The 142582-nt window shown below is 47.0% G+C and overlaps 2 protein-coding genes across 3 annotated transcripts; both read left to right on the top strand.

The window, feature by feature from the left end:
• The first annotated feature begins 28666 nt into the window (after window positions 1–28666).
• On the top strand, window positions 28667–89664 carry LOC111148021 (hexokinase 2). The gene is made up of 18 exons (XM_022504365.1): window positions 28667–30319; window positions 48617–48779; window positions 64422–64570; window positions 69087–69206; window positions 70081–70176; window positions 71042–71141; window positions 71459–71642; window positions 73989–74144; window positions 75486–75719; window positions 76830–77134; window positions 78696–78844; window positions 79104–79223; window positions 82706–82801; window positions 83249–83348; window positions 83431–83614; window positions 83917–84072; window positions 85275–85508; window positions 87398–89664. Exons 1-18 carry the CDS (start codon window positions 30257–30259, stop codon window positions 87540–87542), a joined length of 2754 nt encoding a protein of 917 aa, XP_022360073.1. The 5' UTR covers window positions 28667–30256; the 3' UTR covers window positions 87543–89664.
• A 33029-nt stretch (window positions 89665–122693) lies between these two features.
• On the top strand, window positions 122694–132837 carry LOC111148085 (DNA polymerase epsilon 4, accessory subunit). Of its 2 annotated transcripts, none has more exons than XM_022504481.1 (4): window positions 122694–122966; window positions 123487–123571; window positions 124240–124281; window positions 132515–132837. In XM_022504481.1, exons 1-4 carry the CDS (start codon window positions 122760–122762, stop codon window positions 132526–132528), a joined length of 348 nt encoding a protein of 115 aa, XP_022360189.1. In that variant the 5' UTR covers window positions 122694–122759; the 3' UTR covers window positions 132529–132837. The 2 variants fall into 2 exon arrangements, with proteins under 2 accessions (XP_022360189.1, XP_022360188.1); XM_022504480.1 differs by lacking the exon at window positions 132515–132837 and adding an exon at window positions 126695–126732.
• The last annotated feature ends 9745 nt before the right edge of the window (window positions 132838–142582 follow it).

Genomic DNA, 142582 nt, shown 5'->3' on the forward strand with positions numbered 1-142582 from the left:
TGTTGGAACACACTCTCCAGTGATTCTGATGCTGCCTATGTCTAAGGGCTTCTTAAACTGCAATGAGCTGTAGAGAGATGAGGAACCATCCTTTGACCTCCTGATTCTTAACTGATGCTTGCTGATAGCAAAATACAGAAAACTCAGTCCGGGAAGTGAATGAGCTGCCGAGCAAAAATTACTATATTATTTATTCCTTTATTTAACAGATGGTTATTGGGTCAGGCATTGTTTTAGCGCGGTGGAAGTAACTGTGAACAAAAGAGACAAGAATTTTTGCTACCATTCTTGATAGAGCTACCATTCTTGCGGGGGGCGAGGGGGGCAATCTTAGTAATTAAGATGAGATATAAACTATGTAGTATTTAAAAGGTGAAACGTGCGAAGGAGAAATGGAGAGCAGGGGTGGGAAATGGACAATGTAAGGGTGGGAGGGGGGAGGCAGCGAGAGCATTTGCCGGTTCAGATCAAGTGGCCAGAGAAGGCCGAAGCACAAGGGAGCAGTGGAATAAAGTGCAGCAAGTGAGCAAGGAGCCCTGTGCACACCTGGCGGAAGGTCATTTCCGGCAGCAGGTACCGAGCGTGCGCACAAGAGCTACCAGCCGGGTGACGGTCGGCAGGGAGGAGGCTGCGGGAAGCGGGCAGGGACATCTTACAAGTAGAACAAAGAGAAGAGCTGATGAGGTTGTGATCACCGTCAGATCACCTGGGCCAAATGGCCTTAGTAGTGCTCAGGGTTTGCTGATAATCATTTATCTTGGCTCTACCTACCTTTGCCACCATTTTTTCCCCCTGTGACTCCAAAGTCTCTTCCCTGTCCCAAGCTCCTCTCTTCTCCTTGGGCTGAAAATATTAATGAAAGTTGTTTAAACCTATTGCACACTTCCTCAGTGCCACACCCTTACTATCATCCACATCTTACAGATAAAGAAACAGGTTTCTTGTCCCAGATCACCCAGTGAGTGGGGGAGATGGCTTCTGGGCCTCCAGCTCCAGGGTCCCCCAGGGTTGGATGGCGCCCACACTTCCCCACTACCCTTCACCATCTGGTCTTCTGTGACCACCTGTCAGGGTGAGCAGGAAAATGGTGGGAAGGAGAGGAGGACTGGCAACAGGGCACAGAGGTGACAAGGAGAGAATGCCTTGAAGGTGAGTATTTTGAGCTCCCTGCATTTTCTGTCCCAAGGTATTTGGCAGGGGGCAGTTGGGACAGAGTGGGGGAGGGTACACGTCCACTAGAGAAAAAGCTGCTAGAAATGGCAGACAGTTGACTGTTATTGTCAAGTGACCACTTCAGGAAATGGTCAACCATGTTGTGGTCACAACTGTGAGGCCATGTCACCATGTGGGAACAGTAGATTCTGGAGCCAGAAAATCAGAATTTCAGTCTTAACTTGTGTTTTTTAAACCTTGAGCAGGGGATGCCTGGATGGTTCAGTTGGTTAAGGAGCTACCTTCAGCTCAGGTTATGTTCCCGGAGTCCTGACTCGAGCCCCGCCTTGGGCTCTTTGCTCGGCAGGGAGTCTGCTTCTCCCTCCGCCTCTGACCCTCTGCTTGTCTTCCCCGTCCCTGACAAATAAATAAATAAATAAATAAATAATAGATAAAATGTCACACAAGAACAAGATATTATTGCAAAAGTTGGCCAACCTTCATTAGAAGGTCAGTTGTGACATGAGAGAATGTTGCGTGCCACTTTTACTGAGGCAATGGTGCGGCTGCTTTATCCTTGAGCACTTACAAGTGGGTATTTGAGAGATTTATTTGCAAAGTTTGCTCCAGAGTAACTTGCTGGCAACTCAATTTTTCCTACCAGGCATACCCAAACATCCGTGGCAGCTATCTCTGGAGAGCAGAATTAGAGTCGATTCTTACTTTATTTTTATATGGTTCTGCATTAAAAAAAAAAAAAAAGGCACGGACATTTGAGTGAGGAGGGTTTGGGTAACCACAAGAGGCCAGGTGTGGTTGGAAGGTGGGGTGTGTGGGGAGGTCGCAGATGGGGCAGGGGAGATTCTGTTTGTGGAGTCATTTTTTCAAAGGCTTTATAATGCTCTGTCCCAGCTTGAAGCAGTCCATCTCAATGTGTGCTCCCAGACCAGCAGCACTGGCCTCACTTGGAAACTTTCTAGAAATGCGAATTCTGGGGCGCCTGGTTGGTTCAGTCAGTTAAGCATTTGCGTTGGGCTCAGATCATGATCTCAGGGTCCTGGGATCAAGCCCTGCATCGGGCTCCCTTCTCAGTAGGGAGTCTGCTTCTCCCTCTCCCTCTCCCTCTGCCCCTTCCCGCTGCTGTGTTTGGGCTCTCTCGCTCTCTCTCTCTCTCTGACAATTAAACAAAGTCTTAAAAAAAAAGAAATGTGAATTCTCAGGCTCCATCTCAGACATATTGCATCAAACTCTGGGGATAGAGCCCAGCTCTGTTTTAATAAAGCACCAGGTGATTTTGAACATGGTGCATGTTGAAGCCTGAAAACCTCTGATGTAAAGTATTCCCAAGTTGGGACAAGGGTCTCTGCCCCCAGTGAGCTAGCAAAAAAGAGCCAGTTGCCTCCATTATCTATTAGCCTCTTGTGCGGGTCCCCTGGTTTGGCTCTCTCAGCTGTAGAGATGTCCTTTTCCTTTCCCTAACAGCAGCGAGGCGAGGACTTGCCTCTGAATGACTAGTTGGGGTTTTACTTACTGACAGAGAAGTGTCTGGGAGTGACAGACTTCCCTGTGCTTTCTCAAATGAGTTGCTTCTCTCTTTGAGTTAAAAAGATCCAGAAGTAACCCAAAAGAGGTCCTCAGAAGACGCTGGGTCCTCTAGTCCTGAGGTGTTACAATGTGTTCCCTGATGGTTCTCTAGACCATGTGGCTACTCCCTGCTTGTTCCCATTATCCGAGGACAGAGCCTCCCACCTGGCCTCCCACAGAACAAGGAGGTCAGGGGGACACTGAGTTGCTGTGAATCCCTCAGGGACAGCCCAAAACTTCCGACTCTCAGATGCCTCACCTAGAAGCCATCTCTGCTTCATCTCTACCTACTCTGCTCCCCAACTACCTGGTATTATAACCATCTCTGTATGTCTTGTCTTCCTTAGAGTCTAATGTGCTTAGCAAATAGCAAAGAACTCAGTTAATAATAGTTACTATTATTGCTGCTGCTGTTGTTATTTTGTATTAAATAGGAGAAGAGGGGAAGGGTACCCCAGGTAGAGAGAACAGTGGGGTCGGTGACATAATTTTGGGGTCCTGGAGCAAAGTGAGACTGTGAGGTGTGGCTGGGGAGCTGGGAAATCAGTCCCCCTTCCTGTTGGGCCACTGCCCCAACCCATATGTGATGGTGACCCCCAGGACATTGCAGTCTCTACACAGGGACATGTTCGGATCCTGCATCAAAGGTGGGGGAGAGGCCCCCACTGAGTTACCTGCCAAAACACATCACCAGGGCACAGCTAGCCCAGGGGGCAGGGATGGCTGTGACCATGGCCGGCAGGGCTTATACCCAAACCTGACCCTCCCCACTCATACCCCTGGGCTGCAGCTCGGGCTGGAGGGCAATGGAGGACTGACTCAGTTGTCACCCAGGCAGAGGGTAGCAGATGTCACAGAGTGGGAAGGGAGATATTGGGCTGTAGGGGCAGGGAGCAGGTGGCCAAAAGGTGGGACCACATATGAGCAGAGGCTCTAAGCGCCTGGCATACCTTTCATTGCCCCACTGGACTTCACTTAGAAATTCAAAGAGACAATTAAGAATTTCAAGAGAGCCCTTACAGAGCATTCTACTCCAAGCACGGAGCCCTGTGAATGTGGAGACTTGTGTGACTGCGCTGGCTGTGTGCTCATGAAGACAGTACTGTGGGGCAGAGTATGTGAAGACATGGAATGTTAGGGGAACTGCAAAGTGACACATTGTAAGAAAAAAGAAGTTTCTTTTTCAAAATTTTATTTAAATTCTAGTTAGTTAACATATAGTGTAATATTGGTTTCAGGAGTAGAATTTATATATACAGCTCTCAGTGCTCATTACAAGTGTCCTCCTTAATGCCCATCACCCATTTAGCCCACCCCCCACCTCCCTCTACCAGCCCTCAGTTTATTCTTTATCCTTAAGAGTCTCTTATGGTTTGCTTCCCTATCTCTAAGAAAGGAGTGAGAGTTCATACTGAGCTGAGGAGGAGTGAGAGGTAAGGATAGAAAGGCCGATACGAACATAATATTTAATAGGTAGGCAAAAGGAGAGCCATAAAACTTTCATTTTCAGGTTAAAATATATAGTAATATAGAATTGATACAGAAAAATCTGAAGCATAGGACTATATAAGTTTCCCAGGGTTGCTGTTACAAATGGCCACAAACTGGGTAGCCTAAAGCAATAGAAAGTTATTCTCTGTAGTTCAGGAAGCCAGAAATCCCAAATCAAGGAGTTGGCAGGTTTAGCTTTTTCTGGAGTCTCTGAGGAAGAAATAGACTGATGTGTCTCTTCTATGTTCCAGTATGTAGGGTTTGCTGAAAGGAATTTTCAAGCAAGAAAGGTGATCTGCTGAGGGACAGTGGTGTGTTGGAACGGATCATCCTGGCTCCCAGGAAAAGACTATGCCCGTCTCATCTCAGTTTCCTCTTCAGTAACCTCCTGTCAGTAGCTTGCAGTCAGCCATGGTGGGAGTACTTATACCACAGTACATCAGCAAAGGCTACAAATCTGGGCTTCTTTATTTATTTTTAGGAGAGCCAATTTACTAGCACACCAGTGGATTCTTATCTGGAAGAGGAGAGAGAAGAACGTTCTAGGCAGAAATTTCAAGAGAGGAGGCAGGTAGGTATAGAGGCATTGGAGTGTTTGGGAACGCCAGCCAGAAGGGGCTGACTGTCCCAGAAGGAGTTGACTGGGCAGTGGTAGGCACTGAGGATGGATGGACAATGGACGGCTGTGCTGGGATGGGCCTTGTGAGCTGTGCAAATTACTGGGGATTGTATTTTAGGAAGACAATAACTGGTAGCAAAATTGTTGGTGGTTGAGTGTGCATGGGACTGGTGGCAGGGAGACTGGTTAGGAGGCACCTATGAGAGGAGAGGGGACAACCATGACAGTCAAGAGAACATCACCAAGTCTCCACTTGCATGGGTCAAGGCAAGTCCAACAGCAAGATTTCCTTTTGCCTGATATCTGATTCTTTCTGGAGAGCCTGGGATGTTCATTGACTAACTCCCATGGAGCGGGTGGAGTCAGGTTATCAGAATTCTCCTAGAATTTTGTTTCTCCTTCCCAAACATTTTCCTCCACTTTTCTAAAACTCTCTGCCCTTTGAGGCAGTACCAGCCTATATTGTCAGTGTGCTTTGTGGATCTTCTTCCTAGTCCTTGAGGTCCTAGGGACCCAGGTCCCAGTGTTTTTACCCAAGTTCTGTGTCATCCTGGAAAACCTTAATCATGCGATTGATCCCCCCCTATATCTGGACTCTAAGTTCCCTGATCTTATTATTGATTTAACTGATCTACGTTAAATTTTCTATCTTAGAGAGAATATACTGTATTTTCTGGCATTCCTGGGATATTTACCAAGAAGCCAAGTTACCACTGTTCTCCACACTCTTTCCTAACATACCACTCCTCCAGTCTCCTTTGTTTTTCAGAAGCCAACTACTTAGCTATTTATTTATTTTTATTTAAAAGAATGTTTTTAACGAATCTCTACACCTAAAGTGGGGCTTGAACTTATGATCCCAAGATCAAGAGTCACATTCTCTGCTGACTGAGCCAGACAGATGCCCCAGAAACCATCTCATTTGAGGACCATGCCATCTGACTCTGCCCCTTCATCTCATCATCGACATGGGTGGTCCCAGGGTTCCACACTCAGAAGGGTCCCACACTTGGTTTAATGCTCCCCTGTTGCCATCTTGAAGGGTTTTGTTGTTGTTTGTTGTTGTTAAGTAGGCTCTACACCCAATGTGATGCTTGAATTCCCTGACTACGCTAACAAGGTGTCCGGTCTTGGAGTTCTTAATAATTTTGTCTTTGAACTTGTGTTAACAAGTGAAATCCAGTAGGACAATGGAGCAGGCTTGTGAACAGTGGGGATACGTGCAGCATGTGGGTCTGCTATTCCTTGCTGTCCCATGTGTACTGCATTCATGATGCCCCACAAGAAAGGAATCTTGGTGGACACATGATGTGTGGGAGTTCAGGGAGACCTAAAATGAATACTAGGTAAGTGTGTTATTTCTATGACTGAATAAGTGGGATTTTTATAGCCCCAGAGGCCACACTTCCTGTTTCAACCAGAACTTGCTTCAAACGCAGGAAGAAGGCACTTTAAGAAACAAAAAAATCAAGGAACCCTACCATATCCTTCTAATTGTATCATAAGCCAGCCACTTACTCTGCAAATGATGACGCAGAAGGAAAGGGAGAGACTGGGAGACCCACAGTTCCTTCCTTACTCATTGGTAAGCCTATGGTAGAGAGTGTTTGTAGACTGGTATGTACATCAAGAAGTAAAAGAAAAACAGGTGAGTGAATTTTATTCTGGTAAGAATGACACACACATGCACGTGCCAGCTATAAAATACAAACTCTGTAATTGCAGTTGTTCTGCATATGAGTCAAGGTGTTCTTGTGTTTGCATTTGAAATTGGCATTGCACGATGTATAAAGAGGAACAGTAAAATTCATGCTAATAATTTAAAATTTTAATTTTTCTCTATTGAGAACAACATTAAACAGCAAGTAAAAAACACGATGACAAGAGAAAGAAGGTGGAAGAAAGAAAAAAAGGTCTTACCAGTTCATGTTCATGGCCACACGCTTCCTTCTCCACCCTAAAAGCTTGCGTCATGCTCTGCAATTTTCACAATCACTTGGTTGATCTGCTGTCCAGAAATACATATTTTGGAAAAGGCAGTGTGTGGTCCTAAGATACAAAGTTGTACATACATGAAATACTTACAAAAACTGATGCTACTTTAGACAAGGGTGTTTATTCCAATACTTCTTACAACAGTAAAATTGGAAACAATACATGTGGAATATAATGGAATGCAATATCAACTCCTCCCCAGGCCTCCAGTCTGCTGGCTTGCCCTGCAGATTGTGGACTTGGCATCCCCCACAACTGTGTGAGCCAATTTCTTAAAATAAACTCCTCTCTCAATACATACATGTCCTATTGGTTCTTCTTCTCTGGAGTCTAATACAAGGTCCTTCCTATATTTTTCTTCCTTTGTCCATTTCTTTAACCATATCTGGACTGTGCCGTGATCAGAGCCTGCACCAGCTCTGAAAGCGTACCCTCACAAGGAACGTCAGAGGCCACTCTCTGACTCTTACACCTGTGTCTAAATCTGTTTCTGTGGTCTCATTCGGTCCTGTCATCCTCCTCTTTCTTCACCATCCACCAGCCCTCTTTTGGATGACTCCTTTGTCCTGACCCAGCTTCAGCTTCCACATTTCATTATCTCAGTCACTCTCCTCCCCCAAACTTCTACTCACTTCTCTTGGTCCTTCTGCTCCAGCTGTCCTTCCAGTTTCCAACTCTGGATCAGGCTTCCCAGCTGCTGCCTTCACTTCTATACCCACATGACTGATACATTAGTAAGCGTTCTTCCGAGAGGCAGAATTCCTTCTTCCTCTGGGGGATGTCATTATTTGTTCTCTTAAGGACCTCAATTAACTGGATGGTTATGGAACATAATCTGCTTTACTTGAAGTTTACTCTGCATTATGAAGAGTAATTTGATTTACTAAAAGTCTACTGATTTCAATGTAATTATGTCTAAAAAAGAATCTAACTGAACATCTGGAGATCATAGCCTAATCCAGTTGATGCATAAAATGAACTATCACAGTGAGGAGCTGGAAGAACTCACATTTTCATTTAGCATATATTTATTGAGCACATAGAGTGTTCTATGGTTGAGAACATAAAGATGGATAAGACCCAATCTTTTTCCCCTCAAGGAGCTCATCATCTCTTGTAGTGAGGTGAACATAGAAGCAGATATTTATAATATACAGTGATGAGTACCAGGATGGAAGGCGTACTAGAGGTAAGCAATGGGTTATCTGCTTATAGGATACAAAGTTTGACCTGGTTCTATTAAATAAATCATAAGATCATGGAACTTTGAATCCACAGAATAAATCAGCCTCATGGTTGAAGTTGTATAGGTTGACCAGGACTTGGGCTGGACAAAGAGGTGACAACGGAACTGTATCTTCAAGAATACGTAGGAATTGGGGCGCCTGGGAGGCTCAGTGGGTTAAAGCCTCTGCCTTCGGCTCAGGTCATGATCCCAGGGTCCTGGGATCGAGTCCCGCATTGGACTCTCTGCTCTGCTTCCTCCTCTCTCTCTCCCTCCTACTTGTGATCTTTGTCTGTCAAATAAATAAATAAAATCTTTAAAAAAAGAATACATAGGAATTGAGTAGGTGAGGAAGGAAGAAAAGAACAGGGCATTTCAGGTTGGATTGTAGGGTGCTAGCACGACATACAGCACAAGTCAGAGGCAATGTTGTAAATCAGGAATTTGTGTTACTCGAGTGGAAAGATGGGGAAAACCAGAAGGAAAGATCCTTGAGTTCAATGAAACAATGTGTATGCACTGGGAGTCGGCTTTGCTAGGTACTAAGCATGTATATGAGTGTTGGGGAGAGAGGATACTGGGGTGGAGTGAGGTGTTCCAGATGTCAGAGTTAACAGGTTGGGGACACACACATACACTCCTCACACACACACTGGGGTACTCCATGGGCTGGAGTGATCAGAGATGGCTTTGTCCATTGTGGTTCTATATGTCTTGTGTTTGCAGTGCTGGAGGATGGGGAACACAGGGGTGGAGTGGACAGATAGCAGAAAGAAAAGGTGCCGTCATAATGTAAACAGACATTCAAAGAAGGCTCCTAGGAATCCAGTTTCCACTGTATTAGGAAGAGACCAAACTTGCTGGTGGGGAGAGTTTGTATCAGGAAGGACACATAGCAGAACAGGGAGAGCGATGAATACAAACTTAAGCAGTTTGGACCTGATCTTGTGGGCAGTGAGGCTTGATCAAAACAGCAGTATGGTCAAAACAAAACAAAACAAAACAAAACAAAACAAAACAAAACAAAACAAGAAACAAAAATATAGGTGATACGGGTATTGGAAAAGTGGCTCAAATGAGGGCTTCTGAGGATGGGGAGAGGATAAGGGTGGGGCACTAGCAGGAAGGGCTTTGCATGATACGCTAAAGGTTTAAAGTGTTATGTTTCAGGCTAGCATTTTTTTTTTTCAAAATGTTGTAAAGCAGTCCAATAAATCAAGCAGACACAAGCAACCACCAGGTTTGCCTGGCTTGAAAGCCCCTGTGGAAGGTGATGGGGAGCTAAGGAAGCTGAAACTATGATGGCTGTGTGGGATCCAGACTGGAGTGGGAGAAGGTAGAAGCTGGGGTCAGGGTGAGAAAGAGATGTTGAGGGTGGTTTATGGAGGAAGCAGCAGAGATGAAGGGAACAAGGTGACCTTGAAGAACTTAGCAGGGAGAAGCAACAGGCCGGAGAGGGAAGAACCCAACATCAGGCAGGAGGGAGGAAGGAGAGCTTCTGGTGTGGTCGTGGGTGAGGCTCTTGGCTGCCACCAGGGAGGAAAACTTAGAAAACACCTGGTCCAGATGTGCGGTCACTGTCACAGATGGTCATTCCTGCCTGCCTGCCTTTGATCAGTGCTGGGACTTTTTTGAAGAACTTCTGGAATAAGCTTTCAGATTTAGAGTCTCAAGGAAATTGTAATACTGTGCACTCATTCATGCAGTCTGCCAATCTGCAGAAGGGAAAGAATCCCTCCACTTGGGCTGTCAAGGGAATTTTGTTTGGCAGATTAAACACTGGCCTTGAGGATGCCTGGGTGGCTCAGTGGGTTGGGCCTCTGCCTTCGGCTCAGGTAGTGGTCTCAGGGTCCTGGGATCGAGGTCCGCATCGGGCTCTCTGCTTGGCGGGGAGCCTTCTTCTTCCTCTCTCTCTCTGCCTGCCTCTCTGCCTACTTGTGATCTCTCTCTGTCAAATAAATAAATAAAAGTCTTAAAAAAATAAAATAAACACTGGCCTTGAGTTCCAGGCCAGGACTACATAGATAGATACCTGACTGTCAATAATTATGAGGGGTTTGAGATTTTACCTTACCTGCAAGCTAGTAAGCCCGCTCACGGGTGCAGGCTGAAGACATAAGATTCCTGGGTCAGAGATAAAGCACAGGCTATTACTTATAGCAATAGCAGTAACTCAGGTAACATCACTTTGGTGTTTGTTCCTTAGACCTCAATTTCCACAGGGTAATACATGAAAGGGCCAGGTAATGCTTGCACAAGGAGGGGGCTACATCAGAAGAGAGGAACCCCAAGTTTGGGGAACTTGAATCTTTTATAATGGACAGTAAGCCTACCTGAACTTTGCCCTGGAGGGAGACACTATCTTTATTATACCAAACAGTAAATAATCTTGCCAGTGCTCTGGAAGGAGACCTTATCTCTGTCTTCCAAGGCTGTTTGCTAGACCAATATCCTTGAGAAGACTGTCTCACCATCAGGTAGTCCTGTGACCACAGGATATTCAGAAATGTCAGGAAACTGTGAGATCTGTGTTCTAAAATGACAATGCTTTGAAGATGATGTCCTGGAGTGTTGACAAAACCCCTTCGGTCCCTATCCCTTTCCTCCATTGGATCCATAACACATAGGTGACTTTTCTGGTTGATCTCAAAGGTGGGAACTTCTATTACCTGGGTACTTTTTAAAATGTCTCAAAGATCTGACCATCTGTAACTGAAGTTCAACCCTAAAGGGAAGTTCAACTTGTCTGTACATGGTTAGTTTAATGACCCTTCACCACTTGGGTCTTCAAGCTACCTTGATTGCTTTGCCTCAAAGCTCCCCAGTTCCTGACTAGATTGAGATTTTGTGAAACTGGATCAGTCTTAATTTACTTAGACCCAGAGGCTGAGCCCATAATTAAGAGGTGTTTGAGGAATGTTCAGAAACTTTCCTACAGAGTTTTCTCAAGCTTGAGAGAAATAAAATGCATGTAGAACTTGGCAGATAGGAGTTGTAAAATAGAGCAAGCACATACCCCAGGGAAATAGTTTATGAGGCCATTGAAGGTCCTTGTAAACCACCAGTCTTGGCATTGCAGGATTTTTTTTCTCCGTCATCGCCTGTGGTTCTTGGTCATGCCGCTTGAAGAATGAAGAGATAGACCACACAGGGTGGTGGACAGCAACACAAGGTTTATTAACCATACCAAAGTGATAGTACAAAGCTCCCGGGGAGGGTGGGGACTTGAAGGGGCTGCCCCTGGAGTATCTATGGCTAGGGGTTTTTAATCAACTTTTTAAAAAAATTTTATTTATTTGACAGACAGATTACAAGCAGGCAGAGAGGTAGGCAGAGAGAGAGAGAGCGGAGGAAGCAGGCTCCCTGCTGAGCAGGGAGCTGGATGCGGGGCTCAATCCCAGGACCCTGGGACCATGACCTGAGCCGAAGGCAGAGGCTTTAACCCACTGAGCCACCCAGGTGCCCCTTTTAATCAACTTTTAATCTGATTAACCCTCCCTGTGCCCATCATTCTATCAGATTTTTGTTACCTGTCTGTCATATGGGAAAGGGGGAAAGGCTTCTTTCAGGGCAGGGTAAAATCCTTTTAAGGGTGGTTTTCCTCTTGGGGAGTGGGGTGGGTCTTGTCCCTGCCTGCCTGCCTTCCAATGATCCTTCCTCATGTCACTTTATAACCTCACCAGACTGAAGGTTCACACATCGGCACCTTCAGATGAGGAAGAATTGTAGCAACAGCTGTGACTCTGGCACCAGGAACTGTAGTTACTTTAAGCCAATGCTCTAAAAGGGTCTGTATCCCCAGCCCCTTCAGAGGCCAGCGGGCTCAAATAGAGGCTGTATTTGTTGCAGGGGTCCAAGCCTGCACCAGGAGTGCGACGACCCTCATTTCCATCACAGTGACTGCCTGAAATGGGGATCATCACCCATACTAAAGGAAAATGGTATAGATTGGACATGATGGAGCTCAACCCATGGGAGGTGGCCAGGAGAAAAACTTAACTCAGTGCAGGGGACCCACGTTGGCTGGGACAATAAGCCCAAACAAATCCTCTCTATTGAAGAGTACGAACGTCAGAGCCAAAGAGAGATGCTGGCGTACCCTTAGTAAGCAAAGCTCTGGTGTTTCAGTTCTCCCAGAAGCTGGCTGGGCGTCCCAGTCCAGGACCCATTGGAACCTGGGAGAAATAGTTAAGGATCCTGCACGCCCTTATACTCCCTTGTACCCTCATTGCTGTTTCCAATCCATGCTTGAAACTTTGCACTGTGACATCATTGTGTCCTAAGACAATTAAGAGGCCTTTTAATTAATGTGTGACTAGACCCAGAATCAGAGGTAGAGAATAAATGAAGGATTCCCACATGTGAATGAGCAGAGATGCTGGGAAGTGAGGCATTGTGCTCTAGCTGTCTGCACTGTTGAAGGCAGAGGTGAAGAACTGTTCTCAGCTGCTCCCGAAAAACTTTATAGGGTGTGGTCTGCAATGTTATGGGAGACCCTGAAGAACTTTCAAACACGTTAGAAGATGAGGCTTCCTTGTGCACACTCCCTCACTAGAGGATCCAAATTTTCACAAGGCTTTGAATACAACCTTACGATGCCCATATTGTGTCTCCAACCAGATCTCTGATATGAACACAAGCTCATAAAGTCTGTCTCCTTAGTTACTGTAAGCATTTCAGCTTATGGAACTCTGGATCTACTCACTAACCCATTCTTCCCCATGTTCCCCTGTCTCAATAAATGGAACTACCCATTTGCTGAAGCCAGAAACCTGGAGTCATTCACCCTACCAGCAAGTGTTCTGTCTTCCATCTCTAGAACTTTTCCGACTCCATCCCCTGGTCTCTCTCTTTCTGCAGCTGTCATGTCTTGCCAAACCACCTTCATTTCTGGCCCGGTTGACTCATTGGCCTTCAAACTGGTTACCCAGTTCTTCTCCTGCTCTTTTCCAGCCCGTGTCCCAGAGGGAAGCCTGAGTGGCTTGTGAGCATTTATACCTTGGACCATGTCACTCACCTGCTTAGTGCTCTCTAGAGTCTTCCCACTCAGCTTAGAATGAAAATCCCACTTTCCTCTCATGGTCTCCTATATTCCCCGTGAATCTGGGCTTATCTCATGCCTCCCTTCCTCTATGCTGCCCCTCCTTTGTACTTCTTGCAGTGGCCTGTCCTTGCCCAAATATTTCCTATTCTCATGTCTGTGAGCATGCCTTTCCCTCTCCTGGAAGGCTCCTTGGCCCCACTTTGCCTGGCTGACCTCCGGCATGCTGTGCACAGTGTTATCCATGGGCAATGTCCCCTAGAGCTATGTATCGAGGCAGCCCTCTTTCCTGACCACACAATCTAAACTGGGCTGCCAGCTTCTCACTCTCAGAATACATTTTCTTTTTTTGCTCATAGCACGTGTCGTAATTTGTATTACACACTTATTTGGGTTTAGCTTTTCAACTGTCTGTTTTCTCCCTAAACTGTAAGCTCCATGGAGGTGTGTCATGTAAACCACTGTGTTTCTGGGCTTGGTACAGTGATTGGTGTTGTAGGTCCAGTTGAATGAATGAATGAAAGTCTATAGGGCAAGGGAAGCAGGGTGATAGAGGGCTGGGTAAAGAGGACTGGAGCAGCAACACGGTACCAGTACCCAGAGAATTTTGAAGCTTGAGGACATGTACATTTGGTGCTGCTCTTAGAGGCCCATCTGTGAAAGCTCTAAGAACTGTGTGCTGATCGGTTTCCAAGTGGGGCTAAATATTAACCCGCTGTCATTATCCTGAATGTGAGATCAAGCCCTGCAGTGCTAGTGGAAGGCCTTATCTCCCGACTTGATCACCCACACACAGAAAATGAAGAGAGATCAGAAGTCTCTGCCTCAGTTGCATTGAACCCCTGCCTCTCCTCTAGTCCTTATGTTCCCACTCCAAACCCTGATATTCTTTGCCTTTCCAAGCCCCTGGCTTCTGCCTATGCTATTCATCTATCTCTTTATTTCTTTTGTGCTCCCTTCTCAGGCTCAGAAGGCTTCCCTTTCTTTTTGGTCAACTGTGTTCCAGAGGGGTCCCAGGCATTCTGGCCCTTGATTTGTTGCTAAATCAGCAGCTTGTGGGCTCCTGTCTCTCCCTTTGGTCTAGAGAGCCTCTGCTGCCTGCCTGTCCCCCCAAGTCAGCACCAGCTCTCCTTGATCAGTCTGTCAGGTTCACAACCTGGCACCCACTCTCTGTGTCCCTGTGCACCCTCCTCTTGGGAGGGAGGGAGGGAAGGAGGGAGGGAGGGAGAGCCGCTTCTCCTGCTCCTGGTTTGAGAAAGCAGGCATTACTTCATCACCAAATACCTAGAACACCCAAACTGCAGGATAAAAACAGACCCTCTCCAGAGAGTTTCTTTCTACTTCCTTTTTTAAGCTTCCTTTTTTTATTTGTTTGTTTATACAGTCCACAGAAATGAGAACCAAAACTCAGTGGGCACCAAGGTTTCTGCTGGAAAAACTGGTAGTGTTTGAGATATTTACTATTACTTAAATTTTATATTACATTTCATAATGGTGCCCATGCTATAAAACTCAATTCGTTCGAAAGGCAAACATGAAACATGAAGTTTCACTCCCATGCCATCTGCTCCCTCTTCCCCTCAAAGTCTCTTTCATCACCTTTCGAAGATCTTCCTTGCACTTGCAAGCAGGCCTGTGTTTTCACTCTCCTCCTCCTCTTACTCAACGTTGTTCTGTATCTTGCTCTTTTCTCTAAATGACGTGTTCTGCGTTAGTAATCCAAAAGCTTCACAACTTTTTATAGCTGTATGGTGTTCCATTACTTGGACAAATCATAATTTATGGTAATAAAATGACACATGTAATTCACACATATTCAAGTATGTTTGTGAATACATTCCTAAAAGTCAAAGGCTATGTTCGTTTTTAATATTTTTTAAAGAATTATTTATTTGACAGAGAAAGAGAGAGAGAGAGCATGCACCCCGGGGTGGGAGAGGGAGGGCAGGGCAGAGGAGGGGGAGAGAGAATCCCAAGCAGACTCCCTGCTGAATGAGGAGCTGGAGTGGGGTTCAGTCTCACAACACTGAGATCGTGACCTGAGCCGAAACCAAGAGTGGGGCGTTTAACTAACTCGGCCACCCAGGTGCCCTCATTTTTACTTTGATAGATATTGACAAATTATCCTCTGGAGAAATTTATGAGAGTGCCTATTTTCACACATCTTTGTCAGTGTGGTTTCTAAATCTTTCAATGTTGTCAAACTGTGAGCTGAAAAATACATTTTTATTGTAATTTTTATTAGTCTTTTTCATTTTATAAGTGATCTGAAGTATTTTTTAGGTTAGTTTTTTGTTGTTGTTGTTGTTTGTTATGACTGAGAGAGAGCGCAAGCAGGCAGAGTAGCAGGCAGGGGGAGAGGGAGAAGCAGGCTCCCTGCTGAGGAAGGAACCTGACACAGGGCTCAATGCTAGAATGCTGGGACCATGACCTGAGCTGAAGGCAGTTGCTTAACCAACTGAGCCACCCAGGTGCCCTGATCTCAAATATTTTTTCATATACTTAGAGCATTTATATATTTTTTTCTATGACCTCTTCATATTCCTGCCCCCCCCCTTTTTTCTTCAAATGGGACAATGGTCTTTCTCTTATTTACCTATATAGGCTACTTATGTTTTAAGGACATTTGTTTATGGTGGATTTGTCTTGAGGAATTACAAAATTTTAATGTACCTAAATTCATCTTTCTTTTGAGGTATCTGGGTTTTTGTGTGATGCTTAGAAAAGCTTTAATTGGAGATTATTTTAAAACTTCTCTAATAATTTAATTTTTAATAATTTTTTTCTAATAATTTAATTTTTTAACATATTATTCTCTGCTTCATCTGGAATTTATTTTATTATAAGCAGTAAGATAAGAATGCAAGTTAATTTGTCTTCCCAGATGGCCACCCTGATGTTCCAACGTTTACAAGTTAATCCATCTTTTCCTTGCTGATTTGAAAAACCACCTTTAGCATAAATTAAACCCTTGTATGTCTCTGGGTCTGTTTCTGGACTTTTTACTTTGCCCACTGGCTTGTCTGTCTAATCAAGTCTGGCTGCATGTTTTAAACCTTTTTACTTCTATCTTTATGTCAAAGGGGTTGCAATGATATTTTAGGGTAGTGTTAGGGGTGCTCTTGGTACCTGGCAGAGCTAACTGGGCCATATGGAGACTGAATCCTTAATCCTGGCCTAAATCACTCTTCATTCAGCCCTTTGCCAACTACAACAAAAGAGGATCTGACATTAAGGATCCATGGGTTTGGAAAGTCCGACACCACATCCTGTTCTTAGTTAAGCCTCACAACCACCTCCACGAAGCAAAGTGTCATTTTGGTCATTTAGGTCATTTTGGTTGCAAGAGACAGACTTGCCAGGGCTGGTTCAAATAATAAGGGGTGCATTGTTTTCCTGTATAAGTAAGGGGGACATAAATGTTAGCCACCTCATCAGGAAGAGCTATACAACAAGACCTCATATGGAAGGTCTCTTATGTTTTTTTTTCTTTTTAAATTGCTCGTCATTTACCTAATTTAAAAGTGTAAACATATAAAACTCATTTTACAAGGTTGAATGCAGGCATATTTAAGGACCTATACCAAACATATTAGTGTGCTGACCTATGACAAGGGCTGGGGAGGAAAGAGTATGGGTATCAGGGTTGAAGGGTTGCAAAAAGGGAAAATGAAAAGAAATAAACCACAAGTGGAGGGACATTGCATGGGCTGATGAGCGTGTGCTATGCAGTGAAGATCAGTGAACCCTTTGCATCTGGGATCCTTTAAAAAATTAAAAGTCAAAATGGAAGACTCCAGGCAGAGCTCACCATTTGGTGTGGACTCCTTGAGACAGGTCTCCCATTGTTGGGTGGGTTCCATGGGTAGTGATGACAGCTCAAAGAGGTGGTGGCCGGCTCTTTCCAAGGAAGACTGGGAAGCACAGGACAACCCCATCTCAGGGATATTTCACTCCCTGTGACTAAAAGTGAGCTCTCGAGGCACAGCCATCACCTGGAAGCTGGTTAGAAATGCAGACACTCGGGTCTCACACCAGATCTGCTTCAGCAGAGTCTGACTTTTAACCAGATCCCCAGGTGATTAGAATAAATCATTAAAATTTGAGAACCTCTGCTCTAGGACATGGTTTGGCAAGTGGAAGGTTGCTTAGTGTCCAGTGCAGCTCAACCTACGGAGCCAACTCATTGTCCCCTCATGGTGGGTCATCACAGCTTCAACGGCTAAAGGGAAACAGTTCTGAGTGGAGACAGGATTTACGATGTAACCTCAGAGAATGTGCCCAGAGCACAAACAAGGTGGAGATTGCCACACTTGGAAAAGTCAGGAAGCTACGAGGTTAGGGTGTTTGGTAGTTGTCCATAGGCTAACTGAAGCCTCCCAGGATTCTGCAGGACTTGGAGAAGAGAAGAGAACTCTGATCCAAGAGGGAAGAGGAGTGACCAGGATGTCCGTCAAATGTGAAAAGGCCTGGAGTGACCCAGCTGGAGGCCAGAAGTCCTAAAAGGAGTGGAACTTTTACTCAAGGGTAAAAGCAGCGTTGGCATCGGGACCACCAATATCACCTCCCAACCCTCGGGTCTGAGATGCGAGAGAGGAGAAGCCTCTAGAGGAGAGCCAGGGTCAGGTAAGGCCCAAAGGTGAAGGACACATTCTATAGAGAAGCCAAGGATGCAAGGGAGTTTGTTTGTTGCAAAATTGGGGCTCCAGAAGACACACTGTGTGTCTTCTGTGTGTGAAAAGAGTAGAAGATCAGACTGGAGAAATACAGGGAGGAGATGGAGGGCACAAAAGGCGGGAGGTGAGTTAGCATTTTGGGAACTGTGTCAGTCAGGATATAACAGTCTCTACTATTGCAACAGATGACCCCAAATCTAAGTGGCTTAAATGGTGGTTTCTTGCTTATACTACTGTCCATTACAGGTTGGTGTGGACCCTGCTCCATGTCCTCCTTACCTAGGGATCTAGGATGATGGAGACTGTCTCTCTATGCTTCCATGATAGCCAGAGCTCAATTTTTAAGAAATATTTTATTTATTTATTTATTTATTTATTTATTTATTTAAGAGAGGGAGAGAGAGTGTGCATAAGCAGGGGGTAGGGTAGAGAGAGAGGGAGAAGCAGGCTCCCCACTGAGTAGGGAGCCCGATGTGATGTGGGGCTCCATCCCAGGACTCTGGGATCATGACCCAAGCCAAGGCAGACACTTAACCAACTGAGTCACCCAGGAGCCCCTAAAGCTCAATTTTTTGTGTGCATTTGCTGGAGTTTTCATTAAACAAAGCAATTCATATGACCACCTCTGAATTTAAAGGGACAAGATGTGCAATCCTACCATGAACCTGAAGGAAAACAAGAAATATTTGGTGACTAGAACTAATGATTACCACAGGTAGTGACTAACTTATAGGGGTGTGAGTGAATGAACTTACCTTTAAGTTTCAGAAGAGAACTCTGGGACAGTTCTGTTGGCATGCAAGCCTGCTGCCATCCACTGGAGGGTGGCTGAGTCCTGATACACCAGGAATCTGTGCCTATTCCATGGGCATGAGTTAGTTCTCGAGATTTCCAGAAGTGTAGGAATCAGAAATCTACACAGACATATGCAGTTGTTGGGATGGCATGTTAACCTTGCTCTTTGCTCTGAAAAGTTGGTCTTTGTAATGAATGGTTTTGTTTTCAGGCCAGAGAGATATTGGGTAAATAACTGTCTCAGCAAAAAACAAAGAACAGGGATATATTGTTCTTCTGGGTATTTCAGCTGATACTTTAATCTTGACTCCCTGAACTCCTATGTCTCCTTGAGATACCAGCCAATGTTGCAAGTAGAAGCAGCCAACCTCACATTTTCCCTGATTGCTAAAATTCTACCAATAGTAAAGTCATACCTCCCTCTCTGAAAAGATTTAGAGAGCACATTTGTAATGCTCTTCGATTGACTAGTGAGCAAATGTTCTGTGGCCATCTTGAGTGCCTAGCCTTCTAGTTCTGCAGAAATATGCATATTAAATCAAGAATGTTAGGGGGTATGGAAGTGGATGAAATAGGTGAAGGAAGTCAAAAGGTACAAACTTCCAATTATAAAATAAATATCATGGGATGTAATATACAGCATGGTGAGTATAGTTAATAATATTGTATATTTGAAGGTTGCTAAGAGAGTAGATATTAAAAGTTCTCATCACAAAGGAAAAATTGTGTGGCGATGGATGTTAACTTATTGGGGTGATCATTTTTTTGATGTACACAAATATTGGATCATTATGTTGTATACCTGAAACTAATATAATGTTTTATGTCAGTTATATCTCAATAGAAAAATTTTAAAAAGAATATTAACCTCATTGGGTTCTAGAACTGTAGATCCATATAATCTATTGTGATTAGACCACTGATTTTGAAATTCTCCATTTGGATTACTCTGCAGGAAATTGGTACAGGAGCCCAACACCTATGATGTAGGGAAGATTGGTCAGTTCTTCTTTTTGTAAAAACCCTGCTCTTTTAGCCATCATATGACTAAGAGAAGGTGACCCTGTCCTCAGCTGTAGGGTGGGCCCTGATTAGTCTCAGGCAGGGTGTCTCAGTCTTGACACTATTGACGTTGAGCCCAGGGAATTCTACGTTGTCGGGGCTGTTGTGTGTAGGACAGGATGTCGAGTAGCATTTCTGCCAGTAGAACCCCAGCTACCGTTGAAACAACCCAAAGTGTCTCCAGATATTGTCAAATGTCTCCTGGGAGGAAAAGTGCACCCTTCCAAGCCATGGGTGTAAGCCAATCATGATAATCCATTCTTCTTTCTAGATAGCTGGCAGAAGAATGGGTATGTGACTATTTGGCTAATGAGATTAGGGGGGGAAGAAAAACTGCAGGAAGGTTTGAAGAAATGTTTTCTTCCTTAAAAAAAAAGAGACCTGGGGGCACCTGGATGGCTCAGTTGGTTAAGTGGCTGTCTTCTGCTCAGGTCATCAGGCCAGGGTCCTGGGATAGAGTCCCATGTGGAACCCCCACTCCCATGGGGCTCCCTGCTCAGCGGGGAGTCTGCTTCTCCCACTTTCTCTGCCCCTCCCCCGGCTCATGCGTGTGCTCTCTTCTCTCTCAAATAAATAAAATAACCCTTTAAAAAGAGAGAGGGAGAGGGAGAGAGAGAGAGACCCGGGAGGAAGCAGTTCCTTTCCCTTTCTCTGGATTTTGCAGTTTGTAGCTGAAACTCAGGCAATGTTGTATCCGTCTCACTACCAGCATGAAGATGAAGCCAACTCAGGAAGCCCAGAGCTCCTCAGAGAAGGAGGGGCAGAGCCCTGACGCTCCCAGGAAGCTCAGCCCACCATTGGGTGGCTTTTTATTTGAAACAACAAATACTTTTTTGTTGGAGCCTGAGTGTTCTGTTTCTTGCACCTGAAACCATGAAACTGGCAGAGATAGAGGCAGCGTCCTTGTCCATTCGGACCGGGACAGTTGCCTTCTTAATTAAAAGTAATACATTTCTCATCATCGAAGTGACAGGAGGTCAGGAATTTACTTGGGTTCTTGGCAAGTTGATAAGAAAACTGAGCACCTACTGTCTAGAGGGGAAGAATGAGGCAGCTAAGAAGAGAAGGACTAGATAGCCCTGACCAGGAATGGATACAAACATCAGAGAAGTTAAGTGCAAAGGGATAGGGCTTAGTGAGTGGAGGAGTCAGACTTAGATGCAAATTTACCCGGAGCACTGAGACCAAGAACCCAGAGTCATGCTACAGCCATGGTCTTTACTGTTGGCTGCACAGTGGAATCACCTTGGGAGCTTTAAAAATACCGATGCCTGGGCCCTACCCCCACACATCCTGGTATAATTGGACTGGGGTGTAACCTGGGCATCCTTTTTTTTTTCTTTTAACTTAAGATTAAAATTTTTTTTTTTTTTTTGGTGGATTCAGGTGTCCCCGTGTCCTTTTTACTCTATTGTGTTGCCTTTGCAGCAGGCTGGCTGGGTTGGAGCACCCGGGCAGGGGAGTTGGGGGGACGCTGTGCCCGCAGCCTCAGCCAAGAGGGTCGGGTTTTGGCTTCATGCAGGATAGAAATCAAACTTGAGCCAAGAGGAAGTGAGAACAGAGTTTACTGAGACACAGAGAAAGCAGATACAGACAGAGCATCCGGGATACTCAGAAAGGAAAGAAAAGCGTGTCTGGTGTTTGCTTGGAGCCTGGGTTGTTTTTTTTTGTTTGTTTGTTTGTTTGTTTTTTAAGGTTTTATTTATTTATTTGATACAAAGAGCAAGAGAGAGATCACAAGTAGGCAGAGAGAGAAGGAAGCAGGCTCCTCGCTGAGCAGAGAGCCCGATGTGGGGCTCGATCCCAGGACCCTGAGATCACGACCAGAGCCAAGGCAGAGGCTTTAACCCACTGAGCCACCCAGGTACCCTGGGTTTGGGGTTTTTATGGAGGATTGTAGTTTGGTGCAGATGCCTTCTCAGGTGTCCAGGAACATAGATGAGCATTGAGGTGTCCTCCATGTCACTTCTGCCCCGGAACCAGGGGTCTTGGTGAGTTAGTGGTGTTAGAAAATGTTCCTGACAGCCCCACCTGGTCACCCCTTAGATGTGCTGTCTTGTGCTGGAAAACTCCAAAGAAATCATTAACTCCTTAACCTGTACAAGGAGGACCCACATTACCTGTTTCATGAGGCGTGTGTATGGCGGGGGAGGGGAGGGGTGTGGGTCCTAGCAAGAACAGAATCAGGATAAGGAGCAGAAAAGCAGTTTTTCACGGGGTCCCTTTAGTTTCCTTTCCTCCCCTACCTTTACACCACTAGATTCTTCTCTTAACTTCATCCTGTTTTTTTGTGAATAGATAATACTCGTTGTACCTTGTACACGTACCTGTCTTCCTGTCACTCAGTTCCTCCACCTAGAGGATAGTTTATAACTCTGTGTGGGTATATGTTTATTTTATTTTCAGTTCCTTTTTAGTTGACAGGACTTTGTATGCATACTTTCTACATCTAACACTTTTGACTTCACTGTACCTTACAGATTGTTCTATGTTTATACTTTGAGAGCATCTTCTCCTTTTTTATATGCAGCCAAGTTATTCCATGGTATGGATATGCCTTACTCTACCTAACCAGTCCCCAAGCGATAGGATTTAAGTTGGCCCCAGCCTTGCTTTGACAATGGGTGCCCCAGGGAATCACCTCGCACAGCACATGTAGGCTTACCTGTAAGAAAAATGGGCTCTCCAGGTCAATGGGCCAGTGTACTTGGGATTTATGGAGAGTGTCATGCGGACCTTATGGAGGCTGTGTTTCTTCGTCCATAATATGCTAGGAGGGGGCGCCTGGGTGGCTGTGCTGGTTAAGCGTCTGCCATTGGCACAGGTCATGATCCCAGGGTCCCTGGGATCAAGCCCACATCGGGCTCCCCACTCAGTGGGGAGTCTGCTTCTCCCTCTCCCTCTGTGCTTGCTCCCTCTCAAGGAAATAAAATGTTTTTAAAAAAAAACAATATGCTGGGAGAAAGAGCACCCTTGTTCTTCATGGTAAGGTGTAATATCATTGATTTGTGCCAACCTGATATGTGAGAAATGGTCTATCAGTTTATCACCTATAAAATATAGGTGCATTTTCACCATTCTGAGTAACGTTAATAATTTTTTCATATATCAAATAGCCATTTATTCCCTTCCTGTGAACTCTCTGTGTTCTTTACCCAAGGGTTTTTTTATTTCCTTTTCTTATTAATTTGAAGAAGCTCTTTATATAGTAGAAAAATGAGCCTTTTATGTCTGATCTGTATTTTTGTCTAGGTTGACTTTTGATTTTACATAATGGATACTCTTTTAAGGGTCCTCTCTCTCTCTCTTTTTTAAAGATTTTATTTATTAATTAGAGAGAGAGAGTGCACACACGAGGGGAGGAGGGGCAAAGGAAGAAGCAGACTCCGTGCTGAGCCGGGACATGGGTCTCTTCTCTTAGGACATTTAGATTTTTGTCTCTCTCAGAAAAGACTTCACCGCTCTGACATTAGAAAAAGCAAATGAAGAAGCTTCTTCCTGTGGTTTCCAGAATTTAGGAGGAAAGTCTTGTTTACGTTTCCACACGAATGTTACAATCAGCCTGTTTATTTTAAAAAAATCCATTATTTTCAGTTGGATCGTATTTAAAGTTTACAAGTTTACATAAGACAAAATGAAGTTCCGTGAAGCCATGGTGCGCCTCCCTCCTTGTACCAGTCGGCATCCCGAGTTCCTTGTCCGTTTATTTAAATTCCTAGACATTTTGTCTTTTTGTTCACTATTACAACGGAAGAAAAGACGCCATTAACATCTGTTGATTATTTATATGGCATCAGGATTTGTAAAAGTTCTCTAAATGATTCCTCTTTTCTTTTTTTTATGATTTTATTTATTTATCTGTCACAGAGAGCACAAACAGGGGGAGCAGCAGAGGAGGAGGGAGAGGCAGAATCCCCACGGAGCAGGGAGCCTGATGTTGGGCTGGATCCGAGGACCCTGGGATCATGACCTGAGCTGAAGGCAGACCCTTAACCAACTGAGCCACCCAGGTGCCTTTTCTAGATGATTCTAAGAGAGTGGCTACAGCAGGGTGGGAAGTGGGCATGCAGAGAGGGCCCTGAGCTGTAATCCAGGAAAGCATATTTTGTCAAGGCCATTGTTTAGAATTGCCAGCCCATGATGATAATAAAAACCCAAACTGACGAAAGGTTTAACTATTATTTATACATTCGCTATGGCAAGGTACCCCTTGCTGTCTGCACCCAGGGCCAATGGCCTCCACGCCTCTGCACACCACTCTTCCCAAAAGCTACCAAGGGTGAGAATCAACGGCTTAGTCTTTCCTGTCCTCACCCCTCCCATTTCATTTCATCATCTCTCATGTTCTGCTTGAGCTACCTCTTACCTTTCTCACTTCTTTCACTTTTGTGACCTTTTGCCATAAACCTTGTAGAATCTTCCCCCCGCATCTTTCCCCAGGACTCTGGTCTTACTCCCCACCAATCTGTCCTCCACGTTGCTTCTACCCCAGGTGCAGATGGGATGCTCATACTTCCCTTTTTTTTTTTTTTTTAAGATTTTATTTATTTATTTGTCAGAGAGAGAGAGGGAGAGAGAGCAAGCACAGGCAGACAGAATGGCAGGCAGAGGCAGAGGGAGAAGCAGGCTCCCTGATGAGCAAGGAGCCCGATGCGGGACTCGATCCCAGGATGCTGGGATCATGACCTGAGCCGAAGGCAGCTGCTTAACCAACTGAGCCACCCAGGCGTCCCTCATACTTCCCTTTTTGCTGAACCCTCTTGCCTACCTGCCCAACCTTCCTCCTGCCATTCCCCACTGACAGTGGCTCTCTAGACCAGAGCACTGCATGTCATTTGGAACATGGCAGTCTCCCATGTCCCTGAGACTCTGCATTCACTATTTCTGACATCTGGAATTTTTAAAAATCATCGAGTTCTTACTGCATAATAAGCTTGAGATTATGAGTGACGAGTTTAGGAAACTGGTATTCGGGATCTACTCTGTATGTACTGGGTCCTGAACTAGATTCCATCTCGTGATTTCCACTTTGCAGATAAGGAAACTGGAGCTCACAGAGGCGGAAGACCACATGGTGTTCCCATGTGAGCCTCAGCGTGCCGCCATGCTTTTTAATGCTTTTGATATATTTTGGATTTTTAGGAAGCCAATTTGTCTAAGGGCCCTTTAAACTTCACGATGTAGCCTATTCAGTGACTGCTGGGTGTGGTGGATGTTTGTCAAGCTTCGGGCTCCTGTAGCCCAGTTTTCCAAGTTACGACTCCTGACTCCTGGGGTTGCTTTCCCAGCTTCCCTTGCGGCTAGGGCATGGGTACATGCCTAAGCTCCAGCAACCAGCTGGGAGATGTCAGTTTGGATGCAAACACCATAAAGGAGGTGCTATGCGGAATTCCTTCTAGCAAGGATGCTGAGAGACAGATATGCAATTGTCAAAGGTGGCTGTGGCTTGTCCTGGCTAATCTTGCGTCCAGCATCAGCAATGTGGGCGAGACACCTGAGCCCAGCAGCCAGAGCAACGGCATTTCCACTGGCAGAGTTTGATGGCGTCACTTGGCCATCGCTCTTGAGTGGCAAGCCTGTCAGCCTGATTCTCCAGCCGTCCTGAAGATCTTCAAAGAGACTAAATAGTCCTCCATTAACTCTTTTTCTGCTTAAACTAGCTTGAATGGGTTCTTTTTGCAAACCTGACAGATAAAATGAGGTTGTGTATCTTGTGGCTTCCATTTTTCTATTTTAACTACTTTCAATACCACCTCCCCCCAATATCCCAAATTCACACATTGTGATTGAAATATGAGAGATCATGGAGGTCTTTAGGGCCCAGTGTTAAAGATAACACAGTGTAAGGAGTCTTAAGTATTTACATTCAGGGAAGGCCCACCCTCCCTCTGAAAAATCTATGTAATCCCATCACTTATAACTTGCTTCAAACTTAAGAAATCCTAATTAGAGAAAGGAATATTTGGGAGACAGAGGTCTTTTGTCCTGTCTCTTCCCAGGACAGCTGCCTATAAGCTGATGGCTAGGTTTGGGTCAATCCTATGTAAGGCCAGAGCCAGCCTGTGAAAAAGCTGACATTTATATCCATCAGACCACCCTTGGCTGACTCTGGCCTATGGCTCTGTCTCTTCCTCTAAAACTCCATCACATAGAAACACACACACACACACACGTTTGACTCTCAGTGACAGACTTTTCCCTTCTGCCATAATTGTTTTATGTGTTGGTTTTGTACCTCTGATTAAACATTTAATCCCTCAGGGGGACAAGAACCACATCTTGTGTTTCTTTTATAATTTTTACAGCACTGAACAGATTGTCCTGAAGGGTAAGGGTTTGCTTAATAAATATTCACTGATTAATTTCTCTCTTGGGGCTGTGAGAGTAAATGACACGGGTGTCTCATTTTTCTTAAATGTGTGTGTGTGTGTGTAAGAGATAGAGAGATCTGAGAGTCAAGAAGTCATACACTCTAGGCATGGCATTTAGAGCTAGAAAAGTAGAAGACCCAAGACACAAGTCTCAGCCTTGTGAGTAACCTAGCTTTAGCTTGTCATGTATAAATTGGGGCTTATAACAATATCTACACTACTTCCTGGAACTGGGGCCTACAGAAGACATTATGTGTACTTAAGTCACTTTGTGATTGTTATGGGGCCCATATGAAATGGGACCAGAGAGGGGAGTGGGGAAGAGGCTCTAAAGTCATTGTACAGAAAAGGGATTATAGCCGACATGACCCATGGGGTTTGGTCCCACCCTCCTAGGGCCAACAGGACTTTTTTTTTTTTTTTAAGATTTTATTTATTTATTTGTCAGAGAGAGAGAGAAAGAGAGAGAGAAGGAGAGAATGCATATAAGCAGGGAGAGCAGGCAGAGGGAGAAGCAGGCTTCCTGCTGAGCGGGGAGCCCAGCGTGGGACTTGATCCCACAACCCTGATATCATAACTTGAGCTAAAAGATGCTTAACCTACTAAGCCTTGGGGCCAACAGGTTTTATAGCGCTGGACTTCCAAGTATTTCCAGGTAGCAGGCATCCTCCTCTTGACAGCCCACTCCTAGCCCAGGAGGTCAATTCTACCTCAGACTTTAAAACCTCTAAACCTGTAGCCTTACATCTTGTCTCACCCCCACCTTGGTTCAGGCCTTGGTCCTACCTTACAGCTTAGGCCTCTTTCTGTCTCTGGTCTCTAATCCTCCCACCCCCACCCTGGAGCGCAGCTATTGACCTAAAAAAACAAATCTGATCACATCCCTTCTCTAAGAAGCTCTGTTGGATATCTAAACCTGTATATCTATGGTGTTTATCTAAAGAGGGAAGCCCAGCTATGAGGCTGTTTTCAGTCAGGTGAGAGATGTTGGGTGTGTGAACTAGGAAAGATCTAGAGGTGGAAAAGATTAGACAAATAATATATGAAGCTATGAACTCTTTCTGTGTGTGTGTGTGTGTGTGTCATTATACAAAACACGAACAATAGTTCTTTCTTTTTTTTTTTTTAAAGATTTTTATTTATTTGTTAGAGGGAGAGAGAGAGTATAAGCAGCAGGAGCAGCAGGCAGAGGGAGAAGCAGACTCCCCACTGAGTGAGAAGCCTGATGCGGGACTTAGTCCCAGGCCTCTGGGATCAATGACCTGAGCCAAAGGCAGAGGCTTAACCAATTGAGTCACCCAGGCATCCCAAACCATGGTTATTTCTAAAATTTCTCCTACTCATTTAGATATTCAACAAATATTTATTGTGTGCCCACTGTTTGCTGGACACCATTCTAAGCACTGCATGTGTGAGGGAACAAAACAGATACAGATCTTGCCTACTCATAGCTCACAGTCTAGCAAGGAGAGAAAGAACAATAGGAAAGTGAGTAGGAAGTCAATCAGGGTCACATGAGAGTGACTAGGGGAACCACTTGAGATTAAACTGATCAGAAGAAAGTCCTCTGAAGAAGAGTTGGTATTTAAGCTGAGTCAGCGGGACACAGATCTGGAGAAGGATATTCTAGACAGAAGAAAAACAAAGAGTAAAGGCCCTTGGATGGGAAACAAGTTTGGCATTTTTGAGGACAGCATGCCCATGTGAATGCCAAGCAGGGTACTGGGGAAAGTAGTATGGGATGGGATGAATGCGAGCAAAGGCTATAGCATATCATTGTCAGGATTTTGAATTTTATTCTAGGATTAGAAACCATTAGATAGATGGCTTGGAGTGAGGGAGGGAGAGAAGGCATGAATGGAAGCAGGGGCAAGGTAGGCTGATGTGGTATTGGCTCTGGCCGAGTTGTTGGCAGCTTGTGTCCAAGCGGTCCAAGGACATGGAGAGAAGTGGTCACTTACAGGATTTATTTTATGGGTCAGATAGATGGCTTGCTGATGGACTGACTGATAATGAGGGTGAGTGGCAGGAAGGAATTAAGGATGACTTAGGGTGGGTGGTGATGTCATTGCTGAGACAACTGGGAAAGGGATAAATTAGGGAAGAAAAGTTGCGTTTGGCTTTGGATATGTTGAGTGTGAGACGCTAGTCATTCAGTGGCGATGACAAAAGGTTGCGGGAGAATTGAGTCTGGAGCTCCTAGAGAGGTCCTTGCTGTAGATTTCCATCTGTGCATTACCAGCAAGGAGTCATGAGGCTGGGAGGGATCACTCTGGGAGAGAGCATAACCAGATCCGAGGGTGGAGGACAGCCCGGGTGTACTCCCGCATTTGCAGGTCGAGAAAACAGGGTCTGAGGAGCCTAGGGACACCAGAAGGGTGGAGCTTCCCCAGTTCCCACTGAGGAAGGTGTGTCCAGACACAGGATGTGGTCAACTGTGTGTGGGCATCACCAGAAGTGGAGTAAGACAAGGGTGGAAAGGGGATAAGAACATGGGATTTGGCCACAGGTTAAGACATTATGGTGAGTGTGACAAATGCAGTTTGGGACGCAGGCCTGACTGGAGTACAAGGAAGGAGAGGCATGAATGTATAGTTGGCAAGGGTACGTAGCTTTCAAGAAGTTTTGCTGAGAGGCTGGATCATGGATGTTTTTTATTTCCGTCTGTATATTCCAGACACAAACATGTATTACATAATACTATAATAATGTATACAGTGCAGATAGCACCCGACTGTTTATGAGAGGAGAAGCTCCTCAGTAGAACACAAAGCCCTTCATCTTCCCACCCCTGTGACCTCTCCAACCCCAGGCTTGACCCTTTCCACAAGCACCAGTCCCCTGCCTGCATCAGTCTGTATTTCATTCTTGCCAGCTGCCACTCATATACCAACTCAGAGTCTGGTGCCAGGCATTAGCTGTGGCCGGACCTCCCCCTCCTTTCAGCATCTGTGAACCACCTCACCCCACATACGTCCAGGATCATTCCAGTACACACTTATCACCCAGGCCGTCTCACCCACGCGTCGGTCCTACAGCTGCGGAAAAACCTCCTTTCCTGTCCTTTACTTCCCCGGGCTCTTAGAGCGGTAGAATAGGAAAATAGGGAAAAAGAATTGGGCCTCAAAGTCAGACGGGTGTGGGGGTTCCTTCCCCCATCTGCCACATAGCTGTGGGACTCTGGGCAAGTCTCTTAACGGCCCGTGCCTCGAGTTCCTCTTCTGTAAAACGAGGTTAGTAAAACCCACACCCTATCCGTTTTGTGATGCCTGGTATAGAGCAAGCAGCAGCTACCGTGGCGCCTCAATTTTGCTTCAGCGCTGCGCCCCGCTGAGCCACGACAGGTGAGGACTAACATGTTTCAGAAATGTGACCCAGCATTGGGGGCCCCTCACATGACCCCGAGATACCAGACGGTGTCCCTGTCCCCGCACAAGGCACGTGCCGGTCGGGTGACCCGTCTTTCCAGTCGTCCCACACGCCGGGTCTGTGATCACGCGCCCCCCACCCATAGCTAAGCCTGACGCGGCGGTGGCTCATGCGCCTTTCCGCCCCAGCCTCTAGCCACGGACCACACGTTCCATCCCTGCCGCCCGGCCCCGCCCCCTGCCCCGGGCGCGCCCCTCCAGTTTCCCGGCTCGGGTGTCGGAGGGGCCGCGCCCGCGGGCCGTGCGCACGGATTGGCTGCGCCGCGGCGGCGGGCGGCCCGTGGGTACACACACCCTCCCCGTGCAGCCAATGGGCGTGCGCGCGTCACTGACGGGGAGGCCCGCGAGCCGGCAGCCCCTCAATAAGCCACATTGTTGCATGAAACTCCAGAGCAGGAGTCCCCGGCCGCTGCTAGCGCCGCCGTGTCATCAAGCGGAGAAGCTCCGTGGGCAAGAGCAGCGCGCGAGTGAGCCGTAGAGGTCCGCTCGCCCAAGTGAGATCGGACCGAGATTCTTCCCAAGTTGAACCTTTACTGATCCTGTGGCAAAGTTAGCGCCTTGGCGGTGGGGCAACCCGACACGTCGCCAGCAGTGATTTTTGGGCGCCTTCTAGCAATCAGGACTCCCCAAACCTGTTTACAGAGACCCTAGACTCTATAGCTGGGCGTGCCATCGCCTTCTTTTTGTGCCGTCCGGATTCACTGCTCCCGGCCGGGCCCCCAAGCCCAGATACAAAGCGGTCGGACCGCGCTGTCCTCCTCCCCCGCACGCGCTCCAACCTCGGTTTCCCAACTCGGCGCCGTCGGGCCGCGGCAGGATGATCGCCTCGCATCTGCTCGCCTACTTCTTCACGGAGCTCAACCATGACCAGGTGCAGAAGGTAAGAAGAGCATGCAGGGGCGGCTGGCTCGCCTTTGACAAAGTTGTGTGGTCCCCGGCCCTCACTCTGGGGTCCCGGCCGGCCGGGACTCTCCTCCTTGACCCTGCGGGGAACCACTTCCTTTCCATTCGGGGTCGAGGACGCGGAAAAAGTCAGGGCTGCCGGGAAACTCCTGGGCGCGAGGAGCCACGTCCGCTAGGCACGGGCAGGCGTGTGCGCGCGTGCGAGGCGCCTGGGCTCGCGCACCGCGCGGCTCTCTGTCTTCCTGCCACTCTGCGCGCGCTCGCGCTTTTTTTTTTTTTTTTTCCACTGGAGGGGCGGGTCTCCCGGCACGTAGTCTGAGACTGCGGGGCCCACGTGGGAGGAACCCCTCTCTTGCTGCCGGAGTTCCGGCGAGAGCACGTGGGGGAGAATCGTGGCTGGTGGGGGGAGGCTCTGCTGCCACGTGGGACTGCGCGGGGTCTCCAGTGCCAAAGGATCGCGTTCTGGGGATGTGCGGTTCCCCTCGGCGTTCCTCAGGGCCTCGCGGAGGTGCTCTTGGGGAGAGGCCGATCCGGGAAGGAGCTGGGACAGCGGCCGAGAAACTCCGCCCGCCGCGCCCCCTCCCCGGAACTGAGGCGCCCGGAACTGAGGCCCCGAGAGGGGCGTACATTTAGCCACAGACGTGCCCCGGGGCGGCCGGGCCCTGAGTACCCGGCGCCCGCCTCCAAGTAGGGGGCGAACTTTGGTTAATACTTCTGGTGCTCCTAAAAGTTACACGAAGGATCCCGCAGTCTACCCCCGCTTCCCGCTTTGCTGTCTTCTTTGAAAAGTTTTCGTTAGGCAATCGAGCTTTTTCCTGTCCGAGACTCCGACAGGTCTGCCCACCTCGCTGTCGGCAGCCCCCCGCCCCCGCCAGTGCTCTCCGGCTAGGTCATTTACATAAGAAAGAGCTCCGGGCCCCGCCGGGAGCCCAGCTCTAGGTGCCTCAGGGTATGGGGTGGGGGTGGGGCTGGGCCTGAGGCGCTATCACTCTGCCGAGCACTGGGTTTCTGAAATAGACGGGATTTCAGGGTTGGCATCTGACCCTGGACCTCAGCTAGGACTTGAGAAGACGGGAGGGGCTGAGGGAGGGTGGGGGTGTCCAGAGCTGTGAGGCAGTGGCAGCGTTGCTTAATTACATACTTGAAATTTCTGTGTCTTAGAGGGAACACATTTGGGGTAGTGTCTTGACATAATTGTTGGGTGATGCGACCTGCTCGTATTCCCCTTCTGGGAATTCTGAGAGCAAAGGAGAGGATGGTGGGTTACCTTCATGGTGTTTTTCAGAGCCGTAGCAGATGAACCCCCAAATAAAACATGGCAGTACTTAGCCTCAGACTGGAGGAGGAAGGAGAGGGCCGCTGGTTTTGAGTTCATTTACTCTGCGTATAAAGGACTGATGCTCTCTTATTCCTGGGATGTGGCTCGGCTCTGCACTTGAATTCAGTTTAAGAATGTGTCTGTGAGCCGGCAGGATCTTGGCAACTTCTTTGGGCTTCTCTGCCCAAGAAGTGAGTTAACCCTTGGGGAAGAGTCACTCCTTGGCAAATCCTAAAGTAGGAAGCTGTAGGATTATTAATCCAGGGGAGGTCTTGGTTGTGTATCACTCCAGGACATTTTAATTCCTTTACCATTTTACTCTCCCCTAATCCAGAGGAAGGAGGCTAAGACTCGGACTGTCTAGGTATGGTTGGGAGTCATCACTTTGGTCCCAGGGTGGAGAGAGCATAAGCCAGGGTATCTGGAAATGAGTTCTAATCTGTTTTGTGATTTATTAACCACAGGACCCTGAACAAGTCACTTTGCCTCTTTGGACTGTTGGTTTCTTTTTGTAAAACAGGAGTGTCAGCAGCAGCCTTGTCCACTTTAGGGAGTTCTGATGATAAAGCACCGTAATGTAGCCTTGTCTTTTTTGTACGCGGCCCTTACCTACACTGACAGCTTCATTTTAGCCTGTGAAGGTCTGGGTGGACTCTGGGTGTATTTCCTCTAAATCACCGATGGGGGCGGAATAGAGTCAGACCTTTAATTTACCTGGTGTCAGAACCTGGGACTTGGCCTCCAGGCTAAGGCGAGCAAAGGGGTTTGATTCCACCTACCATTCTGTAGCAAGTAGGAAGAGAATCAGAGAATATTTGGAAGTATCTTTTCTTCTTTTTAAGTAGACTCCACTGCATACCCAGTGTGAAACCCAATGTGGGGTTTGAACTCATGACCATGAGATGAAGACACTTAGCTGAGTGAGACATCCCAGTATCCCTGGAAGCCTCTTTCCCAGTTCCTGCTACAAGGGTGAATTAGAGAAGGATGAAGTTTGAGTTTAATTTTAGAGAGTCTTTTGAAAAGGTCTGGATTTGGACTCTTCTGAAATCCCCATTATCTTGCCTATTCTGGGTTGTAGTCTGAGGGATGGAAAACTTAGATGCACTTAGCCACAACTAGCCCCTCACTCCCCCCAACTTGTCTCCTGATGGACAAGTCCAGTGTTTTGTACCATTAGCAGGAGAGTAAGAGTTATTTGCTCACATTTGCTGATTGACACTTTGAAACTTGAGGGCAAACACATCGGCATTTACTGTGTGCCAGGCCCTGGTTTAAGTTCTTTATGTTTGTTAGCTTATATTCGCAACAGTTGCACAAAGCAGAAGCAGTTATTATCAGCATCGCTGTCTTACTGGTAGGAACAAAGGCACAGTAACTTGTCCAAGGTCACTGGCTTTTGTTGTAAGAGCTGGGAATTAAAGTCATGCTGTCAGGCTTGAGAGCCCCATGCTCTTGACCACGCTCACCTGCTTCTGGGAACAAAAGTGGACTCCATCCTGGCCCCTGTCTGCATTCACTCTGGGCTGCTGGCAGCACCATCACCCAGCATGCCCAGAAATGCAACTAGCTCTTCTCTTGCTTACATTAATGGCACCAGTACCCTCTGGCTATTCTGGCTGGGAGCTCTGGACTCATTTCATTGACTTTCCTTTCTGATCGCTACACATTTGTCAACCTGTCTCTGGCTTAATTCAGAGGCCTCCTAGGGTTTCTCTGTTTCCAGTCTCTTTCTGGAGCGAGACTAGAACATTTCAGAACCCTTTTGTAACACTGCATACTTAAGGCCCGTTGATCCCTCCATGTTCTTTACCTCATTCCCTGAGGACTTGCATCACCATTCCTTTAATGCCATATTCTTCACACAAAGCACCTTTGCCCTATCATGGCTTTTTTTTTTTTTTTTTAAATGGGAGTTCTCATGACCAATTTTTTTTTCTTGTTGTTTTTCTTTTTCAAGATTTATTTGAGAGAAATGACAGCATGAGTAGGGGGAGGGGAAGAGGCAGAGGGAGAAGCAGACTCTCCACTGAGCAGGGAACCCCACTCAGGGCTTGATCCCAGGACCCTGGGACCATGACCTGAGCCAAAGGCAGGTGCTTAACCTACTGAGCCACCCAGGTGCCCTATCATGGCATTTTTGTAGTCCCACCATACATCGGACTTGGTAGTTTTCAGTTCTGGTTCCTTCCTCGGGGCAGGGAGAGTTCTGGCTGCTCACCTTTGTAGCCACAGTTTCTGGCCACCGATGAGGTGCTCAGTGAGTGTGAAGATGAGGGAGGAATCCTTCCTGGAGACAAGCTGAGCAAGGGCTGCAGGAAGGGGAGGGGAGTGAAAGGCACATTGAGGGATTGCTAGGACAGGGCTGAAGGGGATGGGTGGATGGGGGGCCATAAAGAAAGGCCTTAGACTCTTCTTTCATAAAGGCCTGAAGCTGATCCTTGATCCTGAGGCTGATTCTGAGGAGCGAGGGAGGGAGGGAGGGGATGGGGCGACATAGGGAGGGTGAGGGAGTTTCCTCTCTTCCAGCAATCAAGGCTCTCCTCTGGGTGGAGAGATAGTGTTTTTTTTGTTGTTGTTGTTGTTATGTTTTGTTTTTTTAATTAATCAAGGTATAACAGTTAAAGAAACAGGATTTTTGCCACTTAAGAAGGAAAATCTGTTCTAATCATAAAAGTCAAATGAGGTACGCAAGCCTTCCTTTAGCCATTGGCCAAATTTTTTTTTTAACATGCATGGACTGGTGACATACTCTCACTTCGGTTATGGAATAGAGATAGCTTGCTTGGGCCCTTGTCCCTGTTGAGTGAGGGGTGGATTTCAACTCTGGACTTGGGAGGGGGCAGGGAGTATCTTGGAAGCCAAAAATTCAGCAAAGCCCCCAAGATTCAAGAAAGACAAGAGTTTTAATGTCTTATGAGAGCTTACTGTGCGTACCAGGTCCTCTGGCTAGGATGTGGGAAACTGAAACCAAGACACCTTTCAGTTGTCTGGTGAGATAAGGCAGTAAGTAGTCAAGAGACAGTGAGGAGTGGCAGACCTCAAGGGAGCCTTGCTTGGTATGCCTTGAGTACCTATGATGTACCATGAATCTTCTGGTAAGGGTTAAAGTACCAAGAGTTAGCTACTGATCACAACCTTACTAGGATTATTTTTGACCGACTTAGTGGACATGGACAGGTACAGTTTCTCATTTGTTCAATGTGTACGTAATACTTAGCATCCTAATACTGTCCCTTCCCTGCCCAGAAGCAGCTGATGGTCGTAGGAATATTTTGTAGCTTTTGTTAACCATCTTTTTTTTTTTTTTGAATCACCAAATTTCGATTTTGGAGAGTGCTAGGGAAGTACTTTTCTTTACCATTGAATTAATTAAAATTCCCTCTGAGGCTCCTCAGAGCCAACTTTTTTCTCTTTCTTTCTTTCTTTTTTTTAAAAACATCACTTTTCAAAGATGACCGTTTCCAGCACCCTGAGGAGTTTGAGGGCAGTTAGGGGCCCTTTTCCAGGGGAAATCAAAACAACACAAACCACAACCGTTTTCTCAAAACCTGGCAGTCAGACTAAGGAGATCTGATACACTAAAAGACCTCAGGAACCCCAGAAAACTGACTTCCTTTGTTCAGATATTTCTTTCAAAGACGACTCCTGATAACGGTTCCTCATTATCATTGTTGAGTTGTGAAGTCAGCAAGTTTGGTTTGTTTTCCAGCACTGTGTTGTCTGGCTTTCCCTTTCCAAAGCAGTGGGGGGGCGGGGGTGAGGGAGGGGTGGGGGTGGAGAGCAGATTAGATCCCAGAGTTCATTGCCTGCGTCTTAATATTGCAGGTCATGGGTCATAGGCCTTGCTTCCTTGCGCTGGAGGGGCTGTTGCTGCTCACTCCTAAAGCAGGTCTTCCAACCTCACCACTCTTGGCATCTTGGGCCCTGTGATCCTTTATGAGGGGCTGTCTGTAGCCCAACCCTATAATAAAGAGCCAGAATTCCCACCCTCCCTCAGTCTGTAGAGGCAAAACCTGTATTCTGTTTTGTTTTGTTTGTTTTGGTTACTACTACTTTTCAGCTGTAGTTTTCAACTGCTAGCAGTTTTGCCCTCCAGTGGGATTTGGTAATGTCTGGAGAACTTTCTGTCTGTCACCATTTGGGTGGGTGTGGATGTTAGGTTGCTGCTTCAAGTAGGTAGAGGCAAAGGAGATAGGCCGTCTTACAGTGCCCAGGACAGCCACCTTGGAGCAAAGACTTTTTTGGCCCCAAGTATCTATAGGTTGAGAAACTGCGTTAGAAGAAAGAACACAGTTCATCCCGCCCTTCAGTTTTATGGCGCATTGTTCCTGCTCACCCAGCTAGTTAATAGTAGCTGTAACTAGGACCTCTCAGCTCACAGCGTGCCAGGTCCTGGGACAGTCACGGTAGCAAGTGTTCTTTAACAAAAGATGCATTTGAGATGAAGTTGCAGACCACGGCAGTCAGCAGATGTCTGTGCCCCCTGGCCAAAGGGTGGGGTACCTGGGTTACCAGGGCAGGCAGTGAGTGGGAGGGAAGTTGGCTCAGCTGTCCCAAGGAGAATCTTCCCCTGGTTGTTGCTGGGATTGCTCTGGAGGCCAGGCCTCTGTCAGATTTCTGAACACAGCAGGCGGGGGAGCTGGCAGAATGTGGGTCCAGGAGCCACTGTCGCTGGGGACAGAGGACAGGGGCCTGTGATCCTCACTGAGGGCCAGTCCAGCGGTCACATTGGGAGAGGCTGTAGGGTGAGTGAGAGAGAGCCAGTCTCCCGGCGTTGAATCCTGGCTTATGTAACCAGCTTTGTGAACTTGGGTCAGTTAATTTAACCTTTCTAGGCCTTGGAGAGTTTTTGGATAACACCTTAATAGGGTTACTATAAGGATTAAAGAGAGTAAATATATGTGAAGCTCTTACAGCATTGCCTGACACATAGTCGTCAACTCTTTATGTATTAAATATTAGTACATGGAGAACTACATCCGTATAGTAACTACACTCCTAAATGAAAGGGGCCCTGCTTCTTTTTCCCCAAGGGCTTGTAGGACATAATGGGTTCTGGAACATTGTCTCCATCTGTCTGATGTCGCATTAGAGGAGAAGACAGGGAGGACAGAAGGATGGAAAGTTCCTGAAGCTGAGGAGTAAGGAGGCATCCTCACTGCCCTCTCTGCCTTCTGAAACTCTTTCTTTCCTAGGCTTGGGAGGGCTATCCTTGAGTTCTTTCTCTGACTTGCTTTCCTTTGGGTCCTGTGGGAAGTAGCCTCCCCACTGGAGGTGGGAGGGGTGGGTGTCTCTGGGATGCCACGATCATTGTACCAGAGGCTGAAGCATCCTCAGTGGAAGGCGTGACTGAAGACAGCAGTAGTTCTTCCCTTTTCACTGTAGAACCCTAGTCCCCCCTCCTCTTCAGTCCCTCTCCCACAGACCAAAGGCGCCCAGGGCATTGCTGAGGCCACTATGCTGCATTTGGCCAGTGAGATGCCTGCTTAGCCTTCCTCACATCTTCCCAAGTTTCTGCCTTTCCACTGGGGCAACTGCTGGGGGTGGGGGGATATCCTGGGCTGTTAGGTTCTAGGACCAGGTCATGGTAGGTTTTGGTCTCACTGACCCCTGGAGTTTGAAGGAAACCATAATTCCCACAGTTTTCGGCAGATCAGAAGAAGGGGCCCTGGCTGTCTTGGGTATCAGCAGAGAGCTCTTTGCCCTTCATACGGACTCCGGGCTGTCCAGTGTGGCCCCTCCTAACACTTCCCTTCCCCCATCCCTGTACATGCTTTGCTTTGTCCAAACCCAGTTGGGAAGCCTTGTTTCCCTGAGATGCAGCCCTCTGTTAGGGTGGCTGTACTTTTTGCGCTTTGTGGGTCTCTTAAGTAATAGCCTTACGTTCCTTACTTGGAGGGACCTTGGTTAAAACCTTGGAGTTAATGAAGAGTTAGTCAGGGCCGAGAACCTGGCCCTTGGTGCCCTCCCAGCCAGCCTCCTTGACTCTCCTCCCCTTAGCTCAGTGGTTCTGCCCCAGAGGTGTGGTCAGTCCCTGTTGTTCTTGAAAGGCCTTACTCCTAGACTCTTCCTTCTGGCGTCTCCATCCTGTCTGATAAAGGAAGGGAGCCAGATAGGCCATCAGAGTTAAACGAGGGCACACGAAGCTGCCACTTTTCCTTTTTCCCATTTGAGAGACTTCCTTCTCCTGCTTCCTGCTTCCTTCCACATTTTTCTGTCTCAACCCCTTGCCATGAAGCCTTCTAGCCATGTCTCATCAGTTCCATCCCCCATTCTGCAATTTCTCAAGCTCTTAAAATAACCAACACTACTAAGTGCTGGGCTCCGTGTATACACTCTAACTCAGGCCATCCTTCAGCAGCCCTCCCTGGTAGGTAGACATTATTAGCTATTATTCAGATGAAGACACCAAGGAATAGAAAGGGACAGTACCTTGGTCAAAGGCAAGCCTGAATTCAGTCTGACCCCAGAACCCAGGTCCTTAACCCCCACATGGGGCTGCCTGGAACAACTGGAGACAGGCCACTTGTATTTCATTTTCATGGGGCTGAGTCAGGTGTCAGTTGGGAAGGGACCTTTGGATTATCTAATTCCAGTCCTTCCATTTTATAGATGAGGAAACCAGGTGCTGTGTACTAAGTGACCAGCCCAGGTTTATATAGGGCAAGCCCCAGAGCAGGAACCCAGTTTCTTGGTCCCTATTTCCCTTTTGGCACCAACTGTACGGCATGAGCTCTTCTCATCAGTCAGGTGTGGGCTCCCTAAGAACAAAGGCAGGATTTGCTTTGTGGTCTGAACCTAGAGTAACCCTATAATTTGTCCAAACTGGGCCACTTTTTTGAGAATAAAAGGGGACACTGGTAATACTTGGGCTGCTACCTCAGCGTAAACTGGGATTGTCCTGGGCAAACTGGGATGTACGGGCTGTCCTGCTTCTGGTGGGTGGGTGGGGGGGTGATGGTGGGGTGGATGGGGCCGACTGGGAAGGTCTGGGGCTGATGTGGGGCAGAGGGCCAGATGTGCGGGGTTCGGTGTGGCGGGCGGACGCCTGGCAGCAGGCGGGAGTGGGGAGTTCAGCTGTCCCTGTGGAGCAGGAGGCTCAGGGGGTAGACTCTGGTCCCCTGGCATGGGGCTGTTCGGGGAGGCAGAGTCAGACCCTTAGGGGACCTGGGTGACCAAACAGGACAGTCCTATAGCTGGAGAGAAAACCCTGCTGCCGCCAAGGTCATGTGCAATGGGCTCAGGCCTGAAGAACAGGGTCAGGCTCTGAGCTCCTAGGCATTCTGGAAGGGCCAGCTCTCCCCTTCACCCAGGTTACTCTCCCATCCCTTCGGCACACCCATAGCCCCTTGTAAGTGACCATGACCTAGGCCTTGAGCACCTGCTCTCATTACTGAGATAGCTGCTGACACCACAGACTTGAATTGGGGAGCATGTATGTAGTTGGTGTCTTTAGTCCTCTGGGACCAGCGAGGGCAGGAGATAGAAGGTGTCAAAAGTACCTTGGCGGGACGCCTGGGTGGCTCAGTTGGTTAAGCAGCTGCCTTCGGCTCAGGTCATGATCCCGGCGTCCTGGGATCGAGTCCCGCATCGGGCTCCTTGCTCAGCAGGGAGCCTGCTTCTCCCTCTGCCTCTGCCTGCCATTCTGTCTGCCTGCACTCGCTCTCTCTCCCTCTCTCTCTGACAAATTAAAAAAAAAAAAAAATAAATAAAAATAAAAAAATAAAAAAAAGTACCTTGGCAGCTGGGAATTTGGGGAGAGGCCACTTGTGCTGGGCCCCGAAGGGCAAAGTGGGAGTTTGTTAGGCCAGAGGATAACATTGTAGGTGTGGGGTCAGCATACACACACATGCAACCTTTCTGAGACACTCCTGAGAATTGTATTGATGCCTGCATGATTTCAGTGATTATAAATCTGTATTTTATTACTGTGAAAGAAACTGCCTCTCTGTCCTTCCCCTCAGTTTGTAGTTACTTGCTGACATATTTGCCTCCTACCAGTAGACTGTGCCCCTTGCAGGCAAAGACTGGGCTCTCCTTTCCCCTGGTGCCCTCAGCCCCTGGCCCGGGCCCACTCCGTTTAGCACTCAAGTCCATTTTGGGTCAGTGAACTGTGCCGGGGTCATGTACATCTGGGACATAGGATTGCACAGCTGCCCCCCAGCTGGCCCAGAATGTCTGAGTATAAGAGGCTCCCAAGACCCACGTCCCAGATGCCCATCTCCTGGACCCCTGGCAGGCACTGCTACCTGAGGTCGGTCTGGCTGCAACTCGAGGCAGCTGAGGCAAGAACTGGAAGAACTGGAAAGACTGTGACTCACCAAGGTGCAACAGGATCCTGGGGGAGTGGCCTGTCAGCCTCCTAGGTCAGCTTCACACTTCCCCAGGCGCCCCAGGCTGGTGAGCACATGGTGCGTCAGCTCAAATCTCCCTGAGGTAGCCTGGTGGCCCCGGCGGGCTCCTTCCTCCCTGGTCCCATCTGAGGAGAGTGTTGTGGCAGATCTGTTACTTTTGGGCAGCTGCCTTTCAGAGGAAGGAGCCTTACAGAATCGAGGTTCTGCTGTGTCTTGCCCTCCTCAGTTTATCTTTTTCTTTTCTTTCTCTTTCTTTTCCTTTTTTTTTAATCAGATACATCTGGCCTTGGCTTGGCACCATGACAGGATAAACTTGCTGCTCTTTGGACCAAGCCTTGGTCCTCCCAGAAGCCTGTGAAGGCGGTATTATTAATGAGGTCACCGATGGTAGTTACCTGGCTTTCCCAGTTCGGGCACACCTGTGCCCCAGGTTCGGGCGCTCAGCTCACCCCCGGATGTAGGGGGTCGTGCCGGGGACTCGGCCTGTGGTTTGGGGAAGCTTCTCCAAGGCTTGGTGTCCTTGTCAAAGATTTGAGGTGATGCTGGCAAAGGAATAATGCAAAAATAAGAAATTCTTCTGAAAACGAAGTTGTCAGCCCATGTCATCGGATAGAGTCCCTGGAAGGCTGTGTATGGCTGCATTTATTTAGATCATAGGTCTTCCCTCTGGTTTGACCTCTTATACAGCTTCTTGGCCCCTCTGACCATGTGGAGTGGGTAGACCAGGGCCTAGTTAGGGCTTTGCCCTTTTTCCTTCCTATGTTTTAAAATGGAAGTGCAATCTACACAGGAAACTGAAAACACCAGGTAACCACCACCCAGATCCAGTAACAGAACATTAGCAGCCCAGAGGGTAATCACTATCCCACCTTCTGTCAGCAGGGGTCTGTTTCTGTGCTTCATATGAATGGACTCGTAAGAAACGTCTCCTCTTGTATCCGGCAGCTTTTGCCCAGCTTTATATTGTGAGATTCATCTGTTGTATGTGGCTGTATGTGATGGTAGGTGGTGCCTTTTTTTTTTTTTTTTTTAAGATTTTATTTATTTGTGTCTGTGTCTGTGAGAGAGAGAGAGAACCAGCTGGGGGAGCAGCAAGCAGAGGGAGAAGCAGGATTCCTGCTGAGCTGGGAGCCCAATGAGGGACTCGATCCCAGAACTCCCCGGGATCATGACCTGAGCAGAAGGTGGAGGCTCCACTGACTGAGTCACCCAGGCGCCCCTAGGTGGTGTCTTCCTAATTGCTGTGGTAGAGTATCCCTGCCCCCCACCCTCCCCTGTTTTGACGGGTCCGAGTAAAGCACACACAGACCAGTGAAAGCCCTGCAAGAGGGTGTGGTCTTTCCTAAATTTCTTAGGAGGAAGTTAGGTTGGAGCCCTGGAGCCTTTGTCTCCTGTCTGTATACATGACCTGATTATATCTTTGGGACAGGACCCGTGTGCTAGGGAAGCTGAAATTCAGAAGGTCTGCTGGGGGTCAGGAAGAAGCTAAAAGGTAGGAATTAGCTGCTGTGCATCCAGCACCTTCTGGAGAGAAGGTTCTAGGTCTCCTGTGAGAAATACACAAAGCGTGGGGAGAGAGTCCAGTAGCACTTCAGGGTGTCCTTGTGACCTTGGCCCTGATGCTTATGTGCTTGTGGCATTGCTTTCTTAGCCATTTGTTCGCCGGAATTCCATCTTCTGTTCAAGAGGATGTGTCCTGTAGGGGATGACTGATGGGCAGTTGCTTGATCCCGTATTAGTTCTTTCGTCACCTTTCTAAAAGGATTAGGTGATGGAGCTCAGCTTTCGGTAAAAGGGACTGGCAGGAGGGACAACCAACGCACTTAGACTAGGGATAGGTCACTGGAGCTGAGAGCCGAGCTCTGAGCTCCCTGACAGTCCAGGCAAAAAGGACAGCTCTCTTAGAGTCGGGGGTTTGAATTTTGTTAGTGCATAGCAGGAAGCGGTGACTCTGGGCGGTCAGACTCTCTCCTGGTGCCAAACCCTACAGGGAATTAACTGGTGGGTAAACAGCACAGTGACTTTACATAGTGAGGTGATCTTCATGCTCCTTCCTTCCCATGATCCAGTGATGAAAAACGGTCGGTTGAAATAAGACTCATCCGAGGTCATTGCAGTCTTCTGAATTCTGGTCCTGGAATTCATAATACCCTTTCAGGATCTTGGCCCACATCTTCTGAGCCCTTTAGCCCAGAACACACGGTCTCCCCTGCCTGCTGGTCTCATGGGCCACGTACACCTAACACTTCCATGGACCCCCTCGCAGTGTGTTTGCCTTTATTATCTACTGAGATCCATCTCTCCATTCAATTCAGAGACATTCATGGGGTCTACAATATGAGTTGAGTTCTGTGCTGCCTGGTAAAGTCCTAGGTGGTATGTGACACCAAAGCTGCCTCTGTCATTTGTTGTGCTGTCTTTTCTTGGCAAAAGCCTTGTGTATATTTGTATATTACACATTTGTACAGAGTTTTGGAAGATTTTCAGTCTAGTTGCCAAATCTGGCTCCTTTACAAAAGAAATACCTTGAAAAATGAAAAAAAAATGGGGCGCCTGGGTGGCTCAGTGGGTTAAAGCCTCTGCCTTCAGCTCAGGTCATGATTCCAGGGTCGTGGGATCGAGCCCCACATCGGGCTTTCTGCTCAGCAGGGAGCCTGCTTCCTCCTCTCTCTCTGCCTGCCTCTCTGCCTACTTGTAATCTCTTGTCTGTCAAATAAATAAATAAAAAAAAATCTTAAAAAAAAAAAGATTTAAAAAAAAAAGGAAGAGAACAGGAATCTCGAGTTCTTAAAAAGATTATTTCTGTGTGTGTGTGTGTGTGTGTGTGTGTGTGTATAATGCACAGTTCAATGCCATTAAGTACATTTACACTGTATACAACATCATTACTATCCATCCATTTCTAGAAGAGATTTATTTATTTATTTGAGAGCAAGAGAGAGCAAGAGCAAAGGCAAAGCACGAACGGAGGCGAGGGAGGGGCTGAGGGAGAGAGAGACTCTTAAGTAGGGTCCATGCTCAGCATGGAGCCAGATGGGGGTGCTTGATCTCAGGACCCTGAGATCATGACCTGAGCCCAAATCAGGAGTTAAGTGCTTAACCGGCTGAACCCCCAGAATTGATTTCTTTTAAAATCCCGTTCTGTACACTATAGTGCTTTGCATATAATTGGCTTTCAATGAAGGCTCTACAATGGGAGAAGCTAGGGTTGCAGCAATGGCCAAAGATTCTGGGGTTGAATGCTGCAGATCTTATAGGTGTTGAAATTTGAGGTTTCTTCTACCCTTTTCTTTGAAACCTCTTAAGGTATTCAAGGTGGGATTTGCAGTACTTTATATAACCGTCAAAATTGGAATATTGTTCTCTTCTGGATCAGAATAGCTCCATCAGGACCTGTTTCCCTCTGGGATCAGACAGGGTGGCCTTAGGATCTCAGTGGTGGCCACAGGCATTCAGTTGGGATTGGCCTGTAAGATGACATGGGTCCTTGTAGACCAGCAGGAAGACTGTCCTTTGTTTCTGACAATATAAGAAGGTGTCTGGGGGATCCAGATTGTAACCTCAACTGTGTGACCTTGGTTTAGGCTGCCTCAGGCTTCTTGTTTTTCTGAGGTCCCTTTCCGGTTACTTCCAGGTCCTCCTTTTCAGGGTCTCCCCATCCATATGTGGCCATGCTGTGTCTTTCCCACCCAAGCCACTGCACACTTTTAAGCAGATCTGTGTGAGGGTGACCTGCTCTCTCCATTCTTTGCCTAATTTCCCCTCCTTCTAGTGCTAGTCTGGGGGAAAATGTGGACACTTAAGTGTGGACATAGACTTCTCATTTCGGGTGCTATTTTATTTCATAAAGAGGATGGGGTTAATTCCTCTTTCGAACTTCTCCCACCTCTACTCAAGTCCTCTAGAGGAAACGGGCGTGTTGGGCTGACGTGTTATATGGGAAGAAAGGCCAAAATTGCCCAATGAGGAAGTTCTAATCTCAAGATTACTAAAGAGCTGTCATTTAAAACTGCTATCTGTTTCTCTTTCACACACATGCTTGCCTCCAGGCAGGCATGTGGCCTTCTATACCTCAACTGGGCCTTGCTTCCAGCCTGCCTCTGTTTCCCTAGCTTGGAAAGCCCCTCCCATTCCCTCGTTTTCCCTGATAGGATTGTGTGTTTTTTTTTTTGTTTTTTTTTTTTTTTTTTTTTTCCTGTTAGGAATTTAAAGAGAAACAGCTCAGTGTGGTCGGCTGCACACTCATCACAGAAAGAGAAGGAACAATTTGGGGAAACAGGGTTTTGTTAACCCTGGATGTGACTAGAATAGGGTTAAGAAATGTCATTGGCCCTTTGAGGGTGCCAGTTGCCAGGCGGGGGAGTCTAGGAGAAAAAGAGAAGGAGTAGATAGTGTGTTCCCCATTTATGCCAGTGACAGCTGTGTGGGGCCGTTCATCCCGTTTTACAGGGAGGAGACTGGATCTCCGTCAGAGTGACTGGTGCAGTGTTACACACCTGTCCAGATGCCACAACCAGGACTCGGACACTGGTTTTCTTGTGAAATGAGGGCTGACCTGACTGAGTCTGCTTTGATAGTTTCCAGTGACCTAAGTGTTTCCAACAAGGACAGGGTTTACTCTTTCCAATTCCCAGCCCCCCAGGATCAACACAGGATTATTTCACACTTAGCCTCCTGTCTTCACTGCTGACTTTCAAAGACTCTGGGTAGAAAAGTGGTAAAAATGACCTTAGGCCATGTTTGGCCAGAGCCCAGCCCACCATTATCACGTGATTGGCCTGGGGGCTGGGGGCTACGAGCTGCAGGAGAGGTGAAGGTGTTTGAGCGCCTAGGGCCAAAGGTTGGTCAGTTGGTCAGTCTAGAATGGATCTTTGGGCTTCTTTATGTTTCCAAAAAGGTCCTCCTGTCAGTAATGCTGGCGTGCAGGCAGGTTTGGGAACTCTTACCCAAATGGCAGAATGGAGACTAGACAGAAGTTACCAGAAAGCAGACTCATCTTAGAGGACAAATTTTCTAACAACTAGAGCTGACCAATAGTAGTAGCTAACCAACTTATGAGTACTGATTGTGTCATGCTTAGAAGTGTTTAGACCAAGGCCTGATGGGCCTTTGGGGTGAGAGAGGCAAACTACATATACTCGAATGCTCTCTGCGGTGGGACTCTTTGAACATGATGTTCCAAGGGCATTTTTAAAGGTGAGTATTTATTAGTTGTGGTTGCACTACCCTTGCCTGTATTTGATATCTCTTTTTTTTTTTTTTTTTTTTTTTTTAAAGATTTTATTTATTTATTTGACAGAGAGAGATCACAGTAGACAGAGGCAGGCAGAGAGAGAGAGAGAGGGAAGCAGGCTCCCTGCTGAGCAGAGAGCCCCATGCGGGACTCGATCCCAGGACCCTGGGATCATGACCTGAGCCGAAGGCAGTGGCTTAACCCACTGAGCCACCCAGGCGCCCGTATTTGATATCTCTTGAATGACTTTGTCCCATGACTTTGGGCCTGGTGCTCCCTCCCTCTGGCTACACCGTGGGTGAAAGTTGGCAGGGTTCTGCAGAGTGTATTCACTTCCTTCCCAGTCAGTCTAGGAAAATTGTCTTTGTACGGAGACTACTGCTTGTTTCTGGCTTCTGCTTCCTTTGGCCACCCTTCATGCAACACAGCAGTGCCCGCCAAGGCTGGGGGGGCCCCACAGTGTGTTTAAGAAAACTGTGACAGTCCGCGATTAAGCAGCCCTTCCCTAATAAACTCAGGGCGGCCACATCATCATGCTGTGAAAGAAGGGAAGTTTGGGCCAAGGTGCTCTGGTTGCATTTTTCAAAGCTGTCCCATATCCTTTCTCTTAGTCTCATGTGTTAGAGAGGAAATCAAGGCCCTGAGGTCCCTCAAGAAATCATAAGGCAGAGAGTGCCCCCCACACACACCACGAGGGCCCATGAGACAGGTGAAGGGAAGATGATGGTCCCAAGCACCCAGTCTGTGTCCTAGCTCTGTCCCTCCCCACTGAGTGGCTTGTAAAGCAGGGATATAGAAGTTTTACAAAAGGACAAGGGAGGTGAAGTCAGTAAAGTCACAGGATGGTGTCTGGCAGGTAAGAAATACTCAGTACATGTTTAGCTACTGCAACAATCATCATTATTGTTTTCATCTGTCACTGAACACTGTGCTCTGCCGTTGGCCCTTCCTGTTGACCCCAGGGGATGACTGGAATAGAACCTGGCTTTTCCGTGGGGATGGCCAGCCTGAATGCACCACGGTGCCCTTTGGCCTGAGGAGACACCGCTGTTGGCCAGCGGAAGGGGGCATTCAAGTAGCAGAGTGGACAAACCGGGCTGCCCAGTCCAGTCCCAGCTTGCCCCTTTGCAGCTCTTACTGGGCATGTTGCCTCCCCCCTCTCAGTAGAATGGAGATAACACTACTTGCCTCTCCCAGGGTTGTTGTGAGGATGTGATGAATTAATGGCTATAAGACCTTGAGAGCAGTGTCCGTGCCACATAAGGGTTTACTGTTACTACTGTTGCCCACTGTGGCTGGTGTCCACATAGCCCTGAGAGGTTGCAGCAGACGGTGGTGCGCTCAAGGCAAGTGAGCTGCGGGAGGTGCGAGGTCAGGAAACAGAAAGGATGATTGGGTTCTTCCTGATTTAGACTGATGGACTTAGGCACTCTGGTTTGCAGTAAATGCTGGCAATAGACGAGTTCTGGGAATTCCTCAGTTCTGCAAACTTGAAACCCCGCAGGACAAACCTGGTCCTTCTGTCGGCTGGGGAAGGGGGGAGACAGGAGAAGTGGCTGAAGGCCTATACCATTCTCCACGCCTGCCCTGTTCTGTTTCACCGTGTGCATGCGAGGGTCGCGTCTCAGTGTGGTATTTTAACCACGTGGTAGTCGTAGAGCAGGCTGGGCTGACACACCAGGGACTGTCGTTCGACTGGCTTGCATTTTACTCTTTTCAGCATTTTACTCCAGACTCTGATCTTTGAGCTTTGGGGATTTTAGAAGAATGATCAAAGATGAGTCCTGAGTGGGATATTTGAAAGGACCCAAGAGGGGCTGATCTCCTTATTCCACAGGGGCAGAAAGAGGCCCCAAGAGAAGGATGTACACTCGAATGCATAGGGAGTTAGGATACAGCCTGGAACAGAGGAAGATGTAAGGGGACTGTCTCTGTTGACCAAACTGGTTGGTTCTTTTCTTAAAGGATTAAGCACCTTGTGCCCTTCCTCTGGAAATCTTAGGCTGCAGGTTTGGTTTAAAAAAAAAAAAAAGAAATTTAAGAAGTCCTGACCAAAAAGGCTGGAAAATAGAATAGGCTGTACTGCTAACAAGCACATTTGTCTGGGAACTCTTAATTATAAAAAATGTGTGCATTTTTGTAAAAATTGAGCAAGGGCAGGGAGCAGGCAGGAAATTCCTTGTTTCCTACAGCAGGAACGGGCAGTGGTCTTCAGCCAGCTTGGCCCCTGGGGACCCCCGTTTCAGGGCTGGGGAGAGCAGAGTTGCTTGAAGTCACACAGTTTGCTGATGAAGCTGGGAGGACTGTGACTCTTAGCCTTGACGGGATAGCTGGGGCCTGGCCAGAGGTTCCTGATTGTCAACCCCTACCCTGCTGTGGCCAGCAGTATCACCTGTCCCTGACAGCACGTGCCTTGTGGGAGGGATTCTGTCAGACCTCTTCCTGGTAGGAAAAGGCTGGGAATATCCACGGCCAAGGCAGATGGGAGCTTCCAAGAAGGAAACTGTGTGAGAGGGAATCCTGGTGCTTCTTTGATTGGTGGTAGTAAATCTGGGGAAAGTTCATGTAAATTTATGTTGGAAAGATCAGTGAGCTAACTAGGGGAGCCGGCTCTGCCTCTGAGGAGAGGAGAGCTTGAGTTGTTATTTATGTAGAAGTTCTAGTCTGTGTCCTCACGTGCTGGGGATGCAGGGGTGAGCAGATAACACACAGTTCTTCTCACCCTCTGTGCTTATGATTTAGACGCTAAGAAATACATACAGTGAGCCCCAGGGGTGGGGGCGGAGATCATATGGGGCCTTGGAAGGATTTCAGGTTTGGTTCTAATGGGAAGCCACTGAAAGGTTTTTTTTAAGCAGAGGAATGTTTTGCGTCTGGCTGGTGGTGGAAAATGGTTAGGAGAGGGAAAGGCAGACTTGAGGATTGTATAAGTGAGGCAAGAGGAGCTCGCTGTTGGGCCCAAGGTGGGGATAATAGGATTGCCATGACTGGCCTCGAGGTGTGTGCAGAACAAGGAGGGTCAGATGAATGCCAGTTCCCAGAACATTGTCAGAGACCCTTAAACTCAGCTTTTCTGGAAAGAACTCTCCCTCTTCCCTAATGTGCCTTTCCCCTCATCTTTACCACTCTTCAGAAGTAAAGTTAAACCTATTTTTCTCATTTTATCTTTCAGTTTATTTCTTTCTTATTTTTAAAGATACCTTGTCAAATAGATTCCAATTAAGTGGTCTTTAATAATAACCTTCTGTGCATAACAGGTTTTATTCTTTTGAAGGGCTGAGTGATGTTCCATGATGCATACCACACTGAGTGAACCTCCCAATCTCTAACTCTTGTTCCCCCTCCCCCCCGCCCCGCTCTTTGCAGGTCGACCAGTACCTCTACCACATGCGTCTTTCCGATGAGAACCTACTGGAGATCTCTAAGCGGTTCCGCAAGGAGATGGAGAAAGGGCTTGGAGCCACCACCCACCCCACGGCTTCAGTGAAAATGCTGCCCACCTTTGTGAGGTCTACTCCAGATGGGACAGGTGCTGCCCCTGGGGGGATCACTTTGGGTGCTCCATCGCCTGGGGAAGATTTGGGTGGCTCTTCCTCAGGGACCGAAAGAACAATATATCAGCGAAGGTTCTTTGGTTTCATACCTCAGAAACCAGCCCTGGCTAGTTGAAGCATACAGGAAATTTAATGAAGTTGATGGGGAGAGGTAATCAGGAAGACTGGAAAGCAGGCAGCTGTGGCAGTCAGGGTAGAAGTAAGTTTTTGCCAGCCCTGCCGAGACATTGCTGCCACCCATTTTTCTCCTGTCCCTGTGCTGAGACAGGATGATCGGCTCAGTTTGGGAGCTCGCAGTCCCACTGAGATTGCACAGTCATGGTGAGGAAGATCAGGCATGTCTCAGGTGGTCACACCCAGAGGCCAGGGCAGTCATTCTACGTGGCACATTCCACAGCCTTGCTGGAGAAACAGTATGGTACAGATTGTCCTCAATGTGTTTCTGGAACTCTGTGGAAAAAAAAAAAAAGTACTTGAAGCCCATATATGCTTGGGAGAATGTGAAGAGCCACAGTGCCTCTCTGGGTATTAAAGGCTCTGAGGGTGTGCATGAGAATCTGTTACGCTTGGTTTCATCCCCTTCTCTGGATGCAGACCCTGTGTTTTGTGGAGGGCCACCCAGCAGGTGGTTTAATCAAACCGGAGTAAAGGGGGTGGTGGGCCAGAGAGCCTTGCACGCACACCTAGAACAGTGGGTCTTTCTTCAGTCAGCACAGGGGAGTAACAGTGTTCAAGGGGTGTGGGCAGAACTGTCTGGGTAACACACATCAGCGGCAGCATCTGTCGTGTGCGACGGAGTGACGGGGCTGCTGGCAGAGACAGGATGAGGCCCGAGGGATGTGCTCGAGCGGGTACTAGGATGCTGAGCCCTGCTGTCCAGAGGCGGCCGCATCCTCCGACAAGGGACAGAATGGGGCTGTGTCAGTGCCTGTTCACCAGTACATGTGAGGTACATGAGGGGGCCCAAGCGGGGAGCAGTGTGGGATAGCCACCTGCGTGGGGACGGTAGGGAAAGAGCCGGAGGGGAGGAGGTGGCAAGCACAGGCTTCTTGAGGCTAACGCACCTGAGAGCCTCCGGGGACCTGGTTTGTCTAATGAGACTTTGGCCCTTCCAACAATTTGGAAAATATTGTATGTTTGCCTTGGGACTCAGCCTGGACCCAGCGCTGCGGGGGTGGCCGGGTTCGGTATTCCTCCGAGTGTGTGTGTGTCAGCCCTGCAGTGAGTTCCTTGAGGTGAGCGGCCAGCCCCGATCCCTGGGTATCCCTCATATGCCCTCCAGATCGGCACTATTGTCTGTAACTGCCGCTCCCTCTGACTGGCGGCCACACCCGCTTCTATTGTTTTTATTTGACATTCTGATAAATTTACTGGCTCTTTAGGGCCAGGGACATTGTTTTATTTCCGGCACCACCACTAGGCAAGTACCTCAAGTGTCTACTACATTTTGACGGTCTAAGAACTTTCCTGAGCACCTATGTGTGGTAACTCACTTCCTTTTTGTAAAACCCTGTAAGAGAGGGACACATTTTATCTTTATTTTTTTAAGAGGAGGAATTTGAAGCTTGGATGGTCAGATACTTGCCTAAGGTCACACAGCTAATGAGAAGCTGAGTCAGGATTCAGACTCATATATGCCAAAGGTCGGGCATCAGGACTGCAGCCAGTCCATTATGTGTGTGCGTGCACGCGTGAGGCTGTGCGCTCAGCGCCAGTCACACGGTCCGAGCGCAGCTGAAAGTGTTTGAAATGTGGGGCCAGATGTCTGGCTTTAGCAGGTGAATACATTTGTGAATACAAATACAAAGGTATGGGACTGGCTTTGAACCTTCTCACTGCTTTCCTTGGAGACCTGGACACTTACTGGCCTGTGCCTCTTAAGAATTTGCGCTGATTACTGTGCCATGTGGTCATCAGGTCTTCTTCCGTGACCTCAGGCTGGAGTCCTGGGATCCTGTCTCTGTCCCAGGGTGGAGACGAAAGTAGCATTTAGCCTCTGTGCTCATGAGCCACCGGGACTGAGGTGGGAGCCAGAGGTTGACCCTTGCAGCATTCTGGGGCAGAAGGGTCTGGGGCAAGACTTTCTGCTGGACCTCCACAGGGAGATTTTACCTGACTTTGATGATGCACAGAGTAGCTCTTACTAATGTCGAATTAGACAGGGTAAATGGGGATGGTGTGTAAAAGGAATAACGTGTACTGGAATGCTTTAGTCCCTTAAGTGGAGCAAGTGCCCCAAGTGTAGGAACCCCAGTGCTCAGCCCTGTCGTTTCTCTCCTGCTGGGGTCCTTGGGCCAGCTCCTCACCCTGGCTCTCTGGGACTCAGCGTTTACTCCTCTGTACAATGAAGGGGTGGGTCTGGCAGTCCCAGTCTGCTGTACATGGGTACTGGAACCAGCCTGCTGTTCACTTATGCACCAAAAAATTTTGTGGTGAGGGCAAAACCCTTAATGTCCATCAGCTTGGCACTGGTTAGTTCGTGCAGAAAATGGTCCTCTGCGACCCATTATAAAGCATGAGATCGATTTACACATATTCATATTGTATAAACTCATGTATTTATATGTGCATAAGGGAATACAAAGTCCCAAGGACACACACTGAACTATTAGTTGCAGTTTTCCTGGTCTGTGAGGTTGGCAGTAGCTAGTAAAGTGGAAGGTGTGCATATATGGCAACTCAGGAATGCTGTCTCCAGCTGTATCGTAACTTGAACAGATTCCCTTATGAACCTACGAGGCATGTTTAAGAATGTTCAAAAGGAACAGTCTGGCATGGGGTGAGGGCGGTCTTTGCTCAAGTGATGCCTTTTCCACGCCTTATAACATTGTTGCTTACAATGACAGCATATTGGAAACAGTTGATGGACTCCCTGTGGAGGGATACAGTGCAGCAGTGTTACATAAATGTGTGTGTATTAATATGGATACACCTGAGAGGAAGGACTGGTACCTCCTAGTAGCTGGGTGTAACTTCAGATCCCTCTAACGATGCTGGGCATTGCTTATGGACACACACACGTTGTAAAATTATTGGGATCTCAACTGGACTATATATCCAACATGAATGATAGGAATTGCCCTTGGAAAATCAAGAAAGGAGACTGAACGTGGGGAGGGGAACATGAGGGGACATAATTTTGAATGGACAACGTCAAGGCTTTCAATTCTATATTTTGCTGAGTTTGTGGCGATAAGGATCTGACCCTTCAGTAGATAAAGCCGATCTGAAATGAAAATTCGGCTTTGTTACTGGCACCGCAGTAGAGTGCCGGGAAGAGAGACTGTGGGTCAGTCATGTATAGGGATCTCTGCCTCTCCCCAGACAGTCCGTGGTGCATCACCGGCTTCCCCGCCCAGGCCACAGCCTGGGTTCTGTTGCTGCTACTGGTGGTGATGTGTCTCTCCCATTGAAGGAGGGGAGAAGGGGAGTCTTCGCTCAAGCGATGCCTTTTCCACGATGGCCTTCCTCAGCGCATTCCTTTCCAGTGTTCCCTTTTTGAAACTGGGAAATTAAAATTCCGATCTAAATCTCTGATCTAGAGGGACCTAATCTTTAAATCGGTGGCTTTCTAGCTTTTCTGGACTGCGTGCTTAGACCAAGCAGCACCCGTGTATAACTATTTATACAGAGCTGAAACAAGTTGCAGGGACCAATGTCTATTCTTATATGTGGTGCAGTCGGATATTGCTGTCTATTCCTTTAAAAAAGCTGCTGGTCAGGGGGCTCCTGGGTGGCTCAGTCAGTTAAAGCCTCTGCCTTCGGCTCAGGTCATGATCCCGGGATCCTGGGACCAAGCCCCGCATCAGGCTCTCTGCTAGCGGGGAGCCTGCTTCCTCCTCTCTCTCTCTGCCTGTCTCTCTGCCTACTTGTGATCTCTGTCAAATAAATAAATAAAAAATCTTAAAAAAAAAAAAAAAAAAGCTGATGGTCAGGAGCCCCTGAGGTTTTTTTTTCAGCATGCAGTGTGAACGATGCTGCCTTAAAAGCTTGCCCCCCAGTTTTGTCCTAGGTGGGCGTTTGTAAAATCGGCTTCCTGTGGGGGTGAGGGGCGGGGAGGTGTTTCCAGGGCAGTATTGAGCGGGGTGAGGATCAGAATTCTATGTTAAATGGGGTTGAAGTCAAGCTGTGGGCCTTCAAGCAGTTCATGTATGCCCGGATCCTCAGTTTCCTCATTTGTACCATTAGGGGACTGGAGGACCAAGAATTAAGGGAAAAGCAGATATGTGACCTTCCCATGTGTTCTATAAATGAAGTCCTGTGCAGTCATCACTCACCTTTGCAAGAGCCATGGCCAGCACCAAGTTCACTGAGGCAGGGTGGGTAAGCCTTCTGGGTCCTTCCTTTTGGAGGGTTCATCCCCATCACCAGAGCCCCTGCATTTGGGAGCGAGGACCAGGTTCCAACTCTTGTTTCTATGGGCCCCAGCTGGCCAATGGTAATGAAAATCCTGGTGGAAAGTGTAGGAGAGACTTCAGGAAGCTTTAGGCTGGCCATTGATGATGTAGGTCTCCATTCTACTGAAGGGAAATGAACCTCCATGTAGTAGTTTGAAGTCTGTGGGAGAAAGAAGGGAACGAAAGTGGACACCAAGCCCATAGGAGCGGATTCTAAAATAGCCACACTTCATAGATTGTGTGGACCGTCTTTGTACAGAAATGTCATTGGCACAGAGAAAAATGAAATGTAGATGGGCCAAGAATATCTTACTCAGATGGCCGTTAGGGTATATAAAAAAATCCTCCCCCTTTCTCTGCCTCCCCCACCCCCCAGTTTTAAAAAGTTGAAAGAATTGTATAACGGACATCTATATACAGACTATCTAGATTCTCTCACATTGATATTTTAGCAAATTTACTTTACCGTTCTCATCCACTCTTCTGCCCATCAGTCTATCTTGTTTTATTTGGTGCACTTGCAGACTAAATTACAGAAATCAGTTTATTTCAGCCCCACAATTTCAGTGTGCACTTTACTCACTAGATGTCAATATTTGTTTTCTTTTTAATATAAAATTTACATACAGTGAGATGACAAATTGTATCATCCAATGAGCTGACAGATACGTACAGTTTTAATAACAGTGTATATATTGAATACAACCCCCTTCAAGAGAGAGGACATTACCACCAGCCTAGAAAGTTCCCTTGTGCCCCTTCCCCAGGCAATCCTGACCCTGACTGCCAGAAGCAATCACTTTTAAATTTACCATGTGTATGAGTTTTGCCTGTTGAACAGCTTTCCATGAATCTAGTCATCTGGTATTTACTCTTTATGCAAGTCTTCATCTACCTGTGATACTGTGGGCTAGGTTGTGTCTATCAGTAGTTCGTTCCCTTTGGTTGCTGATTTCATGGTATGTTTGGAAGCCTGTATGGGGTGCATATTGAGGGACACCTGGGCTCTTTCCAGTTTTCGCCCATTAGGACTAAAGCTGCCATAGCCATTTTTGCACAAGCCTCTTTGTGGACTCATGCCTTCATTTTCTTGGGTAAACAACCAGGAGTGGACTTTCTGGCTCATAAAGTTTGGTGGGCATTTTATTACAAGAAACTGCCAGACTTTTTTCCCAAGGTGATCAAACCATTCTGTTTAATATTTTATGCTCCCACCAACAGTGTTTAGACTGCCACTTGCCCCTTATCTCACCAGTATTTGTTGTCTGTACCCTTCCTCTACCTTCTCTCGTTTTTGTTTGTTTGTTTTTTTGTTTTTTCAGTGCAGAGTTGAATAAAGAAAGCATATGTTTGTATCTGCCAGGAACTCCGCCATCTCTGGGCTCTCCATAGGCAGCCCTGCCCTAAGCCATAGCTGGGTGTGTGATCGCGGCGCCAGCCCCAGTCCTGTCAGCAGGCTTACCACATGCTTCCCAGGGACCCATATGGCTTTCAGAGAACAGAACTGTTCTGTCTGCAGAGTAAAAACTTGGGAATAATTGATACCATTTAATGAGCACCCACAGTGTCTGCTAGGCGATTTACATAATCTGTTTTAGTCCCCTTGCAAACTCTCCCAAGAGAGACGTTCTAATTTAAAAATAAGACAACCAAGGCCAAAGGCGGTGGGTGACTGCCAAGGTTACACATGGCCAGTGAATGGCAGAGGTGAAGAGGTGAAGAGTTTAGGCCTTAAGCAGGGGGCGTCCTGACTCCGTGGCCATAGGATTCATAATTTACATCCACTCCTGTTGCTGAACAACAGTTTCCAGAGCGGATCGGGTTATCGTCTTTTTAAATGCATCCCAGATAGGGGTTGGCTTGGTACCATTAAAATAAGAAGCTCAAGTACAACCGAGCTGAGAATCTGCTCGTATCCCAGATGCAAGTTCCAGAAGTAAAGTGTCTTTGTGCAGTCTTTGTCGTCCTCTTGTTGCACCAAGATTGTTTAGCTATAAAGATGCCTTGTAAGGCCCATTGAGTTGAAGGCTTTGCTGTATCAATCATTTGATCCTTTCCCACTTCCCTGAATTGGGAGTTATTTTCCCAGGTGAGTATATCATCTAGCGAGACTGAACTCCTGAGAGAGCAGGGGACGATGAGATGGTGGTGATAATGACAGGCTGTAGGCTTACCAATGGCCAGCTGCCATGCTGAGCACGGACTTGGAGCAATCTCATTAATTTGGATCGTGACCCAGTGGTAGGCACTAGGAACCTCATTTTATAGAAAAACTAGATTTGTTCGATGAGGCAGCTTACCCAGAGTCACATGGTGAGCTAACGGAAGTGTTTGATTTTAAGCCCACCCACCGCGTGTCAATGCCCAGGTGATTAGCCACACCACTAGCCATGCGTTTTATTCTCTGCCCCTCGCCCCCCTCCCCTCGCTCCCTGCCGTCCGCTAGCACAATGCATGCTTTCTTCGGCCAGTAACTCAGGCCTGTCTCTTCGGTTTGGTTCCGTAGAGTCCCCGCCGAGGCTGGTCCTTTGGGGGAGCAGTATGCTGAAGCTGCCTTGTACCCCACCTTCAAAGAGTGAAAATTGTCCTTGGAGAGATAAGGCTTCCACAGTTCCAATGATGACAGAATGGTACCCAGTCATATAATGTAAGCACACAATGTAATAGAGACGAGGCTGTCGGGAAGTTGCACGGAGGCGAGTATACCCGAAAGGAACCCTTATCTTGGTTGCTCAGCATTATATCAACGGGCGTGCAGTGGGGACCAATCAGTAACCAGCACACAAACAAGTTAGTGGATTTATATGGCACCGACAGTATAAACCAAAGATTGTACCGATAAGTGGTTTCCATAGAGCAGTAGCTGGAGTTTATTAAACATTTACACGTAGAAGGCATTGTGCCAAACACCTTACATATTCATTGCATGGACTCTTGGCCAAACACACACACGCATGTTTGCACCCTTGTTTGGTGGGGAGTGGAGAGGAGGTACTGGCAAGAGAGGTCATCACTATCTCCTTTAAACAGATGATGAAACCCGACATTTCTAGTAATTTACCTGACAGTGTATAGCTAATACATCCTGAAACAAGACTTGAACTCCTGGTAGGGCTGCCTGAAAATCTGAACACACCCAGCGGATTGAAACATGTTTTAATCCTTTGAAGAGTGGTTTCGCATCTGTGGGGGGAATGTAACACTTCTGTGACGAGCATGTTTTGAGCTTAAGAAACATTTCTTCAGTATCAGAACCCCAGCATGATGCTTTCCGATGGTGTGTGTGTTGGGAGCTTTGGGGGTACATAATGTGTTAGTTGTGTTCCAGCTCCCTTCTTTCGATTAGAGCAGCTCTGTTTTTCTCTAGTTTTCCATTTTGGCATTTGGTATCCTATCGCTTAAGATGATTAGGAGACCAACGTCGTAGAAGATCGTAGAAGAGCCGATTACCCTGTTCTTTGACTGCTCTAGACACCCGCATTCACTGTGCTTTGATACCTTTAATGACATGGAGTGACTTTATTTCTGAGCTACTGAGTGGAGACCTGCTTGCTTTGCCTTCTAATGGAGTAGCTGGGATCCTAGAGCTTAAAAAGGGGCCACCAGGTGTGGTAGTAGCTGTGGTGGTTCCAGGTACATGGGAAATACGGGCCTCAAAACCTGGGCCTGCCAAACGTAGTTTTGCTGGCTTACCTGTCCAGGACCTGCAGATTGCTCTTTTGAGTCCTCTTAATTGGAGTCCATGCCATACAGTCTTAGAGCAGTCTCTTGGCTGCGTGCTAGCCTAGCAGGCACTTGAAAAGCAGAGCATAAACAAGCTCTCCAACCTAGAGCTATGGCGGGAAGATTGGAATGTTCAGTGGGGTCATCTGGGGCCCCTGGAAATGTTCCTGCTGTGGCACAGCAGGCAGGAGCTAGTCCCTTTGGGGGCATTGAATTATTAAAGGGCCATTTAGGAACTGGATGTGACGGTATGGGATGTGGGTCTTTGACCTACCTCAAAGTTCAAGGCTGCATGCATTAGGTGATAAGAGGTGATGTCCTTTATGGCTGGATCTAGCAAGGTCCTGGGGTGACCAGCCATCCTGGTATGCCTGGGGTTCTCTCAGTTTTAGCACTGGAAGCCGCATGTCAGTCTTGTGCAGACTGGGGTGACTGACCACTGTACATGGCCCCAGAACCCTGCTTGGCCCGACTATCTCACAGCATCCTTCTCACTGGTGTCCCTAGTGCTAGACCCATGGTTCGCAGGGCTACCAAAGCCCTCTCGAAAACAAAGCTGACCCTGTGCTTAAAATCCAGAGTCCTCAGCATTGGTATTTGCTACATGTGGTAGGAGCCCTACACTGCAGCCACTGAAGTGCCAGTCCCTGAACACTCCATGAACTTCCACACCCTTACCTGTGTCCCCTTTTCCCTGCCTGGCAACTTCATACCATCATTCGGGCCTGGCTAGAACTTTTGCTTGTCCCAGCAGAGCAAGTCATCCTTCTGTCACAGGCTTCCCACAGTGCATCTCACTGTTCCTTTCTCACCTTCTGGTCAGGGACTGGGTTTGCGTACAGCACCTGATAGCGGAGAAGCTTTTAGTACTGTGTTCAGTGCTCACTGTTGAAATAGCTGATTGCAGAATGGGAAGTATTTTGTTGGCAGTTCCTAGAATAGATTCTGGGTCTGACTCTTAAAATAGTGACTTTTAAAACTTTTTTTTTTTTTTTTACCTCATTCCCAACTGTAAACAAAATGAAATCTTATATGGAACCCCATATCTAAGACAATAACAGTAAGGGAAAGATACAAAGTTGGAAGTGTGGAGGTGGGAGATAAGGTTGTGCCTTAACTGGCCTTCCTTAACCCACAAAGATCAGACCTTGCCACCTGCACTGGTCCTGAGAACCCTGGGAACACTGCCTAAAAGCCTCTTGTTCAAAGAGGGGCTTCTAGAGCATGTTCTGAAAAAGGTCTGGCTCCAATGCTGGACGGACAGGGTGCTGCCCCTTCTGAACATAGTTGCCTTTGACAAAGGGCACTGCTGCTTCAAAATACAAAACCAGACGCAACCTGTTTGCAAGTCCAGCCCTGGTAGACACAGTGCTCCAAGGGCCTGATGGGAGGAACAGGTGGTGAGCTGTTTTAATTAGTGACAAGTACCTAATGATGTAAAATAGATCCTGTTGGAAAATCCAGCTGGCCCTCGCCTCTCCTTCCTCAAAAATTGTGCAGACCTTGCCAGGTGCAGGCCACTTCTGCGTTACTAACAATGCTGAAGTTATGGCCTGCTCGGGACCCATTCCTGAGGTCTCATCCATGAACGTGACGGTGACTGTCCTGTTCAGGCGGCCGGTCTGATGCATTTCTAGTCCTCCATAGCCTCCCCCCGCCCCGCACCCAGACAGGTGAGTTCCCAGGGGAAACTGAAACCCTTTTCTCTTGCTGACCTTAAGTGTTTGATAAGAGCCTCACTGAAAGTGGGCAGAATGGTAGTTCAGGGTGGGAAATGAGTCAGCGCACACACTCCGCCAGATGGACAACTTGGATCTTGACTGTTGGGCGATTGGATGGAGGGTGGCACGACCAGATGCTCCTGTTGCCAGTTCCTCTTCACTGTGGGCTGGCAGTGCTGGCTCGAGTCCTTGCTTTCTTGTGGAAGAGTGTCAGTACCCCTTCTCTTACCTGGTTTTGGGGGGGATGCTTTTAATGAGGAGGACCTTTGCCAGAGAGGGCTTGGTGGGAACAGAGGTTCCATGTGATTGTGAGAGATGGCAGAGATTTGTGGCCACCAGTAAAGACTGTATCAACAAGCTTTAGAAAGTCCTGGGCTCCTGGGCTCCTGGGCTCCTGGGGGATGGGGGGATGTCACCTCCATCCAGCGGGTGTGTGTCCACCACCACCCACTCACGTCGGAGAGCCCTTCGCCATCCAGTAGGCCTTGGGGAGGGAGGGATGGATTGCAGTTACTGATAAAGATTAGGGCGTCTTGGCTTTCCTTTTCACTACTTTATTGCTTATGGGCCTCATTCTGTGCCAGGCCCTCCTCAGCTTCCAGGAACAAGAGAGATGGGTGTGGTGCGGTGGGACAGGCACGGGCTTTGGGGTCAGATGGGCATGTGTTCATGAAACCCAGCAGTCACGTACCCCTTTGTGACCTTAAACCAAATGACTGAACTTTAAACCACAGTGTCAACTTCCTCTGCCACCCAGGCCAGCTTGGAGGCTGCTGGTGACCTCTGGGCTTTATGCTCTTGGAGTTATTCATGAAGAATTCCTTATTTGAGGATTTACAACTTTCCCATGAGGAGCCTCCTTGCTCATCAAGGAGAAAACTTTGCTGGAGAACCAGACCTGAACTTGGATCTTAGTTTCAGTTACTTGACCTGAGTCTCGGTTTTCTCATCTGGAAAATGGCTATTATGATGCCCCATAGGGCTGCTGAAGATTGATGAGATAAAGCTTATAAACAAAGTGACCATCACTTGACAAATGTTTTTCTTCTGTTAAAACCCCCTACATGTTGGGCCCTCAAAAACTAAACCTCCCCCACACCTGCCTCTGTCTTTCCATTGTTTTATCACCACAGTAATCCAGATGCCAGTGATGAAGTCTGAGCTCTGTCCCAGGGATGAGAGAGATGAAGACAGGGTGCTGGGCTTTGTTTTCCAAAAAAGTCCCATTAAAAAGTAGAAAATGGGAGCTGGTAGGGTACTTGCTTGGTATGTGAGAGGTAGCCGGACGGATGCCTGCGTTCTCTGCCTCTGAATTTTATGAAGGGAGGGGCCTGCCGCCCATCTGGGTCAATTTACCCAAAATGGTGGCTGTGCAGTGAGCAGCTGGGTGTCCCTAGTGGGGTACCTTCCCCAAGGGAGAGGCAGGGTGCGAGTGGGGGCTTAAACAACAAAAAAGAAAACAGAAGATGAATTTGGTCTTTCCAATACACTTTGAAACTTTGCTTCCTTCACTTTAACAGTGGTGGTAGCTACATTCGGGAGGAACTGGGGAGAGTTAGGAAACGTGGCAAACTCATGTAATCTTTAGAATTTGTACAGATTTAACATAAAACCCAGAAACCATAAATATTTTGACAACATAAAAATTAAGTGTTTCTCTGCATGGCAAAAATACCACAAATAAAGTGAAAAGACAGACATTGGACTGGAAAAAATAATTGTAATTATACCACCAATAAAACTATTTTCTTTAATATGCAAAGAGTTCTTTTAGGTTATTAAGAAAATAATGAATATATATATTTTTAAAGATTTTATTTATTTGTCAGAGAGTGAGAGAGCACAAGTGAAGAAGTAGGCTCCCCACTGAGCCTAAGGCAGACACTTAACCAACTGAGCCACCCAGGTGTCCCTGAGTGTATTTTTTAAAAAGGCAAAAGATGTGAATAGGAAATTTCACAGAACAAGGAATTCAAACGGCCAGTCAACAAGAGATAATTCAAAATGTATAACCTTACACAGTAGAAGGAAACCCAGTTTAAAAAATGAGATACCACATTGACCAAGGGGTCGGCCAAGATTAATTGCCACATAACATGAGACCTTGGTGAGAACAAAACTCAGACGTTGGTTTGTGTGGAAATCGTTGAGAACTTTTAGGCATGAACTTTTAGGCAGTGTCTTCAAATTAAAAGCATACATCCTAAGAACCAGCACTTCCAATCCCTTTTCTCTGAGGGTGTCTGTTAACAGCCTCTGTGTCTTTATAAAATAAATGTACCTAAGGACACCTGAGAAACATTAATAATGATTACTTTTGGGGTATGGGGAAGAGAAGGGATATTTGCTTTTCATTTTCCCCACTTTTGTATTGTTTGATCTTCTTAAGAAATCAGATGTTTGTATTTTACTACTTTTAGAAAGTTAAATTGCTTTCCAGACATGCTCAGCAGTGAAGGAGACCTTGCCTCTGGCCTGATGGTCTCATGTTATAAATCAGTTGGTACTCAGACATTTTGCTTAACAAATAAACCATCAGTGAGCAAATGCAATAGGAGATGTTTTCTTAATGTGTTGCCTCAGATAGCAGCCATCATTCAGCAGAATGATCTCTCTGGATCTTCCTGGGTCCTCATGGCCATGTCACATGGTCTGTGCACTTTCTTAAGAAACCTACCATGAAACCATAAGCACGTTTTTATAAAATGTATATATAAAACCATAAGCACGTTTTTCTGCCCCAGAGCCTTGCTCCCACCTGTCCAGTTTGATAGTCCCAGGCCCATAGATGTGATGTTCCTTCACGCCCCATCACACATTACCATGCTGTCTGCCCTGGGCTTCTGGAATGTTCTGGAAAGTTCACAGTAGATGTGGGACTTGTGCCACGGGTAGATGTAAGTGGGGATTGGAGGGGCTGAGGAGAACTACATGATCAACCAAAGGGGCAACTTCCCTGGTGGTCTAGTGGTTAGGATTCGGCGCTCTCTCTCTCTCTCAACCAAAGGGGCATAGGAAGAGTGATGACAGCAGCTGTTTACTGACGGCTTACTGTGAGCCTTCATATTCACACATAGCATGTTCTGTATTTTGTGTCAGCCTCATGACCCCTGGGAGAAGTCAGTACTATGGGCCCTGTTCTACACGGGAGGTGACGTGCTCTGAGGCCGCATAAGTAGTGAAGCGGCTGAGCTGGAATTCAGATCAAAGCCTGTCTGCCTGTTGCTGAAGGCCCAGCTCTTCACCCCGACTCTGCAGGGGCCTCTCGTGCATGGTGTGGGGCTGGGCACTAGAAGGATCTGTCCAGTGTCCGGGGTTGGGGCAGGGGGTCACTTTCGTATCTTGCTCTAGAAGTCATGGTGCTGGGTCTGCCTCAGAGATACTAGACCTGGAAGGAATCCAGCCCTAGGCTGTGGTAATTGTGATCATGTGTGTTTGTAGAACGGGGGTGCCGGGGAGGAGGGATGCCAAGAGGAATGTCTGTTCCGGCAGAGTCTGAAAAGAAAGCAAGGGATGGCATTCCTTCCTGGGAATGGAGGCTGGGCTGGCCTTGAGTCATGACCCCCGTGGCCGCCGATTCAGCGCATCGCCCGCGTCCTAGGCCCCAGAGTGCTGATGCAGGCAGTTTGTCTTTGATTTTCCTTTTCATCCCCCATGACAACCACCACATAGCTTTTCCTGCAGTCTGGCTGGGTTCCCACCACCAGGGGAGGCTCGGAACTGGAGTGCCTGGAAAAGTCACCCATGGCCACGAGAAGGGCAGAATCACCCCTGGAGGGGTTGAGGGTGCCCCGGCTGTCAAGCACAGTGGGGTTGGGAGACTCTCCAGATGCCAGGGAGGAGACAGGAAATCAGTGCCCCTGAGGGGGAAATGCTGCAGTCACGGGGGGCAGGGTGGGGGGCAGATGCCAATGGCTTTTCTTAGGTCTCTTCAGTCCCCGCTGGTGAGGGTGATGTTGCTTTTCAGCCCGAAGAGGCAGCCCTAACCAAGAGCCCAGAGGACTCCAGTGTGGGCACTGGGCCATGTGTGGATGCCTGGATGGAATGTTTCTAGAACCTACAGAGTATGCCCTAAGTTCTTGGGACTGTGTTGGGAGGTTGGGGCACATTCTCTAGCTTTTTGCCTCACAACAACCACTTGAGTCATGATGCCCCCACTTCAGAGGTGAGGTGGCTGAGCCTCGGGAACTTGCCATGGCCAGAATGTGGCTGGATAGCTGACAAGGTAAGGTAGGCTCCAGACCCAGGCTGTGCGTGTTGCCCCTGCCAGACAAGCGTGTGTGTAGAGGCAAGTCCCACGGAATGTTGGTTGAATGACATCCCTCTCCCCCAGGCTGCCCCTTCGGACTGTAGAGGCTGTGGGTAGTGCCCTCAGGGAGCTGGTTGGGAGTATTTTTTTCTCAGGGCCAAGCAGTTCCTGCTCTTCCCAGGGCCTGGGTGCAGAATGGACCCCTGTTGGCTCATTCCGGTCAGAGCACGCCGCTGCCCCACCAGCCCATGCTGCTTCACTTCAGTGGCCGGTCACCCGGTGGGAAATGAGCTAAGTGTTGGCAAACATGCCTGTAAGTGAATTCCCCAGAGAGTAACACTGTATCCTTCAAGAAGGTGTGCATCAGGGCTGTGGAAGAGGGTGGAGCCACTGCTGGCAGAGGGAGGCTGCCGAGATGGTGTGCCCACTCCCCGAGCTGTCGCTGGCCCCTGCGTCTCTTCAGCATTTCTATTCTGTGCCATAGAGTGGAGCACGTCCCTGCAGCCAGCCATATTATTGTCTAGAATCTGGACGTTTCCTGTCTGCACTGCTTGTTTCCTGGGGAGAAGGGACTGTGTCTTCCTGCTGGACACCTGAAGATCCTGACCCACTTGCGTTTGTGGAATCTCCCTGTATCCCCTATACCCCAGCTCTGGGGCCTGACTGAGTGGAACAGCTGAGTGGCCTGACTCTTGCATACATTTGGGTCAGCATTCTCTCACATTCTAATAAGCCTGGGATCTTTTGTGGGGGGGCACCTGGTTGGCTGGTTTGCTAGGCCTCCTAAGTTACAGCTCTTTGGACCCCATTCACTTTATCACATGACCCTCTTATCCTGCCACAGGACGTTGCGATCACTGTATGCAGACATTAAAAGTAAATTTTGGGAGTACCCGGGTGGCTCAGTTGTTAAGCGTCTGTCTTTGGCTCAGGTCATGATCCCGGGATCCTGGATCGAGCTCCGCATCAGGCTCCCCACTCTGCAGCCTGGTTCTCCCTCTACTACTCCCTTTGCTTGTGTTCTCTCTTCTCGCTGTGTCTCTCTCTGTCAAACAAATAAATAAAATCTTCCCCCCCCCAAAAAAAGTAAATTTTGTATGGGGACCCCGATTTGGCTGAAAGCCCAGAGGCCCACAGGCCTGTAACAGTGTGTTGGGTGTCCTGGGAGCATGAAGAACAAAGCTGAGGTGTGACCTCCTGGGATAGGGCCTGGTGGGCCTCTTGAGCTTGATGGGGACTTGGCTGAAAGCCCCCGAAATAGTAGTTTTGTGAGAGGCTGGGCACTCCATACTTAGGTGTAAGACTGTGTCATTGTTGTGTGAATTCTACAAGTAATATAAAAGTGCTTAGCATGAAGAAAAAGGATCAGACCATACCTAAATGTCTGTGATAAAAAGTTAAGACCCACTGGCTACCTATCGCTGGGAGGTGATCGGTGTTTATGGAGGGACTCGTGGGCTTTTAGTCTTGGGCTCTGTGAGGATCTTATCTTTCCTGAACTCACAGCAGTCCCTTATCTTTCTGCAGAACACGGAGAGTTCCTGGCTCTGGACCTCGGAGGGACAAACTTCCGTGTGCTTCGGGTAAGAGTAACAGACAATGGGCTCCAGAAGGTCGAGATGGAGAACCAGATCTATGCCATCCCCGAGGACCTCATGCGAGGCAGCGGCACCCAGGTAGGACCCTACCCCCAGAGTGGTTGCTTGGGCTCTGGGCCCCACAGGTGCAGACGCTCCTCTTCCTCTGGTCTGGAGGGAGGAGACCCTGTCTGAGGCCCAGATTCTCTGTCCTCTCTCTGCCTGGTGATTCCTTTCTGTGCCTGGAGGTAGAGTGAGGCACCTGCATCTGGAGAGGTGCACACGGACCAGAGAGCGGAGAGCAGGTGTGTGAGACCCTGGAGTCTGGATGGGCCATAGTGGGTGGTGTTTTGATTTGCCATGACTTTGGAGGTCTGCTTGCACGGGCTGGTAATTGATGAAAGCCTGCTGTCGGGAGGCCCGACACACCCTACTGGACACTTGTGGTTGTTAGCGGTGCCATCGAGTGGCGAGGCAGGACACACAGAGTCGGGTCTGCCCCTGTGGTCATTCTGTAGCCCTCTTGGTCTCACACTTGTTACCATCGCATCACAGGGCGATGGTATCTTTATCTTTATGGTTATCTGCTCTCTCTTCTTGCCTGTCTACAATAAAAGAGGTTTTGCACACAGGGATGGAAGCCTCTTGAGAAAACATCAAAATCTGGCTTTGGGGTATCTGCCCCAGCTGGTACCGGGGTGGGCACCGCATGCTTCCACATTGCTCCGAATCATGTTTAGTCATCCCCGTGTCTCTGTGGCTTCTAGAGCATCTAAACAGTGAAAGGAGTGGATAAGAGAAGAAATGTGAAACCCACATACTGAGAATCCTCTCAGTAATAGCCAGGAGAAAAAGGAGAAAGGATGGAATTGGACTGTGATAATCTCCAAACATGTATTGAGCTCCTCCTGTGCGTGGGGCAGTGACCCTTGCTGGGAATCAAAGTCCCCCGGCCTTTCCCCTCCTGGGCTTACAGCACGGTTGGACAGTAGGGGACACAGCCCACCCTGCGCAGAAAATAATACATGCATTGGAGTGGATGAGGGACCGTCAGGAGCTGACCCGTGATGACCTGTTGTGTGACAGGCTGAGCAAAGGCTATGTGTGCATTTCTTCTTTTTATCCCCCCCCACCCCGCCCTGGGCCCTATGAGGCTGAGTGCCTCTGTTATCGCACTTCATAGATGTCGAATTAGGTTTTGAAACCCTGAGTGAATGACTTGGCCTTAGATCATAGGGGTGGGAAGGGCAGAGTCGCAACACAAAGCTATATTGAGGTGTTTTCCCAATTCTCTGGGGCTCCGTCCTGTTGGTAGGCTGTGTGATATATGTGGTCCACGTGAGTGGTACTTCCTGGAATTAGGCAGTATGGGGGTCCTGGATCCCCCCCTGCTGATTTTCTTTCCAGCATGTACTCAATGGAAGAGTGAATAGAGAACATGAAATCCAGTAAGATGCCCTCCCAGGGTGGTCACCTTTTAGGCCTTAGGGTGTAGAAGGAGCAGAGCCTTCTTATTCCCGGACTACTGTTCTTCCCACTCTACTGGACCCCCACTTCAGAAGGGAATTTCAGACGATAAAGAGAATTTGTTGAGGTAGAAACTGCTGTTGACTCTCTATTTGTCCCAGGGGACAGCTCTGAGGGGAAACCTGCTTTCCTTGTTTTCATGCTGGGGCTCTATGGGGTTGGTCACCTAGCTCCAGTATCCACAAACAATGCTTTAGTACAAATTAAAAAAAAAAAAAAAAAAAAAAAAAAGACCGACTTGGAGGAAACTAAAGCTATTGTGATGGTTTAAAAATTTTGAATAAATGGAAAAATGCTATATAAAAATGAAACATAAAACTAGAAGAAAATATGGGTGTTTATTTCACTCTAAAGAAGTGAAAGCATACTCTGCTTAAAAGCAGAAAACAGTCAAAAAACTGGAAGAAATTCATAGTGGCCATTTTATTTTATTTTTTTAAAGATTTTATTTGTTAGAGAGAGCATGAGCGGGGTGTTGGGGCAGAGGGAGAGGGAGAAGCAGACTCTGTGCTGAGCAGGGAGCCTGATGCGGGGCTCGATCCCAGGACCCGGAGATCATGACCTGAGCCAAAGGCAGATGCTCTACCAACAGCTTCTCAGGTGCCCCTATGGTGGTGGTTTTAAAGGCGGAATTACTGGTGTTTTTTCCCCCCATATATTCCTTTTCTTTTGGATCATAGGTATCAATCTTTTAATTGGTGGAAAACAAATGGATTTTAAACATAACATTTAGTTAAGACCAAGACCAAATCACCAAGCCCTAAACTTGCAGAGATTTCTGAAGATCTGTGAACTTGGGCAGTGTGGGTCCCTGGATAAAATCTGTCTTCTAGCAAACGAACTTCCGCTTGAGAGCAGTGAATTTCAAATGGTAATAGCAGCCACTTTGGATATTTAAAGTGTATCTTGTGGGAAAGGGAGTGAGCATTCTCAGACCAATAAGGAAAAGGAAACCTTTTAAACCTCATGAAATGGTGCCCTTTGAGCCGTTTTATGGCAGGAAGGTGTTAGCTCTTTGTCCTTGTATCTTATCTTTAGATCATCAGCTAGTACAGGAGCAGATAGTCTTCCAGTTAAGGGAGCAGATGGTCACTCTTCCCTGCTTTTAAAGAGCTGTAGATTCTTCTAACTGAGCACTGTCCCGGAGAACTTTTCACAGTGTATCTTATCCTTGCAACAAATATGTTAGCCACTAGCTAGACAGTGGTGGCATTGAGCCCTTGAATTATGGCTGGTGTGACTGAGGAAGTGACTCTTACGTTTTTAAGATTCTGAGTGATTAAGATCACCACAGGTGGCTAGTGGCTACTGTATAAGTTGGTGGTACTTCACTGCCTCTCCTCGTTGGCAGCACAGCTGGAAAGGGAGCAGTGCATCGGGGCTGGAGGAGGGAAACCATTTTGCCTTTCCCCCTTCTTAAGCTCCTCCTCCCTTCATCTCTGATGATTGGCCTCCTCTCTTTGTAGAGCTTCTGCAACTTCCTATTTGTACTATTTCTTCCTATTTTTACTATTTTACACTATTTTTACTAAAGATCATTTTGACATGACTATCAGGAATGAAGTGCTGGGAATTGGGTTGTACTGTAAATTTTGTCTCTGGTCTGCTTCCCAACAGATGGACAGAACTTGCTGAGTATCTGTCTAGAAACCTTATGTACATATTAAAATACTTGGCTTCTGCTCAGGGAAGTTGGCCCTTACGCATTGGTGATCCTGTTGGAGAGAAGAGCCTTTTCATTGCCCCAGTCTTTGCTCTTGAGAATGTTTCGGTTCAGAGATGGAGAGTTTCAGCATCTTCTGAGGTTAATTTTGCACGTGACCAGACAGGGATATGACCAGTGCAGGAAGTTGTTAGAGCTGGCCCCCTTCTAGATGGGGGTGGCCTTGTCTTCCTGGATTGCTCCCAGGAAGCATATCTCAGACATCTGGGGAGCCAGTGGGCCTCTCAGTCTACTCTGCCACCCCCAACCTCTCAGTTCCTTTGTAAATGCAAATACTTTCATAGTGCAGTGGCTCTCAAAGCACTGCTTCAGGATCACCCAGAGGGCCCCACCCCTACAGCTTCTGATTCAGCCGGTTTGGGTTTGGCCCTAGAATTTACATTTGTAACATGATGGTGGTGATGTTTGTTATCCCCTGGGAACCCCTGGTTTAGTGGAATCTTCTTGCTTCTGGGAGAGGAAAAGGTATGTTCTCATCCACCTCCCACCCCCTCCTTGGCTTTTAGATTTTGCCAACTGGTCAACCTGGCGCTTGGCATCTACTTGGTCTCTTTGGCCTCTGCTTACTTTTGTACCAGAATGCCCTTTGCCTCACCCTGTAAGCATCTGGAGGGGGGTCATTGCCTCTCTTTGAGAATGCTGAGTAGGCAAGAAGGAAGCCATGGGACTGGAGGCCTTGGGACTGATTGAAAGGCTGGATAATTGTAAATACAGCTTTTTCTTAGGAGCTGTGGGTCCTGCTTGGCATGGTCACAGTTGTAAGGCTGCCCATCCACAAAACGCTATTTATTCTTAGTGCTCTTCAGGGACTCACTTGGTGTTTCATTTTGAAGTTAGAAAACAAAAGATAACTTCTTTGAAATGTTCATGGGAAATTACTTTTCCAGCATGGAGGGAAAATATAAAAGTTGTTTATGAGTTCATTCATAGAACTCCAACAGGGCTGCTGGACTCCTTCTTGGCAGTGAGATGGGCTGCCCACAGTCAGCAGTGCACTCATGTCAAGGGGGGTTCTGTTCTAGGGTATGTGACGACTTCTGATCAGCTTTACCTATGATTTCCCCTGCCTCTCTCAGAGTTACTTTGACAGTGGTTTGGATAAACGGTTTGAGTGGAAGACAGTATTTAATAAGCACTAACTAGTGTTAAGCTCTTCTATGCATTGACTCATTGAATCCTTTGGTAACTCTGAGGGCAGGTGCAGTTATCCACCCCCGTTTTACAGATGAGCAAATTAAGACTTTAGAGGGGTAAATATCTTGTACACATTCAACTAATTCCTTTCTGAGCTTAAAGTCTAGGTATGCTCTTAATCTCCATGCTGTTCTCCCTTCTCACTCATCTTGCTGTGTCGTGTGCTCTTAGCTGTTTGACCACATTGCGGAATGCCTGGCTAACTTCATGGATAAGCTACAAATCAAAGACAAGAAGCTCCCCTTGGGTTTTACTTTCTCATTCCCCTGCGTCCAAACGAAACTAGATGAGGTAAGATTGAGTTCTTCAGACGCTTCTGTTGCTTCATTGTCTGGGCTGGGAGGTCTGGGATGAACTTTGAGCCAGCTGCTTCTGTGGTTTTTAGAGGTGACTCTGATGGTTGCATGGACAAGGTCTGAGTATTGAGAGTTGAGAGTTGTGTCTTGTGGGTGAGTGTGTGCAGGTGTGGGGGGCGTGGTGAAGAAGTATTGGGGAGGGTCTTTATCACCCGTCCTCAAAGGACAATATGTATGCTATCCTTATCCCTTGTAGGGGACAGTGAATGGGAAAGTAGGAACTCCTTTGTTGGAGAATATCATGATACAGCTCCTTGGAAGAACGATGACTGGGGAGTTAATGATGAGAGTCTCTTATTTTGGCATTTCTAAAGACTGTTCTTCTCCTCACTTCTTGGGGGCAGTAGATCATGAAGGAATCATTCATTTAATCTTTCTGGTGCTTCGATGGGGCCCCAATTTCTCTTTCCTAGGCTAGTCAGGAGGCAGTATGAATTTTTTTTTTTTAAATTAAGAAAAAAAAAAAAGATTTTATTTATTTATTTATTTATTTATTTTATTTGTCAGAGAAAGAGAGAGCACAAGCAGGCAGAGTAGCAGGCAGAGGCAGAGAGAGGGGGAAGCAGGCTCCCCGCTGAGCAAGGAGCCCAATGTGGGACTCGATCCCAGCACCCTGGGATCATGACCTGAACTGAAGGCAGCAGCTTAACCAAGTGAGCCATCCAGGCATCCCGCAATATGAATATTTTTAAGCACGGTTGTAGTTTAGCTGAGCTCCGTGACTGAGGTCTCCACTACTAACGGTTGTTTGAGTTGTATGGTCAGAGTTTCGTGAGGAATCAGTGTTCATTCCTTGGTCCTTTTTTCAGAGTTTCCTGGTCTCCTGGACCAAGGGGTTCAAGTCCAGTGGTGTGGAAGGCAAAGATGTGGTTACTCTGATCCGGAAGGCCATCCAGAGGAGAGGGGTGAGTAGGGGAGGGCAGGGATGGGGAGACAGGAGCATGGAGTCTGGAGGCTCTTTATATTCTTTTGGGTCTACTCTGAAATCTTTCCCAGTCTGTCCTCAAATGAACATGAAAACTTTTCTGTAGTTGTTAAGGAGAGATTTTCTTTTCCTTCCTTGCTAGGTTTACCCAATAATAATAAATTTTTCCCATTTTTACTGAGATATAGTTGACATATGGCTAAATTTAAGGCATGCCTCATAATGACTTGGCATCTATACACTGTGAAATGATTGCCACACTGCTAATCTTAACATGTAAGGAGATGCCTCTAGGGTCTTTAGATTATCATGATGGATAATAACCACTTGCCTTTTGCCTTTGGGGTCTTCAGATTAGCGTGGTGGATAAATCATCTTAGCCTTGGTACAAGCAAAAAACCCTTTAGTTTTAAACCTGAAGAAGACATGATTATCTTTTTCAAGTAAGAATGTTGGCATAATGTCAGCATCAGGATGGAATGAGGCAGAGATCATGGTCTGGTCATAGGGAAGGAGGGAGAGAAAGAAAAGAAGAAGAAGAGAAAGAGGGAGAAGGGGACAGGAGTGGCAAGAGGGACTCTTGTGAATGCAGTGATGTCTATAAACTTGACCGCAGGGCCGGTGGCCTCCGTGGAGAGGACAGGCAGGGTGGGGAGTGAGTCGCTGCTGTCAGACTGGGATCTGGACCCGATTCCCAGCTCTAACCTCCTTTGGCACCAAGTAGGGTTAGGAAGGGGTAGCCCTGAGGCACCTGAGCTGTGTGTCTTGCTGCTCTTTCTCTCCATCTTCACAACTGTGACCTTTCTGTGATGGTGGAGACCAGAGCCCTTCTTGCATCCCTGCAGGACTTTGATATTGACATCGTGGCCGTGGTGAACGATACAGTTGGGACCATGATGACCTGTGGTTACGATGACCAGAATTGCGAGATTGGGCTCATTGTAGGTAAGTGAGCACACTGGGTGTGGGGGCTGGTGCTGCCTGACGGATGGGGATGTGGGCTGGAGAGGGAGGAGGGCTCCATGGACTGCATGATTCTTTGTACTTCATGTTAGAAGATGATGGTACAGTCACTGTGGAGGGCTGAGCCAGAACCTGTGGGTGGGGTGCTTATGGATGGGATCATGTTGGGGTGCCCCAGGAGCCTGCAGTGAGGAATCCCAGCCTCTTGAGGCAGGCTCAGGATGCTGGAGTAAGAGGGAGATGGGGGCTGGGGAGAGGCCAGTGCAGGTGGGTGCTTAGCAGTCCCTTGTCTCGGCCAGGCACGGGCAGCAATGCCTGCTACATGGAAGAGATGCGCCACATTGACATGGTGGAGGGCGACGAGGGGCGGATGTGTATCAACATGGAATGGGGGGCCTTTGGGGACGACGGCGCACTTGATGACTTCCGCACTGAGTTTGATCAGGAGATCGACATGGGCTCCCTGAACCCCGGGAAGCAACTGTGAGCAGCAACCCCTGTGTGCGGTGGGCTCGTGGGGGTGGGCTTAGGAACCGAGCAGGGAGCTGACCAGGGCGGGGGCGGGTGTGGCTATCACTATTGCTTTATAGTTTTATGTCCCTGAAAGTTTGCCAAGGCACCCCCTGGTTATGGGAGTGGCGTTCCTCACATGTGTTGTCACTATAAATTGCTGAGAGGGCTCTAAAATCCAGTAAACAAGTGGGCAAACCAGATTATAGATAATAATTTGGTTCTGTCCTTCAGAGCCATCATTTTAGAAGGTCATTTCCTGAATGTTGGCCCTGCTCTCTCCTCCACCCTCAATGTGTAAGCTGTCTCTAGAAATAGTTTGTGAGGGACAGAAGAGAAGTCATCTTGGGATGGCCCAGCTTAGGGTCCCGGAAAGCTGTCTCCCTAGCTGCTGCCCCTACCCCTGCACAGGACTAGGCTGTGACACTTGGCCTCCTCCACATGGGCTGAGGCTCTGACCCTATAAGAGCTGCCTGTGAGCTGAGCTGGACCCAGCTGTAGGCAGACCCAAGGCCTCTGGAAAAGCTGGTTTAGGAGCCTCCTTGGCTGCTTCCCTGGACCTGTGGCCCAGCCAGGGTTCCTGGGCGGACTGGACCAGGAGGATCTCCAATGTTTTGCACCCTGAATGTTATACTCTCTAGCCTGGCTAGACTTGACTTTAGGTACTTTTGATGGTTACAAAACATTATTTCGCTGTCATTATTACACACCAACGTTGGCCCAATGTCCCTATCAAAGATCTTGAAACAGGGATTGCTGTAAGCTCCGAATTACAAAATGTTTTGAGCAATTCAGGCCCCTTCTGGTCTTCTCATTGCTATGACTATTGCAGGAAAGCTTCTGGCATTGATCTCTGCTCGGAGAGGAAAACCCAACTCTGTAAGCCAGCTCAGCAATGGGCTGTCTTTTTCTTTACAGGGAGAGAGTCCTTGCTTCTTCCAGGCATGGTTTATTTAAGTCAACAGCTTCTCCCACATGCCGAAGCACAAGTCCCCTTACTTGTAACTTTCAGAGAACACACTGGCTGTGTCCGCCATGGCTGGTGAAAATTTATGGGCTGAAAAGTCATTCACTCAATGTCTGCCTCCAAGAAGGAGGCACACCCAAGCCGTTCAGAGGGGCTGTATGCCCTTCGAAGTGTCTGCAGACAGAATTGCCAGCCCAGCCTTGGCAACACACCGCTGGCTCAGCCTGAGGCAGATCAAGGGCTGGGAGGACATAGGCCGTGACGTGTCAGCCGTGGTAGCCCTGGAGTCACTGTTGGGTTCCAGGAGAAACTTTTACCCCCCCTTCTTGCTGTATTTCTAGATAAATATTTTCCTAAATGGTGACTGAAACAAAGTTTTGGTTAAGAAACTGGAATAGAAGCTATTATAATCACCTGCACTTCCAAGCCACACGGGACCCGTCCCCTGGCTGTTTTGGAGAAGGTGGAGAGGAGAGGCAGACACACGAGTTGCTTACTGGGTAAAGCCCAGTGGCCCCCCGCACCACCTGTCTGTGCTGGTGCTTGGACATTTTACATGCACCCTCTGCTCAGGCAAGTTGGCCAGCTCTATCCTGAGCTCCAGTCCTGCCATACCTGGCCTTAGGTCTTAAGCGAGTCTCTTCCGGAGGGCCTGGCTTCCTCTCTCGTAGATTGTACCAGCCGACGCCATAATCCCTTCACCCCATCCCCCCAGGTTTCTTTGCTGAAGCCCAGCCTAGGAGGCCCTAGGGAAGCCTCCTCCCTAGGCCCCATATCCTTAGGTACCAAGAAAGCGCCCTCTTGGCCACAAAGAATGGTGAAGATTCGGTTTCTTGGATCACACCCTTTGAGCCAGAAAGACTGGCTTCTAAAGAAAACAGCATCACCTAGTGTTGAAAAAATAAATTAAGTTAACTGATAGCTCTCAGCTTGGGGACAGCCTTTCTAGAACATGCCTTTCTCTTGTCACCTGCCTGCTCAGAAACTGCCAATGTGTCCCACTCCCAGATTCCCAGCACCATCTGATGTTCAGAGCTTCTTCTCGTATGTCCCAGGCTGCCCTTCTAATCTTGCCCATCACCCCACCCCTGGGTTTTGTACCTGCTTTTCTAGAAAGCCACAAATGACCTTGCAAAGGGAGGCCAGTGTGAGATGTTGCTGGGCCCATGCTGTTAATTGGACCATATTGGCCCTTTTCTATTGTATATAAATATTGAGGCTCCCAGCAATGCCACCCAAGTTAGCACTGCACTGTGCCCCAGCTTCCCTTGCATGCCTGTTGCCTCCATGGGGAAGTTGGGAGTTCACTGACAGCAAGGACTATTCTTATTGTTTGGTCTGTATCCCTGCAGATTTGAGAAGATGATCAGTGGGATGTACATGGGGGAACTGGTGAGGCTTATCCTGGTGAAGATGGCCAAGGAAGAGCTGCTTTTCGGGGGGAAGCTCAGCCCAGGGCTTCTTGCCACTGGTCAGTTTGAGACCAAAGACGTTTCAGATATTGAAGGGTAAGCTTCTGGGTCCCTCTCTGTTCGCTGGGTCTCTGGAAGGGTGGATGGGCCCTTGGGGAATGAGGAACAAGAACTGGCCCTTGACCCTTCAGATTTGGATAGCAAGAGGGTCTTGCGCAACGTGGGTAGTGGCAGGCCTCTGGCTTGACTTAAACTTTTCAGATAGTCTCTGCCCTTCTCCGCTACCCAAGTGGCTCCTGGTGCTGCATGGGTGGGGCTTGGCTTGATGCCAGAGGCTCCCAGTGGGCCCCTTGATGACTCACACATCTACTTTCTTGCCCTTCTGAAGCTCTGACATTTCTTTCTCTGTTGGTGATTCTCCAAAAGGGCTCTGTCCTGATCCCTCCTTCTCTAACAGAAGAATAGGTCTTTGGATGGCCCTGAGATCTACCCATTTAGTTCCAGTAGGTAGAGCAGAGGCCTGCATTTCACAGAGTGGCATGGGTGGGAGTAAGGATAGCCTTGAATCCTGTTTCTCAGTTAATAGTATCCAAAGAGTTGGGCCTGGTTTCCTGTTCTTGAGAGTTCCACTCGTCACTTGAGGAGGCCTCCTTGTTTCAGGGACCAGATGGTGGAGAGGAGGGGACTTCGGTGCTAAAGAGAGCAGTGAAACTGTTCCGGCGACCTCAAGTGGAAACTCTTGAGGGAATTGTTCCTGCTTATTAAACCCCGATGGAATGGAACAGTGCATACTTGTGAGGCATTTAGCTCCCCTGAGAAGACTGCAGAGTTCACAGCAGCAGACACTAGCACAGTCTGTAGCATAGGTTAAAGCAGTGCCTGCTCTGTGGGGAGAGGCGGTGAGCTGACTGCTTCATAGTGAGAGAATGGGGTGGGATCCCCAGTGGCATGGCTAGTAGCAGGGACAGTGTTTGCTCTATCCCTAGATGACCAAACATAGCTTGTTCTCCATGTCTTTATCTCTATTTCTTCCTCTCTCTTTCTTTCTCTCTCTCTCTCAACACACACACACATAACACACACAGAGCTTGGTGTGTGAAGCCATAAGAACAGCGCCTAGTCCTTACATTGTCCTTACATAGTATATAACATAAAAAATACTGCTTTTCCCATTGGGAAAAAGAAGCTCCTGAGCACTGTGTGTGTGTGTGTCTGTGTGTGTCTGTGTGTCTTGGAGAAGAGCCTCCTGTTGGTTCTGTTGTGTTTTCCCCTTGTTCTGCCTCCCCATTGATGGGCAGAGCCACGGACAGGATGTCTGTCCTCGCTGGGCGGTGGTGTTTGCTGGAGCTGAGCGGTTTCCTTGTCGGCTCATAGACCCCCTCCCTCTGGCCCCAGTGGGTTGGACTTGTGCCCATGCACTGTCCTTTTCTTTCCCAGGGAGAAGGATGGCACCCGGAAGGCCCGTGAGGTGCTGGTGCGGCTGGGCCTAGACCCGACACAGGAGGACTGTGTGGCCACTCACCGGATCTGCCAGATCGTGTCCACGCGCTCGGCCAGCCTGTGTGCTGCGACCCTGGCGGCCGTGCTGCGGCGCATCAAGGAGAACAAGGGCGAGGAGCGGCTGCGCTCCACCATTGGGGTGGATGGCTCCGTCTACAAGAAGCACCCACAGTGAGTCAGCATGCCTGGGCCCCAGAGCACACCGGGACCCCAACAGGCCTGCGAGAGACCCTAGTGACTCCATGGCCAGCTCCATTTGGCCTTTTGGGGCCATGGAGATGGGCCATGGCACTGAGGGGCTTTGCAGAATAAGCTCCCAGCTGGGCGTGTGGGGTTGCGAGGGTAGTTTCCTGCGCAGGGGTGATTTCTGAGGGCTCCCGATGACTGGCGCTCTAGCCAGGGCTCTCCTGGCCATGGGGCTCTGTCTGCCACCTTCTTGCTGAGGAGTTCAGGTTTCTCTTACTTGTTTCCTTGATTCTTCATGTTTCTGGGTGGTCAGTTCAGGTGCTGTGTTCTTTGCCAGAGCGCACCCTGGCTAAGCCTCTCTGGCTGACCTGGGTATTGATCTGATCTCTCTTTTGTGCCCACTTATTATCTCTTTTTCGCCGGATATGAGCACCAGTTCATGTGCCTGCATTATCTGAATCGGTTGATGCCAAAGGTCTCACCTGGGGCTCTTGTCAAGAGGCAGATTCTGATTCAGGAGGGTCCAGCCTGGGACCCTGTATCTGGGCCTGTAGGGGGTGCTGCTGCCCACAGACCACACTGGGAATGTGAGGCCCCGGAGACCGTGGCTCAGCACAGCCACGACCTGAGAATTTCTTGCTGGACACACCTGTTATCTTGAGCTGTTTAGACACCTTGGGGATTGTCAGCAGAAACTGCCCAAAGAGACCAAAGTCTCTTTTCTCCTTTTTCTGTTTTGGGGTTCTCCCAGGCAGCATCTAATGAAAGGAGCACTGGAGCACAAATTGTAGCTGGTCTCGGAATCCCCTGATTTCGGAGGCTGATGTGTTGGGTGGAGGGGCCGTGGTCTGTGGGATGGTAGGTCTTCATGTGACTGTGTGCACCGGGCTGTTCCCCTTCCCTCAGCCGCAGTGGCCCCACATGGCTGTCTGAGCTTGAGCGGTGTTGAGTGCGAACTTGGGCAAGTGGGGAGAGGATATTCAGGGCCACGTCTGCTTCTGCGGGAGCCTCCTGGCCTTGGGGCTGAGGTGGTGAGCCCTTTGTACCCTTGACCCTCACGGTGGACTTTCCCCCTCCCCCATCTCCTCCCCTCAGCTTTGCCAAGCGTCTTCACAAGGCAGTGCGGCGCCTGGTGCCAGACTGCGATGTCCGCTTCCTGCGTTCAGAGGATGGCAGTGGCAAGGGGGCAGCCATGGTGACGGCAGTGGCCTACCGGCTGGCTGACCAGCACCGAGCCCGCCAGAAAACGCTGGAGGCTCTGAAGCTGAGCCGTGAGCAGCTGCTGGAGGTCAAGAGGAGGATGAACGTGGAAATGGAGCGTGGTCTGAGCAAGGAGACGCATGCCCTTGCTCCCGTCAAGATGCTGCCCACGTACGTGTGTGCCACACCTGACGGTACAGGTAGGTTATGGGGCTGCCACCCAGCCCACTGCGGTGGCCTTCATCCTGGTTGGTGTTGATGCCCTGGGAGGGCTCCCTTCGCTGTAGCACTGGGTATTGGGACCAGAATATGTTTCTTTAGCTGCAGTACTAGAAGATTCTAGTGTTCGAGAACTTCAGCCCAGGCATTCCTCTGCTACAAATTGAAAAATAATTAATAATGATAAACACTTACTGAATGCCTACAGTGGGTCAGACGCTTCTGTAAGCATTTTACACATATGTAATTTATTTCATCTTTAACTGTTAGCAGATTCGCAATTAATTTTTGTTAACAAACTAATACGTTTGTCATAAAACTGAGGTACAGAGAAATGAAGAAACCTGTCCACGTTCCCATGGCTGGAAAACAGCAGAGCTGGGATTTGAACCCAGGAATTTTGGTTCCAGGGCCGGTTGGCCCATGAGCTCAATCGGGTCCACTGCCAGTTTTTGTTTTTTTTTTTAAATAAAGTTTGACCAATATACAGCCGTGCTGGTTTGTTCACATACTGTTAGGGCTGCTCTGCGCTACTGTGACAACGTGTGGTTACAGCAGGGACTGTGTCTCATGAGACTTAAAAGGTTTACGGCCCAACACTTCACAGGAAAATATTGCTCACCCATGGTCTGGGTCTGCACATTAAGAAATGGTGGTCTTTTCCCAGTGCAGCGAGAGCTAACATTGAGCAGGCCAGTGTCACACAGCTGGTGCAGGTGACAGGCAGAGACCAGGCCACCGTGCCTGCTCTACTCTCTCCTGACCCCGTGGGCTTGAGGGAGTGACTCAGCCTAGCTCAGTCAGGTCTCCCTCCTTCATTCGAGGGAAAGGCAGTGCCTCCTCCTCAGGGCTGCCTCAGGGTTGCCAGAGGAGTGTGCGTGAGGCACGCAGCTCGTTAACTATGATTGCCCAACAGAGGAGGGTTTTCTTGTATGAAAAGATTTCCCTTCTATTTCCTTTGAAGAGTTGACCTCTGCTGTTTCTTCTCTATTCTAGAAGCTAAGAGAAGGTGGCCTTTGATTTAGCATGAATGACACATTTAGATTTTTATTTTCAAGGTTATTAGAGAGAGAGAGAGAGAGAGCATGTGCATGAGAGAGAACACAGGCAGGGAGGAGGGGCTGAGAGAGAGGGAGAAGCAGACTCCGCTGAGCAGGGAGCTCAATGCGGGGCTTGATCTCAGGACCCTGGGATTATGACCTGAGCCGAAGGCAGACACTTAACCAACTGAGCCACCCAGGCGCCCCTAGATATTTTTGAGTGTACTGTATCACAGATCACAATCTCCAGTGTCCTGTGGAGCTCACTGTGACTTCTGGGGCCACCTGACCTCATCTGAGGACCACTACGGAGGCAGCAGGATCTCATCCCAGGGATCTTATTTTCTTTCCTGTTTGTACCGCACAGTCCATCTCCCCTGAGGGGCTTGAGGCTGACAGGAGATGTCTGTGTTAGGGGAAAGGGCTTTAGACCATCACTCTCTGTGGTGCTGACATGCTGACGCTCCAGCCCTTCACCCTCCTGGGTTTGTTTATTTTTCAGAGAAAGGTGACTTCCTGGCCTTGGACCTTGGGGGCACCAATTTTCGGGTCCTGCTTGTGCGCGTGAGGAATGGAAAGCGGCGTGGCGTGGAAATGCACAACAAGATCTACTCTATCCCGCAGGAGGTCATGCACGGCACAGGGGATGAGGTGAGACCAGGCGTGTGGCACCTCTGGGAGGGGACCCCAGTGGATACCCATTCTCGCCCGGGAGGACGGTGCTTCCTTTCAGCCATGGTCCCAGGGAAGGCCAGGAGGCCTGGGGCTCTGGCCTGGTCTCCCCCCCGGGTTTGTGCCTGAGCGTGCGTTTGTCCCCATTGGAGCCCCCGGGCTCGTGGCCAGGCCCTATGGGGGTGGCCGGCCTACCCTGGCTGGGGCCCCTCCCTCACTGCCTCACTTCTCCCTGCAGCTCTTCGACCACATTGTCCAGTGCATTGCCGACTTCCTAGAGTACATGGGCATGAAGGGCGTGTCCTTGCCTCTGGGTTTCACCTTCTCCTTCCCCTGCCAGCAGAACAGCCTGGATGAGGTAACAGAGTCTCCCGGGGCGCCAGCCTCTGGGCTTTATTGACCCTACCCCAGCCTGGGTTTGGAACTGGGGAGAAGGTTGAGTTGAGAGGAGGCAAAGAAGGGCATGAGTAAGCAGTCATGACAACCGGCCTCATGATGGGCTTGGAGATTACTTAGGGCACAATCTTCGGGGAAATGAGGATGGTGCTTACGGAAATACGAAGGACAAATGTTTTTACAGCATTTGACACCAGGCATGGCACTAGGCTTCCTATGCGTGTCACCTCATTTAACCCTCACGGCAACCATATAAGGTAGGTAGGTGTTTGCATGCCCATCTTGCAGGAAGGAAAACAGTCTACAGAGATGCCAGGTGTCTTGCCCCAGATCAGAAGGTTTGGGAGTGGCCAAGCCAGGATTTCGGTGCTGGTTCCTGATCCCTGAGCCCGTGTTCTCAGGGAAGCTCACCAGCTCCTGCAGGATATTTTCATTCGCCTCCTGGCATTCAGATGCCCCGGTGCTTCTCTTGTCGTAGCTTTGCTTTTCATTCCTTTTCTGCCAGCCTTGCGTGAGTGAAGCCAGCAGGCTGAGAGCTGTACGCTCCGCTGTTCTGGCCACAGTGTGTTGAGAACAGAGGAGAGCTGAGTACTGTGCTTGGGCTTGTTCTGGGCTGACAGCATATGAGATGTTAGGATACTGTTGTCTAAGCAGTTGTTCCCCGTCTTGATTGGTCCTCTAGAACAGGAGCATGCACACGTGTTTACACATGGACAGAGTGGCCAGGGTCCACAAGGCCTGGTCCCTGCTTTAGGGGCTGAGGCACGAACTGTGCTGATGGCAAGTAAGCAAGGGCGGGAAGGCATGAGCTGCCGGTGGGAATGGGGCAGCGATGGGGAGCCAGAGCTCCGAGGATACGCAGTGTGACGTTAACCTGAGCACATACCCGGTGAGCATGAAGGAGACTTGGATCGTCTTCCAAGTCCAAAGAAGGAGTGGATGGGGAAGAAGGGCAGGTAGGCCTGGCCATGTGCAGGAGAGCATGGAGGTGGGAAATGTTCCAGGTACAGGGAGCTCGGTCCGGCGGGGAAGAAAGGCCAGCATTTGGTGTAGGGTTCCAGAATAGGGCCTCCTCCATGTTGCTCAGCTGAGTTTTGTAAGTGCTTCCTCCTCTTCCCCTCAGCTGAATTCATCATGTGCCCCAGTCTGCTGAAGGCTTTGGGGGTATCCGGCAATGAAAAACCTTGCCTAATGCAGTATTTCCCAACACCTGTGTCATCGTGTGTCCGCTGTCCCTAGGGCAGTGTTGGTTTTCACTTTTTTGTTCTTTACTGGTTTTATTGAGCTGGTAACATGCACGCGGTAGAAGTTTAAGGAGTCCAGCACCACAAAAAGTTTAGTTAGCATCTGCCATCCCCTACAGAGACAAAACAAGAAAAAAAAATTAAAAAGTGGGCCTTTTTTTTTTTTCTTATAAGAACTTTAAGGATCTTCTCTTTCACAATTTTCAAATATATTATACAGGAATGTCTCCGTTTGCCTCAGTTTACCAAAGGGAACATAGAGATACATACTTACGTGATACTTAGTGAAACATTGCTTATTATAATGAAAACATTAGGAACAAACCTAGTTGTTCGACACTTGGGAAATAGTTAACAAATTCCGAGCCATCCACTGTCTCGTATCAATAACTAGTTTTGTTTTGTTTTGTTTTGTTTTTTTTAAAGAAATTTCAATGATGGGGGCGCCTGGGTGGCTCAGTGGGTTAAGCCTCTGCCTTTGGCTCAGGTCATGATCTCAGGGTCCTGGGATTGAGTCCCGCATTGGGCTCTCTGCTCAGCAGGGAGCCTGCTTCCTCCTCTCTCTCCCTGCCTCTCTGCCTACTTGTGATCTCTCTGCCAAATAGATAAATAAAATCTTAAAAAAAAAAAAAAAAGAAATTTCAATGATGGGGGAGAAAAACTGATGGTAAGACACAAATTTTTTAAGAAAAAGGTAGTCTCTACAATATGAAAACCCACAAAAACCGCAATTCATAAAACTTTTCCTACTGAAATTTTAAAAAATAAACATGCCTTCCTTTTCATGCTAATATGTATATATCTTGAAGTATTTATCAGGTGACCCAAGAACACCTTCACTGTTTTACCTGAATGATAAGATTCATTATATCAGATTTCATTCCATATGTTCTAAGTTTCTGTAGGGAGCATGTATATCATTTAACATTATAAAAATTAAGAGCAGATAAAGTGGGAGCTGGGTTCTCTCTGTCATTCCATCGGTCTGTAAGCTGGGTTCTGCTCTGCTAAGATACCCTGTTGAGTGGGAAATCAGCAGGTGCCACGGCCCAGAGACCTCAAGCTGCCTCAACCACCTGGTGGCCTGGGTCGTGTCTCCCCGCGGCAGAGGCCTCTGCGTGTTTTACAGTAAAGGACCACCTGACATAATGTCATTTAATCATTCTGTAAACTTGGAAGTGCCAAATACAAAATTTCATTAGGGACACGGAGCTAATCTGTGGGCAAGACAGTCAGGTGGAGATGAGCACACCGTTACTAGGGTGTAGGTATGCAAAGCCGGAAATGGCTGGGATGTTAGCTTGTTTTCCTAAAAGTCCTGGGATCTGGGCACAGTGTGACACAGCCAGGCTGACTTGTGGTTCCAAACTCGCCTGGGCTGTAAAATGCCAAGGTGGTGGTGAGGCCAGGCAAGGCCTGGCCCAGATGTGGGTGGATAGTGAGCATCCAGCGTGTTTATGGATTCTGGCCTTGCAGGAAGGGCCCCAGGAGCCCTGAGTGCCTGTTTCCTGATGGGCTGCAGCAGTAGAGAGGGACCAGGGGACAATACACAAATCTGTTCTCCTACATGTAAAACCACCGCGTATCCATCTGTTCCCCAGAGGTCCCTGCGACACAGCGTTCGGCCATATTAAAGATGAGTGGCTTACAGTGGTCTGTGAGGAGAGGAGAGCACGTCCGTCCCTGGGGTGGTGTGAAGCCTGGCTGTCACTCAGCTAGGGTCATTCATGCCCAGGGAGTTTGACAATTAAGAGACATACTCTGACTTTTGATGTAAATATAGGACAATGACAGAGCAAACTGCTTTTCCAGTGAAAGAAACGGGTACAGAGCTTGGCTCCATGGCTGGGGCAGTTGTGTGGTGCTTGGGGTCCCATGGAATTGGGGTGCCTGAGCCTTACCCTTGGCTTCGGGCCTCGGGCAGCTTACCCCTGGCTTCGGGCCTCGGGCAGCTTACCCCAGAGCTGTAGTTGCCTAGAAAAGGGGCCTTATGATGACATTTCACCACTTTGCTGTGAGGAGTAAATGATGGAATGTGTGCCTGGCAGGTGCGCCGTTGCATGTGGTCACTGAAGGGGGGACCATATTACTTGGTGGTGAGGTTGGGAACCGGGGACATAGCCAGGCTGCAGGGAAGGCACACATATCCTCTGATATCCTCCTCTATGGTCCTGTGTGATTTTCTTTTTTTTTTTTTTAGAGCATCCTCCTCAAGTGGACTAAAGGCTTCAAGGCATCGGGCTGCGAGGGTGAGGATGTGGTCACGCTGCTGAAGGAGGCCATCCACCGGCGAGAGGTGGGACAGGCGCGGGATGAGGCCCAGAATGACCTTGTTTAGAAAGTGGGGAGACTCTGGGAGCAGGCGTGTGGGTTAGGGGGAGAATGAACGTGATCCTCCAGTGATGATTGAGTGTCCCCTGTGTGTCAGGCCTTGCTCTTGGCACTGGGGACTCAGGAATGACCACAACAAACTCTTGAGCTATAAACAAACCCATGAGCTAATGTCAGGTGCTGTCGCACCGGGACAAGAAAGGAAGTCGGGTGAGGACAGGGTGAGTGGTCTGGAGAAGGGCACTCTTAATAGCACAAGCAGGGAACCTCCCTGAGGAGGTGACACTTGAGCCCCTAGGGGCATGAATGAAAAGAGAGAATGAGCCATGCTATATAAAGTACACTTTATATACACACAAATTTCCCTTGCAAGTGTCTGAAGGAAAATGTTGGGGTTCATTTGTCCCCTCAGGAGTTTGACCTGGACGTGGTTGCTGTGGTGAATGACACGGTTGGGACGATGATGACCTGTGGCTATGAAGACCCTCACTGCGAAGTCGGCCTCATCGTAGGTAAGGACCTGGCTCGGGACCCACAGGCTCGAGTGGAAGGAGGATGGTGCCGGGTGAGAGGCTGACATGTTGTGATTGGCAGGCACGGGCAGCAACGCCTGCTACATGGAGGAGATGCGGAACGTGGAGCTGGTGGAGGGGGAAGAGGGCCGCATGTGTGTCAACATGGAGTGGGGGGCCTTCGGGGACAACGGATGCCTTGACGACTTCCGCACGGAATTTGATGTGGCCGTGGATGAGCTCTCCCTCAACCCCGGCAGACAGAGGTGGGTGCCCCAGTGCGTGTGGGTCCTGGTACATGTCTGTGAGGGGCTGGGAGTAAGCACTGGAAGGTAATGAGCCCAGAAGATGGGAATGATCCCAGGGAACCCCACGGGCCTCAGGCAGGCACTGTTGTCAGAGTTGCCAAAGGCCATGGGTCAGTGTGTGCAGACAGCAGCTGTCCTGCCCAAGCGAATCAAGTAGCACATCCTTTCCCGACCAAGGGATTCAGCATGCCCTCTCCTTGCTAATGCCCAGGGCGTCTCCCTCTCCTCTGTTACCTCTGTGAACGTTACCGGCATTGCAGGTTCGAGAAAATGATCAGTGGCATGTACCTGGGTGAGATCGTCCGAAACATCCTCATCGATTTCACCAAGCGTGGGCTCCTCTTCCGTGGCCGCATCTCAGAACGACTCAAGACAAGAGGGATCTTTGAGACCAAGTTCCTGTCCCAGATTGAGAGGTGAGAATTAGGGCCCAGGGTTGGGTGGGACCTCTGTCCTCCCTTTAATGGGACAGCAAGCTGAAGGGTTTCCAGACCCCAAGTAAGACCAGGCTATGGCTTCTATTACAGGTCAGTTTGGTTGCAGAGACAGTCATACTGTACTGTTTATTGAGTAACTTATGGATAGTTGGCATTTTAAGCATGAAAAATCCTGCTGAGTTGCCAGGTGTCCTTGCAAAGTAATATTGTTGGGTTTTAGGCCAACTCTCAAAGGTGGGAAGATAACCTGTGCACAGGCAATAAGTTGGGAACGCACAGAGGATGTGGCCTGTTAAAGCATTCGTGCCTGGCAGGAGGACGCTTCTGACCGCGGCTGCGGTGATGGGAGAAGCAGGGTCGAGTGAGGGCTGGCATGCCAGGCGGTCAGAAATCAGGCCGTGCAGTGGCTTGTTAGAGCACAGCCTCTCTCCTCGTGGCCAGTTATGGCGGCAAGGTCCACTGCAAATTAGAACAGGGCCTTTCGGAGCCCTTCACGAATGACTGCTGTGCATCACTCTCTGGTGCGTGGGAAAGCAGGAGGCAGGCGAGCGGCCAGGTTGGGGGCCATAGCGCTTCTGCACCAGTGAAGAGAAGGCATATGTTCACGTCTGTGTGTCCATTTGTGTGCAGGAGGCCGATTCCTAAGACCATTCCCTTGATAGAATAACAAGTATATTCTTCTTACAATTCATGTCTTGTTTCATGAAGAGTGTGCGCGAGTCACCATCAGACCCCCCCTAGGAGGGGGAGTAGAGCTGGAGTGAGGATCTGTGCTGGGAGGTAGGGGGTGCCTGTCCTCTTGACCCAGGAACAACGTGGAGGAAATGGGTAGGAAAGAGCTTTGCAGCTGAAAATGCCAACTGCCGGCATCCACACTGCCTTTATTCTTGCCAAACAAGTGGAACACTAGACGGTGACTTTCACTAGACTGTTCTCTTGAGTACCAGCTGTAATGAGCAGTGCCGCGCCTCATGTGGGCCAGGTGGAAATAGGAGCTGTGCCTTGGCATTGCTGTCACACCCAGGGGGGGTTCCCAGGGGATCCAGTGGGATGAGCATTGGTTTCTGGACCGAGTTCAAAAACAGGAGGCACCTGGTGGGGGCCGCTGCCAGGCCAGACCCCTGGCGTGTGGGCTGCCAGCCGCTCGTGTATGTGACTGACCGCTCGCTGTCCCCCCGCAGTGACTGCCTGGCGCTGCTGCAGGTCCGTGCCATCCTGCGTCACCTGGGGCTCGAGAGCACCTGTGACGACAGCATCATCGTCAAGGAGGTGTGCATTGTGGTGGCGCGGCGGGCAGCCCAGCTCTGTGGTGCAGGCATGGCCGCCGTGGTGGACAAGATACGAGAAAACCGGGGGCTGGACACCCTCAAAGTGACCGTGGGCGTGGACGGGACCCTGTACAAGCTGCATCCCCAGTGAGTACCTGACCTCCGCTCTCCCGTCCATCTCTCTCTCTGTCCAGCTCTCTCCTTACCCCCGCCCCCGCCATTTTACAGCAAACCGCCTAGTGTTCCAAGTGAGTGTTCATAGCATAGACGCTTGAGTTTAAAGGTTAATAACCAGAAGTAGGCCTGTGTTTGACCATCCAGCTTGTAGGACTCGGTATCACACCGCTGACCCCTGCCGGGGGAAGGTCCTCTGGTAACTCGGTCCCTAGCTGCCTTTCCCTGTGTGTCTGTGTTTGCACCGTACTGTTTGGTTTTCCTTAAATTTGAACCAGTTGTGAGGGGAATCCCCCTGGGCATCTCTCCTTTCGGGACTGGCTAATCCGACACAGAATGTATAGTTTTGAGATGCATCCATCTGGAAGTGTGGGATCGCAGTTTGTGAATTTTCCAGGCTGTGGAACATACCTTTGAATGAGTATACTATAGTTTTATTGTACTGCTGATGGATATTGGGTTATTTCTAGATTGTGTCCGTTACAAACAGTGCTCCTGAGAACATTCTGGGAAGGTATGCTGGAGCTCCAGAGTGGGGTATTTTCTGTAGTCTGGCATGGGGGCTTGCCGACTAGAGCCATGACGCTTTTTGTAAATAAAGTTTTATTGGAATTCGCCCCTGCCTACTCACATATGTGTTGTCTCTGGCTGCTTTCACGCCACGGTGACAGAGTAGTTACCCACAAGGCTGAAAGTATCTACTGTCTGGCTTCTGATAGAAAGTGTGTCGCTCGAACCTCCCCAACCCCAGTGTGGAAGCACTGAATTCCCTTTTCTTTCTACACTTTTCCCTGTCTCTCCGTCTCTCTTCTCTCATCAACTGTTGTTCTCTCCCTTCTTCACTCATTTGCATATGTTTTGAGTAAATCATCCTGAATTCAGGAATTGCCCCAATCCCTTCCCCCTGGAAGCTTCCCTGCTCAAAGTTAAAAGAATAGAGCTGTTACCCTGGTCTAGGCAGTAGGTGGGAAAGAGTGAGGACAGAGAGACTCCTTGATGGAAATGTTGCCTCAGAGAGAAGCTTGCCTTTCCAAGCCCATTCTCTTGATGATCGGTGCCTCGTAAGTGGGAATCTTGGTCCCAGATGAGAGTCGGGAGGGGGACAGAAGTCAAGCTCCTGATGCTAGGTGTGTTCCATAGATGACAAGGGCATCGCCGTATGGGACTGCAATCCCATACTTCCATGTGGATGCATCTCAAAAGTTACATGCTGTGTGGGAGAAGCCAGTCCCAAAAGGAGAGAGGGCAGGAATTCTCCTCACGACAGGTTCAAATGGAAAGAAAACCAAACAGTATGGTACCCTGCTGTGTTGGGGAACATGGTGACTATCTTTCTCTGATCCCATACTGAAAGCTCGATGATCACCATAATGTGCCAACAGCAAGCCCCTGAGTCTGCTCCTTTCATCTTTAATGGCATTTTGGATTAGATGTGGGTCTGCGTGAGTCCATACCCCTGGAAAACAAAGTATTACATGCATGGGGCTTGGTCTTCCAGAGTTCGTGGACAGGCTATGTACTTCCACAGGGCACACCTGTGGTGCCCATGACCCTTGACCCTGTCTTCCACTGGTGAATTTTAAGAACACAACCCCAGAATCTCAGACAGTTGCCTCCCAGTGGCTCTCTGCTCCCACTTGGCCTGCTGTGACATAGACTTGGGGCATGTTGCCAGCCGCTCGAAGCTGTGGTTTTCTGATACACACAATACATAGTGAGTGTTTAATACATGATAGCTGTCATCCTTTTGCTCACTTCAGTAATTCCAGGATCACTTCCTAGGATCTCACCTTGGGGGACATAAATCAATCACGACTGAGGTGTTCTTTTTTCCCCCTGTGTCTTCCTCCCCATGTTTGCAGCTTTGCCCAAGTGATGCATGAGACGGTAAAGGACCTGGCTCCGAAATGTGATGTGTCCTTCCTGGAGTCAGAGGACGGCAGCGGGAAGGGGGCAGCGCTCATCACTGCTGTGGCCTGCCGCATCCGCGATGCTGGCCAGCGGTAGAGTCCCTGAATCGGAAGGGACTTCCTCTGGTTCCCCGTCTTCCCTGCTTTAAATTATAAAATGTCACCCCCTGTGTCATAGATGGGCCCCTGGGCATTTCCTTGGCAGAGAGGAGACTGGGTGTGGTCTCTCTGGATACTCACTGTTGAGTTTAGTGCCCAAGCCTTGGCCCTCCCGAGATCCGTATGTTTTGAAATAAGGACTTGTTCATACTTGTCACCTACTGGTTCTTTGAAAACTCAAGACAGATTTTAACCTTTAGTCCTCCCCCTGGCCAAATTCCACATCCCTGCTTAATCCTGCAGGATGGGGACACTAATGAGAAGATACGGTGGCTTCTCCATGGACTCTGAGCACGGTATTTCTAGGTGAAGAGCAGTCCCCGCTCAGAGGCCGATAATGTTTCTCCTCTGAGATCTGGAGGGACCGCCACTCACTTGAGCCTGATTCTCCCACAGGCAGAAGGGGTAGGGGTGGGAGAAGACCAGCAATGGGGGATCCATGGATAGCCAAGTGGCACCCCTTCTTTAACCTCCTTTACGTGCCTGGTGGGTTCCAGCAGAGGCTCATCTCTGGAATTACAGCATCCTGAATCCGAGAAAGCAACACCAAGGCCACACGTGGGTTCCCGAGTCATCTATGAGCAATGGACCTTTGGGGGCAGGGGAGACTTTTTGGTCTGTTTTTAAAATTTTTCCTGCAGAAGTGGAAACAACTCTTACTTTCATTTTAATTTATGTTTGAAATTTATTTAGTTCATGAAGTACATCCGTTCCTTTACCTTGACACTGTATGTAATGATTGGTTGTATGTAATGTATTTATATGTCAGTGTGTTATGTACATAAACACACAGAGTCTTTCCAGACTTGGCCTCTGTAGTAGACGCGCGTCACTAGAGGATGGAAGGTGAAGATACTGACAGGTTACTAGAAATACCTCATTCGCCTGCGGGAAGAGAAGGGAAGCCCCTTCAGGGTGAGTGAATGGCCAAGTAGCTCCTTCCCGGCTCCTTTTTAACCTGCAGACCGGAAACCGTGGAAGACAGGGCACAGCGAGGGAAGCTGGGTCTATGGATGGAAGAAACCGCAGCAACTGGCTCCTCTCTGTAGACCTTCCTGGGGCACCAGAACACGGGCTCTTAACCAAAGCAGACAGGAATCCTTTCAGACAGACTCGCTTAAGAATTGTTTATTCTTAGGGCAGTCAGTATTTTTAAGCTCTCTGAGAAGATAAAGGAGGCCACCAAGAGTATTTCTTAAAAAATTCTGTCTCCCTGTTAATAGCAAACCAAAAACCAAACAATGAAACAATCAAACGCAGAAAACCTCAGGGACAACACTTTTAAAGGTGGATTTGTGCCCTCCCGGCAAAACTGATGTGTTTTGTAAATGTTTTTCTAAGAAGCGTTGTCCGAGGGCTTCTGGAGGCTGAGCTGTTTTTGTACACAGTATTTATTCCCAACTGTTGATGGGGGTGAGGGAAGTGGGGGGGGTGAGGGGAGTGGGGTGGCCTGAGATCTTCCATGCTCTACCTTTCAGGGGTGCAGTTAATTCTGAACCTGAAGGCCACTTCCTCCCTAAAATATGCACACCCTCACACTGCAACTACACAGTAAAGAGGGAATGGCCCTAGAACACTATTGAGTAGGAGTCAAGGATCACAACAAGGAAGCAAAAACAGGGCTGAGTAGCACCCGACTTTGCACATTTATCATACTTGTACTAAGAACATCTAGATCCGAGTATCATTAAAGAACGCCCAAGAAGTAGAGATGAATTTTAACTTTTAAACTTGAAAATTAGGCTCTGTCTGTGAAATTGCACCTTTTTTTTTTTTTTAAGGTAGAGCTGTGTGTGTGTGCGTGTGGCTATTCAAAATATGTTGTTGGTTTCCAAAATGGAAAATGCATTTTGAACGTCTGTGTTCCCACAGTTAGGTGACCGTCCTTGCTGATGCTGCTTTGCCTGGTGTAAACACAGTCTCAGTCTTCAGCTGGGATGTGTTGAATCTCAAATCTTTGAGCACTCAGTCTAGTAAACGTGTTGTCATGTATAATAAAGAGCTAGTTGAATTAACTATGTGATGTTAACTATTAATAAATTTTAACATTTTTCAAAATACCCAGCGTGTGGTTCATGAGGATTTTTTTTTTTTTTTTTTTTTTAAAGAGTGCGGGCACATTAGTACTCCCTGCCTGGTCTGAACAATTGATGACTGTCTTGATAATGGTAATAGGCTTGCTTGATAGGCATGTGGCAGAGACTTGTCCTGACCCCAGATACTTCTCTTCCCAGAAACTCAGTTCCAGTGGAACTGGAGGATAGATGACCTTTCCTAGGCCATTTTTGAGCCCCTAGCTTTCAAGCATCAGGAAGAAGTGTGGCAGGCACAGGAGACTACCATTGAAGGAGTTTGGCTGAGCCATTAGCAGAGGCCTCCGGAGCTCTGGCTGGTCTCTGTAGGTATGTGACTCAAATTCAGGATGGATAGCTGCTACTTAGAACATCTGAAGAGCATGTACCTCTGTCCTCTCCTTGCCTTTCCCCTCTCTCCAATAAACATAATACAAACCTGGGCAATCCCTTCCACATGAGACCCTACTGACCCCCACGGTCATGGGCCCATTTGACAATGAGATTATGGAAGTATCTCCTACACTGTTGAGGTGTAAGCTGGTACAACCATTTAGATGGGGGAAAAAGAGGCAACGTGCATCAAAGGCATGTTTTGTGTAATTTTCTAGAAATTTGTACAGAGGAAACAGATGGAGATCAAGAATCATCTTTGAGGGTATTGACTATTACATGCTTTATAATAACAAAAAAGAGCACCCCATCCAGTGGGACTGCCTATCCTGTGTCAGAGTCCAGTCAGGAAGACAATCCATGCCCATTATTTCAGATTTTAGTGCAGGGGCTTGGTTATACAGGTGATGAAAGAGCTGAGAAGCCAGAGAGTAACAACACTGAAAAATCAGCCTTTCTATCCCAGCGGTTGGGCCAAAGGCCAAAAGCTGGGGAAAGGGTGGAACCACAGAGCAGGGGAAAAGGGTGGTTAGAAATAACCCTCCCATCTAGTTTTCTGCAGTGTCTCTCTTGGCCAAACCCGGCAGGAAACCAGCTGGAAAGGGAGACAGAGCAGAGAAGGTGAGCCCTGGCTTGGAGCAGTAAGTAACTTGCATGGACTCTTAAAACCATGACAATGTTCTAGAAGAACATTTAATTTGGGAGTGTTGACAGCATGCTGTTTCATGCTGAAAGTATATTATACAACACATTATCATCCTGGTTTTGTTAAGAGATTATATGGCCTGTGAGGATTATCATGTTTCCCTGAATGTCCCCTCTGCCTCGCTGAACAGCGGACTCGAATGAGGCCTCCATCTGTGGTAATGGCCGCAGCACCCCCTCAGCTGACCCCCCACCCCTCTGGGATTCGGGCACCACCATGGGAGACCCTCCGCGTTGCACCCCTGCGCTCACCGGTTCCCCTTCCTTGGGCTCTGCCAAGCTCCCGAAGCCGCCTCCTGAGTGGGGGGTTGGGGGGAGCCCCTCACCACTAGGAAAACCATTTCCTTCACGCAATTGGATGGTCTGTACCCAAGTTCCTTGGAGCTGGGAAATAGCTTTTCCAGCTTCTGTCAAGCCCGTTGCGCCTTTTTTCCTGTTACTTTGTTTTCTTTAGGCCCCAGGTGCAAGAGCTGAATTACGCTCCTCAGTTCAGCGCATTTATTTTTTAATCCTTGCAAGGATCCTTCTTGCTTTTTTATCTTATTCTCCTTTATCCTCCTTTCTCTTTCCCCTTCTCCACTCAAGATCAGCAATCATGTTACTGCGTTGATGTGATGTGCAACTTATTTGTGTGTCTGAAGCATATATTGCTTTGTGGGCATGGTTTTTAATTTACAAATGTTACTGGCTGAAAGTCTTTTTTTCCCTCAAGTTAAGCATCACGCTTTTAAAAACCCACAGTTGCGGCTGTGCGTTCCTCTAACCCATTCCTTCCCATTACAGTGCAACCTCCCATGTGCGCATGCGCTGTGTTCCACCCACGCTCCCAGTGATGCACGGATGTTGTGGCTCGGCCCCGCTCTGGCTGAACAAACATTCGTGCGGTAAGTGTCTTTGCACATGTCCCGTTAATCATCTTTGGATGATCTCTCAGGGCCTGTATGCGGAGCGGGAGAGCGGGATCACAGATCGTTCATTTCCTTCATCTGACCCCTGTTGCCAGGCTCTTCTGAAAGGCTGCCCCCAGGCGCCAACGGCGAATCTCTGGCACCCCTGGGCATTATCCAGCTTCCTAGTTTTTATTAATGTGCTGGGCGTAAAGTCAGATTGCATGGTTGGTCCAATTTACGTTTCTCTACAAGAAGCGTGAGCATCTCTTTGGATGTTTCTTAGCTTTTAAGGTCTTCAGTTCACTGCCCGTCGACATTCTTTGCTGACTTTGTAACCAGGGTTCTTTTTCCTTGCTGATTGACCAGAGTCCCTTGTTGGATGTAGGACTCAGTCTGTTGTTGCATTAGGTATGACTAGCTTCTCCTAGTCTGTTATTCGTGCCACGGGCATCCTTTCTTGACTAGGAGTCCTTTCTTTTGTTGTAAGCAAATCCACTCACATGGCTTGACCTTTCTCATCCTTAGCTCACTGACATTGTCTTGTTACTGTTAGGTATAGTGTTACTTTTTTTTTTTTTTTTTAATAGTGTTAACTTTTCACTTAAAAGGGATAATGTAAACCCTGCGCATGTGCACCTCCCATATAATGGGTAAGGTCCAGTTTTGTTTGGGTTTGGTTTTTTTTTTTTTAGTATTTTATTTATTTGACAGAGAGAAATCACAACTAGGCAGAGAGGCAGGCAGAGAGGAGAAGCAGGTTCCCCGTGGAGCAGAGAGCCGGATGCGGGGCTCGATCCAAGGACCCTGGGATCATGACCTGAGCCACCCAGGCGCCCCTTTCTTTTTTTTTTCTTTTTTTTTAAATATTTTACTTATTTGACAGAGAGAAATCACAACTAGGCAGAGAGGCAGGCAGAGAAAGAGGATGGGTTTGGTTTTTTTATGCGGACGGGTGAGTTAGTCTGTCCTTCCCCATTGTTTTGTAGCAGCGTTTCAGAAACATACGAAGTTTGCCAGGGTCTGGCTCTGCTTTTTTCTGTCCTGATCTCCCTTGTTTGTTCTTGACTGACTTTCTAACACCACGACTTTCTAGGGTGCCTTAGTGTCTAGCAAAGCAAGTCTCCTCTCTTCTTTTTCAGACTCGACTGAGTCAAGGTCCATTATTACTCCGTGTAAATTTTAGAAAAAGTCTGCCAAATCTCTGAAGAAAAATCAGCTTTAAGTTTGATTAGAGTTACAATGACTGTAGCGATTTTCGGAGTAGAATGACATTTTGCATGTTCACAAGAGCTTAGAACGTCTCTGTGTATTCATGTAATCTTTTCTGCCTTTTCTCAGAGTTTCAAAGTTTTCTCTATAGAGATTTTGTGAATTCTTTTGTTAAATTAATCCCCAGACAGTTTATACTTGCTGTGCAGGGTCCTTGATTTTTATTATATTTTCTGGTTGGTTTTCCCAGAGTGTTTCAGCCTCAATGCGACTGACATTTAGGGCTGGCTGATCCTTCGTTGTGAGGGCTGTCCTGTGCCCTGTGGGATGTTCGCAGCATCCCTGGCCTATACCCATCAGACACCAGTAGCATCCCCTAACCCAGTTGTGACAAAATGGCTTCGGACATTGCCAAATGTCCTCTGGGGGTGGGGTTGTCCCATAAAATACTGACCTAGTATTTTATTCCCAATATTCCGTGGGACATGTTTGACCACATATTATTTATTGCTTATCTGAAATTCAGATTTAATGGATGGTCCTTTTAAATTTTATTAAACTTATCAACCTTACCTGGGAGGTATAATCGGTCCTAGTTGAGAACAACTGGTGTAGAGAAACATTATTAATTATGGTAGGCTTTATTCTGTAGTTTTTTTTTTCTTTTAAGATTTTTATTTACTTATTTGATAGAGAAAGAGCACAAGTAGGCAGAGTGGCCAGCAAATGGAGAAGGAGGAACAGACTCCCCACCGAACAGGGAGCCCCATGAGGACGGAGCTCGACCCTAGGACCCTGGGGATCATGACCTGAGCCGAAGGCAGGCACTTAACCAACTGAGCTATCCAGATACCTCTGTGTAGTCTCCACTCTTGATCAGATATACATTTGATATTTTTAAAAAAGATTTTATTTAATTAGAGAGAGAGCTTGAGTGGGGGAAAGGGTAGAGGGAGAGAGAGAAAGAGATTCTTAAGTAGATTCCTTGCTGAATGCAGAGCCCAGTGAGGGGCTCTATTTCATGACCCTGGGATCATGACCTGAGCCGAAATCAAGAGTCAGGCTCTTAACTGACTGAGACTCCCAGGCATCTTGCACATTTGCTATTTTAGCAGGACTACTTCAAAGGGGTCCTTACATTATTTACATATTGTGTTGTGTCTGTGCTTGGTCCTCCCCTTCATTGTATATTTGTATATTTCAATGTATCATTTCTCTTTCTCATCCCTTTTCTTGATCAGTCTTGCAAGGATTTTATTTCCTTAATCTTTTTTAAAGAATTAGCTTATGAGTTCTGTTAATTTTTGTTCTTTTTCTTCTCCCCTTCATTAATGTTTGCCCTTGTATGTTTCTTCCTTCTTTCTTGTTTCTTGACCTTGCTTTGCTGCTCCTGTTCCAACTTTTTCAGTGAGTTGTTTGGCTTGTCTTTGAAATTACGTTCCCTCTATCTACTATGTTAAGTCCTGCACATTTTTTTTTTTTAAAGATTTTATTTATTTATTTGACAGAGAGAAATCACAAGTAGGCAGAGAGGCAGGCAGAGAGAGAGGAGGAAGCAGGCTCCCTGTTGAGCAGAAAGCCCGATGTGGGGCTTGAACCCAGGACCTGGGATCATGACCTGAGCCGAAGGCAGCGGCTTAACCCACTGAGCCACCCAGGCGCCCCAAGTCCTGCACATTTTGAAACACTGCATTGGAATTCTAAGTAATTAGTAATTTGGCAAAAGTTTTCTTTTTTTTCTCTTTTTAAAATTCAATATTAGTTTTCAGTAGTATGTTTTTGACACTATCACTCTGTTACTCATTTCTGATTTTTTGGGGATGATGGTCTGAGAATATGGTCTGTTTGATAATGAATCTTCAGAATTATTAAGCCGTCCTTTGTGGCATACTACATGGGCAGTGCTGTAACCCTTCTATATGTGTCTGAAAAGTCTGTCTTCTCTGGTGTTGGACACAGAGAACTGGACAGAGAGAGATGGAAAGATAAACACTGAACCAGAGTGGACATATTCTACAGCTTTTCTGACCTATTGACAATGGAAGCCCAGGTGACCTTTATTTTCTTCTTCTTGGACAACAGTTGCTTTCGTTTGTGTTTCCAAATGTTCTTGAAATGGGTGTCGGAGGTTTAACACACACCCCTCCCCTCCCCGGCGGATAAGGGCACTGCTCTGGCCAGAAGGTGACATTTGCCACTGCAGATCAGGTGGATGACTCACTCCTCCTTCCTGGCCCGCCATCTTGCTCTGTGAAATGAGGGGATTTAAGCTCCTGCCCAGCTTGAACGTTTATGTGCTGTTATTTGTAAGCTCCATCTGCTGTTGGCGTGGTTAGCTGACAATCCAGGCTCCGATGCCAGAGTGGCTGGAAGCCTCACAAACCCGGGCCCTCCAGGGCAAGCATGCTCCCACCCACACATGGGGGATGAGGCCTTCCTTACTGCAGTATCAGGGGATAATGTGGCTTTTCCCCTTCTTCTACTTAGTGATAAACATATTGCTTTCTGCATCACGTTCTCTGTTTTCCAGGCTGCGAGCCCATTTCCAGGGAGAGCAGACATGAAGGACGCTGCTTGGAATGCTGAAATAAACAGGTATCCATACCCTTGGCAGGCCCAGGGCTTCAGGCCTGCTGAGGGACAAACGCGTGCTCTCTGTTTTATTAAATGTTTTCCTTTTTAATAAACAGTGGGAAATGCCAGAACGGTCCGCGGCCGTCTGCCGACGCTGGGGACTGGGGAGGGTGTACTGGTAGTCATCTGAGATGCCATTTTCCTGTTCTACTCAGCCATGCCCGGAATGCCCTCACCTTGGGATTCCTCACCTTGGTCCCACGGAAGCATCTTCTCCTTCTTTCGGCAAAATCAAGTGACCCTCTCTTGGGCCAGTTTCTATACATCTCAAAGCCCCAGGTGCTGCCCCCAGTCCATTTTCCCATGCTCCAGAGAGTGGAAGTGCGGGGGTGGGGGTGAGGGTGGGGAGGCGTGTGTGCGCGTGTGTATTATCCAGTTTATATACATTATACGTGAAGCAAGTATGAATTTGCTTCCCCATGCTCAAATGCAAGAAATGGTACAGCACTGAAGTTAGCTCCGAACTCTCCCTCACGGAGAGGATGAAATGGCCAATATCGGGTATTACTGGGGTGCCCTTCCTCTACCCAGTCCCTGGGGACAACACAGTCCCACAAGCACCTGAGAAAGGGCCTTCAGTTCTGGGCACACAGGGGACCCCAGCTTTCCAAGCCCAGGTGACCTGTTGGAGAAGCACTGGTTGCCTGCCAGCCTGCTGGGGCCCCTGAGCAAGTACCCATCTCACTCAGCAGCAGACGCTGGTCCAGACCCTGCTTTGGCGCCCCTGGAAGCGGCACCTACATCCCATTGGGCAAAGGCCCAGCCCTGCGCTGTCAGCAGCTCCGACTCAAAGAGGCGCTCTCGTATGGTCACGTATGGGAACGGCGACACCCTTCACCCCCAAACGGCCCAAGGGCCGCCCCAGCGTTTGGGTCCTCGTTCTCCTGGTCCCCAAACCCCGCTCTGGGTCTGCGATTCACCTTAAAGACTGGAGGCTGCTCTAGCCTCAGACACTGGATGGGTATTTTTCATTTAGATCCCCCCCCCCCCCCGCGACAAGCAGATCATTTTAAAATAGTGTGTTTCTTTGTTTCTTTGTTTCCTTATCGATAATATTTCAAAGGAGGAGGGGAAGGAAAAGGGAAGAGGAGGGAGAGATTGCTAAGAAGGCTTGAACATTCCAGAGAATGGTCAGGAAGGCAGGGATGAGGGTAGTGAGCTGTAGGGAGGATTGGCAGAGGGCTTTGTCTGGTGTGAGCATTCAGGGCTCTGTCCATCTCCGCCTTGCTCCACCATTACCCCAGTACCCCTGGGTCCCCATCCCGCAGGTCCTCACCCTGCAGAGGTAGCCTCAGAAGAGAGATGGTTGTCTTAAAGAAACAGTCAGACTTCCCAAGGCAAGTGGTCAACCCTGGACAGTCTGAGAGTCAGTTCTTTACTGTAAATCAACAATTTAATAAATCAAAAGTCAGTTAAGTTTCTTGTAAGTCAATACTTTAAAATTTCCCACCTGAAGGCTGTGGTGGGAGCAGAGAGCAGGCTGGCTGTGGAGAAATGCACTTGGAGAAATTCGCATCTGCGTGACCCTGGGTCTCTCACTATGTTGCTTCCAAGGGCCAAGCCAGCTCTGTTTGACCTATTGCTAATACAGAGTTTTCTGGGTTCTCTTGCTCTCTTGTGTTTATGGAAACAGGGGAGTGCTTATTTTTCTCTGGCTCACACTGTTTCTTTTGTCTTTCTAATACCGTTTCTTCCAGTTCTCTGGGATAAATTTTCTTGCTTTAGGGCTCAGGGCTGAATCGTGACTTGTCTGGAGGTCGAATGAGGGATACTTTGTGGAAGACCAGGAAGGGATGCTTTAATTAGAGAGTCTGGGACAGTCGAGAGCTGTGTGTTCTTTCTCACTAGCAACACCTCACCAGGCAGAGTGAGATCAGGGATGACACCCCTGTTACCAAAGGCTAAAGGAGAGGTCCCCAGGCCCTTCCCTGCACAAGCTCACTGTGGCTGGGCAGAGACCACCGCAGACAGGCCAGATTTTCTACCTATTAGCTCCAGCATCTTCTCTGCTTAGGGTAAGTGGGAAAGTGTCCCTCACGGGATGTCCCAGATTTCATCCGTCATGGCTGTTGCTAGTGTTCTCTCCTTGGAGGCTTTCCCTCTCCCGCAGCTCCAGCAGGTTTGCGGGTTCTTTCTCTGGTCTAACCCTTCATTCCTTCTACCTCTCAACCCATTTCCTAGACCGCTGGAACTCCACAACCAGCTAGTTACCTCAGAGGCTCAACCTTGCCCCCACTGATGTTCCCTCCTCTCCCTTGCCTTAATTCACTCGTTCATCCAATACTGGTTGAACGATGATGAGGACCGTTGTTTTGATGCTGAGGAGATAACGGTGGACAAAATAAATCGACTCCTACCTTCCATCTTTGTAGCAAGAGAGCGAGCACCTAACATCTATGATGTCACACGTGGTTAGTGCTGTGAAGAAAAATACAGCAGGGTTAGGGGAGACGGAATGATGGTGTGGGGGCAGTGTGGCTATTCTACATAGAGAAGGAAAAAAAGTGCTTCAAATAGAGGGGGAGCCACGTGCCTCTGTGGAGGAAGGGCTACAGGAGCCACAGAGGGGCCGGTGTGACCAGTGGGGTGCGCGAGGGGTGAGTGGGAGGGGGGAGGTAGGAGGGCATGCGGAAGCGTTGTGTATGGGAGCCTGAAGTTCAGCAGAGTGTTAAGGTTGGAAACAAAAATCAAGGGAGTCCTAAATTTATATGTGTATTAAAATCACAGAACTAGGTAAGACCACCTTAAAAGTGAATATAAATAAGGGAAAAGAGATGTTACAGGGGCACCTGGGTGGCTCAGTGGGTTAAAGCCTCTGCCTTCGGCCCAGGTCATGATCTCAGGGTCCTGGGATCAAGCCCCCGCATCGGGCTCTGCTTGGCAGGGAGCCTGCTTCCTCCTCTCTCTCTCTGCCTGCCTCTCTGCCTGCTTGTGATCTCCGTCAAATAAATAAATAAAATCTTAAAAAAAAAAAAAAAAAAAAGAGATGTTACCGACTAAATCTTGAGGATTTCCAAAACTGAGCGGTCTGGATGCTGAGGCAGAAAAGCAGGTGTGGCTGCTGATCATGGCATTTGGCCTAGGGAGGCCATCCCTGACCTGGACCAGAGCCGCTGGGGGGAGGGTGGGGAGGATGGGGAGGATTCCAGAAGGCAGAGGGCACCAGAGGCAGTGAACATGCTTGAATCTTTAGAAGAGTTTTGCAAGGGAGTAGCGGACAGTTGAGTTTTCAAGGCAGGAGGCATTTCGGCATGTTTCTGTTCTGATGGGAATCGTGCAGGAGAGACACAGAGGGAATCAGTAATGATGGGGGGAGAGGGGCGATTACCAGCAGGATGCTCTGGGTCACCCCTGAGCAGGCTGACTAGGATGCATTGGGTGTTAGGACATGCACATTCCACAGTCCGAAGCCTGAGTATCAGCCCGTGGCCTTCCCAGGGGCTCCGCGAAAGTGCTGATGTAGCCTTGATGCTCACCGGGCCATTCTGGAGCTGAATCCACAGTGAGGGCATGAGGATGCGGCTCCCTGCCCTGCCCAGTCCCCCCCCCCTCCCCCCCCCGCACCCCCCCACGGAGCATAGGGCTCACGGATCAGCGCAGAGCGTTCTGTGAGGCGCTGCATCAGCCCAGGTTGGGTGCATCTGGGGATATGTTCTTGGGTAGCGTCTACGCATTCTTAGCCAAGTCCTCTCCTTGCATGAACTGGGTGGCACTGCAAAGCATTTACTTCTGAGTCCGACACGAGCGTGTGTGCACGGTTCCCAGCAGCAGCCAGATGAATCTGGCTATGCCCCTACAATGCGGCTCCTTGTCATTGTCTGCGGTGGAGGACACCGGGATGAGACCTGGCCAGACCCCGTGCTGCAGAAGGAGCCAGGAGAGCCGGGCTGTGCTGGTGCAGGAGGTCTACATGCTGCTTCTGGGGCTAAGGAGGAGGCCAGAGGGAAGGCTGGGGTTGGAGCTGGGACCAGAGCAGGTGCTGGGGATGAGGACACTGGAGGAACTCTGGCCCTTATGGGTTCTTGTATTAAGTCTCCTTTTATTTCCATTATGTGAATAATAATAGGTCTGGTAGACCCTTAGGAGCCAATCATGAATGTTCTATCACCGCTGGTTGAGTCTGCCTTCCTGGGTGTCTGCACATGGCTCCCTAAACAAAAGGCTCACCACACGTGGTGGAGCAGAATGGCCTCCCCCAGCCTCTGCTCACACCCACTTCCCACAGGGAGGGGCTCTCCATGCGCAGTGAGATTTCCCACGCCCTGGTCTGGCTTCTGATTCAGGTAAACGAGCAGCTCTTCATTTCCCCAGGCAATTTGGGTCCAACTGTGGCTTTTCAAGATGCTTCGTGGTATATTGGGAAGAGCTGTGGATAGAAGGTCTGGAGAGTGATCGTTTATTTCAAGCTCTGCGGTGACCAGCTTTGGGCCTCGCGTCCTCAAGTTCAACACGTTTTATGTTGCAGGCACTGGAGACGCAGCGGTGATAAAACAGAATTGTTGCTTGCATAAAACATATATTCTAGTTGGGGAGACAGATGTTAATTAAGCAGATTAAACCAAATACATAGCATGCCAGGCAGTGACAAGTTCTTTGAAGAGAAAAAAAGCAGCGTTGGGGTGGGGCATGGGGAGGGTTGCTGGGGGGGGGGGGGGGGGGGGGGGGGGGGGGTTGTGATTTTAAGGGTGATCTGGGAAGGCCTCTATGAATAGGAGACATTTGAGCAGAGATCTGAAGGAAGAAGACACACGGTTACCTGGTGAGAGCATTTTAGGTGCAAGGAGCAAGCAGGTGTGAAGGTCTTAAGGATGAGCTTGGTCAGTATCCCAGAAGCCCCCGGGCCCAATGGGGCTGAAGAGGGATCAAAGGAGGAGGCTGTAGGAGATTAGGTTTGAGAAGTGGGAACAGGGCGGGCAGCTTATATAGCCTCGTGACTCATGGTAAGGACTCTGTTACCCTCCCTCAGATGGGAAACATTGGAAGGGTCTGAGAAGAGAGGTGACACAGTTAAAAAAGTCACTAAGGTGCTATGTGGAGAATCAGCCAAGGGGGCCAAGGGCAGAAGCAGAAAGTCCAGTAAAGAAGCTATTGCAATGACCCAAGTGAAAGATGGGGCGGGGAAAGAGAGGGGTCGAAGATGGTGGGAGCTGTGCATGAGATTTCAGTTGTTTTCTTTCTTTTTGGGGGGGCACATAGTAGGTTTGCATTTTCCACCCTCCTTTAAGTTAGGGGTGGCCATACTTGCTTTGGATAACAGAATATGAGCAGAGGAATGTGTATGGATATAAGTGTGAGAACAAGACCTTGCAACATGCCTTCTCCTGCCTCAGATCACGTGGAGCTATTTGGTCAGGTCCCTAAATGATCATGATGGGTAGAGCTCCTACCAGCTCAGGCTGGACAAGAACAACAAAATAAACATCTGTGTGTGATGCCTCTGAGATTTGGGGCTTCTGTGCCACTGCAGCACAACCTTATTTATCCTGACGATTCAGATCACAGGAGGGAAGGGTTTGTTCTGAGCAACTGGAATATTGGGCTTTTCATTTCTTGAGACGGGAGGGAGTGTGGGAGGAATGGATTTGGGGGGAAGGATTCTGAGCTTGTTTTTGGACACACTAAGTTTGAGATTCGTATCAGGTATCGGGCATCCAAGTGCAGATGTTAAGTCAGCAGCTGGAAACGTGGGTCTGATTTCCATGAAGAAGTCAGGCTGGAAATACACACTTGGGGGTTGTAAGCGGGAGGCCAGGTCAGATCCCTAGGAAGTGGGTGCAGGTGGAGAAAAGCGTAGACAGTTTGAAGGCACCGAGTAAAGACATAGAGCAGTGTTGAATGCTGCTGACGGTTCGCCAAGATGAGAACTCTCCACTGACTTGAGTGCGCGCCATGGAGAGATTAGTGACCTCTGCGAGAGCAATTTGGGGGACATTACAGGAATGAAAGTGATTGAACTGGGTTCAAGAAAGACTTGAGAGAAAGTGTAGTCGGAGGATAATTAACTCCTTTGAAGAGGATTGATGTAATAGAATGGTGGCAGTGGGAGAGATCTGGGGTCAATGGGATTTTAGAATTAAAAGAACATTTTAGATGGAAGACATTACAGTACCTCTGCATGTTTCTTCAGTAGAAAGAAAGATTAAAAAAAGATTGTTTGGGGCACCTGGGTGGCTCAGTCAGTTAAGCAACAAATTCTTGATTTTGGCTCAGGTCATGACCTCAAGGTGGTGGGACTGAGCCCCCAACTGGCTCCACACTGAGTGCCCCCCCTCACATGCAGATGCTCGCTCACTGGCTCTCTCTCTCTCTCAAAAAAAAAAAGTGTTCATGTAGTTGAGAGGGGCCATTGGATGAAGTAGACACAAGGCTGAGATCCAGCAGAGGCCTGCACTTGGGAACCTGCAGGGCTTGTGCTTTCTGAGGGGCGCGACTGGGGGGTAGGAGGCAGAGATCTGGTATGGACTCGTGGGGCTTGAATCTGGGCCCAAACTGGCGGCAGAACAGGGTTGTTCTGGATGAGCCATAAGGTTTTTCTCAGGTCTGACAATTGATCATCTCAAAAGTGAACTTTTCCTAACAATCGGGTTCACAGCGCTTTCCTATGCTCCATCTTGCAAATCATTTTGTACTGCTGATGGCCCCCATGAAGCGGGTCTTGGCTCTGGCCCTCGCCCCACTGGCGTGGCTGGCCCTGCTGTCCACGGAGTTGCCCAGGTCTGCAGCTGGCCCAGGAGTTTGAACCCAGCTTCAGTGTAGCCGGCGCTCAATGGCTGCACGTTTTTTCCGCTGGTTAAATTGGAAGTTAGTACTGAGCCCACAGGCTCATGTAGAGGGTGCCAAGGGCTCAGCTTGTCTCCAACACCTAAAAGTTTGAGCTGCTAGTGTTCTCACCTGCCCTCACTTCTGCATCTTGGGGCAAGCGCAGGTCTCTGTTGTGGATGCTGGGAGACTCCCTGCTGTCCTCCAGATCTGCTCTAGATTTCTTCACTCGTCAAACGGAGTCCTTCACCATCTGACTCCAACTCCTTCTCCAGCCTGGTGTCCCAGCTTCCACGTTGCTTGTATTTCAGACACAGAACTTGCCACTCTCCAACCTATGTCTTTTTTTTCTTCCATTATTTCACAAAAGATACCCCGCCCCCACCTGCCAACCTGGAGAAATCCTGCCCGTTCTTTAAAATTCAACTTAAGTAATAGGTTTTCCTAGAGGATGTCCCTGACCTCCCTCTGGACACCTCTGATCCCGGGCTGGCTCATTCTTAATTCTGTCCCCTCCCTCTAAGTTTGCCTGGCTGTCCTACCTGTGATGAACTCCTCAAGAGTAGGAGCTGTTTTGTTCCTTTCTTTATTTTTAGTGCCTTTAAAGGCACCTGGCACCAATAAATATCTTGGGTGGTTGGTTATTCCCTCCTTTTTTGCGGGGAGGAATTGGGGAGCGACATCGACAGACCCTGAGCAGGGAAAGGGGGGGCAGAGAGAAAATCTTAAGCAGATTCCACCTCCAGTGTGGAGCCCTACCTTGGTACTTGATCCCAGGCCCCTGAAATCAAACCTGAGTGGAAATCAAGAGTTCCGCTTCACGGACTGAGCCACCCAGGCGCTCTGGTTATTTCCTCCTTTGTATCCATTTCTTTCCCAGCCCTAGCTTTCCACATCGAATTATTTATCAAGGATCTGTCGTCTCCATCAATCCATAAATGTCATTGAAGACCAGACGTTAGCTTTATTTCTACCCGTGTCACCACAGCATAACACACAGGAGTGGCTCAATAAAGGATAAAATAGAATGAAAGGATTCCCCCACGTTCTCAAGTGCCCGCGGGCTCCCTGCAGATCATGAGGTGGCCTCCAGGTGGCGCCCGCCGCCCAGAGGTGGTGACGCTTGGGGCCGGGTAGTCGCGGCCGCGCCAGGCCAGGTGCCCTTGGCCGCGTGGACGCACCACTTCTTTTTCTGAGTCAGGGGTGCGTTGTCTGCCTACGCAGTTGGACCTCGTAGATATTTTAGAAACGTTAACTAGGGAGGGGTGAGGAGGGCTGCCGCCTTCCGGTGCCTCTTGAGTGATGTTTAAGTCTCTGGTGCTGGCAGGCGAAGGAGTCCCATCTCTGCTGGCGGCTGGCTGCCAGCTGCGACACGCATACACACAAAATGTTATTTATCGGTCTTAATGGTGATAAAAGCAAGTGCATGACTTGTCCAGCACACTTAACTAGGTGTCAAGCACTGTTCTAAGTGCTTTACATATATTAATTCAAAGGCACATTATAAGATAAGAAAAAATAAAATTGACATTTTTTTTTTTAAAAGATTTTATTCATTTCATTTGACAGACAGAGATCACAAGTAGGCAGAGGCAGGCAGAGAGAGGAGGAAGCAGGCTCCCTGCCGAGCAGAGAGCCCGATGCGGGGCTCGATCCCAGGACCCTGGGATCATGACCTGAGCCGAAAGCAGAGGCTTTAACCCACTGAGCCACCCAGGCGCCCCTAAAATTGACATTTTATAGCGAGGAAACTCAGGTGCCGAGGTTAAAGAACTCAGCCAAGATTGCTCATTTAACGAGTAGCAGCGATAGGGATAGAACCCAGGCCGTCTGGGGCCAGGATGTGCAGGCTTTCCACTCTGCAACATGGCTTCCCTCTGGCTGCTGAGCTGTGTGGCCAACTGCCCAACCATCTAGCGCCCAGCCAACAAGACTACATTCATTTAGCACCTGCCATATGCCAAGTACCTGCCCTTGCCTTGGGGATAAGCAGGTGAAAGAGAGAAAGCATCTGCCTTTCAGGAGCCTCAGGCTGTCAAGAGAGACCAAAGTGTTGGGGTGTGTGTGTGTGTGTGTGTGTGTGTGTGTGTGTGTGTGCCAACTAGATGCCCAGGACAGGAGTGGCGGCGGGAATGGAGATGCCAGCCTTCTCACTGTCTTCCCAGGCAGCCCACCTGGCTTTTGTTTTCTGGTGTCCCATTCCTGTATTGGTCTTCCTCTTTTTTTTTTTTTTTTTTTTTTTTTTTTTTGTCCATCAGTCTTGGTGCTGGAAACCTGTTGGGGCTCAGGCAGCCCCCTCTCCAGTTTCATCCTGGAAAACTTGCAGAGGGCTGGGACCTCCACTGCCTCCATTGTCCCCACATTTTCCCATTGCCATCCTGACTCCAGCACCTACAGCTGTGGCTTGCCCAGCCTCCACTAAGCTCTGCTTTCCAAGGCCCCAGCCCAGCCATGCCATGAGCTCCACCTGTGAAGTCCCCATGCCGCCCCAGCTTGAGAGCTGGCTCGTTTTTATTATCAGTAAATAATAAAATCACTTCTTGTGGCTCAATCACACTTCTACTTCCACCCCAACTAGTGTTGCCTGTAAGACCTGCAGACTCTAGTCTCTCCTTTCCTTTGAATGCATCAGTCCGCTTGCCCATCCTAGACACACCACAGGTGATCACTGGAACCCTGTGATGGTCCCTCAACTTTTCTGTCTCCATGTAAATGCCCGCTCTCGAAGTCCACCAGGCTGCCTCAGCTGGGATCGGCTTTCTCTGCCTCACTGGGGAGCTGCAGGAATCCACACAGTTGGCAGGTTGGTGCCCGGTAGGGCTGGCTGCATGATTTGTGGGACCCACTGCAAGATGAAGATGTGGGGTCCTTGTTAAAAATTCTAACAAGTTCAAGATGGTGACAGCAAGGCATTAAATGAAGTACAAGCCCTTCCAAGCATGGGACTCTGTGAGACTGCACGAGTCACACAGTCTTGGAGCCCTGATGCTAGGTCATAAACATGACTCCCCGCTTCACAGAGCTTCCAGGGCTGACTGGAAGTCCCAGACAACCTCTCTCCCGCCTCACTTGCATTCTGGAAGGCTTTCTTGAGTGGAGGAGAAAGGCTGGAGTTCCACCAGGGTGAGAGCCATTTGGACCGCATGGCATGGGAGACAAAGACTGAGAATCTCTGTCACAGTAAGCCCTCTCAGAGCCTGGTCTCCCCGGCTGCTCATGTGACTGAATGCAGATGTCAAGGGAAGAAAGAAGCTGGGAAAGAACCAAGCAGCTGGGCTCTCTCTGGCTAAGTGTTGATGAGGCATTTCACATGTGTTCCTGGATCTATCCCTTTAGGAGCCCTTTATGTTCCCCCTTTTTATCAATTTAGAGACGAGGGAATAGGCTCAGAAAGGTTGCGATCTTGCTTCATGTCACACAGCTATTAACTGGCAGCTGCAGGCGTTAAGCCTCGGTTGGTATGAGGACAAAGTCTACATGCTTTTTCCCTTTCTGTCTCCCTCTCCAAAGGGGCAGCGTTAGATCTGACACTTACACACACTGAATCCAGCTCTTCCTCCTGCCCCTCCCACCACCCCAGCGCAGTGATTACCTCCTGAGAAAATTCAGTTTCCTCCCCAGACCCTGCCGAGGTGACAGGTGTACATTTACTGATAATGAATGCTCCCCAGCATTCAGGAAGAATTCACTTCTCTCACAAGGAGTTCTTGCCCCGTCCCTCTTCCTCCAACCTCTCCTTTCCATCGGGCTGGGAAGGAACGGGGGAGGACTCTGTCCACTTCTGTTCCGCACTGGCCTATAGTCCCCACACTCCCTGGACATCTCTCACCATCTCCTCCCCCACTTGAGGCTTTGCCACCCACCTGGTCTGGGCCACAGCTGGGGCCACTGTTGTCCTATTACGGATTGTCCTCTGCCATGCCCTTCCCATAGCTCCACGAGTGGTATTTAGGAAACACGGAAGTGAGACCACTGACTGCATAGTGAATGACGTTAAGGTGGTTTTTTCTTTGTCTAGGTGTGCTAAAGGCATTGAGGTTATATTTTTTAAAAGAATTAGTTTTAGGAGACATACACTGAAGCATTAATTGATGAAATCAAGGATACTTGGGCTTGCCTGAAAATACAGGAGGGGGGCACTTGGGTGGCTCAGTCGGTTAACTTAACGTCTGCCTTCGGCTCAAGTCATGATCCCAGGGTCCTGGGATTGAGCCCCACATCGGCCTCTCTGTTCAGCTGAGGAGCCTACCTCTGCCTACCACTGCCTACCACTCTGCCTGCTTGTGCTCTCTCTCACATCAAATAAATAAAATCTTTAAAAAAAAGAATATTAAAAAAATAATAATACAGGAGGGGAAACATATGTGGGAGTTTGGACCGAACAAGACTGACTCCGAGCTGTTGGTGGCTGAGCCTTGGTGAAGGGCCCATGGGGGGTCACTGTATTCTTCATCTGCTTCTGCCTTTGTCTGAATTTCTCCATAGGAAAAGATTTAAAGAAATGTATTAGCCATTAAAATAAAGGGAAGTAAACCCAAGAACTCTGAGTGTAGGTGAGTGGGGATGTTGGGCAGAGTGGGGAAGATGCCTAAAATTGGCAAGTGTACCGAAATGAAGAAATATCATATTTGGGCTTTTCTAGAATTAATATGCAACCAGGTATCTCTTTCCCTTCCTTTCTGCCACCCTCTAGCCCCCCACTGCCCCAATCATCAGCCAAGACAGGGCAGGGCCCAGTGTTCATCTCTGGAAGCCCGCCTTCTTCACGTGTGTTGCTGGGATGCTGGGGGCCTGTGCAGGCCTGAGGGGAGCTTCCCCAGGCTTCTCAGCAAATGGCTGAGCTACTCTTGCCCCTCTGCCGAGCGACTGAGCTCTGGCCCATACCTTGACCGTTGCTTCTCCCACTGGCTGAGGAGGGCTTGCTTGGGTGGGGACTTCGGAAGGAGGCTGGCAGCAGACAACCCCTCCCCTGGGCTCCACTGTGTCCAGGGAAGCCTCTTTTGTTTTCTCAGGCTGCAGTCCTGGACCTTTGTTTCAGGAACCCTGTTTTGGCTCTGGTGGTGGCCAATCCCTCCCCACAGGAAAAGTCCAAGGGCCAAGTCAATGCCAACAGGGTCAGTCCTTTCTGAGTGTCCTATCCCTTGGGTACCTGGGACCCAAAATTCTCTGCTCAAATGCCCCAGCCTCTTCCAGAACTGCAGGGGTCTCTTCCCCATCTGTCCTGCCTGTGGGGAGCTCACCTGGGCCTCAGGGACCACCAAGGCCAGCTGTTTTTAGCAAGACTTTGGATAGAATTTAGGCATGTGGATGGAGCTGGGGTTGGGAGGAAAATATGGGAATGCAGGCAGATTGCTTTGCAAATTTTAGGGGCAGGTGTGGGTCTGGGGTCTGTCAGGGAAAGGAAAATTACTATTCCTTCCTTCTTACTAACTCTCTTCCCTACACTTTTCTTCCTCTAGGGTGGATTAAAAGGCTTCTTCAGGAAAAACACACCAATCAACAAATGAGCAAAAAAACAGTACTTCAGTCTACACTTCATACAAACTGCACAACCCACGGGCCCAGACGGAGCACTCAGCAGACCACCCACCAACATGCCTTTGAAAGAATACTCTTAAGGGATTTGGGGGACAATTGGCCTTTATGGGGGACAGATGGGAACTGACATATGCCTGAGGCTGATAGGGATAGAGAACATCTAAGAAGAGGAGACCATGGGAAGTAAGTCTTGCTGGCTCAGCTGGTGGGTTGAAGGATTCTCCTCTAGGGTGAGGGTTCCCAAGCTGTTTCCTGCAGTACCTTCTCTTCAAATGTCAGCTGGCTTGGAAACCCAATGTGAGGAGCAAATGCTGTGGAGCTAGTCCAGCTGAAACAGGGCTAGGGGCTAGGTGACAGTCCTTGCTGGGGACCTGTCCACCTGCTCCAGAGGAACAAGGTGGAAACTTCTAGATCTGGGGAGTGTACTAGATGAGGGGAGCACAGGTTAGGGGGCATCAAGCTGTTCCAGGCCCTGGGAGTCAGAGCTCTGGGTCAAGGCTGAGGGGAAAGGGACCAATGCTGGCCACTGGGGACAGTCTCAATTCTCCTCAGGGCCAGAACACACCGGCAGTTACCATTAGCTACCTTTGAATAAGATAATGTAAAAAGATGCCTGTATTGTGCAAGGAACTAGGTAAACGTTAGATGGTTTCCACAGTGAATGGGGAGGCGTGGATGTTCCTGGCCAGGTGTTCCATCTGGCTCCCCACCATGACTCTTCTTCAGCCTCTCCGTGCTGGTGATGAAGCTGACGTCACTCAGCTCAGACTCACCCTTCCATCCCCTACTCTGTGGCGCCAGGGCCAGGACTCTGCAAACCAGTTCTCTGTGGCAAGCGGGCTCCAGCTCCAGCTCTGTCCATGAGCGGCTGTGAGTGGGCCTGCTCCTTCCCTGCTGCTTTCTGGTCCTCTGAGCATCGCTCCAGCAACGAGCCTCCACCTTGCCGGGACCGTTCCTTCTCATGGCAATGTGTCCTCGTTTCCAGCTGTTTCCACACGTCCAGCACCAGCGTCAGAGATACCAGGAAGTCGCCCCTCATCGGGGGTCAGGGCCTCAGCTCTGCAGGCCCCTGTTCCAAGCCTCTAAGTGACCAGAACCCCCATTTCTCGCCTTTGAGAAGCCCTTCTCTACCTTGATAGTCTCTTTTTGCCTTTTCAGCCTTCAATACCGGCCTCACCTATTGCCTAGATTAAATTCCCTCTGTTAAAATAACTGGAGTGGGTCCTGGGCTCCAACCGAGACTGCCTGGTACACGCCCTTGGAGGCATTGGTCCGGAAGCTGACCGGGGCAGATCCCTGCCTGGCTGGGCTGCTTTGAGGGGCCTGACCTCAGGAACTGCTAGCAGCCCCAACAAGTCAACCCCTATGGGAAAGGAGCTCTGTGCTCACAGGAAAATTCTCCTAATCCAATGCAACATTTATAAACAAAGTCACTCCAGGAGGGAGGGTTTAATTTAAGAAAGCCAGTAGGGACCCTAAATCCTTTCAACCCAATCAAAGCTGTCAGAGCCTGTTAGCATCAGAGCTAGTCAGGTGGCCCTGAAGCTGCCCTCCGCCCGACAGCCGTCCTGTCACCAAGGAAACCACACGTCAGAGCAGAAAGCCATGAATAGGCCTCCAGGAGCTAGCCTGAGACTCAGTCATCTGACATGTTGTCATTTGCGGCTCTGCCGAAGTGCAGCCTCTCCTGCAAGAATGATTCTCTGAAACTTCTCTGCCTCTGTTCCCCCCATCTTCTGTCTCCCAAATTGATAATATGCCCACTTCTGAGAAAGACAAGTGCTGGCAGGCATGACAGAAAACAAGAATAGTCCCTCGCATCCTCAACAAAGATAAGGCATCCTGTCTGCAGCACTGACATCAAGACTAGCATCGTTGGGACACCCCCACCTACCTCCCCAGACCCAGATGACTTGTGGTCATCTAAGGCCCCTGAGTGCTGGTCATGAAGCCTGCCCCCCAGTCCTGGACAGCAGTTCTGGGACAGCATGATGATGCATGATGATCCTCTCCTCTAGTTGAATTGAAGTTTGTTGTCACCACTCTGCAAATGACTAAACAAACCTCTATCTTATCAATGACAGATAACTTCAAATGTGACAAGAGGATTTACTCACTCATCCAATCATACCATAAATATTTACTGAGCTCCTCCTGTGTGTCTGGCCCCAGGCTAGGCAGTGAGGTTAATAATCACTTTTTAGACAACTGACAGAATGGGAGAAGATATTTGCAAATGACATATCGGATAAAGGGCTAGTGTCCAAAATCTATAAAGAACTTAGCAAACTCAACACCCAAAGAACAAATAATCCAATCAAGAAGTGGGCAGAAGACATGAACAGACATTTCTGCAAAGAAGACATCCAGATGGCCAACAGACACATGAAAAAGTGCTCCACATCACTCGGCATCAGGGAAATACAAATCAAAACCACAATGAGATACCACCTCACACCAGTCAGAATGGCTAAAATTAACAAGTCAGGAAATGACAGATGCTGGCGAGGATGCGGAGAAAGGGGAACCCTCCTACACTGTTGGTGGGAATGCAAGCTGGTGCAACCACTCTGGAAAACAGCATGGAGGTTCCTCAAAATGTTGAAAATAGAACTACCCTATGACCCAGCAATTGCACTGCTGGGTATTTACCCTAAAGATACAAACGTAGTGATCCGAAGGGGCACGTGCACCCGAATGTTTATAGCAGCAATGTCTACAATAGCCAAACTATGGAAAGAACCTAGATGTCCATCAACAGACGAATGGATAAAGAAGATGTGGTATATATACACAATGGAATACTATGCAGCCATCAAAAGAAATGAAATCTTGCCTTTTGCGACGACATGGATGGAACTAGAGGGTATCATGCTTAGCGAAATAAGTCAATCGGAGAAAGACAACTATCATATGATCTCCCTGATATGAGGGAGAGGAGATGCAACATGGGGGGTTAAGGGGGTAGGAGAAGAGTAAATGAAACAAGATGGGATTGGGAGGGAGACAAACCATAAGTGACTCTTAATCTCACAAAACAAACTGAGGGTTAATGGGGGGGTGTGGGGGGGGTGGGATTATGGACATTGGGGAGGGTATGTGCTATGGTGAGTGCTGTGAAGTGTGTAAACCTGGCGATTCACAGACCTGTACCCCTGGGGATAAAAAGATATTATATGTTCATGAAAAATAAAATTAAAAAAAAAATTAGGAAGAATAGAAAAAAAAAAAAATAGACCAGTGCCTCAAAAAATCTGACTTGTTCTTAATTGGGCATTTTACATTCATTGCATCTTTGGGGAAAAAATGTGGTAGAGACAATGAGAAGACAACTATGTGATCAGTACCCTAGAAAATTTTTAATAACAAATAAATGAGGAGGTAAATTTTTTAAACATAGTAGTTCATAGTTAACTCCCAATTTGCCATATGAAAACCAAGAGGAAGTGTTCATGGATCTATTCATAAAGAGGTGGGGGTTTTTAGCCTTATTTTTTGGATAGCAAGGAATGTTTTTAGTAGCAATATTCATTTGTGAAATAAATGTGGATTCACTTAACAAACTAAAAAAAAAAAAAAATAATAATCACTTTTTAGTCATGGATGGAGCCAAAGGGCACTTAGGATGGTCAGAGGACAGTTCGGAGGAAGGGACATTATCAGGTATGTTTCAGGTATCCACTGCTATGTAACAACCAACCACAAAACTTAGTGGCTCAAACAATGACTGCAATTATTTTCTCATGAATCTACAATTTAGGCAGGAGTTGGTGGGGACAATGTGTCTCTGTTCAACCCAGCATCAGCTGAGGCAGCTTGGAAGCTAGGGACTCATCTGAACGCATCCTCATTTACATGTCTAGTAGTTGATGCTGGCTGTTGGCAGGATCTCAGCTGGGGCTGTCAACTGAGACACCTGCAGGTGACCTCTCCATGTGGTTGCTTGTCTTTTTCACAGTATGGTGGCAAGTTCCCAGAGGGAGCCTCCCAAGGGAGAACTAGGTTGGAAGCTGTATCATCTTTCTTGACCTAGTGTTAGTAGCACTTACACAGAGTCAATTCTACAGCATTTTATTCATAGAAGCAAGTGGCTAAGGCCAGTCCATATTCAAGGGGAGGAGAACTGGACTCTACCTTCTGACAGGTTAAAGTCTAAGAATTTGTGGATATGTTTAAAACTATGAAAAGCTATGACTAAAAGAAGAAATTAGAAGAAGAGCATTCCAGGAGTTCCTAGTGTATAAAGGCTCCAAGGGTAGAAAAAAGCTTGTTGAGTTCAAGGCAATGAAAGGCCAGCAAGGCTGGAGCACAATGAGCAAGGGGGAATGATGTATGGGATGAGGTTAGAGGGAAAGAACCATATTAACCAGCTGTAGGAGTTTAGGTTTTATTCTAAGTGCAGTGGGAGCAATTGAAAGATTTAGTATTTAAATTCACATCCTGAAAGGAAGGATCCTCCAGTTGTTACATGGAGAATGGATTGAAGTGATACAGGAATAGGGAAAACCAGTTAGGACATTACTAGAGAGGTCCAACAGAGAGATGATGATGGCTTGGACTAAGAACATTGGCACTAGAGATGAAGATAAGTAGATGCACTTGAGAAAAGGTGGGAAAGGTGGAAAGAATTTTTTAATAGACTGGATGTGAGAGTGAGGGAAAGGAAAGTAGGCAAGAAGGACTCTCAGGTTTCAGGCTTGGGCATCTGTGTGTGTAATGGAGACTTTGACTGGAAGACTGTGGGGGGGGGGGACTTGTTGATATGGGTGATAGGTAAAATTTCGAGTCTAATTTTAAGTACTAAAGTTTGAGATGTTTGTGAAATATACCAGTAACAATGAACAGACAGCTGGGTATATGAGCTTGAAACTCAGTGGAGAGTATGGGGTTGGAAATACAAATTTGGGAATCATCAGCAGCATATAGGTGGTATTTAAAGCCATGGATCTGGATGAGATCACTTGGGGATCTAGAGTGAGCAAGGGTATGAGGATTTAACTTTAGAAAGAGTAGCCTGAAAAAGAGATAAGAGGGAAATCAGAGCACTGGATGTTACAGAAACAATGAGAGGAGGCTTGGAAAGAGTGAATTCAGAAAGAAAGACTTGGTCTAAGGCTCCTCCAGGTCTGAATGTCTATGATTTTATAATGTCTCAAATCCCCTAAAGCTAAGAAATTCTGTGACTGTATTGCATCTTTGAAAAAACAAACTTCCTGGTGGATTTTTGGGTCTCTCCAAAGACCATAAAAAAATAATTCTTGACAATAAGAAATTCTGTATCTGGGCCTTAAAGCAATCGTGGGTGCGGTCAAGCCCAGAACAAAAATGGAGATGCCTGGAAGGAAGCTAGGGCATAAATGGCAGTGGAAAAATAATGTGGGGTTTTCTGATATCTGATTCCAGGAGAGATGGTTTAGTCATGGCAGACCCCACAGGTGACTAGAGACAAATGGCAGCCCTTGTCTTTATACAGGGACCTGTGTGGACCACAATCCTTGTTTTCTCCCCTTTGGAGCACTCTCTGAATCTGCACTCTATGTGCAGGGTTAACTTGTTAGGCAAGGCACTCCAAGTTTGTGTCAGTGGAGTCATCGGAGGGTTCTCAGCTAGACCCTGGTCTGGGAGGATAGTCTGGCACTGGGATTGCTTCTGCTCACTGGTGTGGGATTGTGTAAGAGTGGGTCACCAGAATGGCACTGACACACCGATTGAAGGTGACTCTCACATCAGACACAGAGCAAATTCAGTGCCAACACTGAACTGCGGGTGACTCTCACATCAGACACAGAGTGAATTCAAGTCCAACATGTGCACTTGAGCTGTATGTGTGGGCCCATGCCTCAGCTTACACCTGTCTGTGTTCCAGCACAGTGCTGTCTCTGATTTATGTCACCCAAAGGTGTGGGATAGTGGCAGGCATCCTTTACTCTGTGTACTCCCTTGCCTCTTGAGGTCGTCACCCCCTGCAGGCTTCACACCACCTTTGAGGAAGGCCTTCAGGGGTGGCTATGCGTTAGCTCCTCTGAGGGATACTAAGACTGTTGCTTTGCCACACCAACAGGTTCTTCCAACCGATGTCCTCTCTTGCCTCCAAATGATATGGTCATGCTTTGCTTTCCCAAGTCTGTCTTGAGGCTATGCTAAATAAGGAATGGACATTCCTTACATGAGTGAGACTTGTTTTTCTTGCTCGTTCCATGTCTTCTTGCCTTTCCTCCCTGTTGGTAGCGGTGTGTGAAAGCAGAGATACAGGCAACGACTAGAAGTGATAATATTCTAAACATGTAATGTGATTATGGCCTAAAGAATTAGAGAATACATGTTTGAAGACATGTTGTTTTCTCCTAACACTATAACACTCCAATCAGAAAATTTAACATAATCAAAAAAATGGATTATCATTCATATTTTTCTGCACATTCTGGGTAAGACTTACATTCTTGGTCATCATCAGTGAAGCACAGAGACAACCTTCAATAGAGTTTTTGGAGGCCAGCATGCATGGCTGCTGTGATGGATGGTGCAATGTCATAACTAATGATGCGATCAGCACTAAATTAATAGTACTAGAGAACTGCAGAGGCACCAAACAAAACAAAACAAACCACCAAAAAACCCCACCCCAAACAAAAAACCCAACCCCCAAACCATCTTGTTTCAATACAAACAAGTTTCAAAGCATGACCTTGTGAATAGTTCTTGCTGCAAGAGATAGAATGTTAGCCCAAAGAGCAAGAAGAGATGTTTCCTGCATCTGAACAGAAGTACTTGGTGCCTGGACTCTATAATCTTCACGTGGAGTGATAGAACAATAAACACGTAAGTCCCTCTTTGCTACTGATGATTCTAAATCTTCATTGATAAATGTCAACATCTCACATGGGCCCACAAATTCTGAAACACATTTTTTTTTGAAATGCATTTTAAAATCAAATTGTTTAGATGGACAAGAACCCTGAAAAAAATATCTTTCCAGGGTTCTGCCCACCAGGGGTGTCCCGGGTCATTGGTGATCTTGAAAATGGTCAGTGGACTGGTGGTGATAAGTATCTCACTGGAGTAAGTGCAAGAGGGACTGAGAAGAGAAAAATTGGAGACAATGAATATAGACTAAGTTTTAAGAAGACTTTTGCTGTAAATAAGAGGCAAAGAAATGAGGCAGAAGTTAGAGGGGTGCATGGGGTGAAGAGTATGCCTTTTTTTTTTTTTTTTTTCAGGTGTATGCTGATAGGCATGGTTCAGCAGAGGGAGGAAAAGTCGATGCTGTAGGAGCAAGAGCAGTTTCCTTGAGTGGGCAAGAAGGGATGGCAACCTAATGGAGAGAGGTCATGGGGTTGGCCGTGAAGAGGGGCTTGGGCATCTTAGCCTAGTAGTGGGTAGGAAGGCAAAGTATGTGGGTGCAGGGGTGGCCAGGTGTGTAGGTGTGGTGGTGAGTGGGCAGAAGCTCTCTTCTCAGTGTTTCTATTTTCTCCATAAAATAGGAAGTGAGATCATCAGCGGAGAGAGCACGTGGACAGTGAGAAGGTGATGTGTGTTTGAAGAGGTGGGAGACAGGAAGCACCGTGTGGGTGAGCAGGCCAGGGAAATGTGGTAGGATTGCTGGCTGCCCTGATACCCACTTGAGACTGACAAGACTAGTGAGACCTGTCAGTTTGATTTTTGTTGTTGGTGTTTTCTCTTGTCACACACAGCTGCATGGGTGGCTGTCAGTGTAGAACAGGCATAGGATTCGATTTCACCGGGGTTAACATGCTGTTATCAGTCCATTGCCTCTTGGCAATGAAATCCAACTTCATTGCTTGCTGGTGATGTTGGGATGTTTCACTGTGGCCAGATGACATGATGCTGCACTTCATCAGTAGAGGGCACTGGAGGGAAAAGGTGGAATTTCCTGGTTCCAGTGTGCTTTTTCCAGAGCAGGCTTTTGTAGGGCATAGTGGCAGGCAGTGTGCAATACCTCTTCAAAAGCATCTTCTCAAAGCACCCAGACGGTGACTTGCCAGCAAGTCCTGCCAGCAGGCACTTCGGTGACTTCACTGCTCAGTGAGTGCTATACCCTCTCCATCAAGGTTTTGATTTTAAGCTCTGGTGGTAAGGGTGCTCTCCCAAGCTCATTCCATCATTGGGTTTTCTGCCCCAGCTCTGGGGGGTAGTGGCTGCTCCCTATACTTGTAATTCTTCTCTTCTTTAGTTGTCTTTACTTCTTAATAGTCAATGCCCATTACAGTAATTTTTTATATTAAGCTTTCATTTCTACTTTTTTCCTTGGTACCATCTTAGCTTCAGAAATAAAGAACAAAAAAAATACTCCAAGATTTCATTAAATTTTCAAAACTTTGAGTCTTATTTAATCCCTAGTTCCCAAGGAGATGATTGTCATATAGATATTAAGGGGAATGCATTAACAAAGAAGTAACAGCCATGGTGGAGAGGAAGGCTGATCCACATGAGGACTTTGAGAGTGCTGGTGTATCAGCAGGCCTTTGGGAGTTCTGTTTACTTGAGTAAAATTGGTAGAGAGGATATTGATACTGCGGTTGGACTCTAGAACACTAGTGTATTAGTTTTGTGCCATAACAAAGTACCATACTGGGTCTGAAGGCTAGACATCTGATCAAAAATCAAGGTGTTTCCATGGTTGATTCAGTTGCCATTAATGATGTGTGTCCTCCTCAAACTTATATGCTGAAGCCCTAAAGCCTAGTACCTCAAAATGTGACCTTCTTTGGAAAGAGAGTCTTTATAGAGGTGACTATATTTGGAGATAGGGTCTTTAACAGAAATAATTAAGGACAAACTGTAGTCATAAGAGTGGGGCCCTGATCTGATAGGTAAGACAAAATACCAAAGAGCTCTCCCTCTGTGTGCATGCACAAAGAAGAGATCGCACACAGTGAAAAGGTGGTTGTCTACAAGCCAGGAAAAGAGTTCTCCCTAGGAATCAAATCAACTGACACCTTGATTTTGAATTTCTCAGCCTCCAGAAGTAAATTTCTGTTGTTACAGCCACCAATCTACAATATTTGGTTATAGCAGCCCAAGCAGACCAACCCAATTGATTTATGTCTTCCCCATTAGAAATTGATTTCCCCAACATCACCTCTATTTCCCCAATATTACCAGTGCCTGGCATGGTGCCTCTCACATGGTGGGCACTCAATAAATATTTGTTGAATGAATGATTAGTAAATCAATGAGATGAGAAGTGTTAGTGTCATCATTTTATAGTGGGGATAATTAAAAGATATGAAAAGATACGTAGTAATCACAACCCAGAGACACAAATGGCATTTTATTAATCAAAATTAACTAAAAGTGGGCCAAGATAAAAAACATCTTCTGGTGCCAATTGTATTAGGAGTTAGTGTAGCTGGTTATTGAAAACAGTCATATATGCTTTGAATTCACTCTATAATCCTTTCTCTAACCTGGATCAGAGATTTGCCAATCTGCATCTGGTTCTTTCCCTATAAATCAATGCTCTCAGAGTTAGCAGACAGATACAAAACTTAGAGGAATTTCACTGGAAAGGCAGTCGAGGGATATCAGAGGTTGAAGATTTGGGGGCGCCTAGGTGGCTCAGTGGGTTGAGCCTCTGCCTTTGGCTCAGGTCATGATCTCCAGGGTCCTGGGATCGAGTCCCGAATTGGACTCTCTGTTCAGCGGAGCCTGCTTCTCTCTCTCTCTGCCTGCCTCTCTGCCTACTTATGATCTCTCTGTCAAATAAATGAATAAAATCTTTAAAAAATGCACATTCCTAGGTGCCTTAAAAAAAAAAAAAGAGGATGAGGATTTGGTTGTCGCCCTGTACTTCACATGGTCGCATTCCCTCTGCCAAGAGTCTGGTCTCCATCCTGTACGTTTAGAAACTGGATCTGTCAGCATACCATGAATGTGGATCCATCTCATTGCTTTCTTCTTAAATAAGCTCAGAGAGCAGATGCATGAAACCAGAATGTCTACTTACCAATTCATAAGAGGATCAGAACCACTTGTGTGTCTGGATTACTTGTCTTGCCACATGGCTGGCACATTCTTTTTTTTTTCTTTCAGATTTTATTTATTTATCTGACAGAGAGAGAGAGAGAGAGAGAGATCACAAGTAGGCAGAGAGGCAGCAGAGAGAGAGGGGTAAGCAGGCTCCCCATTGAGCAGAGAGCCCGACACGGGCCTTGATCCCAGAACCCTGAGATCATGACCTGAGCCAAAGGCAGAGGCTTAACCCACTGAGACACCCAGGCGCCCTGACTAGCACATTTTTTCACTGAAGACAGACCTCTGAGAAAGGCAAATTATCAGAAAGCTGCTTAGTGAGTGAGCATGGAATCCGAACAAGGGGAGCAGGTTAGATGATTCAAACTCATAATGGCATTAAGCTGGGAAAGCCTGACACTGCCATTTTTGACTATAAGAATGGCCATACCAATGACACCAGAATATTCACAGACATTAGTTGAGGGCCCATCTCTAGTGGGCATTTCTTAAAAGGGCTCTGCTGAGGTCCACCACTGTGATGCTCCTTTTTCTATGCTTTCATGGCCAACCAGCCTTGCTTTGATGACCCTTTTTATCTTTTTCTTTGCTTACACTTTCAGACTTATTTTTTCTCCTTAAGATGACTTTATACCTGTTCTGTTCTATGTAGCTGTAGAACTTAACTCTCAGAGCATAACTTTATTTCTTTAGTTTACATATACTTGAAGGAGGTCCCACCAAGTTCCTCAACAGCCACACACATTATCTTCTATTCTTGTAGTTTTACCTTACTTTGTTCAAAATATGTATTTGAGGGCAACTTATCAGGGACCCTTTATCCCATCTTTGTACTATGCTAAATTACTTACTTTCTTCATTTGTAATTTTCATCTTAATTGCCATATATTATTAATTGGCTCATTGATTGATTCTTCTTGGGCACAAGATTACATAAAAATAGTGTAAGTGGCAGTAAGGGCAATCCTGAGACAGAGTGCCTTTCTTTCCATAATGCTAAATCCTTGCTACAGTCACCTTTAGGTTATACAGAAAATACATAAACACATGGTTGTGGTCTATTTCCAAGCACCTTTATTTACTTAAAAAAAAAAAAAAAGTAGCAGGCTTAAAAAAGTGGCCTCCAGTCTATAGTTTGCTGGGCTCTGATTTGTATTATCAGCTTGGCCCAGGAAGGCACATGGGTTCACAGTCTCTAGTCTAGTTGAGGCAACATTATAGATGTAGGTGGCAAGTTTAGCACTGTTGTGTACAGGTGCTGTTTGTGTAGATTTTCAACTGCGCAGAGGTGTTGGTGTTCTAAGCCCCACATTGTTCAAGGGTCAACTGTTCTAGAAACTCTTGGTAGATACTTTCAAATAACAATTCTCTCTCCAGGTTCTGACATGCTTCCTTAGGGGATGGCAATTCCAGATGAGCTACAGTTAATGATTCATTCATTCACGAAATACCTGTTGAGTACCTACTAAGTGCCAGGCACTGTACCATACAGTCAATGAACAAAAGTAGACAGAGGCACTTCCCTAATGAGCTTGCAGTCTGAGGAGTGTGGGGGGAAGAGAAGAGCCAAACACTGATCAAATACTTATAAAGGTAAATGCACGATTGCAACCTGTGATCAATACTATGAAAGACAGGTGCTCAGTGGTATGAGTAACTTAGCCTCTTCTCTGCGAGGGTGAGTTGGTGATGGAAGGCTTTTGCAATTTGAAGGAAGGTAAGAAAAGCTTTCATGGCAGAAGTCCTATAGAGCTGGAAACAAAATCTGTGGCTTGGGTACACAAGAGGAAGGGATGTGGTATGAAATGGGCCTGGAGAGGTTAAAAAGGAGCCCAATTATGGAGTGTTTTATAGACTGCATGGGTTTTTATCATTTCAGTCAAAGTTGGAGGGGAAAGATTGAGAACCACTGCAGAAAAAATTTCTTTAAATACCGAATTAAGGGTAAACTTTTCTTTGTATCTTTTTAAGACTTAAAAAAAAAACCTTTTCCTTTTATTTCTCCATATGCTTTCTGTTTCTGAGAATGAATGCTTTTCTCTTTCTGACTTTTAAGTACTTAAGCAATTCCTGCATCCCGAGGTTTCTACGGCCCAGTTCATGATACTTTTTTTTCCCTTTTAAACAGTCTGATGGTTTTTTTTTTTAAATTTACCTTAGCATGCCCTACGTTTTCCCTATGGCTTATTTAACATTTGACCCTATGAATATGTGTGTGCGTGCGTTTGTGTGTGTGTGTGTGTAATGTGTACACAGACACACATAAATATATACAGATATGTATATGTACATTTGTTAAAGCAACCAGATTAGGCCCAAGATGGAGTTCCTCATGAAAGCCCCATGTCAGCAAATCAAAACTTAATTAGTTTCTATGCTTGGTTCTTCTAGAAAAGGAGGGCTTAGGTCAACCAGTCAATGCTTGCCTGATCAGTATAAGTTATCTAACCAGGCTCTAAAACTTCCCTTTGCTCCATATAGGGAAACTAACCCTGCTTTAACCAATTAGCAGATGTCCAGTAAAACTTCCTTATTCCCGCTCACTTTGGTCTATAAAAATCTCTTGACTTGTACAGCTCTTCAGAGCAGCTTTCTGTCTGTCTGCTGGGTTGGATGCTACCCAATTCATGAACTGTTGAATAAAGCCAGTAAGACCTTTATATTTACTCAGTTGAATCTTGCTTTTTAACACACTGTTAAAAACAAGACAACAGGCCCCAAATGGAGTCACTATTGCTAAGCCCTACATCATCAGACCAAGACACTTCTGGCTCTCCCTGAAATGGAATCTTAAAAATTAGTCAGTCAGGAATTGCCTGATCAACATTAGTTAAATATGCCTGATAGATCCCTGCCATCTCCTAAAGGGAAGTGATCCTGGGATCATGATCTGAGCCCAAGGCAGACACTTAACCAACTGGGCCACCCAGGCGCCCCATGATTCCCCCTTTTAACATGACTTAGTCCCTTTCACGGCTCAGAGTCAAGAACTCCTGTGTGGTCTAAATAAACCTCTTTTTATTAGTCATAGTAAAACCAGGGAAAGGAAGATGGAGCTGGACCAAGTGGTAAAATACACAACTAATGAGTAAAAAAAAAGTAGGAACTGGGGGAGAGAAGTGAGGGGAAGAGGAGCAGTGGAAGAAAGGTAGGGAATAAATGGATAACAGGGAAAACTGGGAAGAAAGAGAGGTTAAAGAGAATCCTCCCAGAAAGCCAGTTTGACTCAACCCTTCAGGAAGTCTGAACAAATTCCTGTCCCCACAGTGTTCAATTCATGTTTTGTGTTAATTCAGAATTTAGACAGCCATTAGTACTAACTACTTTGACAGTTAGACTTTTGCTCCATGAAGTGTTCCACTGCAAGGGGACATAAGAATCTGTCTGTGCCTTTAGGAATTTTGTGTGGAGCTTTCCCTGTGCAGGAGTGTCCACAAATGTTATCTGAAGGGGGACTCAGGACTGAGGTCCTAAAGGAAGTTGTAGTGAAATTTTCAGTGACACGACCTCATTTCTGAACATTTTAATCTTGGCCAAGTCTCTTGTTCTGTTCTAGGGGAGCATCTGCTAATCCAGTCATGTAGAGTTTACTACATTATTGATGAATGGAGATAGAGATTATCTAATTGAACCTCATTTTGGCTTGACTGCATTCTGTTGTGGGTAAATTAACCACCTCCTGTGTCTTTTAACTTCCTCAACTGCAAAGTTAAAATATTACCTACTCCAAAAAGGGTATTAAGAGAATGTTACTCAGTACATAAATACATAAATGTAAGAGCACATGAAAAAGAATGAATCATGCACACAGAAAATGCTAAAAAATGTCAGCTATTAGAACTTAGATTAAAACTGTTACGACAAATATGAATGTTCCTCTATGTCAGGTTCAGACTTTGGTGTAGGGAGTAATCAGGGGTGGAGTGTATTCTAAAGGCCCTTTTCAGGTGTCTGTGAAGTCAAACCTATTTTCTTAACAATTCTAAGAGGTTATTTGCCCTTTTCATTCTCATTTCTCAAGAACATGCAGAGGAATTTCCCGATCTATGGGATAAGTGCTAAGGTTAACATACAGAAGCAGCTAGAGAATCCAGAGGTTTTCTATAAAAGCCATACATTAAAAAAGAATTTTCTCATTAGGCTTTTTTTGGGGGGGGGGCTGCTTTAAAATGTTATTTATGTTAACGTATATTAGTTATCGTAAATAAAATTCTGAAACTTTTAATTTCGAATACAATAAATACAGATACAACCACAGAAACCAAAGCTCTTCGGGGTCCTCAGTAATTTCTAAGGCCGTAAAGGGAGCCTGCGAACCCAAAGTTTGAGAGCCAACGCTCTGGTGCAACTCGCGACTGAACAAGCGTGGAAGGCTTGTGACCTCTACGATTTTTATTTGTGGTTTCCTGTCAGGACTGAAATTCTTTGATCTCTGCTTGCCAAGGTCCTACCTCCTTCGAGGGCATCTTGTTCTCTTCAGCACTGGTCCAGATTTCACACCCTTCTCGGTACCCTGTTTTCCGCAGGCTGGACCTCCCGGGGACACCCGGGCCTCGCACGGGCCCCTGACCTCCTCAGTCCTCTCTGTCACTCGCTTATCACTTGACTGAGACTCTCTGGAAGGTCGGGTCTTGGGTTTCTCCAGACCGACGAGCTCCTCCAGGCAATAGCTCGGCTCAACCACATTCAATCACTGAAGGACAGTGCCCGGCGTCAACCAGGCCTGACGGCGCTCACCAGGACCGGGAAGAAGACTACACGCGAGCCTAACCGCACAGTACACCCCGACCTACCACGCCTTGAGCCGGTCTCCGCTCTCCGGGAGTCCCGGGAGCGTACAGCCACGTAAAGGGCGGAGCCACGCGCCCATTGGGGGCGTGGCCCCCAGCGCGCGCGGGAAAGGGGCTGGCGTCGCTTGCGCGCGCACAGTCGGCGGCCACGCGCAGCACGCTCGGGGCCCGGATGGCGGCGGCGGCTGGGAGCGGGACGCCCCGGGAGGAGGAGGGGCCCAGCGGGGAGGCGGCTGCTCCGCAGCCCCAAGCCCCGACGAGCGTGCCCGGGGCTCGTCTCTCGAGGCTGCCTTTAGCGCGAGTGAAGGCTTTGGTGAAGGCCGACCCCGACGTAACCCTCGCGGGACAGGAAGCCATCTTCATTCTGGCACGAGCCGCGGTGCGGCGGGAGCGTCAGGGCCACACGGGGTTGCGGGGCGGAGTGGAGGCCAGGGGCGGGGCCTCGGGTAGCTTTCGGGGGGCGGGGCGTAGCGTAGCGGCGACCGGGGCGGCTTGGGGAGGCGGGAAAGCGAGGAAGGAGGAGAGGGTCTGGATGGGGGTAAGGAGGTGAGTGAGGTGCCGGGGTCAGATTCCGAGACCTAAGTGTCGGAGGGAAGACTAGGAGAAAGACGGAACACACCTGCCTCGTCATAAGGGCTTTGGACAACGACTTCAAGTTGCATTTCGAGTGTCTAACTTAACTTGTAAGAGTGTCAAGTGAATGAATGGGGTCTACAAGTGAGGGAGGGACGTGTCTTGGGCTACCAGAGTAGGGGGAAAGGGAATAATAGATGCTCATGAAGTCCCGGACTGAAAACCTCTCCAGAGTAGCCCTTACTCCCTTCCCACCACTCAAATAGAAGTGCTCACAAGAATTGTGCTAGAACCCATTGATTCAATTCTCCTTGTTCCCCTCATAGGAACTGTTTGTGGAGACCATTGCAAAAGATGCCTACTGCTGTGCTCAACAAGGAAAAAGGAAAACCCTCCAGAGGAGAGATTTGGGTAGAGTGTCACTGTGGTATTCGGTATCTGCGGGTAAAGAAGGGAGGGCTGGGGGAGGTTTCCCTCTCACTGCTGGAGAAGCCATCACTGTAAGGTCAGAGGTGCCACAGGGTCTCTCCTCATGTATTCTGTTGGACTGCCACAGTGAGAGAAAGACCTAGCTTTTAGAGTTCTATGCTTTTGAGTGGCTGGAGAGGTGGTGGGGTAGGTAATAAAGGGAGTCTAAGTGTTGCTAAAGCTAACTAGACCGCTTTATACCTTTTGCCATGTTGTACCAGGCTTGGCACTTCTTTTTCCCCTAGAAATCGGGAGTTTGATTTCTGCCTCTTTAGTTGGTAACCCCTGTGCCTGTGTAAGCTTTTGTATACCTTAATCCTGCTTTCCCTTCTATTTTGCTAGATTCTTCTTTGATGGCTTTCAGAGCAAAAAGGTTCCCCCCACGGAACAGGGTTTACCTAGAGTTTTCCTACTTTTATAGAGAGACAGCTGATACGTAAGATTTGGTGGTGGAGTAGAAATGGACCTCATGACAGCAAGGGACAAAGTTTATAAATGCCCTTATTTGCATAAAGCGTCATGCCCTCTTTTTATGTGGGTTGTGGTTTTTTAAAGGGGTTGATGTCCAAATGACCAGAATTAGTCAAGTGTCCTTTTACTGTGTGTTTCAGATAATGCAATAGAAGCTGTGGATGAATTTGCTTTTCTGGAAGGTGAGTTCTCTGTCAATCGGTAATCATTTCCACCTGTCTCTTCCATGTCCCGTGATCTGAGTTCAAAACCTTATAAAACTGCTACCTGGTTCTTCTTAGGGATAATTCTTTCTGTCTACTTTCTATTAAGTTGGGAAAAACTAATATTAAATCTAGTGAGACTTAGCAATTCTGATTCTCATGGGTAACTAGAACTTTTCCCTGAAAATTGCTAATTATAAAAAATGAGAGGGTATATAAAGATCCTGGTGGGGTTAGGTGGATTAAGAAGTTTCCTACTTTGATCACCATTCCCCTCATATAATGCTATATATAATCTTCCCTTCATCATAATGCTAGAGATCAGAAACAATTGCCAACATTTAAAGGGTTGCTTCTTGCTCTTTTTTCTTCTTTAGCAATCTGTATAAAGTCATTATTTTGCCACTGGAGATTGTGTAATTGCCTGTGTCTGTTTGTTCTTAAGAACTTTGGGTTAACTCATGTACTAAGTCTTGTCATTGAAGTAAAAAATATTTGAGATACTTTATTTTAGCTATCTTTTCTCGGATAGATATCTGTTTCTCTGATAATTCCTAAATCTAATCAGCTTACTTTTCCCTGCACATATTCTGATTGAATATGAGAGAGCCATGCACTTTCAGTTCGTTCTCACCTTTACAATACCGGGGCATTCTCATTATCTCCTTCAAGCCTCATTACCTTCAGGAATCCTTTCTGGATATATTTATTTCACTATTTTTCCTCGTTTGTTCTGTATATCAGCCTGGGCCTCTCACTCTTTTGATACATTTCTTTTAAATGCGTTTGAAGATACATTCCCATGGCTAGCTTTAAGTCTAGATTATTGAGTATTCTTTCAATTTGTAGATCTTTTTTTTTAAACAGATTTTATTTATTTATTTGACAGAGAGATCACAAGTAGGCAGAGAGAGAGAGAGAGAGAGAGAGAGGAGGAAGCAGGCTCCCTGCAGAGCAGAGAGCCTGATGTGGGACTCAATCCCAGGACCTGAGCCGAAGGCAGAGGCTTAACCCACTGAGCCACCCAAGCACCCTCAATTTGTAGATCTTTCTTAACCCTTTTCTGCTTACTCATTTTTCTTAAAAAGAACTTGTTAATTGCTTCCCTGAGGAAGGCAACTTCTTGTGACTGACTTCCCATCAGTTCTCCAAACTTGTTCGGAGCCTACTGTACCTCCTCATTTTTAATTGCCAGCTTTTCAAAGGGTATACAATCAGATTTTTATTTTAAAGACTTAACACTGCAGACCTATGGATAATGAATTGGAAGGTGCCTGGAATAGAAGTGGAGAATCTCAGGTAGTTTTCTACTCTGGTCTCCACCATGGCATTGTACTTAGCTTGGATTTTTAATAAATGGTCACTTATTGAGTGGTAGATGTATTCACTCATCTTTTGATCCAATAATCTCAGTAATTACATTAATCTGCTCTGCCTACATTAGTAGATCTGTATTTTGGCCATTTTAGCCATTGCAGATTCAGTCAGTATTATATTTTGTACCTGGTAAAGTAAATGTTCTCATGTCCTTAGATGCTCTAAGTAGAAAATTATTTTTTTCTTTTTTTATCAAGGCAGTATATATCCATGTTTGAAAATCAGTTATCTAATGGCTTATAATGAAAGACAGCTGCTGCTTCACATTCTTTCGTTGTTTTTGTTTTTAGCTTTCAGGTGGTGACTTACATTTCTAAATAATATGATTCATCCTTGATTTTTCAACTCCAGATATTATCTATTAACTTCTTGCTGTGATAAATGAAGATTTAGGTAACCTATACTGCTCCATAAATCCTTCCTTTCTGATTTTTGGAAGTTATATCATTATTTTTAGTTCCTTTATTACTTTTACAATTTATATAACATACTAAAATATCTTTTTTTTTTTTTTTTTTTTGTTAACTCCCCACTTTGGAAGGCATGACTATTAGTGGACCCATCCTTTCCCTTCACATTTTTTAACCAACTTCTAGCTTTTACTTGGTGTCATCTGTACTATACTTTGACATTGTGAAGACTGGTAATGTATCGTGTTATCCCAGCTGAATCTCCCATGCTTTACATATCAGTTGAGTGTAGTAGTTGAAAAAAAGTACTGTGAACAGTTCTCCAAACATGGAGAACTTCCTTTACCTCTTCTATCCTTTCATCTCTCATAGAGGTGCCTTCCCTGCAGGCAACTGTTAATTAGTCTCTTGTGTAATTTTCCAGATATTTTATGCAGATGAGTTTATGTGTGTATATTTTTTTCTAAGCCTTTCCTTATGAACACAGATAACAAATGTAAAGTCAATAAATAACAAAACGAACACCATTGCAACCGCTAGCTAGGTCAAGAGATAGAATAGTGTCAGCCCCCAGAAACTCCATATATATTCTTTTTTCATGGTAGATCTTTCCATCCCCTTTCCTGACATAACAGTATCCTGACTTTTTGCTAATTACTTGATTTTCTTTATAGTTTTACCACATATGCATGAATCCTTAAACAGTTGATTTGGTTTAGTATTTTTTTGAACTTCCTAAAAATGTAATCAGACCACTGTATATATTCATTGATCATCTTCTGTCCTGGGGCTGTTTTCTTTAGGTTAACGCATTTATGAGATCATCTGTGTGGTTGCACATATCTCTTGTTTTCTGTGCTGTGTGACATACTATTGTGTGACAGTATTACAGTTGAACCACTTTAATGTGGATATTTGGATAACTTTTTTTTTTCTATTACAAACAATGCACTATTGATGCTTTGTCCTCAGCTTGCCTTCTGCTCCCTCATGACTATGAACATTCTTACACATATTTCTTTAGGGGTGTGTGCATATGTGTGTGGATAAAATTGCTGGGGCATAGGATATGTATATCTCCCTCTTTTGTAGATATTGCTGAACTCCCTGCATACCTGATTCACATTTCTACCTAGAGTATATGATAATTCGCATTACTCCTCATTCTCATCAACACTTGGTATTTAATTTTTGCCAGTCTGGTAGGGATGTTAATGATAATTGCATGGTACTTTTATTTTGCATTGCCCTTATTTCTGGTGACATTTTTTCATATGCATGTCCATTTTCTGAGGTGGGGTGGTGTCTTATTTTTATCTTGGATATTTTGTCTTTTTCCTTACTGATTTATAACTGTATCCATGATTATATGTGTGTGTGTATGTGTGTATGCTTTTTGTTTTTTATTTTTTCTGAATGTGAATCTTTTTCATCATATGGGAAGCAAATATCTTTTCCGGGTTTATGACTTGTCTTTTCACCTTTTAGGGTATCTATTGATAAACCAGTTCTCAGTTAAACATAGTCAAATGTATTAATTTTTTCTTTATAGGTAATGTTATTTGTTTCCTGTTTAAGACTTTTTTCCCTGCCCCAAGGTCATGAAGTCATTCTCCTATATGCTAAAATTTTTTTAGTTTTCTTGTCTTTCGTAAAACTACAGTTGACTTTTCTGTGTATCAGACTCCCTGCTGAGCCTGATGCCGGCTCGCTCCCAGGACTCAGGGATCATGACCTAAGCTGAAGGCAGATGCTTAACTGTCTGAGCTACTCAGGCACCCCATTATTTCTTATTTGAATGGTAGAATTCACCAGTGAAGTCATCTGGGGTAGAATTTTCCTTGTGGGAAGATTTCTGATTGATTAAATTTTTTTGGATGATACTGGGACCATTCTGATTTTATTTTATTTTTTGAGGCAGTCCTGTCCTGTTTCCCCCTCTTGAGTTATAGTTTTTCTAGGAATTTTACATTTATCTAAATTTTCAGATTTGTTGGCATAAAGTTCTTCATAATATAGCTGACCCTTGAACAGCACAGGTTTTTTGTTTTTTAAATTTTATTATTATTTTTTATAGTAATCTCTATACCCACTATGGGACTCAAACTTATGAGCTCAAGTTCAGAAGTGCATGCTCTTTTGATTGAGCCAGTCAGGCGCCCCAAGTGGGCTGGTTTTTTTTTTCTTTTAAGTAGGCTCTGTGCCCAGTGTTGGGCTAAGTTGCATGTTTGGGGCGCCTGGGTGGCTCAGTCTGTGAAGTGCCCAACTCTTGATTTCAATTCAGGTCATGATCTCAGGGCTGTAAGATCTGAGCCCTGCATGGGGCTTGAGATACCACTCCCCCTGCGCCCCCCACTCACTTGCCCACTCTTTCTCTAAAGAAAAACCTTAAAAAAAAAAGGAAGGAAGGAAGAAAGAAAGAAAGTCATATACCCTACTGACTGAGCCAACCAGATGTCCCAAACAGCACAGGTTTGAACTGTGTGGATATGTGGGGATTTTTTACAGTATAGCATGTAAACATATTTTTCCCCATATTTTCTTAATATTTTCTTTTTTCTAGGTTACTTTATTGTAATAGTACAGTATGTAATACATATAACATACAAGATATGTGTAATTGGCTATGTTATTGGTAAGACTTCTGGTCAACAGTAGGCTATTAGTAGTTAAGTGTTTGAGACTTTTTATAAGTTAACCATTGTTACTTCTGATGGTGCTTTTTGCCTTAAAGACTACTTTTTCTAATACTTTTGTGAGACTGACACACTACCTACTCCACTGAGGCACCTTGTCTAATACTTTTAAAACTTACCAGCTTTCTTTGTTAGTATTTGCATGGTATGTATTTTTTTAATCTTTCTATTTTTACCTGTCCATGTCTGTAAACAGAAGATAATTGGGTTATTTTTTAGAATTTAGGCTTACAGTCTTTTTTTCTTTAACAGGAGCACTTTGTTCATTTATGTTTAATGTAATTAGTAATATATATGGGTTTAAATCTATCATATTATTTTGTCTTCCAATTTGTCCTCTTATATGTTTCATTTTTTCTTCCAAATTTTTGCCCTTTTTAAGTGTAATTTATTATTTCATTTTTTTCCTCCCTCAGGAAATTATATACTTTATTCTTTTAATTGTTACTTTACCAGTTACTGTATGCATCCTTATTTTATCAGTGCCCAAAGGTAGTACCTTTATACTTGTCCCAAAAAAATAGGATCTTAGAACTATTAACTCTGTACAAGGCCTTCTTTCCCATACTTGCTATTATTGTCATGCATTTTTGTTTTGTTTTTGTCAATCCACATAAGGCACTGTTACTGCTGTATTATATAGGCAAGGATATGTGAATTTATCCACATATTTATACTATCTCTGCCCTTTTTATATTTCTGCTTCTCCATTTGTGATCGTTTTCTTTCTTTCTGAAGTAAATCCTTTAGAACTTTAGAACTCCTTTAGTATGGGTCTGCTGGTAGCTGACTGTGTTTTTGTGGGGGTGGGGGTGGTGGTGGTATAAAAAAGCCTTTTTTTTTTTTTTTTTTTCATTGTTAAAGGCATCTTGCTGGGGTGCCTGAGTGGCTCAGTTGGTCAGGCGTCTGCTTTCGGCTCGGGTCATGATCTCAGGGTCCTGGGATTGAGCCCCACATCGGGCTCCTTTCTCAGTGGGGAGCCTGCTTCCCCCTCTCCCTCTGCCTGCCTCTCTGCCTACTTGTGATCTCTCTGTCAAATAAATAAATAAATTAAATAAAGTCTTTAAAAAAGGTGTCTTGCTGAATATAGAATTTTAGGTGGAAAGTTATTTATCATGTTGAAGCTCTCATTCTATTTTTTGGCTCCCATTGTTTCTGTTGAGAAATCACTGTTAATCTGTTAATCTTTTGAAGCTAATTTGTCCTTTTTTGGTAACTTTTAAAGATTTTATTTATTTATTTGAGAGAGAGTGTGTGTGTGAGAGAGAGAGAGCATGAGAGGAGAGGGGAGAAGGTCAGAGGGAGAAGCAGACTTACTAAATCCTGGGTCTCCAGGATCATGACCTGAGCCGAAGGCAGATGCTTAACCAACTGAGCCACCCAGGTGCCCCATTTTTTGGTTACTTTTAAGATTTTGTATTTGTCTTTGATTTCTCTGTAGTTTCTCTTGGATGTATCTACGTGCATATTTCCCTTTCTGGTCTGCTTAGGCTTCTTAAATCTATGGATTAATATCTTTTATCTGTTTTGGAGAAGTGTCAGCTAGTATCTTTTCAGATAATGGCTCTGCTTTGTTCTTTCTCTCTTCTTTCTCATTAGAATTCCCATTGAATGTATATTAAAGCACAGTCATAATTTTGCCTCTCCATGCTGCATTCTGTATAGTTTTTTTCTGATCTAGCTTAATTATTTCTCTCATGGTCTTGTCTCCTTTAAATTTTCCTATTGATTTCTTAGTTTGCTTTTGTTTTTGTATCTTCAGTTCTGTGAATTCCATTTGCTTAATTTTCAAATCTATTTTGTGCCTTGTTATTGTATTCGCTCCAGATGTTTTGAAGCTTGTCTTTTTTTTCTTTAAGCAAAGTAAATGCAATTGTTTTATAGTCTCTGTCCAGTCTAATAGCCACAGTCTCTTGAGGCTGCTTATTTTATTTTTTTTTCCTGACTTGTTCCATTGATATTGCTTCATGGTCTTTTTTCCTCTTTATACTTAGTTATCTTGGTGTGTTGGTCATTGTACTTGAAAAAATTATTTGTTGGCTAGTTTGAGGCCTGTATGATGAAATGTTTCTTCAAAGATTTTCATTTGCTGCTGCAAGGCACCTAGGGGAGTGTGTAAATTCAGGATCTCCTTAATCCAAATTCAGGATCTCTTTAATCCTAATCGAAGACTTGAGGATTCTTGGTTCACTGTGTTAATTAATATATGTGAACCCTGACTTAAGTCTGTGAGGGGGCTGATTTAATTCTAATCTAGCTTTACTCTGGGGGTATAACCTTTTGGGACTACACTTTTTAAAAAATCTGACCTTCCCACTTGGGCAGAGTCTTAGATTTGACTCAGCTAAAATTTCTCAGCTCTGTCTTTTGGACTGGCAAATGACCTCAGGGCAAAAGCAGATTTGGAGGCTGGGTTTACTTTGTGTTCTTGCTTTCTCTAGATCTTGGATTTCACTTTTATTGATGCTTTCAGTGCTTGAAGGATTTTCTTTTAAAAAATATTTCAATCAGCTTTATCATTTGATTTTAGTGGGAACTTGGCCTTTATCACAAGAAGAAGCTGTTTCTTTTTTTTTTTTTTAACTTAGAGGTATTTTTGCCTTGTTTTCTTATATGTTCTTTTCTCTGCATTATCTGTTTTATTCTAGGGGTTTTTTTTTTAAATGAATTTTAGTTTTTCCTTTCATTTTGCAGTTTGCCCAGTAATTTTTATTCTGTTTAGGATTGAGGGAGTAAGAAGGCTGTTTGGAAGCTGTATATACATGGGAAGGTGGTTTTTTTTTTGCTTGGCACTGGGACTTGAGGGTGGGCAGAGGTGGGACCAGATGTTATGCTGGGGCCCTGAATGCCTTACTGTGGGGCGGTAGCATTTCAGAGGCTTCTCCAGTTCTGCAGATAATTTATTTAGTTTATTGGAAGAGAGCCATCTGATTTTTTTTCCATTTAGCTTTAAATATTTGTCCTTCTGGTAATGCTACAGGCTGGAAGGGATGTAGGGAAGTGGGGCCAACTATTTCTCATGTAGACCCTTAAGTCATTAATCCTTTCTAGCCTGTGCTGCTTTCTGTCGTTCCTGGTGTATGCATCTGCCTGGAGACTGTCCATGAGTCTCTTGGGCAGATGGGCTCCCACCTCTGCTGCTCCTTCTGTTCATTCTAGGCTTATGTTTTTTCCCTGCTCTATTTATAAACATACTTCAATCAGATTTCTGTTATTCTGCTTTTTGATGAAATCTCTTAATTGCTGATGGGCCCCATTTTTACTTATACTTTTTAAAACCTTATTTTCTTTTGAATGGAATCTTGGATGGGAGGACATACAAACTTGTGGGCTCAGTCTCCCATCTTGATCTGGAACTTTCTCAGAAGATTATAAACTTTTTGCTTAGAAGACTTAATCTCATCTTTATTTTGTATCATACTTTGTATGGAATTCTCAAGTGCTCATTAACTAACATGGCAACCTCTTTGCCCTTTTCCTACCTCTAATTCTAACTCTCTGGACCAGTATGCTTAATTCCCAGCTGCCCAATTTCCGTAGTGACATGTTTATCCTCTGAGATCTTTTGGATGGCTATTCCTCAAAATGAGTATTTTGGTCTTAGAGAACTGCCAGTACCAATGCAGTTTCCCCTTGAACTTTGCCCAGTCTGTTAAACTTATCCAGTTCTTGAGGCACCTTGCTTTATTTGTTGCTCTTTGTTTTTTTTGTTTTTGTTTTTGTTTTTAGGAACTTTGGATTGATGGCTGAGCTCGGCAGTTCTGTGAGCTTTCACCTGCATCCTCTGGCCAGCCCCTCTCCTGCAGGCCTCTGCCTTGAAGAACAGACTATTTGGAATATTGTACTTACATGCTTTTCCTGTTCTGCCATCATCTAAACTGGGATAAGCAGAGATCTCACCTGTTAGCTTTTCTTTACAAGGTCTTCCACTACTATGTCTTCCATTTCAGGCTTGGATGCAGCCTCTGTTGAGGCAGAGGAAAAGAAAATGATTTGTGTAGGTTGCCTAATGAATGATGAGGACCATAATAAAGGTCTCTGATCAGTTTCAACCTAGTGTGTTTTATAATCTTGCCTTTGTCCTTGCCGTGATACTGGAGAGCCACCATGCCCAGTCACAGACCATCTGATCTTTCTTGCCAGCTGTTCTAAACCCCAGTCCTTTGATTTATATGCTTTTTCCCAATATGTCACCAGAATGTGATTTCAGAATTTATGGGATTGTCACTTAAGATTTTCAGAAGTTTAAATAAATGTGATCCTAGATTTAAAATCAGTTAAATTTTAATAGCTTTATTGAGATATAATGCACATACTATACAATTCACCCATTTAAAGTGTACATTTCAGTAGTTTTTAGTGTATTTTAGTGTATTCACAGATATGTGCAACACTACCACAGTTAATTTGAAAATATCTCCATATTAATGGAATCATAAGATCTGTCGTATTATGTATCTGGTGTCTTTCACTTAGGTAATGTTTTCAGGGTTTGTTTATGTTATAGCATGTAGAAGTACCCATTCCTTTACTTTTAAATTGTGGTAAAACATATATAACCTAACATTTACTGTTTTAATTATTTTTAAGTGTACAGTTCTATGGCATCACGTACATTCACGTTACTATGCAATTGTCACTGTCATCCATCTCCAGAACATTTTTCATCTTCTGAAACTGCAACTGTAGCCATTAAACAATAACTCCCAGCCTCCCCCCTTAGGTCCTGGCTAAATTTTGTTTTTTAAGGGAAGGTCTGGGTGATCTAGCAAGAGGGAGGCAAAGTACTTAGGAAAGTAGTGGTTAAGGAGAGCACCAGGAAACTGACTGAAACACTTGACCATTTTTCAGATTCATCTGTGGCCATTGTTTGAAATGCCCATTTCTGGACCTTGCTACCCCAGGCCTAATAAATTAGAATCTCAGAGGGTGGAGACCCAAGAATCTCTGTTTTTTCAAATAAATTTCCCCAAGTAATTTCCTTCCTACCACTTGTCCACAGACTACTGATCTACAGGAGGGCAGAGGGCAATAAAGTATGAATGTAGAAAGTCTAGATTAGAAAGGAAGTCAAGGAAAATAACAACCACCACTCTTTAAGAAGTAAGAGGGGAGTACCAGATTTTGTAGGTCATCTGGTGAAGGTCATCAAGGAAAGGACTGGACACAACGGTGTGGAGAAAGATTCAAAACCAAAGAAGGGCCTCAGTGATAACTGTCAGCAAAGCTGTTGGTTGAATCTACTCAGTGTGATCTCTAGTGTATCAATACTCCTTGTCTGTACAATCCTCATAATCCATGGTGCCTGGTTCATGGGCCTCTCATGGGTGTCTGTTGAACTGATTCATCATTTATAAAGTAGCCATGTCTGGTAAAAAGTGGTTTGGAATGCTGGCATAAAGCCTTCAGGTGGCCTAGGAGTCCAGAGGCTCCTACATTCCTGGGCCAAAAGCAGCAGGGGGAGGCTGACTCCCCGAGCCCTTGGTGAAGGCAGCCACCCTTAGACCACCACTTCCTGGATGTGTTCTGTTCTGCTAGATCAGGTTGAGGCTGTGACAATTTTAGGGATTAACTGAGTTTCCTGAGAAATGACCATTACACTTTTCCTATGGATTCTGGCCCAGAAGCCTCCAGACTCTTTCTAAGCAGTGTATCCATCGCAATACAGAATTCTCGCTGCTCTTTGACTGCAGGTTGCTTGAACCTCAGAAACGTGTTGTTCCTGTTTGCAAGATCTGCTGAAACGTGATGGAAACAAGTGTGAGGCTCTGCATAGAAGTGTAAATCAAAGCCCTTTGCTTATAATGATAAGCTCCAGTATATGAGCGATGGTAGATCGCCCCAGGAATTTGGAAATAAGCTAGGAACATTGCCCCCTGAAAGTAGAACCTCTAAGTCAAACATTTCAGAAGCTGAATTGCTCCCAGACTCAACTAGATCTGATCAAATATATGAAGAAGAGTGTACCAGTCAGTAGAGGGCACTGGTTAGTCATGAAAGAGAAGAAGGAGTTCCAGAGACAAGTTGCTAGGTAGGGTAGCTTGAAACTTAGCCAATGCTCAGAGTCCTACAGTCCCACTGATAAGTTGTGTCAGCCTGTCCCATCAGGTGCCTTCCAGCACTGTAGTCCCATCCAACTCCCATTGTCCGTGGGGTCACTGTGGGATCTGGGCTCCTTCCATCTTAACGTTTTGTCATTGGCTTCTATATTGTACTGTCCAAGAGAACTTGCTGTGGTGATGGAAATATTCTCTGTCCACGTGTAGCCACATGTGGCTGTAATGTAGCCACCTGCCACAGTAGCCACTGAGCAGTTGAAATGTGGAGCTAAACCTAATTGTAATTTTTTTACTTTAAAAATTTATTTTGTTTCAAGTTTTTGTTTAAATTATAGTTGGTTAACACATAGTGTAATATTGGCTTTAGGAGTATAAATTTTTTATTTTACTTCATGTAAATAGCCAGAAGTCTCAGCCACAGCATCTTCTCCCTGGAACTCTAAACTGTGGAACTGTGGGCGCAATAACGTTTTTAAGCCTTGGTGACAATAACAGTCGCTATTCCGTAAGGAGGGTCACAGAATAGTTGCAGTAAAGCCCTCAGCACTGTGTGGGGCACATAGTACTAAGTCAACACTAGGCATTGTTATGAAAGCTTTCGCCAACTAGTGTCTTCAGCAATGCTACTGAGCTGTGAAGCCGTTTTTATTCCAAACGTCGCTCACCTATGGTAACAAAAGCTCTAAATAAGAAATGAGGGCTCCCCCAAGCACTCATGAGGGAAATACCATAAACAGATGTGTCTCCATATCAGTCATCAAGCTTTATTAATAAGAGTCTGCTTCTGAGGAAAAAGTTCATTTTGATGTGCTGACGATCCCAGGTTTCTTAGCCTGAGACATCGTCACTGAGCTTATTAATGTCAATGTGAAGGACCTCTTTGGAGATGCCAGGGAGCTGTTACCCAAGACAGACAACAAGCCCCTTTTGCTTTTTGCTCCCTAATTGAGTCTAGTACAGTGAGTGGAGAAAGACATGCTTTTACAAACGTGTCTGCGCCCATCATTTCATGGTGTTTTCTTGAGGCACTGCTAATTAGCACATCTCTACCTTATTAGAGATGATAAATAGAGACCGACCAGGCCTCCTCTGGGCAGAGAGAGTTATAGAAATCATCTGTCCTCATCTCAGGGATGTCACTTCAGAGTGGCACAGAGCAGAGATCAAAGTTTGGCTTTTTAAATTACACTAAAGTTAATGAACTTACTAAAGACTCTCAGTGCATTTTAAAGAAATGTGCCCTTTCAGAGCAAGAAACTGTGAAACTGTATTTCAAAATGATGGGCAACTGTGTTGCTTATTTGCCTTACCTGCAAAAAGAAACTTTGCGCCTTTGGTGCTTTGGAATAGTAAAATACTCACCAGGTAAATGCTGGCTGAAAATCTTAGGGATAATTTCGGGGATCCTCCTCATGCCACTGTGGTGTATGGTGCCGCTAAAAGCAAGGAACCAAATTGTCTTTTCACCTAATTGTCATCCTTAACTGTGAATGACATGAATCACAGTTATTTCATGAAGCACTTTGTAAATGTGAAAAGTTCTGTAAGTCAGAAGTGTGTCCTAATAGAGAAAAATGTCAGACATAACAGTTGGGGAGAGAAAATCCCGAAGAGCTTATTGTCATGGGAAACCCTCAAGCTCAGAGCATAAGATACAGACCATGGCCTAATAGCAGACACTTAGACATAGGACAAGAGGAAACCCTAAGCCGGGGTGGCACTGGGAGACAGGAGAGGAGAGCAAATATGCCAGCAGGTGCCAGCAGATCAGTATTTGTGCTGATAAGGATGAGTGAGGGTGCCTAGGTGGCTCAGTCATTAAGCGTCTGCCTTCAACCCAGGTCATGATCCCAGGGTCCTGGGATTGAGTCCACTTTGGGCTCCTTGCTGAGCAGGGAGACCGCTTCTCCCTCTACCCCTCCTCCCCTCCCCTGCTCCTGATATCTCTCTCACTAAGATAAATTATATATATATATATATATATATATATATATATATATATATATTTTTTTTTTTTTTTTCATTGTTTTCTGTTAATTAATTTTTAAAGGATGAGTGAGGTATTGATGGTGGTGTGCCCTAAGGTTCAGGAATGCAGCCTACGGGGCCTTGAGTGGCTGAACGGTCCTCCCCTCAGAGGATTTCACAAGGGGCTTCCTCTGTGTTAAGTTTCTGGAAAGGGCCTAGATTTATCTGAGGTTTGATTTCATCACTTTATATAGCTAGTGGTTCAGGAATGATGGTATAATCAGCCCTGAGGCAGGTGCCTGCTGAGGCTGGCAGGGGGAGCCAGGGGTCACAGGCTGGGATGGTTGGATGGTTCTCCTCCAGGTGACACTAAGAAAAGCCTGCCCAGTATTCTGGAAGACAAGAGGAAACTGCAGGTGTGCTCCACTGATAATAAGAATTGTTACAGTGGATGTAAACTAGAGGGGAAATCCTAGGGCTGATCATGCCAAAGGCCAGATCTGACCAGCTCTTCTGCTCGGAAGCCTCTGTGACTATTGGCCCTCAGGGTAGGGTCCGAGCTGCTTAGGTAGACTTTACAAGGTCTTCATGAGGTCTTTGTGCTGATCCACCTTGCCTGTCCCTCTGTGCTCCTCCCTGCCCTCCTTGGCTCCAGCCACCTCATTTCCTGAGGGAGCCGTTGTCTCTGTGGCTCAGTGGGTGCTGTTCCCTCTACCTGCTGTACATTTCTGCTCATCCTCTTCTCTCTGTTTGCTGGCCCAATGTGGATGGCTAGGAAACTTTTCCTGGCTTTCCTCTAGGTGACAGTGGGTGCCCTTCCTCTATGGCTCTCACAGGGCCCATCTCTCCCCATCTTAAGGCTCATCACACTGTTGGAATCAGTGCTTGGTACCCTGTCTGTGTTCCTGTTAGACGGCCTGCTCTGTGAGGAGGGATGGCGTCTGCCTGCCACTCTGTTCTGGCCTCAGTGCCCCCACTCTGGCTCTGGTATGAGACAGGTAAAAGATTTGTTTGAAAAAATTGTGTTAAGTTATTTATATTTTATATAATTATATTAACACAAAAAATTGTGTTAAAATATTTATAGTTTAAAAAAGCATATGTAAATCTATGATTACGATAAAACAAAACAAAACAAAACCCTTAACAACACAGATGATCAATTCAAAAGTCTCATTCCCTTTAGTCCAGCTCCACCATTGAGCTCCCTGTCCCTGTAGGGGTCCACTGTGGCCAGTTTGCTGTGCTCGCCTGCCAGTTTTGTATGCATGCTCGTTCATGCATATGTGATCTTAAGGCAAAAAAGGGAAAAACCAAACCATATAATATAGTACATCTGTGATATATAGGATATATATATGGACACACACACCATTTATAAGTGTGTGTGTGTGTGTGTGTGTGTGTGTGTGTGCCATTAACGTTCTAAGTTGTAAGCAACAGAAATAAAACTGAGTGATTTTAAACAGAAAAGGAATTTAATGTCAAGTAGCTCATAGAATTGATGAGAGGCTGAAGAAGCAAGCTTGGAAAGTGGGAAGAATGGGAAGCTGGATGACTAGCATCACAGTCAGAGACCCCCGCAGGGCAGATCTGTTGGGGACAAGTGGCTGTCCCCTGAGCCATGACTCCTCCGCTGGGCCCGACCACCTCCATCAGCGCCTCTCACTGCTGCTGGAGCTGCCCCTACCACGAAATGCTGCCTCTCTCTGCTCTTCCAATCCTTCATTCTCTGTGCAGAGGCCCTGACAGGGCACTGACTGTGGCTTGGTGGGAGCCAGCCGCCGGCTGCAAAGGCACGGGACCTGCAGGCGTCTGCACGCTGTCTCCTAGGAAGGTGGCCTCTGCCTCCTGCTATGTCTTCTCCTCTCGTGGTTTTTCTTCTAGTAGTTTCTGTCTTCTTTTAGTGCCCGAGTTTTTGATCCATCTGGCATTTGGTCCATCAAGGGACTTGGGAGCCATCATTCCTTCTTTTCTGGATGACTACTCAGTTTTCCAGATGCCATGTAAAAAATAATCCATCCCCGTCCCCACCCTCAGCACACAGTGTTTTGAAACGCCACCCTTTAAATGTGTGACCTCTCATATGTGTTTGGATAGGTGTATTTGCGGATTCTCTGTGCTGTTCCACTGACCTATCTATTTGTGTACTAGTTCCAAATTGTGTATTTAAAGCTTTTGTCAAAAGAACCCATCTATGTTTTTGGAAGCTTACATTCTGAAGTGACTTCAGACTCGGGTTGCAAGGTTAGTACAAAGAGCTATATTCCCTTCATCTGGATTCGCATTTGCTTTATCACTCTCTTTATTACATGTTAGTATTGTATAATTTTTATTGGGAGCCATTCAAGAGTAGATTGCAGACATGAAACCTCCCATGAGACAGTGGCAAACATCAGGAAATTTAACATTGCTGCAATGGTATTATCTGATCTATGGATTTATTTAAATTCTGTCAGTCGTCTTAGTAATGTCCTGTAAGGTAATTTTCATCGTCATTTTTTCCCATCCAGATGCAATTCAGGATCATTCCTTTTATCTAGTTTTCATGCCTTTTTTGTCTTTTTCAATCTGTGTCAGATCTTCAGATTTGTTATTCATGACTTCGGCAGTTTTTTAAAAAACGGCCCATTTTTTTTTTTAAGAATATTATGTGGTCATGTACAAAATTTTAAAAAGTCACACAATAGAGTGTTCATATCAGTCAGGTCCTGGTGGAAAACAAAGACCCTCAGGAAGTTCAAGAGACTTTAGTAAAGGGACAGTTTTCAGAGGTATGGGCAGGATTAAAGGACACAAGGGTCTTTGAGAAACTGTCACCATCCCTAGGCCTGAAGGGGGTAGGGGAGGGGACATTTCATGAGAGCTGGTGAGAGCCAAAGCTTGGTGGAGAAATTTCATCCTTTGCTCAGAAACACCCTTCAGAGCGGGGAGTTTGCAGGATCCTCTGCCCTCCTTCCACAATTTTATCTCTGCAGTTACTCCCATTAGCTGAGTTGAAGCAGAATTAGGGGCAAGGAACAGCAAGGCCAGCTTCCTGGGGCTCAGAGGAGGTCTGAGAAGGGTGAAGAGTGGAGGGTAGGGATAGACTTCTAATGAGAAGCAGCTGTGCCCATCCACGCCCTTCCAGCTCTGTTCCTCAGAGACAGCCACCCACAGTGATTCTAGTTTCTCTCTTTAGTATTTATTTCCATATTTCTAAACAATTTTTAAAAATGTATCAATTGACGTCCTTTCTACCTTTTCCCCTTCTTTCTCTCCCATCATAATTACATATTTTTGTTGTTGTTAAGTCAATAGACAGTGCTTATAGTATTATGAGTGTGCAAAAATTGTTCACTGCCATGCCAAGAGGTTTGTGATGCTTGAGACTCTTTTCTTTTTGAATTCCTCATTTTCTTTTGTAGTAATAAGCATTTTGCTTTTTCATTTGCCTAGCTATCTACAAGTTTCTTACTAAGTTTATCCAGACACTGTAACATTTATGTATCATGACTTTCTTTAAAATTTTTCATATGCTCAAACATATTTGTTTCTTTATTTTATATTTCTCTGTCTTCCTGTTCCAATCTGGAAACGTTGGGGCCTAGACCAGCTACCTGATGTCATCTGGAACTTTCCCTTCACTGTTGTGGTAGGCGGAACTGTAAAGAAGGTCCCCAAGATTCCCATGCACAGGTTATTCAGGCAAACACGACTCAAGGTACTACTTTGGGGGACTTCGCAGGTATTATTAAGGTCACTAATCGGCTGACCTTAACATAAGGAGATTATCCTGGTGGGCCCAATGTAGCCACATGAGCCCTTAAAAGCCACTTGGGTGGCTCAGTTGGGTAAGCATCTGCCTTCAGCTCAAGTCAGGATCCCGCATCGGGTTCCCTGCTCAGTGGAGAGTCTGCTTCTACCTTTCCCTCTGCCTGCTGTTCCCCCTGCTTGTGCTCTCTCTCTCTCTCTCTCTCTCGGTCTCCCTCTCTCTGGCTGGCAAATAAATAAAATCTAAAAAAAAAAAAAAAAAAAGCCAAAGAGGGGGGCAGAGAAAGAGATGTGGCAGGAAAGATGGGCCACAGGGACGTCAGAGAGATTAGAAGCGTGACGGATTTGCCTTGCTGTTGCAGGCTCTCAAGGTGAGGGAGGGAAGCCAGGAGCCAAGGAATGGTCTCTGGAGGGTGGTCTGGAAGCTGAGACTGAACCTAAAGAGCCAGGGGCCTCAGTCCTGCAACCAGATGGAACTGAACTCTGCCAACAGCTTCAGTAAGCTTGGAAGCAGAGTCCCTCCAGAAAAAAATGCATCCTGCAAGGTTTTGATTTTGGCCTATGAGGATCTGAGCAGAGAGCCAGCTAAACCACACTGTGCTCGGACTTCTGTAGAACTGGGCGATAATGAACTTGTGTTACTTTAAGCCATGAAAGTTGTGGTAATTTGGTACATCAGCAAGAAAAATGTAGTACAGCTCTCATCATGGGCTTCCTCTCATCTTCCTTGTGTTGGGGTTCCCATTTCCTAGAGCTCTTGTCTTCCTCCTAGAACATATTCTCTAGGGTAGCTGTTCTCAAATGTAGTGGTCTCAGGAGACTTTGATGCTCTTAAAACTTATTGGGGGCCCAAAAGAACATTCATCAGTGTGGTTATACCTATCAATATTTACCATGTTAGAAGCTAAAGCTGAGAGATCTTTATTTTTAAAAAAGATTTTATTTGTCAGAGAAAGAGAGAGAGTGTGCACAAGCAGGGGGAGCCATAGGCAGAGGGAGAATCGGGCTCCCTGTTGATTAAGGAGGCCATTGCAGGACTTGATCCCAGGACCCAGGGATCATGACCTAAGCCAAAACCCCAGGATTGTGATCTGAGCCAAAGGCAGATACTTAACAACTGAGCCATCCAGGTGCCCACGGAGAGATCTTTAAAATGTTCATTAGTTCATTTCAAAATAACAGTGATAAAAAACACTGCATAACTAACATAAGAACATTCTTTATGAAAATATAGTTTTTTTTAAAAAATAATGATTACTGAGAAGAGAGCCCTTGTTTTATAGTTTTTGAAAATTTCTTTGATGTCTGGCTTGGTAGAAGACAGCTAGATGCTCATAGTTGAAGCATATGAAGAAAATCTGGTCTCAACATAGATGTAGTTGGAAAGACAAAGACCTCAGTGATCCCTAAAATGCTCTGAGGGGGTCCCTGAAGTCCCTTGGCCACACTTTGGTACTACTGCTACTGTGGTATCTTGTTAAAATATGGTCCAGGGACCCGCAGCACCAATATCACAAGGATCTGACAGGAATGTGGACTCTTGGACCTTCTGAATCAGAACGTACAGTTTAATAAGATGATCAGGTAGTTCCTGTGCTCAGGAAAGCCTGAGAGGCCTTGTTTGAGGAAAATCCTCAGTCCTTCCCCCCGCATGTGTCTTCTTCCCTCTCACACACTAGCATACTCGGAGCCCTTCTCACGTCCCACACGGGGAGGTGTGCATGAGGTACCGTCAAGCATTTCTCCAGCACCAGCTGGGTGTCCTCCAATTCTGACACTATCTACCATGAAATCATGTCAAATCCCACAGGTTGGGGGCTCAGTCACACCAAACTGCCTCCTACTTCAGATGCCAATCACAAGCCCAGGTCTTGTGCTTCTGACAATGATCAGCTATAAATCTGAGGTCCCCATGACCCTTCCTCAGGTCTGACTAAGTTGTTAGAGTGGCTCACAGAACTCAGGGAAACACTTATGTTTGCCAGTTTATTAAAGGATTTGATGAAGTATGCAGATG

Source organism: Enhydra lutris, unplaced genomic scaffold (assembly GCF_002288905.1).
Source record: "Enhydra lutris kenyoni isolate GAN:26980312 unplaced genomic scaffold, ASM228890v2 scaffoldscaffold18, whole genome shotgun sequence".
Lineage (NCBI taxonomy): Eukaryota > Metazoa > Chordata > Mammalia > Carnivora > Mustelidae > Enhydra > Enhydra lutris.

Coding starts and splice junctions, on each gene's coding strand:
- LOC111148021 (XM_022504365.1), top strand. CDS start 30,257: ATGATCGCCTCGCATCTGCTCGCCTACTTCTTCACGGAGCTCAACCAT. Junction 77,135..78,695: donor TGCCACACCTGACGGTACAG/GTAGGTTATGGG, acceptor TTTATTTTTCAG/AGAAAGGTGACTTCCTGGCC. Junction 85,509..87,397: donor CTGTACAAGCTGCATCCCCA/GTGAGTACCTGA, acceptor CCATGTTTGCAG/CTTTGCCCAAGTGATGCATG.
- LOC111148085 (XM_022504480.1), top strand. CDS start 122,760: ATGGCGGCGGCGGCTGGGAGCGGGACGCCCCGGGAGGAGGAGGGGCCC. Junction 122,967..123,486: donor TCATTCTGGCACGAGCCGCG/GTGCGGCGGGAG, acceptor TTCCCCTCATAG/GAACTGTTTGTGGAGACCAT. Junction 124,282..126,694: donor TGAATTTGCTTTTCTGGAAG/GTGAGTTCTCTG, acceptor TTTTCATGGTAG/ATCTTTCCATCCCCTTTCCT.